This window comes from Haemorhous mexicanus, chromosome 15, assembly GCF_027477595.1.
Source record: "Haemorhous mexicanus isolate bHaeMex1 chromosome 15, bHaeMex1.pri, whole genome shotgun sequence".
NCBI classification, from domain to species: Eukaryota; Metazoa; Chordata; class Aves; order Passeriformes; family Fringillidae; genus Haemorhous; species Haemorhous mexicanus.
Window position 1 is genome coordinate 376,790 of NC_082355.1, and position 137,044 is coordinate 513,833.

General features: G+C 53.5%; 6 protein-coding genes across 9 annotated transcripts; 3 read left to right on the plus strand and 3 right to left on the minus strand.

The window, feature by feature from the left end:
- Window positions 1-7,765: 7,765 nt before the first annotated feature.
- On the minus strand, window positions 7,766-9,019 carry POU4F3 (POU class 4 homeobox 3). The gene is made up of 2 exons (XM_059860253.1): window positions 8,900-9,019; window positions 7,766-8,626 (listed from the first exon to the last, which is right to left on the minus strand). Exons 1-2 carry the CDS (start codon window positions 9,017-9,019, stop codon window positions 7,766-7,768), a joined length of 981 nt encoding a protein of 326 aa, XP_059716236.1.
- Window positions 9,020-15,935: 6,916 nt separating this feature from the next.
- RBM27 (RNA binding motif protein 27) lies at window positions 15,936-38,817 on the minus strand. Of its 4 annotated transcripts, none has more exons than XM_059859864.1 (22): window positions 38,674-38,817; window positions 35,937-36,055; window positions 35,024-35,148; window positions 33,133-33,224; window positions 32,378-32,568; window positions 31,879-31,962; window positions 31,310-31,573; window positions 30,526-30,759; window positions 28,664-28,798; window positions 26,516-26,665; window positions 24,549-24,696; window positions 24,115-24,268; window positions 23,333-23,587; window positions 23,105-23,233; window positions 22,154-22,276; window positions 21,561-21,635; window positions 21,288-21,452; window positions 20,780-20,884; window positions 20,496-20,687; window positions 20,158-20,244; window positions 19,597-19,707; window positions 15,936-18,979 (listed from the first exon to the last, which is right to left on the minus strand). In XM_059859864.1, exons 1-22 carry the CDS (start codon window positions 38,730-38,732, stop codon window positions 18,893-18,895), a joined length of 3,084 nt encoding a protein of 1,027 aa, XP_059715847.1. In that variant the 5' UTR covers window positions 38,733-38,817; the 3' UTR covers window positions 15,936-18,892. The 4 variants fall into 4 exon arrangements, with proteins under 4 accessions (XP_059715847.1, XP_059715846.1, XP_059715848.1 ...); XM_059859863.1 differs by having other exon boundaries at window positions 33,133-33,239; XM_059859865.1 differs by lacking the exon at window positions 31,879-31,962 and having other exon boundaries at window positions 33,133-33,239.
- A 231-nt stretch (window positions 38,818-39,048) lies between these two features.
- On the plus strand, window positions 39,049-64,663 carry LARS1 (leucyl-tRNA synthetase 1). Its single transcript, XM_059859775.1, has 32 exons — window positions 39,049-39,233; window positions 40,107-40,225; window positions 41,655-41,742; window positions 42,345-42,425; window positions 42,856-42,996; window positions 43,808-43,969; window positions 44,638-44,750; window positions 45,363-45,426; window positions 45,964-46,031; window positions 46,381-46,606; window positions 47,672-47,759; window positions 47,850-47,926; window positions 48,583-48,636; window positions 49,261-49,401; window positions 50,124-50,201; window positions 51,078-51,163; window positions 51,254-51,319; window positions 51,413-51,495; window positions 52,514-52,652; window positions 54,043-54,255; window positions 55,116-55,173; window positions 55,910-55,973; window positions 56,570-56,753; window positions 56,971-57,061; window positions 57,899-58,039; window positions 58,578-58,718; window positions 58,802-58,912; window positions 59,749-59,859; window positions 61,877-61,981; window positions 63,085-63,180; window positions 63,544-63,676; window positions 64,347-64,663. Exons 1-32 carry the CDS (start codon window positions 39,228-39,230, stop codon window positions 64,550-64,552), a joined length of 3,534 nt encoding a protein of 1,177 aa, XP_059715758.1. The 5' UTR covers window positions 39,049-39,227; the 3' UTR covers window positions 64,553-64,663.
- A 515-nt stretch (window positions 64,664-65,178) lies between these two features.
- On the minus strand, window positions 65,179-90,399 carry SH3RF2 (SH3 domain containing ring finger 2). Its single transcript, XM_059859776.1, has 8 exons — window positions 89,598-90,399; window positions 78,490-78,747; window positions 75,593-75,901; window positions 72,538-72,632; window positions 70,361-70,531; window positions 69,954-70,159; window positions 69,090-69,451; window positions 65,179-68,256 (listed from the first exon to the last, which is right to left on the minus strand). The coding sequence occupies exons 1-8, from the start codon at window positions 89,967-89,969 to the stop codon at window positions 67,972-67,974; spliced, it is 2,058 nt and encodes a 685-aa protein (XP_059715759.1). The 5' UTR covers window positions 89,970-90,399; the 3' UTR covers window positions 65,179-67,971.
- A 9,584-nt stretch (window positions 90,400-99,983) lies between these two features.
- On the plus strand, window positions 99,984-104,058 carry GRXCR2 (glutaredoxin and cysteine rich domain containing 2). The gene is made up of 3 exons (XM_059860115.1): window positions 99,984-100,434; window positions 102,587-102,802; window positions 103,813-104,058. The coding sequence occupies exons 1-3, from the start codon at window positions 100,015-100,017 to the stop codon at window positions 103,990-103,992; spliced, it is 816 nt and encodes a 271-aa protein (XP_059716098.1). The 5' UTR covers window positions 99,984-100,014; the 3' UTR covers window positions 103,993-104,058.
- Window positions 104,059-114,914: 10,856 nt separating this feature from the next.
- On the plus strand, window positions 114,915-132,174 carry LOC132334441 (nascent polypeptide-associated complex subunit alpha, muscle-specific form-like). Its single transcript, XM_059860513.1, has 2 exons — window positions 114,915-116,589; window positions 132,065-132,174. The coding sequence occupies exons 1-2, from the start codon at window positions 114,915-114,917 to the stop codon at window positions 132,172-132,174; spliced, it is 1,785 nt and encodes a 594-aa protein (XP_059716496.1).
- The last annotated feature ends 4,870 nt before the right edge of the window (window positions 132,175-137,044 follow it).

Consider the following 137,044-nt stretch of genomic DNA (forward strand, 5'->3'; position numbering starts at 1 on the left):
GGCTGCTGCCCCGGTGAGGATTTGGGGCAGGTCAGGGGGTGCAGGGGCTCCCCAGGAGCCCGTGTGTCCTGCTCGGTGCCCGGGCTGGCACAGGCCAGGGGCTCAGTGCCCGGGGCATGCAGGGCACGGTGCCTGCTCGCTCTGCCAGGGCCGGGGATGCCGTCGGCTGTCCCTCCCGCCCTGTCCGCCCCGCATCCCCCTCACCGGCACTTTCTGATAGCAGACTTTAAAACCGGTTTTGCCCACGAGTGCTCAAATCCCCCGCACACAGTGGGGCTGCCTGTCTTCCACGCGTCTTTCATCCTCTTTTATCTCCCCGTTCCCCAGTTGTCTCCATGTTTTATTGATGTCAAGCTAGCAGGAGCAGCTGCAGGGCCCTCTCCCAGGTTCGGGGGGGCTGGAACTGCTGCTGTACGCCAGCCCCCTCACCTTTGTGTTCTCCAAACATTCAAGTCAGGAACTGTCGGGCTGCAGCTCCTTCAGGAGCAGGTCGTTAACGCTGAGCTGCAAAACACGAGTCACTTTGACGAATCTGCTGGCAGCTCCCTGTGCTGCAGGACGTGGCTCTTGGCAGCAGAACAATTTACTGTGATTGATACGCACTTCCCTGGATTTCATTGAAACCAAGAATTCCAGAGGCTCAACTCGCTGTTTGCCTGGACACCCTCCCTGACTCCCAGTGGGCCCTGGGGTGCAGGTGCCAGGGGACTGACCAGAGGCTCTGTTCATCCCCTCAGGAAGCTGTGGCACTGCTCCTGGAGCTGGGAGGGTATTGCTGGCCATGCTCCTTGGGGAACGGGGCTGTGGCAAGCACTGGAGCCAGGGCAAATCTCTCTGGGGGAATCCCAAACCCACTCCCACTGCAGAGCCAGTGGATCTGCAGATGGAATTCTGCAAATGGAGTGGCTGTGGGTATCCAGGTTTTCCAGAGAAGTCTGCAGCTGGGACCTCGCTGCAGCCCTGGCTCCCCTGTCCGTGCTGCCAGTCCTCCCCAGAGCCTTTGTCCCCTGGCTGGAAGCTGCTGGCTGTGCTGCACGAGATACCAGCACAGAGCTGCTGTGCTGCTGCCACTGCTGCTGCTGCTGCCCCAGAAATTGTTCCCAGGGAGGTTTTAAACCAGGAATCTTCTCAAGCATTTGGATCTCTGTAGTTTTTAAAAGGCTTTTTGTGACACTGTCTGACTTCTCTGCCAGGCATATGGGAAGGAGTCCTAAAACCCCCCAGGGTGGATGTTCCCTCTCAAACCTGCCCATGTTCTTGTGCTTTCTCGGTCCAGGGTGAGTGGCCTTCTTCATCCTCATTGCAGCTCTGTGCCACGGGCTGCTTTCTGCACCAAGGTTCCCTCTGGCTCAGTGTGGCAGCCCCTGAGCTGCTGTGGGCTCCCACTGCTGGTGCTGGCCCCTGCCATGGAGCTGCAACAACCGTGGGGTTGTGTCGTCTCGGAGACGCCAACATCCTGCCATTCTTTTTTAATTTTTTCAGATCTCAGGTTGAAGTGTGATGACAAATTAAAAATTTTGCCCTGGGCTGTCTGCAGGGCCTCTGGGCTGCTGTGGTGCCAGCATCTGCCGGGGAGAGCCCCAGATCCCCCCGTGCTGGGGGCGGCAGTGGGGGAGGCTCCTGCTGGCACCGAGGTGCCCCTGCTTTCCCAGCCCCCTCGGCCTCACAGTTCACTGCTGGGGCTGGGGCTGAAGCCATTGGGGGTCCCCCCATCCCCTCCAGCCACGGGGACCTTGGAGACCATGGCTGCTGTGCCCCTGCTTGGCCTTGGAGCTGGGCTGGCCCGTTCTGAGGCCACGTGAGGCATCATCTGGGCCTTGGGTCTGGGCATTACTGAAATTTAACAGGGCACCCCCCTGTCTGTGGGCACGGCACCGCATGGCTCGGTGTGCTGCACCCAGGCTCTGGGCATGGAGCATCCTGGTCTGGTCCCAGGCTTTCCCTGTATTTACATTAAAACATCTCCTTTTTCTCTACATATGGAGCCTGCAGGTTCCCTCCTGCACAGGCTCAGCCATGGTAAGAGCAGCAGACGGGCGGGAGGTCTGGGAGGTGCCCCGAGTCAGCCAGAGCAGGGGTCAGCCCAAACGAGCTCGTTGGAGGTGATGGCTGCAAAGAGCCCAGCAGAGGAGTGCCCAGCCCGGCTGCCGACAGCACATCACCTCTTGAGGCTCCTTGGCCAGTGGGGACGGTGCCACTGGCCCTGCGAGTCTTCTGGAAGCATCGGAGTCCTGTGACTGCATCAGCCACGGCAGAGCTGGGAGCAGAGCCTGGCCAGGAGGGCGCTGGGCCACACCCTGAAATTCTGGGAGCATCCGGGGAAAGTTCTCCTGTCTGAAACCAGCCGCAGAGCTGACACTAATAGAAAAAGACCACTAAAAAGCTCTGTGATATTCTGCTCTGCTCCCGGTCCCTCTCTCCCTCTGTTGCTGCTGGCATTTTATGAAATATTGATGTGCCCGGGTGCTGCCGCTCTCCCGCGCTCTCCGCGCCGCTGCCGCGGCCGCGCCGGCCCCGCGCCGGCCCGGGATGGGCTACGGAACGGGACACGGGACGGGACACGGGACGGGACACGGGAAGGGACACGGGACGGGACACGGGCAGGGACACGGAACGGGACACGGGAAGGGACACGGAACGGGACACGGGTCGGGCCTGCCGGGGACGGGCTACGGAACGGGACACGGGACGGGACACGGGACGGGACACGGGAAGGGACACGGGTCGGGACTGCCTGGGACGGGCTACGGAACGGGACACGGGACGGGACACGGGGCAGGACACGGGACGGGCTGAGAGCCGAGTCCCTCGGCTGAGCCGAGCAGCTCGGTCCGGCGGCTGGGGCGCAGGCTGGGGCTCCTGGCCGGAGCAGGCGGGGGCTTCCCACGAGCTTCGAGATGCCGTGCTCTCTTCCCTTCTCATGCCAGGCTCTTCTCCGTCTCCTGACCACGAGTTCTGGTCCTCCCGAGCGCCCTCATCCAGCCCGTCCTGCCGAGGGCTTCTCCTCCGGGCTGCGGGAGCTCCGACCCCCGGAGCTCTGAGCTCCCCCGGTCCGGGCGGGGCTGGCCGGGCTCCCCGGAGCCGCCCCGTGCGGCCCCGCAGCGGCGTGGCCCCGCAGCAGGGGCGGGCGGCCGCCGGGAGCGGCGCAGGGTGGGCTGAGGGGACAGCCGGGGCTCCGTGTCCCCTCTCCGAGGGACACGCGGGGGTTGTGCTGGCCGCGCGTGACAGCGCGGCAGGGGAAGGACATCATGCTCGCATCCTCGCCGCGCTGCGAACGCGCCTCCTCCCCCGAGAGACCGGCGCGCTCGGCTCGGGGTTAATACTGCATGAGGCTCAGGGCAGACGCTGGCTCCGAGCTGCGGGCCAGACGCGCTCTCGCTCCCGTTCCCGCGGCAGGCCGGGGGGCTCGCAGGGTCCCGAGGGCCCTGGCGCTGCGGCAGGTGACGGCTCCGTGCCATTCCCGGGGGCTGCTCCCATCCGGCGCTCCTGTGGCTGCCTGGGACTGCTGCGAGCCTGAGCCAGCCCGCTCCTCAGGCCTCTGCTGTCCTGCCTCAGGAATGGCATCGGTGTGAAATCCCAGGATGCCTCATCTCATGGCCAATTTGCTCAGGTTTCCTCGGCGGGGGCTAATGTGTTTTCCATGTTAACGTGCCTGCACGTGGCGTCCAACCTGACTGCAGCATGGAGCCACTAATCCTACATGACTGGCACACATGCCCCGCTGGCAGGGGACAGGGCTGCCTGCGCCACCACCGCGCCACTCCTCCAGTGGCTTTTGCCTGGGCTGACCCCAAAGCAGCTCGCCTGCCTGGCGGGAGCATCCACGCCAAGCACAAGGATACGGGGAACTGCACCAAGATGATTCCACTGAAACCAGAAAGCTCTCCACTCAAGAAGGGACTGAGTTATTCACTTCCCTCACTGAGCTCTGAATGCTGAGCTCTGATGGAAGGCCTTGGCTCCCCTCCCAGCTGTCCAGAGCAAACGGACAGAGATCTCCCTCCTCCAACACTTACAAGCGATGACCCACACTGGGCTCGGGCAGCACTGCCGGGGGCAGGCAGTGCCAGGGGCTGGTCCTGGTGCTCTGGCCCCAGCACCCTGCTGCTCTCTCGTCCCAGAGACCCAGCTCTCCCAGCTGCAGACCGTGGGGACCACAGCTCCCAGTCCAGGGCCTGGAGCAATGCCTGGGCAGCAGCAGAAACTGCTGTCCTAAGGAACATTTTTCTTCTCAAACTGAATATGTCTCCTTGGGAGGACAAAGGTCCTTGAAAACTCAGGAGAAGGGAAAAACAGAGGGCAGAATGTGTGAAGGAAAAGCAGACTGGAAGTTTGGAATTCTGTGACTGAAAACCAGTTTTCTCTGGGAAAGCAGCATGGCTGCAGCTCCAGCTCTCCTTGCCAGTGGCTGCTTCTTGGGCCATCATGAGCATGGGCTTGGCTCTACGCCAAGCCAGGACCCTCAGCAGGTCCTGCTGCTCCCACAGGACATTGGTGGCTGATGGGGACATGCAGACACCCACTCGCACGCACGCACACGCATGTGCTCACAGACACACAGACACACACAGACACACAGACACACAGACAGACACCCAGACACACAGACACACACACAGACACACACACAGACACACACAGACACACAGACACACACAGACACACACAGACACACAGACACACAGACACACACAGACACACAGACACACACAGACACACAGACACACACACACACAGACACACACACACACACACAGACACACAGACACACACACAGACAGACACACACAGACACACACACACAGACACACACACACAGACACACACACACACACACAGACACACACACACACACACAGACACACACACAGACACACAGACACACACAGACACACAGACACACACACACACAGACACACACACACACACACAGACACACAGACACACACACACACGCTCCTGCCAGGCCATCTGCCATTCCCACCTGCCCCACAGCACCTGCTGCCTTGCTCCCGAGCCCCCCAAGCCCCTGAGCCCTCCCTCCTCTCTGTCCCCCTCCTCCTCACACATGCTTTTGTACATCTAGGAGATCCCCCCGGCCCCCTCGTGTTATCAGATGTGCTGCTATTGATTTCCTCCCTGCATTTGTTTTTGTTATTCATTATTAATGGGATCATTTTTCCAGCCTTTGTGCATGAAGGCAAATTTTGTGTAAAAATCAATTGAGTGAGCAGCGCCAATGGCTTGTTTGGTTTTCTGTGCTTTCATCTCCTGAGCACAGGTCCTGGGAGACAGAGAGCAGGATATTAAGGAACAAGCATGGAATGGGGAAAAAATAATAAATCAATTGTTAGTGGTTCAGAAACCATAGACAGGGAGTTTGCCTGCTGAGTCTCTCACGTGTGTACTGGGTATTTCCTATTTTAGCAGGTTTCCCTTTCCCCTTTATCTGGGCTGTCACTGAAAGGGAATTCCCGTTCTCAGCAAATTTCACCGGCATTTTTCATTTCACCTGGGGGAGGTGGGTTTGTGCATGGGGTGTATTTTGAAGAATCAAGTGTCCCAGGTGGATCCCACAGACCTACTGCCCAGGACAAGGAGCCCCAGCCCCAAGAAAATTGTAAGTCCTGATCTCCAGGCACCTGGAGAAAGAGATGGGGCAGCAGGGAGTGGGGGGCTGTGATGTGGTGGCAGCTTCTCACAAACCCGGAATTTCGAGCACTGGCTCCTTCCTGCCTCCCATCGCCTGCTGGCCATGCGTGCTGGCTCCGGGGCACTGCTCGTTATCCTGAGGGAAAATGTGGGCAGCTTCTTTGTGCCTCTTCAGCTTTAAATACCGGTTCCGAGGCTGAGAGAAGTTCATCCCCAGCTCCAGGAAGATTAGATGAGCTTCCTGTGTCACACTGGGTTTACCCCAGAGCACCAGAGCTTTGGGAGCCAAACCCAGGGACAGACTAAGGCACCAGTGATGACCAGCCAGGACGCACCTGACCTCCAAAGAAAATGTCAAACGAAGGGATCAGGTCCTGTCTGTGAAATCTGGGCAGAGTCCCCCGACCAGAGCACTGCCGGGAGAAAAGGAGCCGGGAGGGAGGGAGGGTGAGCTAAAAGGTCAAGGGGCTTAAGGTGTCCCTGGTGAACCTGTGGGAGGTGATGAGGAGCTCAGAGGAGCTGCTTTGTGGGACAGTAGCTGCGGGTTTGGGAAAGTTCGTTTTGGGTTTGTTTTACATCGTTAAGGCACTCTCCAGAGCTGTGCAAAAGGGACAAACTCGGAAACGTCCAAACCCACAGAGCTGGGCAGCACAAGAAGAGCCGCAAGAGAGACAGTGGCCATCCCTTTGCCAGTGCAGGAACAAGCCCGGTCCGATGTCCCCTCTGCAGGTGAGCAGGGACAGAGGTGGCGGCCGTGAGGGTGTTCTGCACTGCCGGCTAGGAGCGGGGCTCAGCGAGGCTCAGACTGGGTTTAACCCGCCCGGGGGGACGCTGATCCCGTCCGAGAGCAGCGCTCGAGGTTATTTCTGCTGCAACAAAAAAGGCGTGAGGCTGCGGTGCCCCGGGCAGTGGCACCGCCTGCATCTGGGCTGGATCTCCATCCCCGTGCCAGGAAAGGCTCCCGGCCCCGCTCCCGCCGCCGACCCCCGGCCCGGCGCGGCCGTGCCCGCTCCTCCGGCGCCCCCACGGCCGCGGGGCCAGTCCCCAGCCGGGGCAAGGCGGGGGCAGCTCCCAGACACGCACGAGAGCGAGGGAAGCGATAAAGGCACATCTTACGTGTAAAAACACGGGCCTGGAGCCCGCAGCTGCGGGGGAAGATGCCGTCGGAGTTGCCTTCTTTATAGTGCGGGAGGCAATTAATATTGCGTCGCCCTTATTCTAAATTTTCAGAGCCCACAATGCAATGTAATGGCATAAGGGCTTTTTTGTTAAAGGACATTTGACTGGGGAAAAATCACTGAGGATGATCGGGAAAACGCGATGCGAGGAAGAGAGTTACCCGCGAGGAAAAGGTGAATTCGTGAGATCGTCTTCTGACGGGGGAGGAGGATGAGACCCACTTCTCAAGTTCGATGTTTGTCACTCATTGAAATGCTAAAGTGGAATATCCAGAGGAAGCTCACGCTTCGAACATTAATCTTTAATCGTTAAGGTGCTTCTGGGAATCGCAAATAAAAGCCCTTTCCCCCTCCTGAACACATTCAGAAGCGAACCCGGCATCGGTTTTGGCGGGGGGACGTTTCCGTTTCCCCGGGGCCGGCGGCGGCGCGGGGCCCGGCGGGGCGAAGCCCGGTCCCGTGTCCCGGGGCGTCGCCCCGCTGAGGGGCGTTTATTGAGGGTGCGATCGCTCTGGCAGGTTATTTCGGGTTTTCCCGTTGGCACTGCTGCGCGGGGCGGCGAGGAACGACACGTCCCGGCGGGTTGAAAAATAAAGCTTTATTAGGGAGCGGGGCGCGGGGCTCGCTCGCCGCGGCGGGACGGGGCAGGACGGCGGGCGCGGTGGGAGCGGCTCTGCCCGGGGCGCGCCCCGGAGGCCTCGCCCGCCGCCCAAGCAGTTCGGGGACTCGCGGAATGCCGGCCGCGCCGCTTCGCCCCCCGGCTCCGCGCCCCGCCGGGTTTCTGTCCCGGCCTGGCTCGGCGGGGCGGGCCGGGCCTGGCCGGGGGGCGCTCAGGGCGGTCCGTCCCGTCCCGTCCCCTCCCGTCCCGTCCCGTCATGTCCCATCCCGTCCCGGGCTCTAGGGGCCGCGCCGCCGGGGCGGTCGGGCCGGGGCCGTCAGTGCACCGCCGAGTACTTCATGCGCTTCTGCTTCTGGCGCTGGTTGCAGAACCAGACGCGCACCACGTTCTTCTTGAGGTCCAGCTTCTCGGCGATGGCAGCGATCTTCTCGGCCGAGGGCCGAGGCTGCAGCGCGAAATACGCCTCCAGCGAGCGCCGCTCGGGCGCGGCGATCGAGGTCCGCCGGCGCTTGCGCTCGGCGCCGGGCGGCGGGTCGGGGCCGGCGGGGCGGGCGCGCCGGGCGGCCTCGGCGCCCTCCAGCCAGGCCTGGAGCACCGGCCGCAGCGCCGTCATGTTGTTGTGCGACAGCGTCAGCGACTCGAAGCGGCAGATCGTGCTCTGGCTGAGCGAGCCCACGCCCGGCAGCTTCAGCGCCGCCAGCGCCGCCCCCACGTCGGCCTGGGTGACCCCCAGCCGCACCCGCCGCTGCTTGAACCGCTCGGCGAACGCCTCCAGCTCCCGCGGGTCCGCGGAGGGCGCGGGAGCCCCCGGGGCACCCACGGGCATGGGCAGGGGTCCCGCGGCGGCGGCGGGCAGGGGCGGCGGCGGCAGAGGGGCGGGCAGCGCGGGGGGCTCGGCCAGCCCCGCCACGGCCAGCGACGGCGAGAGGTGCTCCAGCAGGTCGCCGCCGTCCAGCGCCGGGTGCGGGAGCGGATGCGGGTGGGTGGCGAGGGCGGCGGGGTGCGGGAGGGCGGCGGCGGCGCAGGGGACGCCGCTCATGGCGTGGAAGGCGGCGTCCGGCTTGAAGTGAGGGTGCAGGTGGTGGCCCTTGGCGTGGGGGGCGATGTCCGCGGCCGCCAGCGCCTCGGCGCGGGCCAGCAGGCTCTCATCGAAGCTCCCGAATATATTGCCCTGCAGCTGCGAGCAAGAGCACGCATGGCGAGGTCAGTGGGGAATTCTGTCATCTCCGCCTGAAAAACCGGCCCCGGCACCGCGGGTCCTCCCCGGAGCTCAGGTCATAAAAATTAATAGGAAGACAGCGGCCCCGCTCCGCATCGCGCGGATCAGGGGCAGGCGCGGGGGGGGCGCGGAGCCGGGACGCGCGGTGGTGCTGCCGACATGAAAAAAACATTAACCCGGTGCCTGTCAGAAAATGTGGCTCAGAGCGGGAATTGCGCTGCATCCACGTACCTGCGGGGCCGGGAGGCAAACTCTGCGCATCGCCTCGCTGCCGGCGTGCAGGCTGGGGAACTTGGGCTCCTGGAGGGCGGCGGGCACGGCGAAGGGCTGCTTGGCGTCCATGGCCATCATCTCGGCGCGGCCCGCGGGCGGCAGGCCCCGGGCATGGGCGCGGGGCTGTGTCTGCCCTCGGCACTGCCCGAGCGAGCGGTGTTCGATGGCAGAGCTCCGCCGGCGCCCGCCCCGCCCGCGCTCCCGCACTCATCTTACACGGGCCGCGCACGCGTGATGCGCCCGGGCACGACCGGCAGGGCACGGGCGGCGAGACCCTCCGGTACCCCGGGCCCCGCCGCCCTCAGCCCCCGCCCGGGGCCGGGAGCGACTCGCAGCCCCCGGGCCACTCCCGCTGGGATCCCGCTCTTCCCTCGGCCGGCAGGTCCCGGGGGAAGAGGGGAGGAGCGGGCGTTTCTCCGTGGGCTAAACCCGCGGGCTGACCTTTGGAGCAGAGGAGCCGCCGTCCCCACACCCAGCCCCGGGAAAGCGGCTCTGAAGTTGTCATTGTTCTACCGCTGGCGGTCCTTCCATTTTTGCTCTCTCAATCTTCACACATCTTTAGACATTACTGTACTTTGAGGCACCAGAGATGCAAATATTTTGCAAAATTCGAAGCTCTTAAGCAAAAATAAAACCTACTCCGAGATTTGAAGTTTCCAAGTCTTACGAGCCTCGGTAATACGCACCAAGAGCCGAAGGAGCTGCCGTCTGGTTTCTGACAAACGTACTGACTGATCGTGGGCAGAGAAAAGAAGCGGTGCTGCTGCGGTGAAACGGGTTCCTTTGGAAACACGCACCGAGCCCAGATCGGCCAGCAGGACCAAGGACGGCTCGGGTTGGAAGGGGCTCCTGCCGCGGCTCGGCCCGGCCGGGCGGGGAGCGGCTGCGGCGGGACGGGAGCGCGGGGCGCAGCACCGCGGACAGCGCCGGCAGCGGGGCCGTGCTGCTCCCGCCCCGCGCCGCTCCCGCGCCCGCTCCCGTCCTGCTCCGTCCTGTTCCGTCCTGTTCCGTCCCGCCCGGGGTCCGCCGCCGGGCCGGGCCGGGCTAGCAGCTCCCAACCACCGGGGGGAACCGGCGCGTTGTGGCGAAGCTGCCTGCCCTGATTTATGATAAAACATTTAAAGGAAATCATTTATATTTCAGAGGCCCTAAATAGCTGCATGAAAGTTTTATCTGAAGTGGCACCGCTTTAAAGGCGGCCCTGCTTGCTGGAAGTAATTAATAAAGGGATAAATTTCAGGCCTCTGTTTTGTTTTGGCTTTAACCCTCCCTTTGTTTAGTGCTGTCTCTTAACGCCGGTGAACTAGAAGATGCGAAGGGCGGATGCAGAGCCCGACTCCCCGGCCCCGGCTCCGAGGGTGCTCGCACAAGACTGGCAGCTTTCTCCGTCTCTCTGCTGTTGCTTCATTCCCTCCCGAGGGAGGAGAAGCTGCCGGGCACCCCGCACGCTCCTCCTGCCGGTCCCGCTGTCGCTGCCACACCGAGCATCACCTGTGCGACCCCAGCGCGGGGCTCGGGGCCGCTCTCACAGCTTAGGGGTCCCTCTCCCAGCCCGTCCCAGGACAGCTCTCCTGGCCACCCGCCGTAAGCGCGGTCCTCCCCTCCCCTCCCACAGGCAGCCGGGCTGGGCAATGCAGCTGCTGAGCTCCCTTTAATTAATGCTGTAAAATATTGATGCTCCTGGCCCTGTCTGCTGCCGTTACACCTTACAGCCGGGGGAGAGGAGTCCAAAGGATAAACAATAACAAGTTAAAGGAGCCCAGATGGTTTGCCATCAGAAACTGTCTGCAGACTCAGAGGTGTCACTGCAATAGATTTCAGAGATCATTCACCTACTGGTAAATAATTAATGAAGTTTCTGGAAGAAAAAACCCAAACCCATACTCTGATGAAACATTGCTGGTGACTCATTGGAAATCTGAAGGCAAAAGTCAGATTAAAAGCATGTGCTATTTTATCCTTTGTCACAGTTCATGGATTGTTATCAATTTTCCTAATACATCAAAATATTTTGTTCTTATTTAGATTTTAATTCAAAGCTCATCATAGAGGGGTGACAATAGGCTCTAGGTTTCATTGTATGAACTCCATGCAGTTTAAAAAATATGCAGTACATGCTTACACAGGAGTGATGTCCTGTGAAAGTTTGTGAAAGTTTCCTGGGAAGTTTGAAATAAAACCATAAGTTATTTAATCCACAATTCATGCTGGTACCCTCTCTGCCACAGGCTGGGGGCAGCACGGTGAGTTACAGTCACAAAGCTGACAGGACTTGAATCTTTAAATGCTCAGAAAAGCCACAGGATGTCCTGCACGCCTGGCTCCCCTGGAGGCCGCTGCAGTGTCTGCCTGGGGGCAGCTAAAGCACACCCAGGGACAGCTCCCTGCACCTGCTCACACAGCACCTTCTCCCCTTCTGCTCCTGCTTTGGGGGCTTTGCTCCCCTCCCCAGCTCCCCTCGAGGCCTGGCCAGGTCTGATTGTCCTGCCCTTGTGCTTGTCTTCACTGTGGATCTGGAAAAGAAATCCTGCTTCCAGACCTGAGTCAAGGTTTGTGTGATAAAATAACTTCTGTTGCTAAAATGCAGGCAGTTACCAAAATCACAGACTCAGAGGACGGTTTGGGTTGGAAGGGATCATCCCTGGGCTTTGCTGAACCTCAGGAGGTTCCATGGGCCCACTGCTGGAGCTCACGTGCCTGGTCCATGTGGAGGAAGAGGACTGGAGCTGACTGTGGGAGGTTCCTCTGGAGCCTGAGCCTGCACAGCCCATTTCCAGCACCCACAGCTGGGAGCCATGCTGCACCTCGCATGATGCAGTTGTTCCACTGCACAATCTGATCGAGGAAGAATCTCGGGTTACCCAGACAGTCAATTATTCATCAGCTAAATGGCCAAGCATCAATTACCTGGCCTGATTCTCTTATTCATTAAGGAGATTGAAGAACCCACCTTAACAGAGCAAAGAAAAAGTTGCTAAGTTACAGGAGCTGCCTGTGGCTGAGGAGGTGTCGGGCTCCAGAGGAAAGGGCCTGGCACTGGGACTGCTCTGGCTCTGCAGGGTGTCCTCCAGAGCCCTTCCTGTCTGGAGCCAGTTCCACTGCAGGTGTGCAAGAATGGGCTTAGGGAGAGCAGCTGGAGGTTGGACTGTGCCTTGGGTAGAACCGTGGGGCCTCCAAGGGAGTTTTGCAGAATTTGGAGGGTTAAAGGGAGGGACCAGGGCAGGAACCCCATCGCCCTGGGAAGTTTTTAATGCAGGTGGGGATGGGATGGAAAGTGCTTCAAAGAGCGCAGCTGCCAGTGGCATCACAGCAAGGGTGGGCTTCCTCTGCAGACAGGGAGCACTTGCAGGTCTGCACAGGGAGGGCCACGCCACAGAGACCACCAGAGAGAGCCCCAGAGGGACTGAGCATTGGGACAGCTGCTGAACTGCCTTCCGAGGAGAGGCAAGGGGGAGCAGCTGGGGCCTGAGCATTGCTTCAGACTAAGCTAGAAGCGCTTTCTCTCCTCCTCTGTAACTACATCCAAGCAGAGCTTTGCTGGCTGCAGAGGGGCTCTTGTCAAGCAAAGCCTTGGGCACGTCCTTGGCCTCAGGAGGTGGCACAGGTGGCTCCAGGGGCTGAGTGGGTGTTTGTGGGTGTGAATCCCAAAACAAACCCCAAAGCCTTTGGCATTAGCAGAGCATTGTGGCCACATTAGAGCACAAGAAGTGCTGAAGCTGTGCTGCAGCTCTGCCGTGCTGGGTGATGGGGGCAGGACAAGCAGCCTTGTCCAGCAGCAGCAGCAGGTGGAAAGTTCAACAACTTAGTTTTGAATTTTTCAGGAAGCAAGGTTTTGATTTGAGATCCCAGGAAAACAGGTGGCCACTCTCTTGGGAGTGGCATCCTTTACTCACTTGTAGTGTACATGAATTACAGAATTTTTACATGTATCATTCAGTGTAAGTAAAACTGCAATAAAGGACACATCAGCCTTGATCAGAACAAGCTCTCCCCTTCCTGCCAGACAGGATGGGAGCAATGGGGCAGTGCTTTCCACAGCTGGAACAGAACACTCAGCTGCCAGGCATCTGGTTATATTTGCCCCTGATTCTAGAAATACATCTAAATGCATCTAACAGGACTCTGCCACAAGAAGTTAATGAGGAACAAACATTAATTATTCATGCCCTGAAACAGTAGGTCTCCTAATGTTTTTGCTAATCAACAAGTGAAACAGCTGTATGTTCTCAGGGAAGTCCTGGGGGGGACAGAAGAACAACGCTGGCACGTTGGGCTGCCCCCAAGGTCTCACCCTCTAACTCAGTGAAGGGTATTTGTTCCCAGCCCAGCAAAGGTGCCACAAGTGCGGGAGCACGAGCAGTCCTGGCCCTGCCCTGCCCAGGAGCAGCACCTCTGCACCCTCACACCGGCTCCTCCGGCCGGGGACGGGCAGGTTTGGCCGGGGGTGTCCCGGGAAGCACGGACAGAGGGAAGGGGCAGTCTGCTCCCGCATCCAGGGACAGCCCAGACTGCTTAAAGTCAGAGACAGCTTCCTCTGGGTGCCGACAGCAGCAGCGGGACGTGAGAGTGTTCCAGGAGCCCCCTCACTGCTCTGCGACCCGCGGGTAACCCAGAGCCACGTGAAGCAGCTGAAGGGAAGAGCGGGTGGAAGTGTTGGCTGACAGAGCCTTCACCACGAGAGAGCACACAGAGAGAGGTACGTGATGTTGCGTTGACTTCAAATAATTTTCACATGAATTACTAAAGAAATGTATAATTCATCAGTGTTTAAATAAATCACTGGCAGGAGTGCTTTAAGGCTGCCGGCGCAGGACGGGCTATAATTAACTGGCGCGTCACGGAGCGCAGGCTGCCCCGGCAGCGCCCCGCGACACCACGAGGCTCGGAGAGACGAGGCACAGAAGGAATTCGGCTCCCAAAAATGAGATGAATGACAGCAGAGCAGTCACAGCCCTGGGCTGGGGGCGATGCCGGTGCCCCCGCGGTCCGGGGCTGCCCCCAGGGTCCGGGGCTGTCCCCGTGGTTCGGGGCTGTCCCCGTGGTCCGGGGCTGTCCCAAGGCCAGGGCTGTCCCCGTGGTTCGGGGCTGTCCCCGTGGTTCGGGGCTGTCCCCGTGGTTCGGGGCCGTCCCCGGGGTCTGAGCGAGAGCCGAGCCGGCCCCGGCCGAGCCCGGCTCCCCAACTCCCAAAGCCTTTGGCATGAGCGGAGCACTGAGGAAATTGAGGCCGGCGCAGGCTCCTGTCCCACTGGCTGGGGGACCGGCTGTACTGGCAGGGGTCACTGCTCCTGCTCCTGCTTCTGCCGGGGTCCCCTCCGGCCTTGGTCACTCGCCTCTGCCCCAGCTGGAGGCACCCAGTGCTGACAGCCCCTGTCATGGGCTCTGTTTGGGGTGAGGTCTCTTGATCAGGTAAAACGTATTTTTGATCTTCAAATCCAAGAGGTGTTTCTGACAAAAAATGTGTTTTCCAGATGCCATGAAAAAGTAGTGAAAAAACATGGATGTTTTTGTGGGAGAAAGAGGGAAGCTCCAGGTGAAGGAGGAATCTGCAGCACGGCATGAGGCCTCCCCCCACCCAGCCCTGCCTGGCTCCCTGCAGCCAGCACCCCACCGGGATCAGCCCACCTGAGATTACCTCACAGCCACTGGAAATTGTCTGTGCAATGATCCTGGCGAGAAAGAAAGTGCTCTAGTTTACGAATTTAGGTTTTGATCATCACAGTTGTGTCGTGGAATAAAGTGGTGGAAGCATATGAAAACCTCCAGAGAAACATCAGACAGACTTATTTTTCCCTTTTGAAAGCCCCTTGTAGCAGTGATCTCATCAGTACAGGCCCAGACATGTTACACAACCTGCTCCAGAGGACAGAACTGGGTCCCCCGTTTCCAGAGCGGAGTTAAAATTAGATTGTCACCTTTGGGAAGCCTCTCCAGAAGTCTGTGCTGTATTCCATACAGCCTCAGCTGGAGACAACAAAGAGATTCCAACAACGTACCTTCATGTGACTGCTCCCTTCAAATAGCTCCTGAAGACATCTGCCTCCTTCCCAGGGGCTCCTGGCAGGATTGTGGCCCAGGGCTGTGGGAAGAGCTGTCCCACCCTGCTGAACGCTGCTGCTGTGCTCAGGGAGCTCTCAGATCACATTTGGAATGGCTGAGGGAAAAAATACATCCAAAGCCACACACACACACACAAATGCTACTCCCAATCCATGTACACCCTTTTTCCATTACAATGAACTGTAATGGTACAGCAAGCAGCAAGTGCTTTGGCCACTGAGCCTTTCCTCTCCATGTCAGGATGCCTCCTAAAGGACCTGGCTGCTTCCTGCAGAACCAGGCTGGGGACAGGGACAGGCTCTGGGGCAGGTTCCAAAGTTTAACTCTTGGCACTGAGGTCTGTCATGGAGAGCCTCTTCAGCAGCACAGAAGAGAAACCCAGGTTTTGTGTCACCCTGCAGCACCTGGACACAGCAGGTACAGGGCGGGGCTGCAGGAGGGAATAACAGGAACTGGCGAAAGGGCCAAAGACCAAAAACAAAGGTAATAATAGAAGACATTCGTTTTCACCCCAGCCTACAAAGGAGCCAGAACTAGCAGGTGTATCCTGCCAGGATTTGTATCCAACAGAACACTGCAAACCTGGAGGAGACTGGGAACCCACCCCAGACTCTACAGCTTCCTCCAGCTCCTGTTGAACTTTGAGCCCCCCCACAACTGCCAAGCAGCCTTTACTGGAGTCCCTCCACCCCATCTCCTCCCACATCCTTTTACCTGCCCTGACACATTCTGTTCCAGAGCACTGGGGCACTTGGAAGATTTCTGTCCCAGCTCTGACCTAAACCAAACCTGCACCCACATTACACACACACAAACCCCCCTTCACACACCCACCTCCCCCCAAAGAAGTGATAATGCTCTTTTTCTGAGAGTTGTCATTTTTTTGGATGGTTCTCCTTCCAATTTATTTCAGTTAGAATTTTGTCTTTCCTAAATCTTGAACCATTCCATACTATAACTTTATTGCAAAAAAAGTCAACATGCATCTTAGAAATTTGGCTTGTAATCAATAAAACAAACATTACATATATGAATTTTAATGTGTAAACAATTAGAAATTCAACAATATCTGCTATCATCCTATTACACAAGTTCACAATCTGTAAAAACTATAGTACAAGGTTACTATACACCAAGAGGAGCTTTGTTCCTTTTCACATGATTTTGCTGAAGTGGTGCTTTCCTAAGCAGGTGCCTGGTTTCATATTTGAGGTGGTTTTGTTTGTTTTTGCTCAGGTTAATTCAGCACAGAAAGGGAAGGAATTCTTTGCAGTGACTTCCTTTCCCCATCCCCTCATCCCTCAGTGTCTGGCCCCGGCTCAGGCTGGCACACGTGGCTGGGGCACACAGGTACCCCTGAGGGCTGCTTTGCCCAAGGCACAGCTGAGTGTCCCAGTAAAGCATCACCATGAAATGAACTCAGCTGTCCTGCCCTGCTGCCTCTGGAAACGCAGAAATCCCAGCCAAACCACCCCGAGACAGGCCCAGCATGCCCTAAAGTACAGGGGGGTGCATAAGCTTTGGCAAAAGGCAGGCCAGTGTCACACAGCTCCTCTCCTCCTCCTCTGCCCCCGGGCCAGCCAGGCTGGGGGCACTGCCACCTCTGGGGTGGCTCCTGGCACTCGGGCGAGCCTGCCAGGGGCCCCGTGAGGGCAAACTGCAATGGGTGCAGCTCTCAGACGGCCCTCGCTCGCTCACCTGACACAGGTGCCACCCCAGTGTCACTTACAGCTAAAACCATATGAAAAGGAATCCATTCTGTGTGTGTCGAAGGCTACCGCAATTTTTCTTACAGCTTAATTAATCCACTGTAATTTTCATTTTCCAAATACAAAAATACAACAATTCTTATTGAAATCTATACGCCGGTAATTTTAGTACACAAAAAAGCAAAATATTTACAAAATTATACAGTTTAAGAAAAAACTCTGTACAAAAAAATATATAAATCCTTTTGATCCCTCTCTCCTTTTTTAAGTTGTCAGGACTCAGACATGTTTGCTGCAATGGACTTCTCAAGATACACACAGTGCCACAGACATTAAAACCCCTAGAGGTGATGGGAGAAGAGCAAGACATTCTTGTAAGTTCATGAGGTGGGTTTCTCCTCCAATTCTTCATGCCTGGAATTTAGTCTCAGCATTAGGAGAACAGTCCTAATTCTAGGAAGATGAGAGGTTTGGAAAGAGACAGAATACTGGAGACATTCCCTTCAGTTGACAAGAAACAGGACATTACACAAGTTGGATACCTCAAACAGGACAAGGATAGAGTCAGCAGGGCTGGGACCCCAAAGGGTGCTCAGCACCTGCCCTGCCACACTCAGAGCCACAGGCAGGCAAAGGGCTGGGCAGATGCTGTTTTCAGTCAGGAGTTACTGGGGCCTACACTGGCAGCCATTCAAGAGAGAAGAGTGCTGTGTATGGCCACAGTGCTGATTTTGTGTACAAGTGCACAAAAACACTGTTGAGGAGTGGCCAGGGCAAGGGGGCAGTCAGGGAAGGTGCTGCTGGGTGCCCCAGGCACAAGGCACAGAGCCCAGAGGCAGCCCAGCCCCTGGCTCAGCACACACCCTGCTGGGTTCCAGGGACAGCAGAGAGGCACTGAGAAGGGGACACAGGGACACCCTCTGCACAGCCAGCCCTGAGCAGCCCTGGGACAGCAGAGAGGCACTGAGAAGGGGACACAGGGACACCCTCTGCACAGCCAGCCCTGAGCAGCCCTGGGAGAGCAGAGAGGGTTCCAGGGACAGCAGAGAGGCACTGAGAAGGGGACACAGGGACACCCTCTGCACAGCCAGCCCTGAGCAGCCCTGGGAGAGCAGAGAGGGTTCCAGGGACAGCAGAGAGGCACTGAGAAGGGGACACAGGGACACCCTCTGCACAGCCAGCCCTGAGCAGCCCTGGGACACTGCACCCTGCTGTGGGGCTGGCTAAGCAGGACACCCCAGTCCTGTGGGCAGAAGCCCACCCTGCTGTAACCCACCTGCTCTGAACCCCAGCTGTGGAACACAGCTGGGGACAGCCAGAGGAGAGCTGCTCCTGGCTGGTAGACAGGGGCCAGTTCAGTGGCTTTAGAGGAAGACTGGAACTCCTTCCATTCTTGCTCACAAATACTGAAATGCAAACAACAGCCTGACCTACACTGAGCCTTACACTGAAATGACAGAAGGAAACCAAGGAGGAGTGAAAATCCACTCCAGTGTGTGCTCCTGCTGATGTTTTCTGTGAAGCAGAATTTAGAGAAACAGAGTGAACTGGACAATGTTATAACAATATCCTGCTAAATTGTTTCTTCCACCTCCTCTCACAAAACAGCACAACATAGAGATAGTGTGGCTGTCACACATACTGAAGTAAATGATTTAAGAATCTAACCACAAATAATTCCTACAACATGAGACTCCACAGGAAATAAAATGCTCCCTTTTTTCAACGAGCAAATGAGGCCAGTTTTTCTTTCATAATATTTAATGAAAGTTTTCTTTCCCCTAACCTCATAATATTGCTAAATAAAACCTGTAATATATTTTCAATTATAAACTAACAAACCAATCACATTATAAAAAACCCAAAACAAGGTAATACAGGTGACACAAAAAGAGGACAAGAAAATACTGATTTCCAACCCCCTCCCCCCTTTTTATCCTTCTTAAATAGAAAAAAATCACCACCCTGGTGAGCTTGATAATCTTGTAAGAAGTTCCTGGGCCTTTGGCTAGCTCAGTCTTACAGCTCTGTGTCCCAAATGTTTTCATACCAAACTGCTCATGGTAAATTCTGTGGTTTGAAAAGAAAGTAAAGCTCTTTTTGGCTCATCAACTTCCTTAAATAAACGTTTAAAAGATGTAGTTTGAACTATATTCCTAAAATTATACATTTCGAACATCAAGTTTCATCTTCTCCAAGAACGGGATTCATCCTCATCTTCATCATCATCATCATCATCTTCGTGCAAAAATAAATCTGAGGTTTCAGTCTCCTGGAGGAAGAAAAAAAATCAGCTTTCAGACACAAGTCCCAAGCTATGCCCAGGGACAAACCCCAGCTCACAGCACCAGCTCTACTGGTGCCTGCTGCGGGTGTGAGCGTGTCTCAAACTCACACAGTTACATCCAAACAGCTTTAAGGGAAGAACAGCAGCCTTGTGTCAGGAAAGAGAGAGCAAAGCTTCAGAGGAAGTGGGAATAAACCACCACTCACCCTCTCCCAAACAAGGTTTCTGTTAAATGCTACAACAAAATAACCTTTAAAAGCTTCAGGTGTTAAGGTGAATTACAGGGAAGAACACACACATCTTCTCCTTGAGTAGAGCACAAAGAGAGAGAACTAAAAGGCTTTGCAGCCTGCACATACAGAACCTGAGGCTTGTTTACATCACTGACAAATTAACAGCCCATCCACAAAGTGTCTTTTCTTCCCTCCATTTTCTCTGTTTCAAAATGTAGGAAACTACCTGACTATTCAAAACCAGTTCAGTTCCTGGTTTGTAAAAACAACTTTTATGAAGTTTCTTCAGCACACAGGAAACTGCATGCTAAGAGCTCTCAGCTATTAGATTCCAGTAAGAATGATCAGGTTATTAAGAGATTTCCATACCTCTTCCTTGGGCTCCTCTTCCTCGACTTCTGTGGACACAGAGGGTACCTTGGGTTTGTGCCACGAGATCTGGAGCCGCCGGTCCTTGAAGCGCGATCCCTGGTTAGCAGCCTGGGCCGAGTTTAAATGCACAGATTTTCAGAGAGGACCCAGCAAACAACTTCTAACATCAGCAACAAGCCAGACCCACAGCATGTGCTACAGAGGCATATTTGAAGATCTCAAATATATAAACCACAATCACCCACTTCAGTGCTCCAAGAGCAACTCCAGCCACACCCAAATCTGCCAAATCCTGCTCCTGCCCCAGCACTATGAGAGGATGAGCAGAGCTCTGAACTGCCAGGGACACGCAGCTTTATCAGGGAAAGCCCTGTGTCACTGCTCAGACCAGCAGGAGGTACTTCCCCTTCAGCAGCACTACCTGCAGCAGCACCAAGCACTATCAACCTCAAATTGGGGGATCAAAGCCTCTGAAATGTTAAAATACAAAGGTAGACACAAGTAGTTAAAAACTCTTATTTTAGATATGTGAAAAAATATATCCATGATTATACTTACATTCTCAGCTTCTGAGCGGGACTTAAAAGTTACAACAACACTTAATGGGGAATCCTCTTCCTGAAGATCTTCGATATCTCCAAATTTCTGTGAGGAAAAGTTCATTAGGACTGGCAGTAATGTTCTCCTTCACTTCCATAATCGCAGTACAATTGTAGTGCACTGAAATCTGATTTTTTGGGCAGAGAAGTGAGAGCCAGAGGACTCCCAGCTGCATCAGCCATCACTATAGTAGTATTTGCATTTTTGGGCAAAAGTCCAGGTTTATTGCTACTCTAAGACAAGCTTGATTTTACAGCAGTAAAGGAAAGGTGTATTAATTTAGAGGCCACACTCACAGAGAAGTGCTGTAACAATTCATCCTTCTCCTCTTCCACGAAGCCTCCCACGGTGAGTGCCTTGGGCCGATGATCCACCACCATGTGGTTCAGCATCCCCCGTCCTCTGCCCCCACGGCCCCGGCCCCGGCCCCTTCCTGGGGCTGACACGGCCTTTCCTCGGCCAGCAGGCAGGATGCCTAAGCGGGCAGCCTGGGGAAGGAACACAGCCATGGCCCCAGTGAGAGGAGCTGAAACAGCCAGGACTCACAAGCTCATTAACAGCAGCAGTCAGACCAGCTCACCTCCACCTGTAACTGATTGAGCTTTTTCCGCAGCTCGGTCGTGTCCTCTCCAGAGGACAGTCTCTTATGGAAGTCCAGCTCTGCATCCAACAGTTCCTTCTGTGCCTGGAAGAAAAAGAGGTGGGAAGAGAAAACAGAAGGAAAGGGCAGAACTGTAAGGCAGTTGTAATGTTTTATCCCACTTCAGCAGTACATTCATGCAAATGATACAGACAGCCATACTTTTCTCTAAATTCAGTTTTGGTTTAATTGCCTCTGTGTGTGTGTGGTCCTCCCCATTTTTTGAAGGATCTAGAATTCTCTGCTTTAGAACTGGAACAAACATGAATGAGCTACAAGAAAACTAGGCCATGTTTGTTCCTTCAACCATGGCTTGTTTGTCCATGGTTATCACTCACATTAAAATTCTGCTTGCAAGTGTTTTGATCTAATGCTGTTGCATTTTTAAGAAATATTAATAGAAATAGTTACAAAAACCAAGCAGGCAAGTGTGTTGCACAACAAATACCTCTGTCTTGGACTTCAATTTGGATGGTGTGGAGGTTGTAGACGAAGTTTTTAATTCATCCTTTAACTGAGATATTTTTCCTGTTAGTTCTTTTAAAGTCTTCATAATTTCTGCTCTCTCTTCTGGTTTCATAGCCTTGTTTTTCTCCAGCTTGGATATCAACATCTATACAATAATAAAAGAACAGGAACATAAGATTCCAGGAAAAACAGCCCTTAACAGACAGGTATGTACAAAATCAGAATGTATTTACTAGCCACATCCCAGACTTACCTTCTGGCATTCTATTTGTTTTTCTAACATCTCCTGCTTCTTTTTCCTCATATCTTGCTGGAGTTTCATTGCCTCCTGTAAGAGAAAACTCTTTCCATCAATAAAAAGCAGTCTAGCATTGTGTGTACTCATAGAGATCATACTGTCCTCTTCAAGCTATGGAAGTGAAATCCACAACCAAAAGTACCCTCTGCAAAAAGTACAAGTATGAAGTGCAGCTGATTCAATAAATAAAAAATGAATAAAAGCCTCATTTCTTGCTGCAAGGTACTTTACTAGCATTTTGCCCCTTTCAGACACCTCTTAAGAAACATACTGTGTGCACTGTCATGCAAGTGTCTCATACCTGCAGAGATTATATCCAGAAAACCCCAACAAAACCCAGAAAACCCAACATGGCCAAGTGCATCAAATAAAACGCCCCAAAAGGACATTCCACACATGATTACCCCAGGTGTGTTTGCAAGACCACCCCATAACAAGGAGCAGCTCCACACCCACATAAAAAGCTGTAGAGGAGTGGTTGAGGTTTCAGGTGCCTTTAAATGCAGTTTGCTCCTTACCCTGTCAGGCAGCCATCAAGCACTAAGTACCTGTTTTTTTTTAAGGGCTTCTTGCACGTCATGAGGTTTAGACCCTGCACCAGACTTCAGAGTTGTCTTCAAGTTTGGAGAACTGTAAACCATTTTTGAGTGGCTTGTAGAAGTAGGAAATATCTGAAACAGTAAAAAACACCCAGTAAAATATGGAATATTTCAAAGTGACCATGATATACCAGCAGGGAACTTCACTGGATCATGTTCCCTGAAACCTCAACTCAGATGTTCAGATTTGTGCAAGGAGGCAGAAAGTCCGAGGCAATTAAAACACATGGATAAAGACATCAGTCCAGTTAAAAGGATTTCTGAAAAAGAAATCCTTTCCTGCTCCATGGCAGACTCCCTTTGCATCCTGATTCCCACCAGGACACCACTGAAGGTGATGACCAGCCCATGCCTTAGTTTCAGCTCTGCAGTCGCAGCCCAACATCCCACTTGCTGATCAAGTAAGGCAGCAAAAGCCACTCCATGCTTCCTCTCTTAAAAGGACTTCCCCATGGCCCGGAACACATGCTGCACTATGGTATCAGTGTGAATTGAACACTTATTGGCTCGAACTCTGGGTACAAATACTCTAAGCTTCTAATACTGCTGTTAAAGCACAGCAAAAGCTCAAAAATTACTGGGAGAGCCATTACCTTTGTCAACAAAAGGCTGGTCTCACAGGCTGTCAGACTTGTTTACTATCAAGCACTACTAAAAATATTTTATGCTATTTACAACACTGATAGTGTTGTAGTTGACAGGTCCTAAAGTCATTGTCCCTATTCCATATAAACGTTTAATGAAATGAGGAAGAAGTGACTGACCATGGCTGCACAAAACATTACTGAAAAGGAACAGAACCAAGTGGGAACAACACACAAGTTCTCTTTGCTCATCCTTCCCTGGCTGACAAGCTAAAGCTGTACCTGAGAGCAGGAGCATGGTCCACTCTCAACATACCTGAGACTCCTCTGCCCCCGCCCCGGGCTGGCTGAGCTCAGGCTGGCTCCCGCCCGCTGCTCCAAGGCGCCTTTTCACCGGGACTTTATTAAGGACGTAGGCACCAGGCGCCAGGGGCTTGTTCATCACCTGTGTACGCACAGATTGGAAAACATCAAGGTTAGATACTTTACTTCTCTGCAGCAGCAGCCCCTTGGGAACGCTGCTGAGCCCCTGGACAGCACGCACCTTGGCCAGGCTGCTGTGCACGGTGACGGCGGGCGGCGTGGCCAGCGCCTGCTGCTGCAGGTGCTGCAGCGCCTGCGGGGTGGGCGGCGGCTGCTGCTGCTGCAGCGCCGGGGGCTGCTGCTCGCTCTCCCTGTGCCACAGCACCCGGATAAACCGATTGCTCAGCACTGCCTCCGTACTGGAAATCGCCTTCCTCGCCTCGTCGTTGCTCAAGTACTGAATGAGAGCAGCTTCAGGATCGTTCTGGAAAGCCACCTAAAGCCAAAGTTCACAAATGCTTTATTTCTCAAGGAAGAAAACATTTCAGTCATTAGCAAACCCATCTGGAAATAATGTGCAATGATGAGTTGAATATCCAGTGTATCAACAGCTCAGAACACTGGTAAGACACTCTATGTAATTAAAGCAAAGCAGCTTTTGGCAAACTTTACATGTACTTGCAGCAAAGTCTATACACTTTCAAATAAATAGATGAATGGCAATCATATAAGATCATCTCTTTCAAAAGTTATACACAAGTTGCTCAAAATCCTGAGTTGGTTTAGTTAAACCTGTCAGCCTTTCAAATGAAATTAGCCATCATGAAGGCTGAAACCAATATGTTTTACAGTATTAAGATAATAATACACAGTAGACCAAGAACAGGTTTCTCTGAACTTGATTGCCTCCTCTCCCAGTTTGTCTCCGCTAAGATTTCTCAAAGAAACTATGCAGTATTCAAACAAGCTTCAGGGAAAATAAAATACCCATGCACAGACATAAAACTGACTTTGGTTTTTTACCTGAATGTTTACAATAGTTCCAAATTTGCTGAAGTGTTCATTGAGCTGTGTAATATTGTTCAATTCTGGTGGAATTTTTCGAACTTCTAATTTTGTATTAGTATATTGATTCTTTTTCAAAAACCCTGGTTTATTCTGGTTGTTGTTCACTTGCCTAGAGAAAAGGAGAACAGAAGAGTTCAGATAAGTATGTAAGTCCTTAATTAAGGCAGCAAATGTTAACATACATCTGAATTGCATTTTTCCACTAAAAAGTACATCCTCTAGCCACTAACAAAAGAGAGCTTTCCCTGACCCCATGTTTAGTCTCCATATTATGGGGGCACAGACTTTCTGACCTAACCATCCCAAATTACAGAGACTGGGGAATAGCAGTGTTCATGGCACTGACAGCAATCGGGTAATTTGAATTAACATCTGTAGCTAACTCTTACTTTCCCAACCAGGGTTTCTTCAATGGTGGGCATTCCATGCTGCTTGGAGATCTCTTCCTGCTGTCTGGTTCCAGGACAACTCTAGTGACATTGCTGCTGTTATTTGTAATGGGAATGGGAGGTTCAGTTTGGATGATAATGTTGGCAGCTGGAGGGAAGGAAAAAGGCCAGTGTTATTCCACCATACATGGAAAAGCTTTCACACAGCAAAACAGAACTGAGTTTAAAAACATAAACATTAGGATGACTTTTTCAAATTGGTCAGTTTTGTTTCTGAACAAAATCATTCAGATCATTCCCTAGCCTAACTAAACATCCTGAGAGAAACACACAGGGTCCAGCTGGGAGGGACAGGTTTTGACCTTTAAGGCTAATACTAGCTTGAAGAAACAAAGCTAAAACTTCATTTTTCAGGTATTAAAAACTCAGATTCTGCAGGAAAGGGAGAGAAAGAAAAAAGAAAACACCAAATCCCAGCAAAACAGAAAAGGAGGAAAAGAATCCATGGGTGGATCCCCAGGCTTTAAGTCAGAGCTCTGCAAGGGCAGGAGCTGAATTAACAACCAGCTTGCCCTGTATGAACCCTTGACAGAGCAAAAGCAACCAAGAACCCGTTCTTTCCACTGCTATCCCACTGCCAGCCCTCCAGCCAGGTTTCAGCAACAAACTTTTAACTAAGCACAACTATTACACTCTTTTAAGACATTAGATTTAAAGTTTGAAGCAAATTCTACCAACACAAAGTTTGCTAGAAATTTATTTGCAAACTTTTCAAGATTATGCCCTTTGTGTTAGTCTCCTGTGAATGCCAAATATTCAACCCCTAAAAAGAAGTCTGAGTTACACAGCAATTTCTATGGCTCTTATATAAGCCAGGGCTCAGCTGATTACACTGGTGAGAACAGAGACTGGGCATTTCTGGGCATGGCATCCTCACTTTGGAGGACGATCTGAGAGCAAACCTTTCACACCTGTGATAAAGACAGTAAAACATATTGTGTGAGGCCCTACCACTGAGCACTCATCCCTGCCTTATCCCTGGGATGGGCTCTCAATTAAGCCCCAACCCTGCCTCTGTGACAGTCATTAAGATGCAAACAGCAACAGCAATTTCTACAATAATATTTAGCCATATTCCTTATAAGATGAGTCATTGGAAGGTAATGCTGGGGGAAAAAAATCTTTGTTATCTACTGAGTAAGAAATACTGAAGTAGAACAATAAAACCCAAAACTTAACATCTTTGGTTTTAAGAATCAGGGCAGGAAAACACAAGGGAGAAAGAAAGTTTTGCTACTACAACTAAACTTCGAAGAGCCTTGACCTGTGCCCATCCCTAAAAGATGCTTTGTGCACATCACCACTAAGAGATAGCAGCCACATCCATTCAGGCAGGGGCTAGGAATTATGAAGGTGCAGACTGGGATTCCTATCAGCTGGGAAATTGGAATGATACCTGGGATGTTCATTTCAGAGAGAACACCTGGCTGACAGAGTCAGAGCATGAAGCACCAAAACATGCCATGGCAGCTCCCTTCTTCACTACCATCACAACAGCCAAGGCAAGGAGCCTGGATCATCACCTCTGTGCCCTCAGCTGATCAAAAGCAGTCTGCAGACCGTGCTGCTAAATCCACCTTTAGGGACCATTTTTCTTTCTAGGAGCTACCAGTACCTGGAAAATACCTTCACAGGCTTAAGAGGAATAAAACCCCAACCAACCAACACAACCCCTGTAGCAATCCCAAGCAAGTGGTTATTTTTAATAAAAAGGGCTGCTTTGACTTTAATATGGGCATATTAGCACTTAAAAAAAGGTAGAAATGTAAAAAAAAAAAAAAAAAAAAAAAAAAAGCTCTGAAACACTAGATCAGTGAGAAAAACTAGTGCTTTCAGCCTGAAAAGAGGGAAAAGTGTTGACGGTCTTGGACAAAAATAGCAACAGCAATGACCAGAACCCTTCCTACCTCGAGGGTTTGTATCCATCTCCCCAGATGTTAGGCCAATTAGATTTGGACGCTGCATTTGTGCTCTCGTAAAGAACTGCCGATACTGAGATCTACCAGCACTGGTAATACTAGGAGCTTCAGGGTTATAGCCATCTGGCTCATATGTATCTACAAAAAAAGGAGAGAAACGACAGAATTTTTCAAGTGAGTTTAAGACTCGGGGTTAATTTTCCTTCAAGGAAGTGCACGGATGTCCAAGAGTCAGAAGCTCTCTTGGATGAAGAGAAGAGGTGGTACAGCCAACCTGTGCAGCCATTGCAAACCCTCACCTGAATTCCAGGCCTAGCCTATCTAAACACATTCTCTTTTGGTTTTTATTCTGGTACTGTTTGCCCAAAGCCCACAGGTCACAATACAGAGTACTGCTGATCCACTGCCTGGAAAGGCCTGAGGTGTCTGCGTGACAGCGTGCACAACGTCTGGCAGTGTTTTAAGGGCAAAAACACAGGTTTTGGTTGCAGCATTTATATGTAGAGTCTAAGATGCAAAGAGATTTTCAGCCTTTGCTGCCCAACAGTCTGGGTCTCTTCAGAAAGGAATTTTAGGTGAAGAACATATTTAAATGATTTCAATCAAAGAAAGCTGAGAAATGAGGCAATGGAACCAATACTTACCTACTGAAGTCTCTTCATGTAAGAGTGAGATCAGCTGCCTAGCTTAGGTAAGGTACTAATGATTATTTCCATTAGAAGTCATCACCACAAGAATACAAGATGACAATTAACTCCTATTGCTCCTCCAGCCCAAGGTCCAAATTGAGGATAACACATTTTTTTAACCTTAAAAAGGAAAAGCTGTACAAGAACTAGAATGAATGAAGTCTGTGAAGAGCCTCCACAGGAACAGAACAAATGCCTGTAGAAGGGAACCTGACAAACATGAATGCCTCCAAAATCCCAGCTCCTTATTCTGCAGCAACAAAGACAACTCTACAGTTAACATTCAGATGCCCCACAATATCCACGTTGATAGCAGAGCCTGACACTGTAAAACAAGAACTTTCTCTAACCTCAAAGGAGCAGAACCACAAGATCCTCTTCCCTTATTTAGAACATGATTGACTGCAAGAGGGCAACCAGCAGCTGTTACCACAACAGTCCAAGAACAGGAGATGAGAATCTCCACAGAGGTTCTGGAGAACAGAATTACTGTCAAGCCCTGTGAGCTCCAACAGGCAGAATCACCCATTAGAAGTTCCAGAACTGAAAGGATCAGATGGTGACACCTGAACACTCAAAAGGACTTGGAGATAACTGAACAGATCATCTAAAAAGAAATTTGAATGTCTCAAGTTCTGAAAAGCATGGAAGTTACAAATAAAATGACATGGGTCATGAACTGAACTAGATCCCCTCTTTGAATAAAATTCAGAATATTTATGTTAAAAAACCTCAGATGAGAATATTATAAAACACTGACATTCAATTATCTATTTTGGTCACAGAGAACATGGGAATGCCATTAATCCTTTAATTATCAAAGAAATTAATTTTGTTGTATTTAAATTGAGCGATCTAGGACTTTCCAGGTATTTTGCTATATTCTTCCCCCGTAAAAACATACTTTTAAAAATTTTGAGCTCTGTTAAGGAAGAGGGACATGTCCAGTGAAAGCTAACAACCTTTAGAAAGCTAGAATCAGGGTGATTCTGGAAAAAGATTATAAAAAGCACTGATGTCTATGAAGACTGTGCGACTATTGTGACATACAGCTGGAAATAAAAGTTCTCATCTGTATTAGTGCAAAGTGCAGAGAAAGAAAATCTAAGTTAAAAAGCATTTACAGGTTTGCAGATCCATTCTTTCACCTACTAATGTCCTACTGAATGGCTTGAAGATGAAAGGAACATTTCTTATACAACAACTGGATTGCTGCAAGCACATGAAACCCAGAGCTCCCCACAGTGCTCCTCCTCAGACCAGGGCAGAGCACTGCTGCCATTCCATCCCAGAACGGATGATGGGCTGAGCCAGGGAGAGCCATCAGACTTCTTTTTAGATTTGTATATATTGGAGGAAGACAGATCATAATTTCTAATCACACATCAACAGAGAAAATTTAAAATGTTTCCAACGAACAGATTTAAACCAAAAGGCATTTGCTTACGTTCTGACACTGTATAGAGCAGGTTCTGAGGCAGAGGAGGAGGCAGCCTTGCTCCCACGGGTGCAAGACTGGGCACTGCGCTTGTCCCCGGCTGGTCACGACTGTTGATCAAGCTGGACTGTGTTAAAGGTGGTCCTGCAACAACACCACACAACACATCACACCCCGACAGCTCAGAGGCAGAACGTGCAAACAATTCAGTGCTGTGTTCATGCTTTGCTTTGAGCAAGGTCCGGGCTGTAAATATGTCCAATCCCACTACAGTAACAGTAAACTGAGAAGCCTGTTCAGGTAAGCTACTCTGATTCCAACACCTTTTCTCTTTCTCAGGAGAGACAAAGCTTTAAGAGAAAAGAAAGAAGTGTCTTTTCCTTCTCCGTGGTTTGTTAGTGCTAGAGATGCCTTAACCACAGCAGCTCCGCCCTCAGCTCTACCATGGAGAGACAAGGCTTGCTCAGAGCAAGAGATCACTTCAGTAGCATTCAGACTGCAGTTCTGAAATAAGAACTGCAGGGCAAGAGGCATTCCCAGACAAGAATTTCTCTAGCTGGTTGTGCTTTGGTTTCCCCATGTACCATACAGACATTCCTACTGACTGTAAGATCAAAAAGGACCCCAAGTGACGCGACACAGCGCGTCCTGAGCACTGTCTGTTCTCTCACAGCAAGTCAGTTCTGCCTGCTAAAGGGTTCACGCAAAGTTTAGGGTTAATCCTGTATCAAATTATTCCTCATCCCAAAGTTGCTGGTATTGGACACAATTATCACAGCATTTATTTTGTCCCTGGAATAGACAGCACTGAAACAGAGTAAGCATGCCCCTAATATGCCATTTCTTCACGGAGTTCATAAGATGCAGTAGGATAACACAAAAGGCTCAACATCTCAGATCACTGCTAAGCTAAGAAAGCTCTTAAATGTGTCAATAATGTATTGCCTTCTAGTGGTAGCTAATGCAGCACCAACACTAGATCTTCATTAGAACCTCTAGGAGACTGAATTGCAACATTTCTTGCATTACAGCCAGAAAAAAACCTGGCTAGTAAGGGTCAGTGACCAGTCCAATCACCACCAACTACCACTGAGGTGAGCTGAAAGATCCCCAGCTCCACTCCCCTGCCCAATTTAATACAGTTTGCAGTGCAAGGAACACCATGGTTTACCAGCTGAATATTCAGAATTCTTTGGGTACTGCTCCTTGCAGCACCCTGCTAGCCAAGGCGCTGCAGCTCTGGGCACTGCTCCTTGCAGCACCCTGCTAGCCAAGGCGCTGCAGCTCTGGCCACTGCTCCTTGCAGCACCCTGCTAGCCAAGGCGCTGCAGCTCTGGGCACTGCTCCTTGCAGCACCCTGCCAGCCAAGGCGCTGCAGCTCTGGCCACTGCTCCTTGCGGCACCCTGCTAGCCAAGGCGCTGCAGCTCTGGGCACTGCTCCTTGCAGCACCCTGCTAGCCAAGGCGCTGCAGCTCTGGACACTGCTCCTTGCAGCAGCCTGCTAGCCAAGGCGCTGCAGCTCTGGCCACTGCTCCTTGCAGCACCCTGCTAGCCAAGGCGCTGCAGCTCTGGCCACTGCTCCTTGCAGCAGCCTGCTAGCCAAGGCGCTGCAGCTCTGGCCACTGCTCCTTGCAGCAGCCTGCCAGCCAAGGCGCTGCAGCTCTGGCCACTGCTCCTTGCAGCACCCTGCTAGCCAAGGTGCTGCAGCTCTGGCCACTGCTCCTTGCAGCAGCCTGCCAGCCAAGGCGCTGCAGCTCTGGCCACTGCTCCTTGCAGCAGCCTGCTAGCCAAGGCGCTGCAGCTCTGGGCACTGCTCCTTGCAGCAGCCTGCTAGCCAAGGCGCTGCAGCTCTGGCTCCCCCCGTGACTCACGCGGAACGGGCAGCACGACGGGCGGCGGGGGCTGCGGGTGCGGCTGCGGCACCGGCAGGCGCAGCCCGCGCACCGGCCCCGGCAGCGGCGGCAGCAGCAGTCCCGGCGGCGGCGGCAGCCCTGGCGGCGGCGGCGGGAACGGGATCATGCTGGGCAAGGAGACTTCATCTACCACTAAAGGATCGTTTCCGTGATCAAACTGGCAGAGATCGCCAAGGACACAATAGCCTCGCTCTGCAAAACAGGACAGTTCACCTCTTGTTAGAAAACACACGCAGCAGTTCTCTGTCATTTGTAACAGTTCAGGTTTTCATGGAATTTCTTACTAAACAAAACATGCATCCACTGATACGTTATATTGTAAGGTAAGGTTTCACGAAATAATTGAAATTAGAACAATCTTTCCTAAAAGCATACAAACTTATATGCATTCTTCATAAAAGCTGTGGAAAAAGTCAGAAGTACTGCGGTTTATTTTAAACATACACACACTGCAATCTGCACCAGGACTGCCAGTGGTTGAGGTATTTGTCTAGCACATAGAGAACTGTGAAAAAACTCCATATGTTCCTATCCAGCAACTGCCACACACGCAAACTGCTTGCAGTAAGATTAGCTATTTCTCCAGTACAACAAAGGGCATCTCTGCATCTGTTACATACAAGGTACACATCACATGCTGCTGCAGTGTGACTTGCTGCTCACATTTAGTGAATACCTTAAAAAGAAAAAGTCACATAAACACTGAAACAAAGCATGAAACTGAAAACTAAGGAACAGTTACCATCATAGTCTTGACATCTTCTTTTAGGAGGAGGGTTTCTGCCAAATGAACTGGGATTGCTGTGATTGTTGAAGTAATTTGACCAGCTCTCTGTGGTGCCTTCAAGGTGGTGCGCAGGTGCAACTACAGTTACAGCACTGGGAATAGCTTGTGCAGAGGAATACTGTTCAGAGGATTTACTGGGAGATGCGGACACTGGATTATACGAGCCTTCAACATCATTTTTTTCACTCTTGTATTTTGATCTCTCTCTCTCTCGGTGCTCTGTTTAAAAAAAATAAAGCTGAGTAAAGCCTTCATGTTTTGCTCTGTACATCAGAGCCATGGGCAAGAGACAATAACACATTCTCTGAAATACTCATCACTCTGCACATTGAACTGTTCTTGAAGGAGCTCAGTCTTACCAATGGAGTAATAACTAAATAGAATGTAAATAGGGGTTTAACTTCAGAAATATCCAAGTTTTCTTTGCAAAATGCACATTCATTCCTCTACTACTTATTTCACTCTGGCTTACAGCTCTCTTTTAAAGGAGAAAGAAGGGCAAAAGCCTGAAACAACAAACCTACCTCTGCCCTTAACTAACGCGGTCTCAAGGTGCGTGGAATGCTGTAATCTGTGCCACTTACTTTTCCGACAGACCTGAACTAGCCCTAAAAGAATAATCATATGGTAACCACCTGCAACTGCAGAGAAGCCTTCTCTAAAAAATACACAGTAACAAAACGAAAGAGGGAAATACTGCTTTGCAAAAAGTTCAGTCCTTAAGAGGCAAAAATAATAAATTCAACAGCTTTATCAGAACACACAGCACAAAAATATGAGCTACTGCTATCCACAGGAATACATCTGTGGATAAATTAAGAGGTTAGCAAAGAAGACAACAAACCCCTTAATTGTTCTACTCTGAAGAACAGCATCTTAATTAATAATTTCAAGAACACAAAGCCATCAGAATTCACTCCAACTTCTCAAGGGCATCTCCTGCCTGCTAGATCATCCAGCTTGTAGAAGTCACAGCTGCCACTGCAATAGGATGCTGTCCTGAAGCAGCACCCGGGTACTCACCGCTCCTGCTGCCGTCCCGGTCCTTGCTGCGGCCCCTGCTGCGGCTGCGGCTCCGACTCAGCCCTCTGCTTTTGCTGCGGCTTTTACTCCTGCCCCGGCGCCAGCCAGACTTCTCCCTGTACAAGTCACTCCTATCATAGTACCTGTCATAGTCCCTCCACTTCCCATCATCCCGCTTTTTCTCTCTGGTTCTGGAAAGACAGATGTAGACCACGTCAGTGAAAAGAGAAACAAAATTAAAAAAGAAGCTTGCAACATGGAAAGATACTGTCCACCTTTCCCATCCATTTGGGCAGTGAAACACTCCAGTCAGAATTTCACAAATTACACAGAGAAGTACAGAATCTTAAAGCTGATTCACTGGTCTGTAGAAAGCAGGGGTAGGAACTGGCAAGGTGAGACATGATTCTCAAACCAGAAGAGGCTTTAGAAGTGATGCTGACATGGTGTGAACAACTGCCCCCAGAAACTACAGACCCAAAAAATGCGCTTCATTTATATAAAAAGGGAAACAATGGAACTGATGACATTCCTAGGAATTGTAATTTGAAGAATATTTGGCCTCTTGTGCAAGAGGCCAACCTCTCATGGAGACTTCTCATGCACATGATCAGCATACGCACAACGTATCACAGCCAAAGGAAGGAGAAAATCCCTATTTTTCACAAAAATCACTACCTACAATGTAAAAAAATACAGTCAAAGATTGACAGCAAATACAGAAAAATTTCCTAACATTGTGGCTCAAAGCTAACCTTTGCTCACTGGAATCTGCACGGCTCCTCTGGGGACTGGAATACTTCTTCTTCCTGCTCTCCCGCTCTTCTTCAACAGACTCTTGAAAATTCTGTTTAACACACAACTACCAAACAAGGATGAGCATCACTTTTTTAAATTAAGAAAATTACACCAAAATGTAGTTCAAGTTACAGACAGCAATGCAAAGAAAACAATACTCAAGTATTACTTGCCCAGAGAACTGAAGCACTACTGAAGTAATCAAGCACTAGAGTCTGCTGAAGAGTTTTGGTCTCAAAACTTGCTCTTTTTTTCTGCAGAAGAGATGTCCCTAAATAAAACCACTTTGATGCTTTGTTTCTAAACAGGATTCATGAAGGACAAGCTCTGTCTCCACTCTACTTCCGTATTTAGCATAACCAATTCTACAAGTGAGGTATTTCCCGAACCTTTAAACACAAAGTCTGCAGTCACCTCTCCAGGTAGGGAATTCACTAGCTGACATTTTAAATAACTGCTTCAAGGCAAAATCCTGCTCCCATGGTGGAACTGGTCCCATTTCTAGGTTGCCTCCACCACAGCAGGTTCAGAAGTCTGCCAGCTGTGCCACTACTGCAAACCACTGACCTATTCTGCACTTCTGCTGCCATTTCACACTGCTCACAAGTTACTGTAAATTTTGCTGGAAAAAGCTTACATGCACTAATTTTTAAAAGACTTTTTTTCCAATTGAAACCAAAAGGAAGGCTTCCTGAATCCTTCTAAAACAGGATTATCTGGGGAGAATTGGCAGAAATACTCAAGACTTGGCATGACAGAGCTCTGGAGAGCTCCTGCTGCAGTCCTACTACCAGCACAAGGTGTATCACATGGCACCTGGGGTCCCCTCCAGCCCTGACCTCACTGTGATTCCATGTGTCGTTCATTTTGAGGCCTCTGTGAGTAGGAATCACGCCACACACTGAGCTTCATGACACATCGTGAAGGCCTTGCTGATGTCAAAGTAACTAACTGATGTCCTGAATTCTGGAACGTTGTCCCAAAAAGCTGTCCTAGAAATCTTCTTTTGCTTATTGCCACTCCCCTCCAGCTCCCCAAACATCCTCCTCTGCCCCCAGCAGAGCACTGGTAAAGTCAACTGAAGGGAGCTCTACAGGACTTTCTATAAACTGTGACAGTACTTGGAGAACAGAGGGGAAAGCTCTTACAGTGAAAGTCTTGCTCAAACTATGAACTGCCATAAGCAAAACTACTGCCATAAACTGTCGTAACTCTGCATCACATCCTCGGATAAAAAGGACATCAGAGAAAAGGAAAAAAAGTAAAAAGCAACTTTAATTTAAATCAGTTGATGAACCCCAGTCAGGTAAATAAGGACCTGCATTTGTTTGGGCTGACCTGTGTTTCACTGACTGACAATTTCTGCAATTATTTGTCACCTTCTCTCAAAAATTTGATTGCTTTCAATTTTGCCAACAGAACTTAAAATCAAGGTAAAACTCTTTGCAAACAAACCCTACCTGACTTTCCAAAATAATTATTACAATACAGAGGCTGACATATTTCAATGATTTTAAGCATCACAGAAAACATTTTAAGTAATTTTCATTCCTCACAGAATATACAAAATTGGAAATGTTTTGGAATGTTTTTGCTGCTTCCCCCTCTCAAACTCTTCCAACTAATCATCCACTGGTATTACCAGAGCTGTGAATAGGATTTCTGAGTGCTTAATCAAAGGTAGACTCTACAAAGGGATGTAAAATGTTATCTGAGTAGTCACCTTCCACAGTTCTTTGGACACAAAGATCATTAGTCACAATAGAGTACATTTTTCTGTCACATTTTGCCTCACAAATGTAGGAGAGCTATTTGAAAATAAAAGGCAGGCAGAATAAATAACATTACCTCTTCCTTGACTTCTTCTTTCTCTTGCCCTGCAGGCTTTGCCTCTGCCTTTGTGGGCTCAGCAGAAGGAAGGTAACTTTTGGTGTACAAACTTTCAAAGAGTTTATCTACAAACCCTGAAGTTTCTGAGGATAGAGAACACAAGAAAATACTGTTACATTTGCATTTAAGTGCATGATTACATTTACTAGAGAAGACCCTGAAAACAGTCAGCCAGGTGGGCGGCTTGCAGCAGCAGCACCTCAGATTAAGGAGCATTAGCTCCACTGAAGGAGCTGGAATTACATTTGTGGCACTTGAGGCTGTTAATTTAGAGAAAGAAATTCCTCAGGTATATCACAGACAGCAACAGAGACTCTCCTGCTCTAAGGGCAAGCATGATTGTTGCCTGTATCAAGGAGCAAGTCCACAGCTATCCACAAGTTCCATCAGCTACACTCAGCAGCCTCTCAGGGGCAATTTTTATGAGAGTAAATAATTTTCAACACCCTCATCAGCAGTTCAACATCACAAGAAATGCACAATAACCTTCCCAGTGAGTGTCAGACTTTCAGGTGTTTAAACCCTTGACTATGAAGCAAATTGCCACATGTGAAGGTCCCAGCAGTCTGAAGGATTACAATGGACCAGGTTTTCAAAAGTTACCAAACACCTGTCAGAGAAACTTCTGGCAACACGTCTGACACTTTAAATTAAATTGCTTTTATTTAAGAACATTTCTTCCCACCCACCGTGAAAACTCCAAGTTACATGACTTCATGTTATGATTACTATTTTTTTAGTCACATGATTCCTTCAAACTCTGTAAGGAATATTCATGGCTACCAAGACAGATTTTGAGGGCAGTAACGGTGCAGCACCCTGCCTCCTCCCACCCAGAGCCGCAGCCCCCAGCCAGCCGTGGCCACTCCACCTTTCTGCAGGAACACATCCAGCTGGTCAGCACAGAAAGCTTTCAGCTCCTTCTCGGGCTTGTCTTTCTTGACTAACGCCACGACATAGTTGGCCAGGGCTGAGGGGTCAGCGTCACATCTAGTGAGAGAGAAAACTGTGCTTGGCTGCTGCACGATGGGGGCACAGGCACTGCAGAGCCCCAGGAGCTCCTGCAACACCCCCGGGCTGCCAGGCTCACATGCACCAGCACAGCTGCCCTGGGGCCACGGAGCCAGCAAAGGGCTTTTTCCAAGCACAGCCCACTGTTTCAGTTGCCTTGTGAGCCCCCTCAACCAGACCCGACCTCTGCTCCTCCAGAGCTCTGCTGAGGAAAAGCACCTCTCTTCAGCCCAGACAGACCCACTGCTGCTGAACCTCCTCCCGGCCAGCAAGCACTCCTCCAGCTCTACAGGCACAGCTGAGCACGGGCCAGGGCAGGCACTGCACAAAGGCTGAGAAGGACTGATTAAACTGCATTTAAAAATTCAAACACTGTTATAAAGGAGTTCAGAGGCCCATTTTCAATGCGCACACAGACACCTTCTGCACAGCTTCAGTGACTGTCCTGCTGTGCTGGGGTTTCCTCCTCAAGGATACCTCCGTGCCATATTTTACAGTAACCTTTTAATGCTGGTACAACACCTAAAGGGAGCAATTACTGACCCAGGCTCTCTCCTCACGCTCCCTTCACCTGCGTCTGGTCCACAAAGACCAAACTCACCAACTGTGCACAGTGATACTTCATCACTAATCTTTAAACTGGATATTGCTCTAGATTCCATTACTCAGCTACTAGGAGCACCCCAGGTATGAAATAGAGTAACAGTGTGACTAAATTACAGCTCCTTGTTTGGCTTCTCAGAGTGTGCAGATGCCAGATATCAGGTGGGGGCAGAAACCTAAAATACTCAAAAGACTTTTTTTTAAAAATTAACATTTAAAGAGGTTATTGTGTATTTTCTGAGAACAGTAACTCTGGAAATAGAAAGAAAAATTCTGAAATATATATATATATATATACCTCAAAATAATCTCAAGTAAGAAAAAGATCCAGAAAACAAGCAAAAGGCAAAAAGCCAACCAGAGGGCAACAGGTGAAAGAAATAAAAATCTTCAATGAGCAGCAATCAAGTAGCTCTGCTCTCATATAGCCTCCAACAGCATCCAACCTCCACTGAGAGCCAGGGTAAATGGAGCAATTAAGAACAAAGAAACCACAAATTGACAGATTTTACAATTCTCACACACACAGAAATAACTTGCATGTGATGCATTCACTGTGTGTGATGTACTGGGGCCCTCACCCACTGACTATAAATATTCAATTTCAAATAGAGGAAGCTATCCCTCACTTCACAACCATTACCTTACTCCCTCCATATGTCAGTCCCTCCCAAGCACCCCATCCCATCCCCTCATGCAGTACAGGAGCACACAAGGTGAGTGCCCTGCTCCAGGCAAGGCAGTCTGTATTGTCACTCTAGTGCCACTACAGAGCCTGTGACTGTCAGGGCCCACTGGCCAATTCCCCGATTTCCTGCCACCCATTCCCCAGTGCAGCTCAAATGCCCAAGGAACGCTGGACACTGACTGGAGTCGGCAGGGAAAGTGCAGGAGCAGGAGTCATGCTCCAGCCTAAAAATTTTCAGCAGGGTTTGACCAAACACCAAAGAAACCCGTGATCGTAACAAGGGAAAAAGAAAGCTGTGAAGAACTTCCAAAAGCCTAACACTTAATGATGGCAACTGAGCAGACAAAAGGCCTATTTAAAACTCTTCCCACAGGCCTCAGCTGTACTTCATGGAGAGCCAAGCCTGGCCAGGCACTGACAAGCAGCTTCCCCTGGTGAGACCTGCTGACCCCTCGCTGTGCCTGTGCCACCAGCACCAGCTGGGCTCAGGCACTGCAGAGCTTGGGACCAGCACAAATCCAACCCCTTTGCAGCCAGTTAGCAGAACCCACACAATGCACGACACGACCTGCATCCTTGCTGACTCCATCCCAGTCCCACTCCCAGTGCAAGCAGCAGCAGGATGTAAATGCAGAGTTTCCACAGTTTCAGCGTTATTCCTGGTTTTGTCAGCTCCTGCAGCAGCCCCTGGCTCTACTCCGAGATGACAGAGTTGGGACTGAAATCTGACAGCACAGCCGGGACAGCAGTTGGGAGCACACAGAATCACAGAGATTGGAAAAGCACTCCCAGACCACCAAATTCAATCTATCCCCCCCTGTCTGGAGCCTAGAGCACTGAGTGCCACGGTCAGTCCTTCCTTGGACACCTCCAGGGATGGGCACTCCCAATCCCTGAGCACCCTTTCCATGGGGAAATTCCTCCTGTGCCCACCCTGAGCCTGCCCTGGCCCAGCCTGGGGCCGTTCCCTCTCCTCCTGTCCCTGCTCCCTGGAGCACAGGCCGACCCCCCGGCTCTCCCCTCCTGGCAGGAGTTGTGCAGAGCCACAAGGGCCTTCCTGAGCCTCCTTTGCTCCAGGCTGAACCCCTTCCCAGCTGCTCCTTATCAGACTTGTGCTCCAAACCCTCCTCCAGCTCCGCTGCACGCTGTAGGACAGAAGGCCCCCGGCAGCCCCCCGGGCCCGGGCTGTCCCGTACTCCGGGCGCGCCGGGCCCGGGCCAGGGGCAGGGCCGTAACGCCTCGGCCGGGCCCGGCCCGCGGGAAGCGCTGTCCGCCCGCTCCGCCCAGCCCGCACGCCTGCACTCACATGGGCTCCAGGAGCTTGGCCAGCCAGGACTTGAGCGCGTCTACGCTCTCGATGATCATGGTGGCCCCGCGCCGCCCGCTCCCAGCTACACCGCCGCCATCGCCGCGACCTGCCCGGCACCGCCCGCAGCGCAGCCTGCTGGGCATGGCCGGGGCGGGGCCGCGAGCCAGCACCAATCAGAAGGTGCCGCTCCGCGCTGCCAACCAATGGCAGCAGCCCAGAGCCCGAGCCGAGGGTCAGGGAGAACCAGCAAGTTCGGTGGAGCGAGCACATGAACCCGCGGCGACATCTTGGGGGGGGCGCTCTTAAAGGGACAGCGTGGCGGCGGGCGCACCCCTCAGCCCGGCGCACCGGGCTCATTCCCCCCTCCCCAGCCGGAACGAGTGCTCGCAGAGACCGCTCCTCTCTCTCTGCCTGCCGCTCTCCTTCTCTCCCCTCCCTGCACGCTAAGAAGTGCCCGGGGTCCCCCCGCCCGCTGTCTTGGTACGGCCTGGGTTCCCCCGCGCGCTGCCGCTGTGGGCACGGCCCGTGCGGGCCCCGTCAGGCGCGACAATATGGCGGTGAGTTCGGGAGCCGCGCCGGGGCTCCGGCTGCAGGGTTCTGCGGGGCTCGGGGCGCTCCCTGGGGCTCCTCACCCTCTCCTCAGGGTCACTCTTCGGCGCCGCGGTCTCCGGGAAGAGGGTTCCGTAGCGGCGTACGTGGGGCCTGTACCCGGCGGCTGCGGCCCCTTGGTGTAATGGTCTTAGGAGTGTCTTGATTTTGATGGGCAAGAACTAAATCCTCCACCTTTATGAGTACAGAATTCTTGTGTCTCTAATGCGTGTGTCCTTTAACAATTCCTGTGTATTATATGGTGAAAGAATAAGATGCTTTAATACTTGCCATATGTTATGTGATAAAAGAATGAGAGGAAGGGCTACTGAACACTGATTTAATTAAAATCTCTTGGAATGCTTTACCTGATGAGCTCCGTGAACTGCAGTCAGGGTTGTTACCTGCCCTCTTCCTGGCATAGGGCGTGCTGTGCCCACTTTGTGAACGTCAAGAGGGGGATGCATCACATGGCTTTATGGAGAGTCTGGAATAAAATCAGAATTCTATGGGAGCTTTCACTTATGATTTATATCCTCTTCTACCTCCCCAGTTCAGACATGTCTGAGTTTGTTCTTTATTGGCAAGATGGCCAGTGTGTGTGTGTGTGTCCTGGCTACTGAGGAGTCCCTTGCTGTGGGAAATGGCTGTTGGTGCTTTCCTGCAGGTCTTGCTCCGGTTTCAGAGGGCTGGCTGTCAGGCTTGCAGAGCCATGCCGCTGCAGGGCCCTGGGGCAGTGCTTGCCCTTGCCCCAGGAGAGCAGGGCTGGTCTGTGGTGGGGTACAGCCCTGTTATTTCTTACCCTGTTCAGCCAGACTTCTCTTCCTCTCTCTGCTGAGCAGGAGCGTAAAGGAACAGCGAAAGTGGATTTCCTGAAGAAGATTGAAAGAGAGGTCCAGCAGAAGTGGGAGCGTGATCGAGTGTTTGAGATCAATGCTGCAGACAGGAAGGACCAGAGGAGGTATGGTTGTACTCGGTTTTCCGCTGTGTGAAATGTCTTTTCATTCAAAGTCTGCTGGGGGGAAAGGTGGCCCCTTTGTAACGAGCAGTATTCATGGCTCAGCTGGAGGGTCTTGCTCACACGCTGTTGACATTTCTGTAGCTGATGACATAAAGCTGGGTACGTGTGTGGCCGAGTTCCAGCAGGATGAGAGAAGCTTTTTCATTCCCTGGCAGTGTCAGTACCCTCTGTGGGTTCTCGTTGGTGACTCGTACCCTTTGACATGGAGGAGGCTCTGCAGTGGATGCCTGAGCCCTCACCCTGGGGAGGTTTCACTTTGAGGGAAGGTGTGTCCTGCTCTGCCTCACAGAGCACAGCAGGGCTGCACAGAACCCCGGGTGCTGCTGTGGAGAGACTCTTGTCCTCGTGTGGAGCTGGAGGAAGGCAGGGTCCTGCGTGAGCCCCCTTGGCCACCACTGGCTGCAGCCCCCACCCCAGGGCATGGAGAGAGCTGCTGGGAGGAGGAGCCTTGCACAGAGAGTGCTCTCTGCACTCTGGGGAAGACCATAGGACTCCTGCTTTTGTTTCTGCCCCAGAGTAAACCCTGAGAAACTTTATCCTCTGGGAGTGTGGCGCGTGCTTGGAAGCACAGTTCCTTTGGAGTTGTGGGATCCGTGCTCTTCACAGGTGTGGAGGGCTGTCTGGGGGAGCAGCACTGATCCTGAGGAAGGTCTCTGCCTGGAAAAGCAGTGACCTGGGCACTAAGAGGTTAATGCTTGGTGTGGGGGAAAGTCAGACTAAACCAAGATAATAACTGAAGTGGTGTAACAGGTGTCAGGTTCTTAACTTGTAGATTTTGTAGGCAAACAAATGACTTGGCCTTTATTCTTTCTTGTTAATGGCTCGAGGGAGTGTGTGAAGGGGAGAGACAAGGCCTGGAGTACAGAGGCAGAGGTAGAAATTCAGTGTCCTAAATGTAAATATTTTCTTAGTTGCTTTGAGAGCTCAGGTTCCAACAATGTAATACATCTTTGAAACACCCTGCAACAATATATCCCTGTGAAACAAGTGATTGCTTGCAGCTGCTCTTAAAATCTGAACTCACACAGTGGGAGATTAAATAACTGACTTTAAGCCTTTGCTGTAATTAATTTACAGAAGCAGGATAAGAATTTGTTACCTTTGGGAACATGCTATATCTGTTTCACTGTTTCTGTGTGATGTCAGTCCTCTGTGGGTTTTTTCTTTAGTGTTTATTTTTTAGGATGATAAAGCCTGTTAGTGTATCAGCTCTTTAAAATCAAATACTCATGTTACTGGCGAGGGAAATATTTTAACATCACTGTGGGCTGTTAATAGCTGAACATCCCAGTTACCTGTTTTGCTGTGTATTGCCTGATGGGCATTTACAAGCTAATTATGTGTTTTAATTCTTTGACTTTCTTCTCAGCAAAGGGAAGTACTTTGTTACCTTTCCCTACCCTTACATGAATGGCCGCCTGCACCTGGGACACACGTTTTCCTTATCTAAATGTGAGGTAAAAATTCTCCTTTGCTGATACCTTTAAATACTATTCTAGAGCAAATGCTGATTTTGTAGTTCAGTTTTGAGCTAATAGGATGCCATGTCAATTCCTTTATAGCTTTAGTGATTACTTCTTAAACTTTCCTTTTTCCCCACATTTTCAGTAGGAATATTGCTAGCTGAAGGGAAATTCCATTAATGTAATTTTTAATTTGATGAGATGGGGCTGCAGGTGTTTTCCCTGTTTGTTCTTTGAAATGAGATTTTTAGGAGATGCTGCTAAACAGCTCAAACTTCTCAAGAGACCCTTTTGTTGGTGGTTGCTGTGCTCTGTGACCTGTGTGGGAGCAGGTTTTGGGTGCTGGGATAGCATTCCACAGCAGCCCTCTCTGCACCTGGAGCTCTCTGGTGCAGCCAGCCTGGAAGCCTGGCACGCCCGTGCCTGTGCCAGGGGCAGGCCTGGACACAAACTCGGCTTCCCCTTCCTGCCAGGGCTGCCCCCAGCTCTGTCACCTGTCGTGGCTGTGTTGCAGAAGGAGTCACAGCTGTGTTTGAGCAGGTGCTGGCCCAGCCCGGCCGTTCCCGTCTCAGCTGTTCCATTTTCCCTGCCTGCAGTTCGCGGTCGGCTACCAGAGGCTGAAGGGGAGGAGCTGCCTATTTCCCTTTGGGCTGCACTGCACGGGGATGCCCATCAAGGTGAGAGTTTGGCAGTTGCTGGGGGGATTGTTTCTGATGGGATTTTTATCCCTAAGGCTGCTCGGAGCCTTGCTTACTGTCCATCCCCAGCATCGCCTTAGTTTATTTAAAAACTCTCCAAGACAGTGTGGTTTGGAACCTGAATTTGTAATAAACCTGTGTTGTGCTTGAGCTATAACATCGCTTTAAAAGACACAGGGCTGGAAAACTAAATTTTACCTGTTGTATGTTTTCCTTTGAAAGAAAATCCTTACAGTAAACCTCTTCCTGCCCTGGAAGGTGTTCTGGGAGTGTCAGGATCTCCTAGATCTTAATGCAAGGTCCAAAAAAAGTTTAAAGCATGGAATGCAAAATGTTGTCAGTAAAACCCACCCTTGGCTGTGGGTGCAGCTGGTGCCCTGGCTGACACACTCCCAATAACTCTGTTCAGGCTTGTGCAGATAAGCTGAAAAGAGAAATGGAGTTGTATGGTTGCCCACCGGAATTCCCTGATGAGGAGGAGGAAGAGGAAGAAAATTCTGGTAAAAAAGAGGAAGAAATTATCATCAAAGACAAAGCAAAAGGCAAAAAGGTAAAGTTGAAACCAAGCCTTCCTGGACTGAGAGTTGTGCTGTCAAAACTTCGGTGTGCACATTGTAGGCTTTTCCTCCTTTGGGCTCACAGAAACCTTGATACAAACTTTTTTTTTTGTTTTTTCTGTCTAGATAGGCTCAGTAAAATCATCCAAACTATTTTCACTTACCAGGTTTTTAAATGAGATTTAGGATTTTGGGAGTATCCCAAAGCAAGGCAAAGAATCAAGTCTGGGAAAAGTTTAGAGATGCACTGTGTGTTGTTTATGTATGCTGAAGAGATTGTCCCCCTGGAGCTGCTGGGTTTGGGGTTCTGGCTGCTCTGCAGGAGAGAAGGTGTGACCTTGCCTGGGTCACTGCTGGGGAGAGACAGGAGATTCTCAAGGGACAATAGCTGGGAAAAGTACCATGAGGAAAGTGACAGCAGCAAAGGTTTTTGGTACAGGAGTGCAGGGCTATCCACCTTTCCATGGTGCAAAACCCCATGGGTTTGAGCAGGGCCTCAACAATTCCTTGCCAGGTTGTTGTGGCAGAGCCTCTGCAGGTGTTTTGGACATTGGCATGGGGCAGCTGGGAAGAGGAGGATTGGGGAATGAACAGTGAACACGAGGTATGGTAGAATGGAAACTCTGTGAATACAGGGTATAGAATGGAAACTTTAATCAATTGCCCTCACTGTTAGAGGGAGGATGTGAGAATATTCAAGAGTATTAACCTGTGCATCTGGAATCAGAAACCATAACATTAACAGAGGTAAATGCTCTTGTGACAAGACTGTGGGCTTCTTCCTAATCCCAATTGTTCTTTCAGAGCAAGGCTGCTGCCAAGACTGGCTCTTCCAAATACCAGTGGGGGATCATGAAGTCTTTGGGTCTGTCTGATGAAGAAGTGGTCAGTTTTTCTGAAGCTGAGCACTGGCTGGATTATTTCCCTCCCCTTGCTGTCCAGGATCTGAAGAGCATGGGATTGAAGGTGACTCTGGGTGGTCCCAGCCTCAGTTATGCAGGCAGCCATACCTGTATTGTTACTGTGTTGGTGAACATGCTGCTTCTCCTTGAGATTTTCTGAGTACTGCCAGCATAATTCCAGGAATGTTTCTGATATTTATGGAATTAGTCATTTAACATTTAATGGTCTTGGGTGATAATTAAGTGCTTTCTTATATAGAGCTTGTACTCTGTGCAGTGGTCACAGCTGGAGATGAGTCCAGTAAAGACATTATGACCTATGGCTCCCATGTGAGATAACTTGTCTGTAGTCAGTATTGAAAATAGTTCTATTTGACATCACATCATTCTTCTTCCTAAAAGTACTTGTCCTGCTGACAACAGATTTTTGAAAATGGAGAGAAATAAAGATGATGAAACCAGGCAGTGCTGAAATGCAGCTCGAATGGTTGGTTAAAACTACTACAAAACTTCTAAATTTCTCAGTCAGTGGAGGGACCTCAAGTCTTTGACATCTCTGCTCAGAGAGCAGGCACAGATGTGTATAAAGCTTACACCCTTTGTGAGATATGTACTTGCATTATCTTTTTGAGAGAAAGCCCTTTTTATTTTTAAGGTAATAGTTATGGTATTATGAGATTCCTTTGATTTCTTGATTGTGCTTTCTCACTGGAGCCTCTTGCCCATTTTCAGGTGGACTGGAGGCGTTCCTTCATTACAACAAATGTCAATCCCTACTATGATTCCTTTGTGCGATGGCAATTCCTTACACTGAAGGAAAGAAATAAGATTAAGTTTGGCAAACGGTAAGCTGGCACTCAGCTCTGAGTGTTTGGGAGAGTGGGTAAGCTCAGCTGTACCAGAGACAGAGCCCTGTGACATGTCTCTAGGGTATGCTGTTAACTCACATGAAACCAGAATCATGGTTTCATGCTTTTAGGAAATGGTTGAGGGAGGAATCATGGTTTTAGGAAATGGTTGAGGGAGTCCCTTGGGAGGCAGTCCTGAGGGGCTAAGGAGTCCAGGAAGGCTGGACATTCTTCAAGAAAGAAATTTTAAGGCACAGGAATGGGCTGTCCCCATATGCCAAAAGGCAATCTAGTGGGGAAGCAGGCTGGCCTGGCTGAACAGAGGTTTCTTGCTGGTGCTCTGCCTGATGCAGTGAAGTGTAGTTGTTATGCCAGCACAGCATGAGAGATTTGTCTTCCAGGTTTAGTTTTCCCATGGGTACCAACTCCAGCAAAAAAGGGTCAATTCTGATAGCTCTTGTGAAAACTGAACATTGGCACTGATGGAAACAAATCCACACAAAATTTGAAAATGCCATTGAGAGGTTTTTTTTCCCAAGAGAGATGTAATTTTTTTCTTCTTGCTCTATACACTATTTTACTCACTGCTAAATGAAAATGTTTTTCTAGATATACAATTTATTCTCCTAAAGATGGACAGCCTTGCATGGATCATGACAGGCAAACAGGAGAGGTAATATTTTAACTTGAATTTTCATGCATTGCTTGTGATCTTAAGTACTAAAGGGAAAGGAAGTTGTATCTTGGAGCAAAACATAGTTTGGATGTGCAGAGTCACTGGCTCTCAGCTGTCAGTGCATGTGAAAATTGAATGAACTCTTCTCTTGAGCAGATTTGCCTGGAACTATGGATAGTAAGTTCCATTGTAGCTGGTTTCTGTGATCGTTTGGCCATCTGTGCCAGCAGCATTACTCCATTGTGTTGTTATCTGGTGAAACTAAATAAACAAGCTGTTGCTAACTTAGATGTTGCCGAGACAGTGTCTGTGACTGGTAAGTTTTTGGCTGTAGGAGCACCTCTAGCATAACCTCTCTGCAGTCTGCATTTTTAGTGAACAGCCTTTCCATATGAATGGAAGTAGGATTTACTCTGAGGAAAGCATCAGTACCTTAATAGTGTTTGGATTAGGCTCCTACAGAATAGGATTTGTTTTCTTTCCTGCTCAAGTGACTTCATTTATTGATTGTTGCATTGTTTGTGGGAATTGTAGGGTGTTGGGCCTCAAGAATACACGCTGATAAAAATGAAGGTGTTGGATCCTTACCCTGCAAAACTGAGGTAAGTCTTGACTTTTTAGTGGCAGATGGGCTCTGTCTGCTGCCCAGAACTGACCATTGAATTAAACAGTCTGTTTTGCCTGGTGCAGAATTTAATTTCACCTGGTTATTTCCATCACTTCAAAGACCTGGTCAGAATTTTGACTTGCTCTATTTGCTGTGCCTGTGTGGACCTCAAGATGGAATTTAAAAAAAAAAAAAGGAAAGAAAATGGAAAACCCACAATGAACTAATGACCCACTTCTGTCTCAGGAAACATTGCTTGGCAGTTGATGTTAGTTTAAAAGCCTGTTCTGTATGAGCCGTGATGATTTTATTTTGGCAACTTATCCAGTACTTTTTCCCCCCAGTGGCTTGAGAGGGAAAAACATCTTCCTGGTGGCTGCCACGCTCAGGCCAGAGACCATGTTTGGGCAGACCAACTGCTGGCTGCGCCCGGACATGAAGTACATCGGCTTCGAGACGGGCAGCGGGGACATCTTCGTCTGCACGCAGCGCGCCGCCCGCAACATGTCCTACCAGGGCTTCACCAGGCACAGCGGCGTCCTGCCCGTGGTCAAGGAGCTGATGGGAGAGGTCAGCACCCTGCAGCCTGCAGGCCAGCCTCAGCTGCTCCCCTGGGGCTTACAAAGGGGATGGTGGAATTCTGATTGGAGAGAAAATACAGGAGGGATTACAGACATTTTGGAGTGACTGAAATCTTTAGTGACAAACAATGCAAGCAGCAGGCAGCTTCCTTGGCAGACAAGCCAGAGCTGCTGCACTTAGGTGGGGACAGATGCATTCCTATTCCCTCAGCATGATGTGGTGAAAGGATGGTGTTAAGTGATGCTTTTCTGCTTGCTGGGAAGATTAAATGGAAAGGGAGGGGGAAAAGCAATAGCTAGAAAGGGTTATGTGGAAAAGGCTTTTGTTGGTACTGACATTTCCAGTACATCTCTGTGAATGAAGCTTTCTTAGCTGAGTAGTGAATGTCAGTGGTTTTGGGGTTTGCTGTCCTTGTGTGCTTTGTGCAAGTGTCGTCAGTGGTGTTTATTCATCCTGATACAAAGCACCTTCAGCTGTTTGCATCCCTTGATCTCCATTCACTACAACTTGTCACCATCTTTCTTGATCTTGCTTTGAAGAATGAAGTAGAAAATATGTGGGGTTTTTTTCCCTTTGTTAGTAGACATGATGTAAATTCAAGCAAATTAGTGAGGTAGAAGACAGCTGCTACATCTTGACTGCCTCCTGTCAGTGTGTGAACATCTTGACAATATGCTTTCTTTGTTTAATGTCACTTTTGACACTGGCTTCCTAAGCCACTTCTGCCTCAGTGCTGTTGTGCTTCAGATACTTGGAAGCAAACTGTCCTTCTGTTTCCTATGCTTTCCCAATTCTACATACTTGTGGTTTAAATTTCTTAGTATTTGGTATTTGACTTTTTTACCAATATATAACCTATATTCTGTCTCAAATAGTACCACACATTTTCATATGTACTTCCTCCTTGTCCATCTGTATATAAAATGCATTTAATTTGTTTGTCATGTGTCAGGAAAATTTACAGAAAATTTGAAGAATATCAGCCAGGAGAGCTTACTCTACTAGGCTGAAAGCTCCTGATTTACTGTAATGCTGTTCCTTTGTCCTGCTCAGGAGATTCTTGGTGCTGCACTTTCAGCACCCCTCACCACCTACAAGGTCATATATGCCCTGCCCATGCTCACCATCAAGGAGGATAAAGGTAATTCTGCAGCAGAGCCTGTTGGATGGGCACTGGCATTCAGTGTGTGGGGACTAATCCTTTCATCTGTTCATCTTTTCCTTTGCCAAGGAACTGGAGTGGTGACCAGTGTTCCCTCTGACTCTCCAGATGACTTTGCAGCCCTGAGAGACTTGAAAAAGAAGCAGGTCAGTCTGTTAACTTAATTGTTTTTGTTTCCTCTCCCTAGTGAAAAGGGTCAAAAGTGAATATCCAGTGAGTAAAATGAAACTTGCTTTAATTGGCATTTTGCCATCTCTAACTTGAAATCAAAGCAGTTAAAAATAAGTGAAGTTTAAATCAGCTGGGCTAGGACAGATGGGTTTTTTTTTTTTTTTTTCAGACTTCAGGTCTGAGTTTTGGGTGAGAATCATGTAACTTGTGCTGCATGTTAAGGTAGAAAAGAGCACCAGTGAAACAGAAGTGAATTCCTGTTGTGGAAATGACTTCCAAAAATGAGATTAAGATTCTCTATTAATTTCAAATGAGACTGAAAGTGGTTGTTCCTAACTGCAGGAGTACCTCAGCATCTGAACAGCTATGCCTGGCTGTTGAATTTTTGCCCACTCATTTCAGGGTAGAGCAATATAAATTTTTACCCATTTAAAAAAAGTAGACAATTATGGCAAAGAATCACCTGGAAATGAGAAGGGGAATTGAGCTCAGGTGTCAGAAATGGTGAGAAGGCAGGGAAGTGGCTTTGTCTGATTTGTAATAAAACATTATGTAAAACCCACTCTGAATGGATAAAACCTTTACATCTAGAAGACTTCTATCTATTGCTTTTTTTCTTCCAACTCTCAAGGCTTTGAGGGTGAAGTATGGCATCAGAGATGAGATGGTCCTGCCGTTCGAGCCGGTGAGTGCACCCAGACGTGTCCATCTACAGCACACAGGACGTCATGCTCCCTGATGAGAAATCAACCAGGAGCTGTGCCACCTCTTCCAGAGTTGCTGTTTAAAGTCCTTCTCAGCTGAAAAACATAAAGTTTTCATACTTTCCTGTAGTTGCAACATTTGGTCTGTTAAGGGTTGCAACCAAGATTTGTTGTTCTATGCTATACTTCAGAGAGAAAGGAAAGTATCAATTTTTATAGGAGTTATTGTTTTGGGAAATGGAATGCATCATTATCCTGATAACCTGTTGGCTGGTGAAAATGTCGTGCCCTTGTGGCCCGATGAGGAGGGTGTCTGTTCAATGCAAAAAGCTGAAGTCCCTCAATGTTAGCACAGCCTTGAGGCAGAGGCAGTTTTCATCTGCAGCACCCTTGGTTCCACAGGCCAGCTTGAGTCTTGGCACAGCTCCGTGTGGTGCCGTGTCATGGGACATACCTGGGCAGCTCAGGAGTGCCCCTGGGGGCTGCCAGAACTTCTGGGCCATGAGTGCAATTCAGCAATCTGTTGTAAGCCCTGTGTAACTTGTGTTGGATGCTGTGACTGGATGGGGTGCAGTAGGGTTTGACAGCCCTCTGTTAATTCTCAGGTGCCCATCATTGAAATCCCAGGCTATGGCAGCCTTTGCGCTCCATTTGTCTGTGATGAGCTCAAAATCCAGAGCCAGAATGACAGAGACAAGCTTGCAGAGGCCAAGGAGAGAGTGTACCTGAAAGGATTCTATGAGGGAGTAAGTAATACAAGATTTTGGTAAGTGGTTTCTTGGTGAATTCCACTAGGAGAAAAAAAAGGCAGGTAAAGAATTAAAAAAAAATAAAATTCAAGAAAGAGGGACAAGTGTCCTTTTTTCCCAAAATGTCCCAAAGGACTTTTCATTTAGACTCTTCCTGCAGTAAGGGTCTGCAGTTGGAGAAGTGATGTAGAATTGGAGAAAGTTTCCACTCACACATTCCTGTGTTCTCCAAGCATTTTAACCTGGTTTCTGAACAAGTGATCACCTTCTGGGGAGCTGATCCATTTTGTTGCAAGTATAGATAGGGAAACTGATATGAAATGAGAAGGTGTTATTATTTGCAGGGTTTTTTGTTTGTTTTTGGATTTTTTTTGTTGTTGTTGTTGTTTTGTGTTTTTTGGTGTTTGTTTTGTTTTCTTTTTTTCACCTGTCTTTACCTCAGTAGTTTACCATGTGTATTTCTCTGCTGTTCTTTTGTAAGCAAGCAGTAGTTTTTATTTCTGACTCTTTGCAATCTGGCATCGATGTGGATGCTGACATGTGTACAAAGTGGTTTTGGGTAAAAATGACTGCACATAATGAAAAAAACTTAATACCTGTGCTCTTATTTTTGCATGTCAAAGATTGCACCTGCTACTTCCTTATATTGATTTGAACACCTATGGCACCTATGTCTTGCTAAATTTTGAAAAAAATTATCTCCTGATCCATCTTTGCAGGTGATGTTGGTGGATGAATTCAAAGGACAAAAAGTTCAAGATGTCAAAAAACACATTCAGAAGCTGATGTTGGATAAGGTAAGTGACATTGTGCACACAGCTGCTTCTGAGCTGTCTGCTTTGTCCTTTTCACAGGGCTGAGTCACCAGAGAAACCCCTGGTGTGGTTCAGCAGTCCTCAGGGTGCTTTGGGTCACTGCAGAGGGAGGGACCTGGTGTTCTTGGCTTGAGCAGCTTCATTAGAGTTCTCTTGTTCCCTGCCTTATTCTGTCACTCTCCCTAGGACATGTTCTGGTGGTCCAATTTATTCTTTAGCATAGCTGGGAGGATGCTGGAAGAGTAGGACCTGGGCTGTCAAGTCTCTTTCAAGCCAGTGAAGGAGATGTGTGATGTGCAAATGCCCCCTTGCTGGGCTCCTGTTTCAGAAAACAGCAGTAAACAAGCAATGACTGTGGCATCCCTCTAATGAGACTCCCTGATGAGGATTGGGAGTGAGAGGAGGCTTCAGGCATTTAGTCATCATTCCCTTGTTGTTGTGGCACTGTTATGTCCAGGTTATAATGCATCAGCACCCGTGATGTGTGCAGTAGATTTGAAGCTCAGCATCCCATTTTCCTTTGCCTTTCCCCCTCCTTCTGTCCTCCAGAGTTTCCTAGGAGCTGTTCAGTCAGGGGGCATAGTCAGTGGGAAATATTTTGTGCCTATGTCCTCCTTCTCCTCCTGCATTCTGTACAAAGTGCTGTGAGCTGGTACCTTAGAGAAGTACAGAGTCAAGCCTTGCCTCGTTTTACCGGAGGGAATACTGAGGCAGAGAGCTTGGGCAGTGGTGAGAGCTGTGCAGTAAATGCTATAAACCAAATTAGAATGGAGGGGATGCTTTTTAGTAAGTTGTCAGGATTTTCAATACTTTGCTAAGTCCTTGAATTTTAGCTTTCATTGCCCTTTCAACTCTTAGGGTGAAGCCATGATTTATATGGAACCCGAGAAACAAGTTATATCGAGATCTGCTGATGAGTGTGTCGTGGCCCTTTGTGACCAGTGGTGAGTGAAACAAAGCTGCAGTTATAAAGTTTCTCCAGTTGTCCACTACTTCTCGATTGCTTTATTACAATAAACCTCTCCTGACTGTAGGTATTTAGATTATGGTGAGGCAAGCTGGAAGAAACAGACGTCAGAGTGCTTGCAACATCTGGAGACGTGAGTTATGAATGTGGCTGTAAAGGAGAGTGACTTTGCTGCTCTTGGTGGAGTCTGAGAGGGCTGAAGGCAGTAAGAGCTTCTTTTTTACAGGTTCTGTGAAGAGACTAGGAGAAATTTTGAAGCTACCTTAGGTTGGCTACAAGAGCATGCGTGCTCCAGGACCTATGGCTTAGGTAGGCAAAACATTCCTTTCTCGGTTGGTTCTTTGTAAGGATGGTACTCCTCATTTCACTTGGAAGGCTTAAGTGCTATATGACATCCCCAGTGGTATGGGGAAGTGTGGGAGCAACATTGTCCAACTTGTACCTTGGCCCAGCATCCCGGAGAAGGTGTGCTTTGTTGGAAGTGCGTGGGGCTGGTAATATTTGCACTACTACAGGTGGTCTGTGCAGCATCGTAGTAGCTTTCTGCCTGGGCCATTGATGTGGAAGGAACCTCAGACGAGGGAGCTTATACCATTTCTTGAGTTTTCTCCTCAAATCCTGATTAGCCTTCATCTTGTGTAGCCTGACATGCGCCAGCTGCTAGATGTGCACTGTCACCCACAGCAGATGTTCTTGAGCTGAGCCATGTCAGGAAATAGGTTGAACATCAGCAACTGTTTGCCCTTGAGTAAAATTTTCAAATGCACAGTTTAATTTTTAAACCAGATATTTTTTAAACCTATAAGCATGAGTATTTTTTAAACCTATAAGCATGTATATATGTGTGTGTATGTGTATGTGTTCCACTGGAAACCATCAGCTGCTGTGTGTGTGGGGGTCAGGGTGGTGCTGGGTGCCTGACACAGCCTTCCCCTGATGTGTATGTGTATGTGTATGTGTTCCACTGGAAACCATCAGCTGCTGTGTGTGTGGGGGTCAGGGTGGTGCTGGGTGCCTGACACAGCCTTCCCCTGATGTATATATATATGTGTATGTGTTCCACTGGAAACCATCAGCTGCTGTGTGTGTGGGGGTCAGGGTGGTGCTGGGTGCCTGACACAGCCTTCCCCTGATGTATGTGTGTATGTGTTCCACTGGAAACCAGCAACTGCTGTGTGTGTGGGGGTCAGGGTGGTGCTGGGTGCCTGACACAGCCTTCCCCTGATGTGTATGTGTATGTGTGTATGTGTTCCACTGGAAACCATCAGCTGCTGTGTGTGTGGGGGTCAGGGTGGTGCTGGGTGCCTGACACAGCCTTCCCCTGCAGGGACCCGCTTACCCTGGGATGAGCAGTGGCTGATTGAGTCTCTCTCTGACTCCACCATCTACATGGCCTATTACACTGTGGCTCACCTGCTGCAGGGGGGGAACCTCAGGGGCCAAGGAGAGTCTCCTCTGGGCATCAGGTAAGGAGAGTGAACCATTGAGTTCTCTTGTGTGATTAGGTGTGCTTATCACCTGAATTGCCCTGCAGAAAGATTTGCCAAGGAGGGTGAGTCTTTGCTTTTGTGTGTAAAAAGTGTCTTTTTTAAACTTAACCTGTCATGAGCTGAGTTAGAGCAGGTTTGCAAGGGGGCAGTAAGGAAAGAGAGGAGTGTGACAGGCAGTGAGAGGAAGAGAGGGAGTGGAAAAATACTTCTGAAAGCACCTTTGAAAGAACTGTGTGGAGAGTGAATCACCTTTTTCAATACTTGTTTGACTTGCCTTGAAATGGGCCTTGGCAGGCTGTTGGGTGATTGGCTGCTAGGTGTCTGCTTGCTGAGACTGCTGTGCACCACAATGAATTTTAGGCTCCAGTGTACAGAGGGAGTAGGACTTAGCTCTTGGTTTTTGTCACTGTCTCTCTCCTGGAAGCTCAGAACCATCTTTTATCCACAACTTGTCTTCAGAGCAAGGGGGAGGAGGCATGTGACCTCTTGGTTGGAGTGGCTTTTGAAGTGTGGTGATAGGGGTCAGAGAGATGAGATAGTACAGCTCAGTCTGGAGTTGAAAAAACACTTCAGATTGTGCCTTGAATCATCTGCTCTAATTCTGTGTGGTTTATGGACTAATTTCTGGAGTAGTTTACATATTGGAATGGAAACTTTTCTTACTTTGTTATAACTAACCTGAAAACCATTTCCAAAGTAAAGATCCTGATTCCTACAGACAGAAATACCTCTGAGACTGGGCAAGGCTGTCATTTGGGCTCAAACCTCTCTAATTACAGAGAAGCTGTGCAGGAGCTAGTCGTGTCTAGAAACAAGCTTTGAAGTGAGCATCCTGGTCCCTGAATTACAGATTTGATGTCATTAAGCATGTACAATTAGACTGCTCTCCTATGCAAGTAGATAACATCTAACAGCCTTGGAAAATGCTTTTTACTGTTACTTGCTCTGTGGTGTTAAGGAAAAGGGGATTTATGGCCCATCCTTTCAGTCACCTTCAGTTACAATGAATTTGCCACCAAACACAAGCCCAGTCACAGCCCAGGAATTTAAAGCATGGAACAAGAACTGCCAGAACCAAACCAGCAAACTGTGCCTGTAGGATTTATTCTGGACTGGTAGTACAGACCACCATCTGAGGTGTTTTTTTAATGTGTACTGGAAATAGTTTGGGGTCCAGAATGCTTTTCCTCTCTGCATAGCACAGAGCTGTCACCTGAACTCAGGTAAAGGCCCTGGGCACTCTGTGTTTGCTGGTCAGGTGGACTGTGCTGTGAGAATGGAACCAGAGGTTTAAGCTGCCTTACAGAAAGTGCTAGAATGTGAGGAGCTTTTACTGACTGTGCAATGTGGGACTGATTCTGTGCAGGGCACATCAAATGAGCAAAGAGGTTTGGGATTACATCTTCTTCAAGACAGCTCCATTCCCTAAAACTGAAATTCCAAAAGAAAAGTTGGATAAGCTGAAGGAGGAGTTTGAATTTTGGTATCCTGTGGATCTCAGAGTTTCTGGCAAAGATCTTGTTCCAAATCACCTGTCATACTACCTCTACAATCATGTGGCCATGTGGTCAGAGCAAAGGTGAGTTGGGATGTGAGGCAGGTAAAGCTGGAGAATTTGCAGCTCTGTTACATTTGCTAATGGCCTTTGTACTGTACAACATTTAGAAGTGTGTTGAAAATGTATTCTTTCATATTGCAGCTTTAATACAGTTGTCTATAACAGAAGTGATTGAAATGGAAACAGTTTTTACCATTTCCCCTGTTTTTTCTGCATTACCTCCTCCTATGGATTTCCCAGTGTTGAGTGGCATTCCTGCACTGAAGTTTATTTGGCATTATTATTAAGTCTCCTTAATTCCTTCTCAAGGATGGTTAAAAGAGACATGTATGCTCCCATGGGCTGTGCAGGACTGGTTGAGAATCTTTGCCCATTGCATGATGCTTTTATGGTGATAAGATACTGTTTGAAAGATACTGTTTGCATTCCCTTGAATTTTGGTTTAGGGGTTGTATAAAACTGTATATGGGAAAAGTGTGTTTCTGATGTGTAGTGAAGATGATTGTGGATAATTTAATATCTCCTTCCTTCATGGGTAGAAATGTGGACCCAGCACTATTGTGTGCTCTTGGGCAGTGCCAATCACTGGCCTTTAAATTAAAAATATCTGAACAGAGGAGGGTGACGTAAATGAACTGTAATTGCAGGTGCACTGCTCCCTGCCCTGTGTTTCAGCAATGATAATCCTTAGCCTTTATACTGTAGTTCTTTTCATCTTCAGAGACACTCCTTAATATACTTAAGACAACCCTTAGGTATTTTTTTTGAAGATTCCACTCAAGGCGTTCATCTCAAACTGGAATATAAAATGTTTGTTCCTATTTTTAAAAAGAGAAAATGTATTTACTTGGCCAAAAGATTTGTATCTTGCCTTTGAACAGGGAAAAATGGCCAGTAGCTGTGAGAGCCAATGGACATCTGCTCCTCAATTCCGAAAAGGTACCGTGAGGTTCTGTGTGACAGGCTTTTGTGTTGTCAAAACAGCCATTTGCTAGCCAGACTGGAAATGTCTTCTTGGGATGTAAGCAGGGGAAATAGTGACATTTCTTCATTAGTTCCCCTCCAGTTTTTCATTCATTAGAGGTAAAGACCTCCCTTGCCTGTGATTCTATGTAGCACTTTCTCTTAAGTCAGCTCTTGTGTGGTTTCACCAATTTAGTGGAGTTCAGTGAAGATTTCTGTTAAGTTTTAGGGTAGTATAGAATATTTATTTATTTAAGTAAAGTTTATCTTTTTAGAGCATTGGAGTAGGTGCAGTGAGAGGAAAAAGTTTGGGGCAATGCCTTGCTAATATGTGCAAGTTCTAACACTGAATTGAATTAAAAGTGCCTGAACCCAGGAATTAGGCCTTGGAGACTGTCTGATATGACTCAAAAAAACCCAAAATAAACCCTAGTGGAGTTCTTCTTGAAAAATCAATACATGGTGGTCTGAAGCTGCCATTTTTAAAGCAATATTTAAGTTTAATTTAGGGAATTTCTGGGATTATATTTTGTTGCTGAGTGCATGCAGAGTTCAGTCTGCTTTTGCTGTGAGGCCTCATTCAGATTAACCAAAGTGCTTTTTGCTGTGATTCATGAGAAAATTGTTTGCCCAAACCCTTGCTGGGTCTGTCTTGCTTATCCACCAACACAGGGGATGTGTGAGAAAACAAACACTCTTATCTTTCTTTCAGATGTCTAAATCGACAGGCAACTTCCTCACCCTCACTCAAGCTGTTGACAAGTTTTCTGCAGATGGTGAGTGTGTTCTGACCTGCATCTGATTGTCAGTTATGCCAAAATGACTAAAATTAGTGTTTTGCTCTCAAAGAAGTTTATTGGAGTATTGAATGGCAATAAATCTGCCACTTACCACCTGTTCTTGTTGGAAAGCTGAACTCCACATGGAAGCCTGGGATATGTGTTAGCACACCTGGTTCAGCCAGGAGCTGCTCCTGGGGCTGAGCTCTCTGGGAGCAGCCTGCTTGAGCTCTCTGCATTCCCTGAAGATCAGAGCACAGGACGTGCTGTTGGTGTGCAAGGGGTGTGTACATATTTGTGTCCTGTGTATCCACGTGGGCCATGCTCCTCACATGCTCCTGTGTTTTGGGCAGGGACCGTGCTGGTCTCCTGGTTCTGGTGTCTGTCTGGTCCCCTCCCAAGGAGGGCAGTGTTCCCCTCCCAGGGGAAGTGCCTCCTTTGAGGCATCTCTGGCTGGCCAGGCAGTTTGTGACCTGGCTTTGCACTTTTAGCTCCAGCTGGAGTGAGCTGTCACGGGGCAGGAGGCACAGCACTCCATGGGTATTGGCCAGCTGGTGGCACCCAGCCCTGGCAGCTGATCCCCTTTTCTTCAGGCATGCGTTTGGCCTTGGCTGATGCTGGAGACACTGTTGAAGATGCCAACTTTGTGGAAGCCATGGCAGATGCTGGTATTCTTCGTCTCTACACGTGGGTGGAGTGGGTGAAGGAGATGATTGCAAACAGGGACAGCCTGAGGAGTGGCCCAGCCAGCACCTTCAATGACAGAGTCTTTGCCAGGTGTGGTACAGAAGTTAATAATACAGTTTGGACCAGGTTTTTCCTTGCAAGGAGGAATCCTGGAGTTATTTTTTTCTAAAAATTAATGAATTCCATAAAACAGAGCTCATTCCAGAATAGGTTATGGGGTTTGGCTGCATTGGTGACAGTTTTACAACTGCCATTACGTGGGGCAGACTATGTGGTATTGATATTGTCACTTCCCTTCCCTCCCTAGTGAGATGAATGCAGGCATAATGAAGACAGACCAAAATTATGAGAAGATGATGTTTAAGGAAGCTCTGAAAACTGGCTTCTTTGAGTTTCAGGTAGGAGATGTAAGAAAAAGACACCTGGTATTTGTTACTTAGTGGATTTCTTTTAATCCTTCTGTCTCTGATCCTTAATCATACAGCTGAGTTGGAATCAGAATTGTGTCAAGAAACAAGAGTACTTCAAGGGAATAAATGTGGAATCGTAGAGGTTTGCTTGTGTCAGTTTACAAAGGTCCAGAGGAAAGCAGATGCAATTCTGCAAAATAGTCCTGATGTCTAATATGAGCAAGAAGCTACTTTAAAAAAGACACTATTAAAAAGAGTGTTGCCTTTCTTTATATCTTTTGTGATGAAGGACTCTTCATAAGAAATCCAGATAATGCATCAACCAAATTGTTTGGAAGCATAGTGCTTTTTTGATATCCTCCATAAACCATGTCTCCAGAGTGTCTGCAGAGCCATGCTGCTCCATTTAATGAATTACACACACTCCTTCATGTGGCTGCTTTGAGATGCTCAGGAGTAGGGTTAAATAGGCTGAATTATGTGTAATGATAGATCATATTCATTGCCTTTTTCTTGGTTCTTATTAGTATCTGTATGTAAGTTATTTGGGATGACAGCACCTGATACACAGCTGTGGATGTTTTTGTCTTTTATGTTTGTGCCAATAAACAGTTTTTTAAAGTGCCACATAAATGCAAAAAATCCAATGGCCGACTGGCAGATTCACATGTGGGTGCTTCAGGAAAATACAGTTCCTAGAACTCAGTAATGGATTATGACAAGCTGCTCACGTTCTGAAGGCATGTTGGAGCCTGCAGGTGTGTGTGGGTGACTCTGGTGTTTGTCCCTGGCAGCAGAGGGCTGATGGCTGTGTTGTTGTTCCAGGCAGCCAAAGACAAGTACCGGGAGCTGGCCATCGAGGGCATGCACAGGGAGCTGGTGTTCCAGTTCATCGAGGTGCAGACTCTGCTGCTGGCTCCCATCTGCCCCCACCTGTGTGAGCACATCTGGTCCCTGCTGGGGAAGGTACTGACGTTTCAGTTCTGTCATTGATTCATGTCTGAGCTTTTATGGATTTCAGTGACACCCATGTCAGGCTTACAGATATTTGTGTACAAGTAGAGAAGATGTGTCAGAATCCAAGAAGTCAGACTGGCTCATTGTCCCTGGGACAGTGACTGCAGGGAGCTGGCCTGTTGCTGTGATGATATGTGCAACATTAATATTCACTATCGTTGTCTGCTTACAAAGAGGTGATCTAAAATTTAGTGTGAGAATGCCATAGTCTTACACTTCTGCATAAAGCTTAGTTTTGATGTTTTTAAAAACAGCTCCCAGCTATTAGATGGCATTCCATAGGCACGTGCTGGTTGTGATTGTATGTATAGTCCTGAACACACTTGCAGTGCTTCTGTCTGTGTGCCCCCTCCTTTGGGTTGCTATGGGTCGGTGCTCACTGAGTCCAAACTGGCTAAACTGTCTTTTCCAGTCAAGCTGTAGTGGTTGGGAGCCCACCAGCTAAGGTGTGCTCCCTCAGTGCATTCCTGTCTGGCTCTGCCCCAAGGCTGACTCCATCATGAGGGCCTTGTGGCCAGCAGCAGGGCCCGTGGATGAGGTGCTGATCCGCTCCTCTCAGTACCTGATGGAGGCAGCTCACGACCTCCGCCTGCGCCTCAAGAGCTACCTGGCCCCTGCCAAGGGAAAGGTGAGCCTGCTCTGCTTGTGTGCATGTGTGATAGTTCTGTATTGCTAGGGACTCCTTCCTGATTTTTTTTTTAATTTCCTTAGAAAAGTACAAAAGAGCCTTCCCAGAAGCCTTCTCACTGTACCATCTACGTGGCAAAGAGCTACCCACCCTGGCAGCACACCACCCTCTCCGTCCTGCGCAAGCACTTCCAGGTGCTCGACCCCTCCTCTGCCCTCCAGCTGCTTGCCAGCTGTTTGGGGGCTCATCTGTAGAAAGTTTATAGGCTGTACCTTGTTACCAAATTGTTTTAGTAGATTAATTTTCTATATGCTTTTACAACTGTCCAGTAAATTTTAATGCTTAATGAAAATGTCCCAAGGACTGTCATTGATTTGACAGTTGCATTTCATTGGTTTTGACAATCTGAGTAAAAAACATGCCTGTGCTCTGTTGTTTCTTCCAATTGTAAGTGGTTAGCTTTTAAATATTCTTACAAGTGTGTTTTTGAGGAAACATGGTTGACTGACAGACTACTGCTGCCTTAATCTGCAAGTGGGCTTAGAAGCTTTGTTCTAGTCCTTGAGTAAGTGTGTACCACTCAGCAGTGTCACAAGAAATAGCTGAATTGGAATAAGTCAGTCATAAGAAGAAATACATTAAGAAAACAGAAGGGTCTATGCTTCTGGCATGGGGAAACTGCTGAGAGTGGCTTTTGGGGTCCCAGTGGACCATCCTCAGCTTGAACACACCAGGGTTGTAGCTGATAGACTCAGGAGTCCTGACTATTCCAGCTTGTGGAATTTGTGGAATTCCTCATGTGGGATTTGTTCTTGGGGGTATTCATCTTTGGGCATTGTGTAGGCTTTTTTCCTGTATTAGTGTTAAATGCTGTTTGGGTTTCAGAAGAATGAGAGAACTATCTGTGGAATCAATGATGCTGACTAACCTTGCTGGTATTTATGGGAAAAAGCAGGAAAGGTACATGATATTGGAAGGCAAGTTTTTCATGATAGCTGTTCTCCTTCATGCTTGTTCATCCCTGTTTTAGGCCAGTGGAGGTCAGCTGCCAGATAATAAAGTGATTGCCAGTGAGCTGAACACCTTGCCAGAGCTGAAGAAGTATATGAAGAAGGTGATGCCTTTTGTTGCCATGGTTAAGGTAAGTGTCAGAGGGACAGTTCTGGTGCAGGAAAGGCTTTTGTGAGTGCAGTGTCTCCCCCTTGCCCTCTGCTTATTTGGCATCTTCAAGGGTTTGTTTATAAACATCTTCTACATCTCTAGAAGAACTACATAATAAAAATGCCTCTGTGTGAATTAGCCCAGGTGAGCTCTGGATCTGGTTGAGGCCTGGTGCTTTCTGTGCTTTGGGGGTGATGCAATCTGTACTTCAAACACACCTGGATCCCTCTGTATTTGAAATGTATCCTACTTGACTTCTCCAGTTTTCATGCTGAAATGAGTCAAGTGTTGCTTTGGAGACATAAAAACTGGAAGCTAAGAAGAAGGCCAGGAGTTGATTGATTGCAGTATGTGTAAGGGAGGAAACAACAGGCTGTTCTGAACCTTGAATGGAATGATGAATTTTGTGTGTAATTCCTAATGTTTATCACTTAATATGCTGATAGTCCATTATTTTCCCTGAGTCAAGCAAGCCTATGAAAATCTTGGCTTCCATTTCTTTAAAGAAACTTTCTTGTGCTTGCTGTTGCAGATGAAAATTCAATACAACAACTAGGGAGAGACAAGAAGCAAATAATCAACAATTTTTTTTTTTTTAAATGAGGGATGGGGGTTGCAGTGTATGATTTAAAACCTTTTAATGACTTTTCGTGATCTGTAGAAATTGAGAGGGGTTAGTAATGGAAAAAAATCTTAATGAGTGAAAAAAAATTACTTTTTGTCCTTAAGCTTTAGCTTGATTTTTGAAATGCACATAATAATTACTTCTCTTTGTAAGCTCTGTCATGTGGAGTGGAGCTGTTCTTTGCTGTCTCTGTGGGGTTGTTCTGATTGTTCCTTTTCATGGGAGCTTGGAAGCCTTCAGAGGAGCAGAGAGCACAGAGCAGTTCTGGAGCTTCCTGTCTAAGTTTATTAGAACAGTAGGGATGTGTTAGATCCACTGATCCAGCTGGGAAAGGTCAGACAAGCTCTCAGTCCTAAGAGTTAGGGCTGAAACATTGCTGTATTTTGGTGTCTTTAGTTTGGCAGCAGTGAGTGATCCTGGGGCAAGTGGGGAAGGAGCTGATGCTTACCTCAAATCCATCTTTTTGCTTCCAAAGAGCAGCAGCCTGTTTCCCACAGAGACATGGAAACACCTGAGCTCAGACTCCCCTGAGTAGTGTCTCTGAAACCAATTATTCATCAGTTCCAGGGTACAAGGAGCATCTCTGCTTGTGCTTCCTACTCATCAGAGGAGGGCTGAAATGCAGGAGCACCTCTGTGATTTTACAAAGGGAAGCAGTTCCATGTTAAAAGGGAATCTTTCACATTAAACTGATGAGGAAACCAGGAAACCACAACCATGCTGAGGCTGACAAAGCAGAGCTTCAAAGGAGACAGCTGGCTCAGCATGTGAGAGCCAGGCAGGGACAGATTAAACTCCAAAGAGGAAGTTCTGTTTTAGTTAAAAAAAAAAAAAAATCGTGTGGTTTTTATACTGCCTTTAATACTGTGTCTCTTGTGACTGTTGCTGCTGGCTTTCTGGACTAATTAAGTTACTTTTATGTTCTTGTACAAAGTGGTTGTTATTTCCCTGCAGTGAACTCGCTGTGAGCACGTCCAGGTGCTGTGAGCTCGTCCTTTATTTTAAACTGGGTCATAAGCCTGAGTTTCCTGCTGTGAAATACCACTGAAATGCTGACTGATTTTGTGAATTCTCAACCTGCACATTAAGTAGGGATTTAAATAACTGTGAATGTCAAACACCTTTTCAATTCTATATTAAAAATGTGTTCTAATTGCTCTTACTCCTCCCATCAGTGTCACCAGCTCCCTGTAGAAGAAGAAGCCCTGTTACAAGAAAATTATTGCTCCAGTGTTAATGTTGTGCCAGCAGAGAGCTCTTGGATTTACAAGCCTATTCTTTTCATGACTAATGTGGATAGTTTGCCATTTTGAAGCATCATTTTACTTGCAGCCTTTAGAGGGTTTTAATACTTTTTCCCTCCCCCCCACAGGAAAACTTGGAGAAAAATGGTTCTCGTGTTCTTGATCTTGAGCTGGAGTTTGATGAGCGTGCAGTGCTCATGGAGAACATTGTCTATTTGACAAATTCCCTGGAGGTTGGTACAGACCTGGCACCTGCTGCTTGGCATTTATTGGGATAGCTGGAGCAGCAGCCTTCCCTAAGGCTCTAAGCCTCTTTACAGTAACTTCTGGGTGTGCATTGCTCAGGTTACAGTTTTTTATCAGCTTTGTCTCCATTTGTCAGAGATGCACATGGGTCTGTTCAGTGTTGGCATGAGGTACAGGGCTGGGTGTGCACTACAAACATGGTCCCAGAAACCAGGGCTGGTTTTCACTGCAGTACACGATGCAGCTGTGACAGTGACAATTTGAGGATACATTTTTCTCTCAGCCAGTCTGTATCTCAGTTTCCAGCTGAAGAAATGAGGATGAGCAGCTTCGAGGTATTAGCAAGACCAGTCAGTCCTTGGGCACCTACACTGGCATGCTGGCTGCAGCAGGCTTCCCTCTGCAAGGAGCAGGCTCTGGGCAGGGCTTTTCACACTGTGCTCTGAAAAAAGGCATCCTGCCTGGTAGCAGTTGTGCTGCTTCATATGATGAGCAGAATTTAGTTTAATAGGAACATGGTAATGAGGGGACAGCTCAGGCACGTGGTGTTAAAAAACCCAGAACAAACAAAACCAAACAACCCCAACACCAAAGGCCAGAATCAAAAGCAACTGGTTTTTAAGAATTAGAAACTGTATAGATTGCAGAGCTGGATGTAACCTGTGCAGTATGAAACAAGTGTGACTTTATTGGGCTTGTCCCATGTCAGAGCAAAGCTGAGAGTGAGCAGCAGCTTAAACTGTCTGTAAATCTTCAAAGCCCCTGACATGGGGGAGGGAGCAGTGTGTCCTCAGAACAGGAATACACTGCTGGGAACAGCCAGAGGGGCTGGGGGGTCTCTGGGGGTCACTGTCCTCAGAGACTGACCCTGGGGTCTTGGCCACCTCACCCAGGGAGTAGGTGACCCTCAGAGGTACCTTGCAAACAAGATGTTGTGGGTTCAATTGTGCTTTTGTTTCTTTTGGCAGTGCAGGTTTGCTTTCCCCTTTCTTACATGAACAGCTGTTTGATGGGGCTGTAACCTCTGCTGTTCCCTCTAAAGCCATTAAACTCCTGCTTATTCCCTCCTCCCCCATTTTTTCTTTTACAGCTGGATCACATTGAGGTGAAGTTTGCTTCTGAAGCAGAAGATAAAATCAAAGAAGACTGCTGTCCTGGAAAACCATTTTCTGTATTCAGAACTGAGGTAATATCAGAAATTCAGATACTGAAAGTCTGAAAACTCAATTAAAAAACTTAAATTGAAACTTTACTTCTGTCTGGGTTTTTTTAAATATGCCATTTAAAAACTTTGATCAGACATGAATGTTTATCATGTATGAATATTTCTAACTCTCAAAGTAAAAATGTCATTGATTTCCCTAAATATGTCTTAAACAATTGTTACACTTTGGGCTGCATTTTCGAGTTGGGGCAGTGCTGGTATCCAGCATGGCCAGGAAGGTTCTAAAGGGATTTTATCCCTCTGGAAGATTGATGAACAGCAGATGTTTCTCCTGAGGGATCACATGCAGGGCTTCTCCTCTAAGGTCTGTGTTGTTTCTCACAGCCTGGTGTGTCTGTGTTTCTGGTGAACCCTCAGCCCTCCAACGGCCACTTCTCCACAAAAATGGACATCAGGCAAGGGGACAACAGAGAGACCATCATCAGGCGCCTGATGAAGATGGACAGGGGGATCAAAGGTAGCCCCCAGTCCAGGGAACAGCTGTGCCAGCTGCTGAGGGGGCACACACAGGGCGTGACAGGACGTGGGACGTGCCCTGTGTGTGCAGGGATGGGAGTCACTGCCAGCTCCTGGCTGGAGGTTTGGGAATGAGTGAGGTGAAACTGGGACTCCCTCCCTGTCTTCCCAGGAGGTGTCAGTGTGCTGTGGGGCACAGGGCTGGAAGGCTGCACTTGCAGGAAGGCTTAGCTGCAGGGTCCCAGCCTTCTTGGTCTGCTTAGCAGTCTTATTAGTCTGCCTTTTGATAGGGAATTGTGTTGAAATCAACTCTCACCCTCCTCTTCCTCCCAGTCTCCGCAGTTCATTGCTCAGAAAATGAGGAATAACTGTTCAGTTACTCAGACCTGTCCTGAGCCAGATAAAGCAAATTCAGTGCTTGGAATGTGGTATTAGGAGCTGGTGTTTCTGTGTGGCTTATCCCCATTTCTCTTGGTACCTCACTGTGTAACCCCTGAAGGACATTGTTGTACTGGTGTAAACCTTAGCATGACAGTTATTCCCATGAGAATGAATTTCCTTGGAGCAGGTGTGGAAGTTCCAAGGGTTCAGCATTGCTGTGGTTATTAACTCTGTGGGTGCTGTGCCTGTGCTCAGCTGCCATGGCCTGACCTGCTGCTCTCTCTGTGCAGATCTCTCCAAAGTGAAGCTGATGAGGTTTGATGATCCTGTGCTTGGGCCCCGCCGTGTTCCAGTGCTTGGCAAAGAGGAAGCAGGGAAAACTCCAATCCTGGAGCAAGCCATCTTCCACATTGACCTGGCCCAGAGGCACGTCTGTGTCACTGAGAACGGCCTGACAAGGGACATTGGGGACACAATTGTGTACCTGGTTCATTGAACTGCTGTGTATCCAGTGAGAAGGCTCATGGAGGGACTTGGAAGCATTTGTGTTAAGCAAAGGGGAGAATTTCTTCTGTAAAAAAAATAAAGCCCACCCAAACCAACCTGAGTTCACGTGTGAGTTGCCCCTGCTCTTTTAAACAGGGATTTGATAAAATTATTTTCCTCTGGTACTTTGGCTTCTCTTGAAAAGAAACAGTTACCCTGGAGACCCTTCTTTTCCAGCTGTGGGCAGGCTCTTCGGGAACAAATTTGAATGCCATGCTTAGGATTCCTCTCCTTGCTTCTCAGCTCCATTCAGCTCCCTGCAAGGCTGATTCAGCCCAGGGCTTTAACTGGAGAACCTGGTGCTGCCTGGCTGGGGGAGAGGGGTGGCCCTGGCAGGTGGGAACAGAACAGGTGTGACACAAGGCAAGGACCAGGATGATGTCACCTGTGCTGCCTCAGAGTCCTTCTGACACACTGGATGTCTGGGGTCTCATCATTGTTTGTTCTCTCCTGGGTACTGCCTCGGGATGCTTTTATTCCATTTCATACCCACAGGCAGGTGCCCCCCTCGCCCAGGTCACCCCCTCCCCTTCCCAGCAGGCAAAACCTGAAATAAGAAAGTGAAAATAAACATGCTTTCATGCAAAAAGTTTTAATGGTGCCACAGCAGCTCCCACAGGCTGGTGTCTCACACAGTGGGTGCCAAATCTTTCCTGAGCCCCATTTTCCCCAGTGCTTGCAGTGCATGAGGGGCTGTAATCCATTTGGCCCCAATTAATTTAATTATTGACAGGCTACAGAGCTAAGCATTAGTGCTATAAACTTAGATGAATAAACTTCTGAAAACTTAAAATGTCTTTAAACCATTGCTTTTTTTTTACAGAAATACAAAATAAATAGCCTGAGGATTAATACAAAACAGGATATCTTCTAATATCTTCTTGTTTATTGACTTTTCTCCCAAATAGTACCTTAAATTGAAAAAACCTTTTTAAAAAATGAACTTCACTTCATGGAAAAAATATTCAGCATCCCTGAATTTGTACAAGTGTCTCTGAACAATAAACTAAACACCTTTTATTTATTCCTCCCACCCATCACCAACTAAGCAAATGTTATTCATCCTACTGTTTCTAAGATCTATATGTAAAAATAGGAATTTATGATTTCTCACTGATGGTGACCTGGCTGTAACATTTCACTGGAGCATTCCCTGGGCTGGGTGCAGAAGGTAGACCATGGAACTCCCTGCTTGGTCATGTGAAGGATTAGGGAGCTTTTGTTGACCCCTTCTGCCTGCAGGATCTGTTTTGGCTGTAGCTTTGGTGTCGACAGACCTTTTCCCCCTTCACTGCCCTTACCTCCTCCCCAGCCTGCCTCGGGGGTCCCTTGTGTGCTGTTCCCAGGCAGGCTCGGATCCATCAGTGCTTCCTGCTGGGAACACGTGCAGAGGGATCAGCCCGGGGAGCTCCCACGGGCTTCATGGACAGTTTGGGGTTCCAAATGTTGGTCTCATGGATATTTGGAAGTGCTGCTTTTTAAATGGGACAGATACTGAAGTTTGTAACAGCCTGAGAAGTCTTGAGCTGTGATTACGCTTCAAACAGCCGTTTCACAAATTAACTGCAGTGACTGTTGGGCAGTGAATAAACCTCCTAAGAATGATAAATGTGTGATTTTACACAGTGCCAGGCTGCTCTGGTGTTCCCAACTAAAACGTTTTGGAGCCAGTGTTTGCATTCTTAGTTCTCAGAGGGAGAGGGGGGCTGACGGGCTGAGTGCAATTCTGTTCATTTCTGGGTGTGCTGGGATATGTGGACGTGTCCCAGCGACAGAGCCAGCTGCTTTCTGGTTCAGTTTAGAAAGGATGGCAGAGCCAGCACGTCTCCCCCGAGGCATTCAGCTGTCTCTGAGGTGCCATCGCTGACTTGGACTCACCCTCACTTTTGCAGCTGCTGCCACCTTTTACACCTGGGCACAGAGCATGCTTTCAGCTTGCCGGGTGTTTCTGCAGGAGCTGGAATACTGACAGAGGGCACAGAGCGAGAACAGGTCTGTGCCTCGGAGGTCGCTGTGCCACTGACAATCCCCGCAGGCAGACCCGGCTTTCCTGCTCCACCAACAGGAACTCTGGAAGGGGGAAGGTCCAGGGGCTGTGGCGTAGCGAATTGTTTTATCCATTCCCTTTGTGTAGTTTTAGGGGAAAATGTCCTTCTCTGAGGAATCTCCATTGCCCAGTGGAGTTCCTTCTCCAGGTTTGTAGGCAGGTAACCGAGGGTGGGATTTCAGGGCAGTTTTGGAGGGAGCTCAGCTCCTCCTGTCAGGAGAGGGCGGCCGGTGCCTGCAGCTGGGCTGGGAACTGCCAGCAATGGAAACGAAGCATGAAAACCAAACTCTGCTGAGCAGATTGACAGAGAGCAGGCACAGCTGTGAGCCAGCAGAGCTCTGCTGGCTTCCCTGGGATTCACGGGAGAATGCTTGGATTGGGGAGAGCTGGAAGCCAGAGCTGGGGCTGCCGGGGCAGAGGGGGTCTGGGGCACGGTGAACTCTGAGTTCTGCTCTCTGTTACATAGACAGTGTTTCATGCATCTGAAACCCATGAATCCCACTTAAGGTATTTACAACAGCCACATCTGAGTGGGTGGGTGGTGGGAAGGGGCTGGAAGGAGCTCATGGGCAGGAGGTAGCTGACAGGTGACCAGAGGAAAACAAGCAATGAGGAGAAGGGAGATTCAGTGCCCTCACTGCAGAGCCTGGGTGACTGCAGTGATGGCAAAGCTCCTTCCATTGGCTCTTTGCCTTCCAAATCACCTTTTAGGCTTCTGTGTTAAAACCCCTGGGCTAAAACCAACGAGAAAAGAAAGCAAGCAACCACCCTAACAAAAAATCTGAGTGACCCCCTCCCCTCAAAGGCAGCATGAACCATCAGCCAGGAGCCGACTGATTCTGATTTATGGTTTCTTTATCCTGAGGCAGGCAGGTAATGAGCCGGTGTTTGATCTCTGTGGGCTTTCCTGCAGCCCTGAGGAGATCACAGCAAGGGTAACTCCTACTGATACCTGCACGCTTCCTGCCCTGCCGCTGCTCCGGCGCTGCAGCGCGGGCAGCGACCTGGGGAGGGTCGGTTCTGCGGCGGAGCCGGGCCCCTCTCCCCGTGCTCGGGCCCCTCTGCCCGTGCTCGGGCCCCTCTCCCCGTGCTCGGGCCCCTCTCCCCGTGCTCGGGCCCCTCTCCCCGTGCTCGGGCAGCCCTGGGGCACGGGGGCGCTCGGAGGTGCCCGCAGCTCCCTGCGAGCCCCAGGCCCGCAGCTCCCGAGGTGCCGGCGGTGCGGGAGCAGCGGCCCCTGCCCGGGGGAGCTGGGGGAGGATGCGAGGCTGGGCGCCGAGGGAGAGGAGCAGGAGCGGGGAGGAAGGCAGGCGCGGGTTACCCGGTCAGTTTGCTGAGATGCTGCTGTAGCTCTTCTTGATGGGGAAGGTCAGCTGCCCCGAGAGGTCCAGCGACAGCGCCTTGGGGTGCAGCGCCCGGCGCGGGTGCAGGGGGCTGGAGCCCAGGCGCGGCGAGTACAGCACCAGCAGCTCGGGGCCCAGGCGGGGCTCGGGCAGGAGCCCCTCGGGCCCGGGCTCTGTCCTGCTGCGGGGCAGCCTCGGCGAGGGCTGCAGGCTGTGCCGCTTGGGCGGCGGCGGGCTGTGGTTCTGGAACCTCACCGTCTTCACTTGCTGCAGCGAGAAGGGGCCAGAGTCAGGCGGGAAGCGCAGAGCCCGCTCGCCCTCCCCTGCCCTGCAGAACCGGGGGGATGCGCTCGGGGGCACAGCAGGCCTGCAGCGGAGCCCTGGGTGATGCGCCTTGGTGGCAGGTGGCAGAGAGCCCCGGGGAGCAGCGCAGCAGTGCTGGCAGCTCCTGGAGACCAAGGAGAGCTGCCCTGGGAGCGGGAGGCAGCGCAGCACCAGGAGGTGCTGCCCTCGCAGAGCAGCGGGCTCTCTCAGCTGATGCTGAGCTGCCTGAGAGCTCTGAGGTTGGCTGGGCTTTTGGGGGCATGTGGAACGATTTGGGCACGTCTTTGGGTACTATGGGAAAGGGAAGCTGCCACAAGGGCAATTTTCAGAATGATTTTACCGTTATGAAATTTCTCTCTGGCTGCCAAAAGGGAAAGAAATTCCCATTCTAAATGGCTCAGCCCAAGTGACATGAGAGAGATGGGGGAGTTCTGCAAAGCTCTGCCTGACACCAGTTCTGTGGCATTTGCTCCCAAACTCACAGATTCTTGCCCAATTTATGACCCCAGAAAAGTCTCGAGATTTGCTGGTGACTGAGCTGGGTGACAGGGACACAGGACCTGGCCCTGCAGAGTCCCGCCTTTCCTCAGGGCCTCATCTGAACAGCTGCGTCAGCAGCACCGATACCCGATTTCCTAAGGCATGTGTCAATCCCAGCGATTTCTACTGGAAGAAGTTGGTGAGGATGGAGCAAAGCCCTCGGGGATTTGGCCCTGGCTAGTTTTGGCTGCCGCTGCTGGTTCCGCGGGGGTGCTCCGGGGCAGGGGGCTCTGTACCTTTTCGGCGCTGTTGCGGGAGGTTTCTGGTTTCACCAGGATGGACGGCGGGGCTGACGCAGGCGGCTTTGGAGCTGCCTCGCTCTTCACCGAGGGGTCTTTGGCGTCCAGGATCACCGAGCTGCACACGGAGGGGCTCCGGCTCTCCCCTCCTCTGACCAGCAGCGCCGGTGAAGCCTCATAGGAGGAGTTGGGCCTCGTAGTCTCGTCCGTGCCAGCCCCGGGGGGGATGCTGTGCGGGGGGGAGCCGACGTGCGGGTAAAGCTGGAAGTGCTGAGCTCGCCCCGCAGCCGTGGGACGCCTGAGGGAGCCGGTGATCTGCACGGGGGTCCCCGCCTGGCCCGGCCTCTGCAGGGATCCGTCTGGGGAGCAAGGACCACGGAAAGGCATTTAGTCAGGAATCCAGAATGCGCAGAGAGAGCAGCGGTTACAGCCCCGCACCAGCAGCCCTGCTCACAGCATGCTGGGGGGCTGCACCTCCCCGGGATCACCCCGGGCCCGCCCCTGGGCACCAGGACCGATTTCGGGTGTAAAAGCTCGGACAGTGGCCCCTGCCAGGGCACTGCTGCCTCCAGGAGCTGCTCTGCTGCCAGAGCTGGGAACACACACGGCTCCCCAAATACTCGCGGAAGTGTATTACGAAACAGTGCGTATGGGATGAAGATAAACCTTGCGGCCTCCTTGTAAAGAAAACAACCACCGAGCTCTGCACAAAGCTCTGCAGGAATGTTTCCATGCTGAGTCACACCCCCTGGAATTCCCGAATTCCCCAGAGTCGGGCCCAAGGCGGGCTGAGGGACCATTCACCGGTGTGCCCTGGGGGAAGGTGCCCCCTGCTCCCTTGCAGAGCCCCCCAGCACTTACTCCTCCTGGCGCTGCCGCGGCCGCGGCGCAGCGGGGCCGGGGCCCGCCCGGGGCAGGGGATGGGCACGGGCAGCAGCAGCGGCCGCAGCGCCCGGCTCTGCCTCGGGCCGCTCTCGGACACGCTCCCCTGGGAGGACAGCGACGAGGTGGACAGCGTCCATGAGGTGTACAGGGAAGGCATCTTCGAGTCGGAGAGACTGGATTTCCTGTTGGAAAAGAAAGGCGAGGGCTGCCGGGCGCCATCCCACCTGGCGAGGGACCCCCGGCCCTGCTCACTTCTGGGGGGTCCCTTGTCAGTACTGGGGGGATGCCTTGCCATGGCTTCTCCGTGGAAACAAGGAGACCCCAAGTTCTACGTGTTACCCCCTTCCCTCTCCCCGTTTTTGTTTCCCGTAGGAGTCCCAGACCTGAAGAGGGGAGTGACGTAGTTGCTGGGGAAGAGGCCGACTCTGCCGGTGACGAGGGACATGCCCCGCAGCCACCCGTCCTGCTCCTTGCCGAAGACACGGACCCCTTCTCCCTTCTGCAGCTCCAGCTCGTCTGGTCCATGAGCCGCGTACGAGTGGAGAGCCACGCACCTGCGGAGAGAGGCTGTGAGGGGAGGCAGAACTGCCCCGGCAGGGAGGCTGCAGCAGCCCGGAGCCCCGCGGCTTAACGGGGCTGCGGGAGGAGGCTGCTGGCTGTGCCCGGAGCTCCACAGTTAACAGTGCAGGAGGAGGAGGCTGCTGGCTGTGCCCGGAGCTCCACAGTTAACAGTGCAGCAGGAGGAGGCTGCTGGCTGTGCCCGGAGCCCTTCAGCCAGGGCTGCATCGAGCGTTTGGGTGCTGCCCTTTGTGGTGAGAACTCGCAGGGAGGAAAGAGCCTGTCACCTCAGGCCGAAGGGGATATGGATAAGAGAAGAGCCAGCAGGAAAGGAGAACAAAGCTGCTCAGGAGGGGGGTTTGTGCCCCAGAAGTGCCAGCCCAGGGTGACAAATGTTGGGGAGGAGGAAACTGCTGCTCTGCACCTCACACAGTGAGTGCTCCATCAGAAACACGGATCAGGGCCTGACAAGTACCTGTCCTAAGGCAAAGCTCTTGAAAGAGCACAGTTATGGTGCCGTGCTCAAGATAGCATCAGGCAATTCTGCCTTTGAAACCAGAGGCCTTGGATCTGCTTGCTTGGAGCATCACCAGGAGGTGTTGGAGGCCCAGGGAAGAGCACCACTCTTGCCCTGCCTCCCTTCCTCCCTGTCTCCTTCTCCTTGGCTGGAGCACAAGGAGAGGACTGGCAGCCACTGGAGGCCATGGGGAATGGACAGAGCAGGAGGCAGGAGGAGGTACATGGCTGCACTACATGGCTCCACTCCAGGGCAGTGAGGAAATCAGACTAGAAATTAGTCTGAAATCCCCCCTAGACCTCTCTTTTGTGATTCTGGGATTGGGACCAAGGGCTGAAGCTTTGCTCTTCTCTCTGACCCATGTGTGAGCACACAGCAAAACTGCAGCAAAAGAAAATGGTGTATCTTTCAAAACTTTTCCCTATCTGTTCCTTAAAGAACTTGAATTTGTCTCCAGTGTAACACATTTAATTGCACTGTTGTTTTTTTCAAGGGGAACGTGACCTGCTCCAAGAATCAATGAGTTACAGCCCAGCACCCAAGTATCAGGTGTTATTTACATAACAAACAACAGACTGGGTGTCTGGATAGTCAGGGCTACCCCAGAACTCTCAGAAGGGTTTCTCTCTCCCTGTAGTTCAGCACAAGCATCTGAAGGTGTGACCTGCTGGGCCAGTGTGTGTGAAGGGCTGCCTGGGGCTGGCACAGCCCAGCTGGGCTCTGGGTGCTCTCACAGCAGCTCAGGAGTCACCTGGAGGGGAGGCCCTGCAGGGGCTGCTCTGACACTGCCCCTGTGCCAACCAGGCAGCTGGTGCCATGCTCTCGCACCATCCTTCTGCAAATTATTTTAAGGTCTTGGGAGTTCTCTTGTCCTTTGGATTATTTGTGTGCTGGAGTCTTGGCTGGCTGATGATGGTGTGTGTGGGTCCCAGCACAGCACTGAGCTGCGGGTGCTGCTCCTGGGCACCAGCATTCCCACGGCCTGGCCCTGCACCGGGGTGCTGAGAGCTGTGTGAGCAGCGAGTTGTGAGGCTGTTGTTATTTTAGATGCTTTACTAAATGCCAGGGTGGTGAATCTTACCTTGATGTAATCATCATAGAGCGTTATCTGCAAATTGTAACTCTGTGAAAGTTTTCAGAAATTGGATTGTTCAAGCACCAGTGGCCATGGAGGTTTCAGGATAAATAACTAGAGGCACTTAAGGAGTAATTAGTTTCTTTACATTTAAAAAAATTAAAATGTGTTGTTGGCAAACAGGCAGAACTGTTTCTCCATAGAACCTGCAGTGAGGCAGAAAGATGCACTCAGCTGTGGTATCAGGTGTCTGCCCCCCTGGCTTAGCCCAGCCAGGTACGATCCCACATGGATCTGCACTTGGATCCCATCTGTGCTCTGGTCTGCACCTCCTGCCTGGCAGGAGCAGGCTCCTGGTGAGGCTGCAGCAAGTGAACCCCGTGCCCCAAAGCATTTGCACCCTTACGTACAGGTAAGCTGGCCCGTGGTGCTGCAGGTGGGGAAGGGTCACGATGGCTGCCGGGGGCCCCAGTGCTCCTGGTGTGGGGTAGTAGGAGGTGCTGACCTGTGGGAGAAAGGAAGCAAAGAAAACAAAGTATTAATCTGGTTGTCAGCTTCTTTCATCCACTGGAGGAGCAGCCAACACCTGCCTGGCTTCACCCATCCTTCAAAAAACCACCAGAGACATTTCAGGGAATGGCAGAGTCTGGAGCATTTGACTTCGAAAAAGACCAGGCAGGAAGAGGAAGACTCAGAATCAGGGAATCAATCTGGGCTGTCCCTTGTGCCGGGCTGTCCCTTCTGTCCCTGGTGCTGGGCTGTCCCTGGTGCCGGGCTGTCCCTGGTGCCGGGCTGTCCCTTCTGTCCCTGGTGCCGGGCTGTCCCTGGTGCCCGGCTGTCCCCTCTGTCCTGCCAGGCCTGTCCCCTCTGTCCCTTGTGCCGGGCTGTCCCCTCTGTCCTGCCAGGCCTGTCCCCTCTGTCCCTCCTGCCGGGCTGTCCCTGGTGCCGGGCTGTCCCTTCTGTCCCTGGTGCCGGGCTGTCCCTGGTGCCCGGCTGTCCCCTCTGTCCTGCCAGGCCTGTCCCCTCTGTCCCTCCTGCCGGGCTGTCCCCTCTGTCCCTCCTGCCGGGCTGTCCCTGGTGCCCGGCTGTCCCCTCTGTCCTGCCAGGCCTGTCCCCTCTGTCCCTCCTGCCAGGCCTGTCCCCTCTGTCCCTCCTGCCGGGCTGTCCCTCCTGCCGGGCTGTCCCCTCTGTCCCTCCTGCCGCTCAAAGCGTCCCGGGGTGAGCAGCTGCCAGCAGCGGCTCCTTCCCGTCCGGACCCAGCCCTGCCCTGGCCCAAGGCGACCCGGCGGCGGGGCCCTGGCCATGCCCTGCTGTGCCCCGGGCCGGCTGGCAGCAGCGTGGCCCCTGCCGGGCCGGGGCTCGGAGCGCGGCGGGGCGGCGGCAGCAGCGCCCCGGGAAGCTCCGGGCAGCGGAACGCCGCCGCGCTTGGATGTGGCTGCAGCTGCGCTCTCCAGCAACGACCGCGGGATCTTAGTGATGCAAGCTGGGGCTTTAATCTCATGTTCATTTCAAATCTAATTTCTAGTGGTCATGTCTGTAATGCGGTGCTGGAGCACTGGCTTGGCAAGGACCGAGGGAAAAAGAAAAGTGACTCACCGGCTCTGGTGCTCTCCAGTAAATTAAATTAATTAAAACACCCCAGCAATTCCAGCTTCTGTCTGAGACCTGGAGTAGCAGGTCAGCTTCAAACCTTCTCTGCATTCCTCGTTTTCTAGTCCAGGCAGGATTGGACCACGTGCTCATAAAGTTGACTGGAAATTATAATTCTGTTTTATTAATTACCAGAATGCTTTAAATTTGGATATTTGGAATTTCTTTTTTCTGCATTGGAACAAAATGACTGCCTTTTGCTGGTTTTCCTGATGGAACTGTGAACAGATGGAACTTCTTGAAATGTCCCCTTCTGGGTGGAAAGCTCCATGTTTTCACCTCTGTGTTCCCCTGTGCCTGGGAGCAGCCATCACTAAGAGCATCCTCAAAGCTGCCTTTGCATTCGCAACACGCAGAGGGGAAAAAAGATAGGGAGAAATACTTTCGAGTCACTTATAACTGATTTCAGTGCTCACTTTTGCTGATCTCCCAGGAGTACCTTGCAAGTCCTTGTAAGTACAAAGGGTTTAATTCCCTGCCTCTCCCGAAATCCCTGTCTCTAGCGTGTCACCAGCATGACCCCGGCGCTGCTGACACGGGCAAGGCTTTGCTGGGACTCTCCAGCTGGGGAGGGGAGCCCTGCCCATCTCAGCACAGGGCTCTGGGCACCGGGCCCTGCCAGCTCCCCCGTTGGTGGCTCAGGAAAGCCGGGTGTGCTGGGGGCAGCTGGGGGTCCCTCAGCTCCCTCCCCCAGCCCAGGGCACAGCAGCAGCTCCGGGGCACAGCCGGCCGGGACTGCCAGCGCAGGGAATCAGCTGGGCTGTGCTGGGAGGAGATTCCAGCGGGGAGGGAGGGCGTGGGTGCCCCGCTGCCCTCGCCCCGCTTGCACAAGAGGCACATGCACAGGCACGGCCACCGCAGCCCTGCAGACCGGTTCTGGCTCCAGCCGAGCTTGGCAGCCGAGGGGAAGCGGGAGCCGGGGGAGGAGGCTGGGGCAGCGCTGGGAATTCCCTTTTATGGGCCGAGAGGAGTCCGACTCCTGCTGCTGCTGCTGCTGCTGCTGGCAGTGCCAGGCGGGCCGGTCCTGCGGTGGGAGCCCTGCAGCCTGGCACAGCCCCTGTGCCCTGGCTTGTCCAGCTGCTGCGGGCTGTCCTGGGGGCAGCCCCTGCTCCCTCGGCTCCCAGCCACCCCGCAGCGCCCACCTGGGCTTGGGAAGGGATCTCAGCGTTGCAGCTCAGCCACTGCAGCCCAAACCCAGCGAGGAAAAGGGAAAGCTGCATCCTGTGCAGGCCCAGAAACGGCACAGGTTCCCCTGCAAACCTCTGGGAGCAGCACTGCTGATTGGAAACAAGCGATTTCCAACCCTGCTGAGGCCAAACCATAACGTGTCCCCTATCTCGTTTCTGCTCTTGGCAGTGGTTCACACTGAGACTTTTGGGTGAGCTCCCTTTGGAGTGTGAGACAGGATACAGTTCCAGTTGAATGATGGAACTCCTGTAGGGTTTCATTTCCCCTCTGTAAGCCGGGATATCACATCCCAGCTCTCTGCAGGCTGGTGCCCAGGACAAAGTGCCTGCTGGGTCTTCCTGCCTGGACACGGACTGCCAGGGGCTGGGTGACTGCTCTAAGAAGATTGGAGCAACCTTCACTATGAAAGATGTCATATAATTGTAAAAACCCCCTTTTTTCTCCCTATCAGATATCTGGGAAGATTCTGTGTGCAGATCTTCAGACAGAGTGGGAAGAAGGAACGAGACACTTCTGCCTGGAGTGGATGAATTCCAGAAGGTCAGTCTGGGTGTCCAGCTCAGCCCCAGGTTCCCCTAGGTGTCCAGGTGCCCAGGATCAGCCCGGGTGCGGGCTGTGCTCCCTTACCTGGAGCGGGGTCCCGCCGGGCAGCTCGGAGCTCTCGCAGCTCTGGGTGGGCACGCTGGGGTTGCTGGAGCTGATGAGCACGGGGGAGCTGATGTGCAGCGCGGGGCGCTCGGCGTGCACCATGCGGTTCAGCGTGTTGAGGGCCGTGGTGAGGGAGAACTGCCGCAGGCTCTTCCGCCGCGCCTCGGGCGCCTTGGGGAACGCGGCCGGCTCCGCCGCCTTGGCCTTGGCCGGGCGCAGGGACGCGGCCCTGGGCGGGGGGGACCAGCGGCCCTTGGTGGCCTGCAGGAGCTGCTGGGCCGTGCTCGGCTGCAAGAGACAGCAGGAGACGCGCTGGGGCTCAGGAGCTGCAGCCAGCCCTGCCCCGACCGCTCTGCTCCCCTTCCCTCGGCAGCAGAGCTGCAGGCAGGGCTCAGGTGGTGCCACCTTTACCAGGTGGTCCTTGAAATCTTGGGCCTCTGTCATTTCTCTCAGCTGGTGGCAGCGACAAACTCTGGGTGTAAAACTCCCGGTTCAAAGCTGACAGCAAAATTAAAATTGGCTTTTAAAACTTGTGCTAAGACAAGGGGTTATGAGGATGAGTGCTTCCCCCGACATGCTCCTTGTGCAGAGCTTTGGCTGGCAGAGGTGCTGGGAGAGCTGTCCTCAATAGCTAGCTCTGAATTTGAAGGGATGTTTGGTGTTTGGACTCGTCACCCTTTCCCTGTGGGTGCATCTTGCAGCTGAGGGTGTGGCACGGGCTCAGTGGCCCTCACTGATGGTGGCATTGCCAGCAGGATTACATCCACCCAGTTCCATCTCTGTCAGCTTGAACATTCATGGCTTGGTGCTGCTTCCATTGAAAACTCCTGGCTTGTCAAGGACGGGGCTGATGAGGGAGAGGCAGGCCCCGAGTTTGCATATGGGCAGTGTTCACACAGCACTTCTTGGAAACTGCTGATCAGGGTGTTGGTAGCAAAGGGCATGTGGTGACAGCGTTTTTCACCACCATGGGTGCCAGAGGAATTAATCATGATTTACTGCTGACATTAATGAATTGCAAAACTTGAGATTCTCTCCTGCCTGTGGGAGCCAATGTGCTCGATGCCTGGCATGGACAGGGGAGGTATGGGTGCTCCCAGATGTTGACATTTACAACAGGGGTGGTCTTCTCATTTCCCCTCTCCAAAATAAGGCTTAAAGCCCACCGTGTGTGTGCAGGTACAAGGGCCATCGCTATCCTGTCAATTCCGTATCTGAGCAAACTGCAAATGTTTTCCTGCCTAACTAAATCCCAGGAGACACGATAAAATGGAGCACAAACTGCACGTCAGAGCCAGGAGAGCCTCGTGTCTCCCACAGTAGCCCTACCTTTGCCTTCTCTAGAATTAATTTCTAATTCCTTGGTGGCTGTATGTGTCCCTTAACTAACCTGTGTCTCTCAATGCTAGACTTGAATAAGTCACTACTGAAGTTAAGATGATTTCATTAAATGAAAAGACATTTTAAAAAATATATTAGAGCTTCAAATTAGATGTTTTGCTTGAGTCCTCCTATAAAACAACCACAAAGCAGAGCTTGCTGTAATTATGGGCATTACAAGTATTAATTCTACTTCTAGGAACTGGTGCCGGTGCCATGTACACCCTGCATCTCAAGCTGAACTGCACAACACAATTAATGTCTAGACCAGTGCTGACAGAATTCTGCCAGGGCCAGGGTGGCTGGAAGGAAAATACTGCCAGGGAGAGGGTGGCTGGAAGGTCTCTGGAGAGGGGAGGGTGGCTGAAAGGTCTCTGGAGAGGGGAGGGGGTGGCTGGAAGGTCTCTGGAGCAGGGAGGGGGTGGCTGAAAGGTCTCTGGAGAGGGAGGGGGTGGCTGGAAGGTCTCTGGAGCAGGGAGGGGGTGGCTGGAAGGTCTCTGGAGAGGAGAGGGGATGGCTGGAAGGTCTCTGGAGCAGGGAGGGGGTGGCTGGAAGATCTCTGGAGAGGGATGGGGTGGCTGGAAGGTCTCTGGAGCAGGGATGGGGTGGCTGGAAGGTCTCTGGAGCAGGGAGGGGGTGGCTGGAAGGTCTCTGGAGAGGAGAGGGGATGGCTGGAAGGTCTCTGGAGAGGGGAAAGGGTGGCTGGAAGGTCTCTGGAGCAGGGAGGGGGTGGCTGGAAGGTCTCTGGAGAGGGATGGGGTGGCTGGAAGGTCTCTGGAGCAGGGAGGGGGTGGCTGGAAGGTCTCTGGAGCAGGGAAAGGGTGGCTGGAAGGTCTCTGGAGGAGGGAGGGGGTGGCTGGAAGGTCTCTGGAGCAGGGAGGGGGTGGCTGGAAGGTCTCTGGAGAGGGATGGGGTGGCTGGAAGGTCTCTGGAGCAGGGAGGGGGTGGCTGGAAGGTCTCTGGAGCAGGGAAAGGGTGGCTGGAAGGTCTCTGGAGGAGGGAGGGGGTGGCTGGAAGGTCTCTGGAGCAGGGAGGGAGTGGCTGGAAGGTCTCTGGAGCAGGGAGGGGGTGGCTGGAAGGTCTCTGGAGCAGGGAGGGAGTGGCTAGAAGGTCTCTGGAGCAGGGAAAGGGGGTCTGGAAGGTCTCTGGAGCAGGGAAAGGGTGGCTGGAAGGTCTCTGGAGAGGGGAAAGGGTGGCTGGAAGGTCTCTGGAGAGGGGAAAGGGTGGCTGGAAGGTCTCTGGAGAGGAAAGGGGGGCTGGAAGGTCTCTGGAGCAGGGAGGGGGTGGCTGGAAGGTCTCTGGAGCAGGGAAAGGGGGTCTGGAAGGTCTCTGGAGCCGCAGCCCCGGGAGCGCTGGGCTGGCGCCGGCCGGGGCCGCCCGTCCCTCTCCGGACCGGTGCCACCCTGCGTGCCCTGGGGCCACGGCAGGGGAGGGGAACTGCGGCGTCCGGGGGGCTGGGGGACCCTCAGAGGGCGCTGCCGGGGCCGGGGCCGTACCTTGGGGAAGGTCAGGATGTCCTTGCTCTCCGCCTTGTCCCGGCCCCGCAGCTCCAGGCTGTAGAGAGGGCGCGGCAGGGGCAGCTGCTTGATGACCTGCACGGAGCTGGCCGGGAACACGCCGCTGGCCCCGTTCAGCTCGCCCAGGTACCAGTTGTCGTCCAGCTGCCGCAGCAGCGCGATGGTGTCGCCCTTGTTGAAGCGCAGCTCGCCGGGGTTGTGCCCGCGGTACGAGTACAGCGCCCTGGCCCGTGGCACCTGGGGGACGAGAAACAGCCCCTGCCGTTCGTCCCACACAGACACAGCTCCCCAAAAGCATTCGTAACTAACGAGAAAAAAACGCAGAGGTCTAAGGCTTAAGCATGCATTTATTAGGATTAACTACCCACATCCTTCCTTGATGGGTTTTACTAATGAAGACAAGCTCCCAAATACTTATGCTAAGTTTGTATCAAGATGAAAAGCAGGCTGGACTCGTTTAAGAATATTAAGAAACAGTTAAGGCCTTAAACTGCTCTTCCCATGGGATCTTATTGCCTGCTATAAGGCTCCTCCAACACAATATCTATTTTAATGGCCCGGGTATTTCTATTTCAGAAGGACTGGAGGTCACAGCCATCATCCAGCCCAGCTGGTGGCTGTCACCTGCCAGGAGAAGGCAGCAGAGCAAGGTGAGTGCAGGTTCAGTGCTCCCGTGGCCCCATCCCTGCTGTAACACCCGTCCCTGCTGTGACTGTGGGTTTAACCCAGCTTTTCCTGGGTTTGGGGAGGGGTGGGTTCGCTTATCCTTGCTGCAGTGTGATGTGACACAGAAGAGACACGGCAAACCCAGAAGAGATTTGTGTCACAGTGTCCCAGAGGGACGCTGCCATCCTGGCTCTGAGCCGGATGAAATGAGCAAGCTGCCCTAAGAGAGCTGCTGTGCTGAGCCTGTCCTGGGCCCTGCGTGGGGCTCTGCCCTCCTGGCAGCCAGGGCTCTGGGCACTGCAGCCCCCACCTTAGGGGACACCCCAAATGTGAGCCCCCCACCTTAGGGGATACCCCAGTGTGAGACCCCACCTTAGGGGGTAACCCAAGTGTGAGTTCCCACCTTAGGGGATACCCCAAATGTGAGCCCCCACCTTAGGGGGTACCCCAATGTGAGCCCCCACCTTAGGGGATACCCCAAGTGTGAGCCCCCACCTTAGGGGGTACCCCAAGTGTGAGCCCCCCACCTTAGGGGGTACCCCAGTGTGAGCCCCCACCTTAGGGGGTACCCCAATGTGAGCCCCCCACCTTAGGGGGTAATCCAAATGTGAGCCCCCACCTTAGGGGGTACCCCAATGTGAGCCCCCCACCTTAGGGGATACCCCAATGTGAGTTCCCACCTTAGGGGGTAACCCAATGTGACCCCCCACCTTAGGGGGTACCCCAATGTGAGCCCCCACCTTAGGGGGTACCCCAATGTGAGCTCCATTCTGCCCTCTCAGCTGGGCACAGCTGTGTGAGCCCACCCTGGGGAGCTGGGATGGTGCCCAGCTCCGGAGCCTTGGCCAGCTGGGAGCTGCAGTGCCCGTGCCCAGGACAAGAGGCTGCTCAGCTGCTTCCTCAGGCTCTGCCCATCTGGGTTGTCCTTCTCCTCCCTTGAGAGGCTGCCAGGTGCTGTGGCACGTGAGGACAGTGCCCTGCAGCTTCTCCAAGCCATGGTCACCCCCTCCCACTCATCTCACAGGAGACTTCTGCACCAGTGACACATTCCTGATTTCCTGCCTTTTCCTGTGCATTTCCCCAGACCCACCCATGTCTGTGACCAGGGCTCGGCCAGGACTCCTGCAGGGCTCCCCCTCTCAGCCACTTCTCAGAGCTCAGGAAGGTAGAAGCGAGAATCTCAACATTCGTTTCCAGAAGTGTGGAAAAGATCAAATTTCCCACAGAAATAGTTAAGTTTTTGGAAAGAGAGCATCTTCCAGCATCCCCAAACCCTGATGCCTGGTAGGGAAAAGGAACCAAGAAGAGAAAAATTTCATGCACTGCTTTTACTTCAAAGTCTTTGAAATGGGAAGCAATTAGTTTAATGTTTAGTTCTAATTAAGTCATTCTCCCTCTTAATTTGTGCTCAGAGTAAACACATTGCTTGGCTCAGTGACACTGACAGCACATCCCTGGGAGAAAGGGGTAGGGAAGGGAGGCTTGGGCCACTGCTGCTCTCCATCAGAAAAGCAGGGATCCCCTCTGTGGGGCCATGGGGACTCCCTGCAAACACACACCTGGACAGGTGAGCTTGCCATCAGGAGAACAGGCTGGGGGACAGCAGCTCTCCTTCAGAACCACGCTGGGACCCCTGGCACGAGGAGCACAGGGCTGGGGCTGCCTCAGGAGCAAGCAGAAACCAAATGGGACCTTCACAAAGGGAGAGAACAGGCTTGGGAAGGAGGAGCAGCAACGTCTGGGCTGTGAGGGAACGGCAGGATACAGCCAAACATTAAAGGCAGCATGAGCGAGTTATGGAAATGTATTAAAAAGAAGAGAAACTCTGAAATGAAATGCATACCTGGTGCTAACTGGGAACAGGGAGCAAGCAACAGAGTGCTGAGAGTCTGGAATATTCTTACTTGAACAGGCAAAGGGATGAGACAGCAGGGCAGATGGGGACAAATACCCCAAACCCAGGAGGGACAGGCGTGTTTGTGGTGTTAGCTCTGGCTGAACACATCCCTCCATTTGCATGCATGGATGGTTGGGCTTTTTCTTCCTCTAACCACACTCACAACCTTCAGCTCTTGCCCTCCTCTTTAACCCTTTCCTCACACTTTTCTGCCCTTTCAAATCTCCCAATCCAAGTCAGCTTTTTCCAAAGTCTATACTCTCAATTTTTTAAAATAAATTCTGTTTGGCTTCTCAGATACTGAGTAAAAAACATCCCATCAATTTCCCAACTCTGTTTAGGACACAAACTAAGCCTTTACCCACCCACAGGGAGCAACTAATGTGCCCTGTCACAAAATAAAGCTGCCAGCTGAAGACTTCAGAAGGACACGCAGAGTCCCTGGTTTTTAACGTGTTTGTGGGGTGCAGGAAAGAACAACTTCCCCCTGCAGTGACAGCCACGTGCTGGGGCTGGGGTGGGCCAGCAGAGCCCGGGGTGGGCACCCCCAGGCCAGCATCTCCCTCCTGAGCTGCAGCTCTGAGCTGAGCCTCTCTCAGCTCGGGCTGGCTCCTGCCCACTCCGGCTGTCCCAGATCCTCTGCAAGGGATCTGTTGTGCTTTATTTAAAGTAGGTTAATTGCAAAGGCAGAAACTGGCGTGCTAATTAACCTGTGATAAAGACAGGAGTGCCTGAGGTGGCTGAGGGCAGAGGGAGAGGCTGTCCTGGGCCACAGCGTGGCCCTGGCAGGGGAGCAGGACCTGCTCTCTCCTGGTGGAGCCTTCTCCCGTTAGCATGTCCAGCTGCTTCTCCTCAGCCCAGAGCAGCCTTTCCTTTCAGCAGGGTGGGTGGCAGCAAAATGCTCAGCCCAGGACTGCACCCAGGGTCTGGTCCCTTGGGCACCCTTGGCATCTGTCTGACAGCTGGGAGAGAAAACTGGGAGCAGCTCTGGGAAAACTCAGCTGAGGTGCTGCAGGTTTGTGTGCAGCATGGCTGCCCAGCAGAGAGAGACAAACTGCAGCAAAGAAACCCTTTTTGGGGTGCCTGTTACTTTTTCAAAGCTGCCTCATTTTTGCTGATTTTCCCCTCTGCTTTCTCCTCCACCATGCCTGAGTGAGACCCAGGAACTACTGCAGGCTCTCAGAGCAGCCAAGCCCAGGGGCCCCTTGCCTTGGGGTGCCTGGAGAGAGCGTGGGGCAGCCCTGGGGAGAGCAGCAGCAGGGAATGCCAGGAGGGGAGCAGAACCCCCTGGCATCAGCACCATCTCTTCTCTCTCCTTGGCTGCTCTGCCAGAGGGATGGTCATGGCAGATGCACTCCAACTCCCTGTCCCCATTCTCAGTGGATTTGAGCCAATAAGGGAGAAAAGATTTGATTTTTTTCACTATTTTTGGCATTTGGCATCGGTTGTGCCGGGCAGCCATCCAATGCCTTTGAGTCTCCCTGTGCACCAAACAAAGATTAAAAACACGTTTACGTGTGTGAGGAAGCAATGTGGGGCATCTCCTCCTAGCAGAGAAATGCACTCTGTGGTTGTCTGAGATGAGCTGAATAACTCCTCAGGACTGGCAGCAGGGGACTCATGAGGGACCCCTGCCCAGATCTGGAATTCCCAAAGAGAGGAGCAGCAGCGAGGGGAGAGGATCCCTGGGAGCAAAGCCAGGAGCACGGGGAAGGGGAGAGGATCCCTGGGAGCAAAGCCAGGAGCACGGGGAAGGGGAGAGGATCCCTGGGAGCAAAGCCAGGAGCACGGGGAAGGGGAGAGGATCCCTGGGAGCAAAGCCAGGAGCACGGGGAAGGGGAGAGGATCCCTGGGAGCAAAGCCAGGAGCACGGGGAAGGGGAGAGGCTGCTGCTGGGAGCTGGGGATGCCCCTACAGCTCGTCCCAGGCTGCTCCCCTCCAACCCCAGGAGCAGGGTGCCAAGGGCAGCTCTGCAGCCTGGAGCCCCGGGGAGGCTGGGGCCAGGGAGGTGTCTGGGCTGCAGCCCCTGAGCGCTGTCCCCTGCACGCAGGGCAGGGACACACAGCTGGTGACAGCGGTGGGACGCTCCTGAGCCCCGCGCTCCAGCAGCACTGCCGGCAGAGGGGCGGGGATGGACGGCAGGGACAGCACCCGGGGAGCCGGGCTCAGCCCCTGCCCTGCCTGTCCGGGGCTGCCTCCCCCCGGCTTGCTGCCCGAGCTGGGGCTGGCCCCAGCCCTCAGCAGCGTCCTGCTGGCTCCAGCAGTGCACAGGGATCAGGAATGGCCTCGGATGGGCTCGCCCTGCTGTTTGCCCAGCTTTGACTTCCCTAACCCCATGCAGGGAATGCCCTGGAGCAGCTTCCCCCTGTGCCTGTCCTGCAGTAAACCCCAGGGCACTGATGCCAGTCTGGGTGTCAGGGCAGCTGTCCCGCAGGGAGGGTGTCTGTGCAGGAGACAGGACAGCTGTGGGCAGGGGGAATGTCTCCCCCTGGGGCAGCCAGTGACTCCAGCACAGACCTGAGGGCACAGCCCCTGCTCCTGAGGAGCTCTGGCTGACACGGGGCACTGGAGCTGGCTGCTATCCACCACTGACACCCAGGGATGTGCACACACTGCCTTTTTATAGGGATGGTCAGTGACATCTCCATCCCTTCTGGTTCCTGAGAGCTGCCTCCAGCATCCTGCCATGACTGCCCATGTCTCCATGGCATGAATGAGCCCCATCACCTGCTTGTGTGCTCAGCCAGCACGGGTTCAGGGCTCTGCAGCATCCAGGTGGATGAAAAGAGCTATTTGAATGTAAATTAATTGCCATTACAATTCTGTTTTTCTGCATTTCGGCAGAGGAGATAACTTCAGCCTTGTCACAGAGAACAAAACCTTCAAAAGTGAACTTGTCATTTCAATCTCTTCACGTAATTATGTTCTGAGGATTCAGACAGTTGGGTGGTTTCTGCATTATTTCTTCCCTGAGGAGGATCGTTCCTGTCTTCCAAGCACACGTAGACTGTGTGCACCAGGGAGAACAAAGCCAGTCCCTCCTGCTCACGTCAGCCCTGGAGCTGCCCCACTCCCTCCTGGGCCTGCCCAGCTGGGAGGCCAGCCCAGTGCTGGTGGCCACCTGCTCCTGAGCCAGCTGGCCATCGTGGGGAGATGCTGGAGATGTGAACTGAGTGGCTTCAGTTGGTTTTGTGCTGCTCCATCTGCACGGCTGCAGCTGCTGGGGCAATGGCAGAGGGACTGGGAGCTGCCACCCCCTGTGCTCCCTCACAGCCCTGGGGTACCACACATCAAGGCTCATGTCACTTCTGAACCTGGCCTGGCTTTGGAGAGCACATGGAAAACGGGGGAAATGATTACAGAAAACACTGGGCAGCTTCTCTGGTGGACAGGATGAGAGGTGCTGAGGCAGCACTGCAGGCACCCCGCCTCCAGGGGAACGCCTGGCCTCGTGCTGGGGGTGCCCCCAGGGCTGCCCAGGAGGACACAGGAGTCCCTTTGCCTGGGTGAGCCACGGGGGACATTCAGGTGAGCAGGAGGAATGCCCAGGGCTGGAGCTGCTGAGTGTGGCTTGGCTCCCGGCTGTGGGCAGAGCGGCAGGGCACAGGGACAGCAGGGACAGGTCTGGGACAGGACACAGGGGACGTGGCGGGGGCGTGCTGGCACTGGGTCCCACGAGCTGGGGCTGCAGGGGGTGCACGAAACCCTCTCAGGCCCTTGGCTGGCTGCTGCAGGCTCAGAGGAGCCCTGCTGCTGTCAGCAGGCCTGGGCAGCGGCTGGGCTGCGTGTCATGGGTGTGAGCTGCACACAAAACAAACTGTGTCAGCCCTGCACACAAAACAAACTGTGTCAGCCCTCGGCGTGCCCAGTCATGATGCTCTGCCTCAGCAGCACTGCTCTCAGAAGAGGCTGTGGGCTGTGCAGGGAGCAAACCTGCATCCTGCTCCCTGCTGCTGCTGCTCCCGAGCCCTCTCCCTGCTGGTTCTGTGCCCTCTCTGCTGGGCAAGGGAGTGCTGATGTGGCTCCTCAGCCAGCACTGCCAGCCCTGGGCACCGTGGGCACCTCTGGGGCTGGCCACTCTGCAGGCCCAGTGCTGGCAGCAGGGACAGCTGTCCTGTCCCTCTGCGGGGCCACTGCTGCCCCCAGCCCCGCACACTGCAGAGCTGCACGCACAGACCCTCCTCCCCACCCTTCCCTCCCGAGGGAAAAGACAAACTCAGCCAGGGACCAGCCCCTGGACCCCAGGGACAATGGCCAGCGAGCAGCAGGGTGTGGGAGGGGGGACTCAGGCCCTGGGGCTGCTGGCTGACCACGGCACGGTGCAGGTGAGCTCGCAGAGGAGCCCTGCTGTGCTATTCCTGACTCGCAATCTGAGCCTGACTCATTGCCTTGGAAACAAATTAAAACACTTTTATGTGTTTGCAGCTTGGTACCTAATTTTGTAAAACCAGGGAAACTGGCTCCTGCTGTTGGCCATGGAGGTCTCTGGGTTTCCACAGGCAGAGGAAGCACCCAGGGGTGCCCTGTGCTGGCTCTGGAGCTCACACAGCTTCTGGGTGTGTGCTGTCCATCAGCCTACCTTGACCTCACTCCCTTTGTAGTAGATGAAAGTGCTAAAACTGCATGCAGAGGGAGAAAACACACCAATGCCTGGCACAAGGTGCCAGCAGCACTGTGGGAGCAGCTCCCTGTTGTGCTAGAAGGAGATGAGCCCGAATGGGACACGGCGGTGGAGGAGACCTGGGACAAACTCTCCAGAAAGGCCATAAGGCCACACAGAGTTGTGCAGCCACATGCAGCATCTCCGTGCCCAGCCGAGGGGCTCTGTGGCACACCCCACCCACCCCAGCTGCCGTGAGGGTGCTCTGGGGGGAGAGCAGCCAGCACCAGCACGTCAGGCAGAGCCCAGGCCTGGGCAGCACCCGCGGGGATGTGACACCCCCAGAGTGCCTGGCCAGCCCAGGGGACGGGACACGCCTTTTGAGGTCATTGCTGGGACTGCACAGGAGCTGCTGGGGCTTTGGCAGGCTGGGAGGGGGCTTGGCTCAGTGAGGGGGCCAGGAAACTCGCTTGCCTCTGCCAGGTGCAAACATGGGGTTTGCTTTGAGCAAGACTTCAAGAAGCTCCAGCAATCCAAGTCCTGTCTGTCAAAGGCAGAAAGGAGTTGGAGATGACTCTGGAGGAGAAGAAAATACCAAGACGCAGGCACTATCTATAGACGTCCGTGTGAAGGTGGGACGTTGGAGTGCAGAGTATTTTTATCCCAATAGAGGTGTTATCTGTCTATCTCCCATGAAATGCTGGAAGGGGGTGTTGAGCACTCAGTTCATGCAAAGAGAAAATAGCCCAAGTCACAGTTAAATCTGCGTGGTCCGTGTTTTCCTGAGGCAAGCTGTCACACTGGGAGCTTTTTTCCTCTGGCTCAGTGTCCCATGTTTGCTGCATGACCGGGTTCAGCGCCCGAGCAGCTGCTCGGGGCCTGGATGGAGTTTTGCAGGGCGCAGAGGGGTCATCCTGCCCCCCTGAAGAGGCGTGGGAGGGCCGTGCACACCTCAGCACACACGCTCTGCCAGCTCACCAGCTCGGCTGGGGCTGCAGCCAGGTGAGGAGGAGCTCAGCACAAGCTGTGCCCACACCTGGCACATGCCAGGGGCGGCTCCTGAGAGTTCAAAGGCTCCAGCGTGGCTTATTTGCACATACACCTCCCAGCAAGGGCCTTTATTCTTAAATTCCAGACAGTTTATTATGTGGGGTTCTGAAAACCCCAAGTCCTCCCTGCACTGCTGTTGGAGATGTGAAGGCCTGGCCTGGGAGCAGCAGGGGCAGAGGGGCTCGGGCTGGGCCGTGGCACACACGGACGGCTCCACGTGCACAGAGCCAGCACGTGCCCACACGACGGCTGCTGTAGGAAGTGCACTCACAGGGGATTTAAATGCCAGCAAATAAATCGCTTGGGACGGGCTGTAATTAGAAGATTCCCTGTTTTTTAACAACTGGCTCTGGGAAATTCCTGACCGCAAAGCAGCGCTGTGCTTGTGCTAACCCAGCAGCTCCGAGGGGCCGCTGGCTCCTCCTGCTCAGAGGGAGACGAGCTCTTGGCTCGCTGGGTGATGAGGGATTGGTTTCATTTTTTGCCTCCATGGATGCTCATGAGCATGAAGAGCAAAGAGCTGGCAAGGAAACCTCTCTGCTGAGAGAGAAACTTTGATCAAACTTGTGATGTTCTCAGCTCCAGGGAGTAAAGGAAGTTTATTTATAGAACTGCCTTGGTACAAACAGAGGCTGGCCCCTCTCCTGGCTGGGTGGTGGCTCTGGCTGCAGAGCTGTGTGAGGCAGGCCATTGTGTTTGCTCTGTAGCACAGGGTGGTGGATAGCACTGGGGTGATTAGCAGCCCTTGCAGGCTGGGGCAGTCTGGTTTTGGGGAGCTGGGATCCTCTGCTGCAGCAGCACATGGCCACTGCAATTCCAGTCCCGGGGGAGAGCTGTGCTGGGGTGAGCAGCACTGCAGGGCAGCTGCTCTCACTGTGATTCCTGGCAGAGACAATCTGCTCTGAGGCTCACAAGCATCTGGAGGTCTCTGCGTGCCCAGATTCCTTCAGGTGACCCTGGAACTCAAGCATCCAGGGGGCAGGGTGGTGACAAGGCACCCTCATCACTGTCTCATCTTTGCACTTTCAAAGGTGTCCCTGCTGTGCTGGGTGACGTGCTGCTGTCACCCAGTGCTGCTCAGGGGAGGCTCCAAATCCATTAACATCCCACTGGAGTACCCAAAGTAACTCTGGTCCTGAATGCAGGTACTTAAAACCACTAAAGCCAGAATGTGACTAACACCTTGCATTCTTCACCTCGCAGCAGAGGATTCCAAAGTGTTTTATAATTAAGTAACTAATTAAGTCTAAGAGTATTCAGTGTAATGCATTTTATATCCCTTCCCAGAGAGGCACAGGAGCTCAGAGGGCTGTCCCAGTGCCAGGGAGCCAGCCACAGCTCCCTCAGTGCTCACTGGCCCTGCTGATTTCTAGGAGTTTGGTCTTAAGTTGGTCTTAAAAGCTTTTGGGAGCTATGGATGGAGGGATGCTGCCATTATACACCAGCAGCAAGTTCCTACCTGCCCTGAGAACCAGTTAAAGAAACATGAAATGAGTGAGAGAGGAGAAAGCCAGACAAGTGTACTTGTGCTCTTTTATCCAGGGCCAGGAGAGTCCAGTTGGAAAATCTACAACCTTCTCCTTGTCAGCTGGAATGCTGCCCGGGGTGGCAGTGACTGAAAGCTGTCACTGTTGGATGGTTTGTCCCCTGCACGAGGATTTGTCCCCCAGCAGCTCCTGCAGCTCCCCTGGAGGGCTGGGGGCTCCCAGCAAGGGTCGTGCCCAGAGCAGGGCCCTGTGGAGGGAGCCCCCAGCCCAAGGACCTGCTGCAGTCTGCCCCGTGCTGCAGCCAGGGGAGTGCTCTGGGCTGGGCAGCGTCACCCCCTGTCCCTGGCCATGCTCCTGGGAAAGGGACATGGTGCCTCGGGCTCAGGCTGCACAGAGGGAACACCAGGGACAGGAGCTCCTGAGGGATGCCTGGTTTGGTGTGTGATCCATCCAGATCCCTCACCAACACCGCAGAGATTCCCTGGGACACACGTGCCAGCTCATACCCACAGGACACAGCAGCACCTGCATGGCTGCATGGGCACAGCACCTGCGCCCTGCCTGCCGACCTCTACAGCTCTGAGCAGGCTCTGGGGCTCAGCAGCCCTTCCAGCCAAGCTTCTGAGTGTTATTAAAAGGTTTTACAGGCATTGTACAGAGCAGCTGAGGTGAGAGAAATGGAAATCCAGGAATATAATGTGGGAAAGCTGAAGCCACAAGTCTCTTCCCTACATTCCAACTGAGCCAAGGTCTTTTAACAGATCTAATATCCTGTCCTCATTATTCAAGAAAAGCTTTTGTATTGTTAAAGAAAATGATGGAAAGAACTTAGAATTTTAAAATTAGCCTAGTAAATCATCCCTAGGTACAGTCATAAGTGAGTCAATTTAATATCCTTAACTAGTGAACTTCCAAGAACTTTGGACAGAACAACAGCAGCTCCACTGGGCACCCCCCCTTCTTTTCCAGTGCGGGGAAACTGAGGTGCAGCTGTGGAAATACCTTCTCCACCACTAACAGTTACAGCTCTGCAATTACCGACTTAATTGCTATCAGTCAAAAGCAGTGCACTGCCTGAAAGTCCAAGCACCTGAAACGCCCTCAAAAGCCAGGACGCATCTGAAAACTCTGGGAGAAAAGAGCTGCTGGGAAGTTTTTGTAAGAAGGGCAGGTTGGCTTTGTCTCAGCCTGGGACTCAGTTTCTGCTGTAGTGAGCTGGAAACAGCCAAATATCACACTGAGACAGCAGCCAAATCTGCACACAAAACACTCGGTCTCACTTCAAGCACTCTGCAGTGCTGCTAACAGAGAAGGTTCCTGGCTCTGGGCACACAGCAGGAACCTTTCTATGCTCATGGGCAGAAGAAAGAACTAAGAACCTCCTTACCCCCTCCATGTGGATCCGGGGATTCGTTGCCAGCCGGTGCTGGTGCAGCTGCAGCCCCCTGGGGACTCTCCTGATGGAGGCGGGGGACGACAGGACCCCCGACCTCTGGACCGAGCCAAACCTGCTGACGTTTTGTCCACACCTGACTCCATCCAGGAGGCGAATGAGGAGCAGGTTGGAGGGCAGCTGCTCAATGCTGCCCAGGACGAGGGTCCTGCACTCGGGGCACCGCAGCTCCTTCTGGGATTTCAGGATCCTCTGCAGACAGGGCTTGCAGAACGTGTGCTGGCACGGCAGCACCTTTGCTGTGGCGTCGAGCTTTTCAAAGCACACGGGACACTCCAACAGGTCAAGGAGAGCCAAGTCATCCATCTTCAGGGCAGAGCCCCTTCAGGAGCGGGGCCGGGGCCGTCCACAGCCCACATCCACCGGAGCCGCCTGAGATGCCCTCCTGCGAGAAGCAGAGCCCGGGCTCAGGCAGCTCCCCTCGGAGGGCGAGGAGGAGGGAGCAGGGAGCAGAGCTGCGCGGCTGGAGCGTGTAACGCAGCCACCTACATCCAGAGCTGCGCTCCCAGCCAATCTGGAACGCACTCGCTGCGCCAGCAGCCCGGCTCGGAATGAGTCACCCCTGACTCAGCTGGAGCGAGGGGACGGCTCCGGGCTGCGGCCGGGGCTCAGCGCCCGAGCCCAGGTCCTGCTGGCGGGGCAGGGGGTCCCGGAGCCGGCCGGGGCAGCGGAGCGCAGGGCGGGCTGCAGCGCTCCCGCTCCGCGCAGCAGGACTGACACGGCTCGGAAAAATTCACAGCTCAGGAGATGAGAGTCCCTGATAAGCATCAGCCCCGACCGGCCGGTGCCGGGCTCCGGCTGCGGCGGGCTCGCCGCGCACACCCCGCGCACGGCCCCGCCGCCCCCGCCGCAGGCAGCGCCGCTCGCCCTCCTGCCGCTCTCCGCCGCCGCTCTGGACAAGGTCCTTCAGACGCCGCCGCTCGCCGGGGGTACCCGGCGGTGCCGCGGCTGCCTCCGCAGTGCCACCCGCGCCCGGTTTGGCCGCCTGAGCTCGCTGAATCAACCCCAAGCGATTATTCCTCCCACGGCCCGGAGCCGCCCAACCTGTTCGGCTCCGGCTGCGGGGCTGCGGCTCAAGCCCGGGCCTGCAGCGGCCCCGCAGCTCAGCCGCGATGTGCCGAGGGCACGGGGCAGCCCTGGCACCCCGCGGGGGCTGGCACGGGCCTGCTGCGGGAGCAGCGTGTGCCGGACCCGGCCCGGACCCGGCTTCCCGCGCACAGGCAGCGGCCGCTCCCCGTCGCGTTCCGGGGGATGCTCACCTCGGCCCGCCCCGGGGCACCGGGACACCGGGGCAGCGCCGGCAGCACCGGGCTGACCCTCTGAGCGCCTTCTGGCGCCGCACCTGAGCTCCAGCAGCTGCCGGCGCTCCCAGCCCCAGGCTGGCCGGCAGTGGGCTGCTGCCCGGCGAGGGGGGCACAAGCGGGGGCTGAGCACGGCCAGCACCTGAGCACGGCCAGCACCTGCTCGGTCCTTGTGCGAGCCGAGCCCAGTGGGACCCGAGCCCAGCACAGCCAGAGGGGCCCGAGGGGCTCCTTCCTGCCCCGCGAGTCACTGGCTTCGGCAAGGGAGGCCAGGGACCATCCCGGTACCTGTAATTTGCATTCCCTTTATCAGCTGAATTCCTATCTCGGGTCTGCCTGCTCGCACATACTGATGGATTGCCTAAGGAGAGCAGGAGGGGCAGTTAAGGCCCAAAACCATTTTCCTTACAAACCTTGCCGCCTTTCAGCCCTTTGTTTTCACCATAAGAGTACTAAAAATGTTAGAGGACAAGACTGTAAATCTGAAGATGTCTCAGATAATGCCATCAGGCTGCAGCCCTCCCTGCCCTACTCTCAGGATTCTTCAGAAGTACAGTGTGGAAAGGGTTAATGTGTTTTTTCAAAAGTTGCCCCCCCCAGATCATGATTTATGTCAAAACAAAATATTTCTGTACTTCTGTAATATAGTGGCCATTTAGCTAAACTAAAATGCTGACAAACATCTTCAGGATAATGCCAGGAACCAATGACCCCGCTCTGTTTCATCTCCAGTTTCCTTTTGCTTTGGTGCTGCTTTGCAGCCTGTCCTGAGGTGTGTGCTGGCCTGGTGGGGCTCTCACTGCTCATGAGGGGTGCTGCAAGCAGCTTCAGCTCCTCTGCCAGAGGCTCGAAATGTGATGCCTGACATAAACTTACTGAAGACAAAGGTGGTGGTTTCTTTTTTACATATTCTTCCCTGTTTGTGCTCCGTGATTACACACAGTTTGTATTTTCGTCTGATGAGATTAGAAAGGGAAGAGAACTGTGAAGCACCCTGCAGCAGGGAGGTGCTGGGAAGTCGATGCTCTCTGCACGCCGGCCCCTGCTCCCCTCCAGCCTGATCTGTTTGGCGAGGGCTCCTTTGGCTTTCCTGGGCTTTCAGGGCCAGGCTCCCACTCTCAGAGCAAGGGGCTCTGCCGGGGGGAGGCACCTGCACAGTGCATGCACAGCTCCTGCTGAATTCCCAAGGGAAGCCACTGGCCACAGCTGGAGTTGTGGTCACCTTGCAGGCACCTCAGGAGGGCCAGGCTGGGGAGCCCAGCACTGCTGAGCCCACCCGGGGGGCCCAGGGCATCAGGGGGCTGGGGCTGCCTGAGGGACTTCAGTGATGTGGGTGGCTGCAGGGAGCCCCCTGTGCTCTCCATCTCCTGGGAATGCCACCAGGGATTTGCCCTGGGCAAGCTCCCCTGAGCCTGGCAGTGACTCTGGCCCTTCCTGCATGTTCTGATCACCCAGGGGGGGTCAGGGCTTTTCCAACCAGCAGCTCCCAAGCTGCCAGAACAGCCAGGAGAGGCTCTGATCCGGGCTGCCTTCTCTGGTTCTGTTGCAATACAGAAGCTGTCTGTGCTAACATTTATATTTACACAACTTGTTAAATCTTCAAAGCACTTCCCAAAAGCTAATTCATCTCTGGAATGCCCTCAGACTGACCATCCCCCATTCCCCAGTGCACCTGGAGAAAACAAGGAGATGAGCCCACATAGCATATCAATGTCCAGTTTGGGATCAGGACGTGAGGCTTTCCTGGTTTTCCACTTCACACTCAGACCATTCCATTGGACTGTTTATCTGTCACAGCCTCTCTTCCAACACGACTCTTACTTGGGGTTAAAAAATAAAGGCAGAGTGGGAAAGCTGCTCATGCTTCCCTTCCCTTTCAGCAGCGTCTGGAGCCGCTGCTGCAACTAACTCAGGGCTGATGCAGCAGCAGGGCTGCCTGCCCTGGACGGTGCTGCTCTGGGGCTGCAGGCAGCGCTGCTGCTGCTCTGGGGCTGCAGGCAGCGCTGCTGCTGCTCTGGGGCCGCAGGCAGCACTGCTGCTGCTCTGGGGCCGCAGGCAGCACTGCTGCTGCTCTGGGGCTGCAGGCAGCACTGCTGCTGCTCTGGGGCTGCAGGCAGCACTGCTCCTGCACAGGGCTGTGCCTGACACGGCCCCACGGACCCACAGCAGCCCTCTGCAGCTTCCCAGGGGATGGATGCCCGGTGCTGAAGGGATGGAACCGCTGAAATACGTGTTACAAGACGGGGTTACTCAAAGAGGTTCATCATGGAAACTGGGAGACAACAATGAGAGCAGTGTGCCCACCTCCGCTGGCACACCGAGGTGTGCCCACAGGTCTGCCCCGGGGAGCCTAACTCCAACACTGACTCAGAAAACAGCTCCAAGGATCCCAAAGCAGAGAGAAACAGCTTTGTCCTCATCATCCACGGGAGCTGCAGGGCACTGGGCTGGGGTTCAGTGGCCCCTGCAGCCCTGCTGCAGCCAGGGCTCTGTGTGCCACGAGGGCGCAGCACGGCAGCAGCCTCAGGGTGGATGAAAGCCTCAGCCACTCTGCACCATGCAAGTGGATGCCACATGCCTCCTTCCCGGGGGAAGAGGGACCTTTCAGACTGTTTTTAGCTCCTGGAGGGCAGGGAGAGGGGGTGCCTCTTACAAGCTGCTACAGATTATAGATCTGAGCTGGCAGCTCACCCTCCTACCCACCCACAAACACGGCGCCCAGCGCTGCGGCTGAAAGGGTGGATGGCAGCCCCTGCCTGTGTCTGCAGACCCCAAGGACCAGGGTGGGAGTGCCCTCCTGGCACGGGATGGCTGCCCCTGTGGGCAGTGCCCGCCGGCCGTGGGCTCTGGGCGCGCGGCGGTGCCCGCGGCAGAACCAGCACTTTCAGTAAATAACTTGTGCTTGCTTCAAGACATAATTAGGCCAGCGTGACTCTGCAGGGATGTGCAGCCTGTGGGGACCTGCAGCCAGCAGAGAAAGAGCCTCTCTGAAATGTTCCCCCTCTCAAAGCAAGGCCTGGTGTGCTGTGCTGGGCAGCAGCAGCGGGCACCACTGCCCTGCTCCATGCCCGCCCGCAGCCCCAGGGGCCCCAAGGGCCCCACAAACCCCTGGGCAGCTGCATGGCTCCGGCTTTCTTTTCCTTTTTCCCCTTCACGAGGTACACACACATCAGCTGGAGGGCAGAAGTCAAACACTGAGACCCCATCTACACTTCACGAAGAGGAGGGGTGAGGGGAGCTGTTAATTAAGCTCACAGAGCATTGAATGCTGTGTTTTGCCATTACAGCCTTGTGCAGTCTGGCTGTTGGGCACTGTGCAGGCTTCAGCTGATTCTGAAGTAGCTGGAGCAGAGTGGTGCCTGGCCAGAAATAGAAAAGTATTTTTAAATTAAATTTATTCACTGATTTTCATGAAGACAGATTGTTGTGTGTTTGTTGAAGTGTCATTAGGAGTAGTTGGCGGTGGAACCAGGCTGAGCAACAGTGAGAGAGGATGGACGTGTCCTTCCTGTGACTGGGGAGGTCACCCAGGCCACCTGCTTCTGCTCCTCCTCCTCTTCCTCCTCCTGCTGCCTGGTCCCTGCACCTGGCAGGAATGGGATGGGGTGATTGAAGCTGTGCTCCTGTGGGGCAGACACAAACCCAGCCCTGACACCCCTGAGCTGCACGGCCCGGGGCTGGAGCTTCCCCACAGGGACAGGGGGGCAGTGGGCAGCCCTCCTGCTCTGCTGGGAGCTGGAGCTGCCTGTGAGCCCCTGGCCCTCAGCAGACAGTGCCCGTGCCCCCCACCAGCTCTGGGATTTCTGCTGCACTGCTCCTTTCTCCCTGCAGTGCAGAGAGAGCCACGGAACCCCAAGCACAGCATCCTGCTTCTCTGGGATCTGCCCATCAGTGCTGAACCTGCAGGGATGCAGTTCTAATCCTCCAAGACAAGATTTCAGGCTTTCCCAGCAGTATGGACCTGAGCACAGGCCTCCAGAAGCTGGTCTCCATGTAGGTTTGACAGCAGAAACCAGCAGGCTCCAGTTACCTAATTAAACACATGGAAATGGCCCTGCTGCTTGCAAGGCTGCATCACCTCCAGGGCTCCCAGGTGCTTCTGGCCACCAGTGAGTGCTGCAGGCAGGAGCAGGCCATAAATCCTGCTGCTCTGCAGCCCCCAGCTCCAGCAGGGGATGGTGCAGGACCAGAGGGGCAGCTTGGAGAGCTGAGCACTGACCAAAGCCCTGCAGGTGTGCTGCTGCTTTACTGGTTCAGCTGCTTGCTCTGGGTGCATGGTGAGCTCTGGGGGCTCAGTTTGAGTGGGCTTCTCCCAGCTCCTGCTTGCAGAGCAGAGCTGCCTGTGGGAGGAGGTCTGGGGACAGCACCAGGCTGCTCCTGAGCCCACTGAGAGCACACAGGGGGCTTGAGCCCCGGAGGTGGAGCTGGCAGAGCAGTGTCCTTCCATGTCTGCAGGGCAGAGCAGTGCCCTCGGGCTCACTTCCATCACCAGGTGGGTTTGTCCAGCAAAGTGGCATTTCCCTGCCCGTGTGCTCTGGGCAGGCAGTGCCCTGTGCCTCGGCCACTGCCTGGGCTGTTCCTTGCCCACTGCACACGTTATCTGGGCTTGGTCTCAGGCTGTGCTGCTGCTCACAGGAGAAGCCCAGGCAGAGTTGTGTCTGTAGATAAAACTCAGCACCTGGGAATTTCCCTCTTTGAAGCTCTTTTTCCTGTTTTCTCCTTTGTTTCTTTGTGACTTCAGGATTTTTGTGCTTACTTAGGTAGGTGCAGAGTGAGCTGGCTTTCATCACGGAGCCTGCCTGCTCTCCCGGAGGTGCTGGGTGTCTCCACTCCCGCTGACTTCAGCCTCCAGGAATGTGCAGCGGGCCCTGCCTTCTGCAGGGGAAACCTCCTGAGCTTGGCTTCCTGGAGCACGGAGTCCCGCGGGCTCACGGTGTGTGAAGGTGTGTTCGTGCAGCTCTGTGTCTGTGCACCCTCACGATTGTGAATCCACCTCACTGGAGAGTTAAAGCATCCAGAATTTTAAATAACCCGTGACTTTGGCATTTTTGTGAGACCAGCAGGCTGAGCACGGAAGGAAGCCCGGTCAGCCCCTTCATGAGGGCAGGTGATGCAGCATGACATCAGTGCTTAGCTCAGCTCTAATCAGGCGCTCAGGACTCCCGGGGAGCTGTTGGAGGTTTGATCAGAGGCTCAGCCCGTCCCAGCTGTGTGCAGGGGCTGCTGCTGCTCTCTGCAGCACCGCTGCCGCATTCCTGCCGTGTCCCTGCCCCGGTGGTCGGCTGGGGGTGTCCCCTCTGATGGCAGGCTTCAGCCTCTTTGGAACAGGATTTGGGTACAGGAGGGATGTTCGGGAACGCCCGTGGTGGGGGTTGCTGACCCAGGGCTGACAGTGAGCCAGCAGCTTCTGCTTGCCTGAGCTCAGAGTGAGGGGAAGAGCAGCTCTGGGGGAGCAGGACACCCCAAGCCCCCCAGCCCAGAGACTGGGGGTGCTGGGCTGTGCCCACCCACCCCCCTCTGCAGGAGCCATGCAGTCCCTTGGCTGTGGGAGCCAGGGCTGTGCTCTGACTGGAAGAAAACTGCTTCAGCCCCTTGGATTTTCACAGGATCTGCGCCTGCCCCTTATTTCACGGCAGGAACCACCCACCTGGCCAGCACTTCAGGCACCTCTGAGTCCCTGGCAGAGGATGGTGATGGCCAGGAATACCTTGGTGTGGGTCAGGTTGCTTCCCCTGGAGACAGACTTTAGTGCCTCCTGCTCTGAACATCAGAGCTTACACCCGAGCCAGTCCTGCAGTGTTTCCCATGGTTTGGAAATTGTGGTGCTAGGGCAGTGAGTGCCAGGGCTGCTTGTGCAGGTGCCACCCACTGCAGCTCCTGTGTGCTGCTCTTTTGTGCCTGTTTTCTGCTAATGGCCCACCAAATCCAGTGCATCTCTGCAGGAGCTGGAACACTGACCAGGCTGATTTGGGGGGTGCATTAGGTACCTCTGAGGTCCCTCCCACCCTGGGCATCCCAAACCAAACCCTGAACATGGCACAGCCAGCCCCGAGCGCTGTATGACCTGTCAGGGGCAGCTCATATTTTAAAACTTCTACACCCTTTTAAAATTGTTCATTTAAAAATGTGTTGTTTAATGTCAGGTAAAAGATTACAGATGTTCTGAGCTGCTGGCAGATATCAGTTGGAGACAGCTGGAAGCAGGCCTTTGTCTTGGCTCATGTGGACAGGTTTGTAAAAAGGAGTGTCAGCTGAGACTGCCTCAGTGCAGCTGAACGGGAAACTCCTGAGCAGTAGTTAGCAGAATACTTGTAGTTTTTGAGGTTCACTTCTAGCTGCAGATGCCAGGATGTCCTGGCACAAGGAATGATGAAATCCAGGGGTAGGCTGCAAGGCCAGAGGGAGTGGAGGCTGTGCTGGCTGTCTGTGAGTGCCCTCCCGTGCTCTTTGTGTCGCATGGGGTGTTGGGACACAGCCTTGGTGTCCGGGCACCTGGCTCTGGGCTGCTGTGTGCTCGTGGTGATGTGAGCAGGGCTCTGCTGCAGCTGAGAGCCCGGTGCTCGCCCCCATCCTGCTCTCTGTGCAGGGAAGGAGGGCAGCAGGGCTTGCTCTAGGGAAGCACAGCGCAACAAAGCGTTTCCCAGCAAAGCTTGCAGGTGGAAACATGCCTTCAGAGTCCGGCTGCCTGTGGCTTCTCTTTGGGCCGCGCTTTGCAGAGCCCCAGCCTTGCTGCAGTGCCCCAGAGCAGCGCTGTGCTGCTCGGGGCGAGGGCTGGCTCTTTGTTCTGCAGAGCCCCCGGCTGCCCCATCCTCCGCTGCGGGGGGAGCACGGGCCCCACGCTCGGAAGGCAGGTGCCATTAAAATGCACTGGAACAGAGTCTGAAGTCAAATATAGCGCTGCGATCATCTAGGTCGTGCAACTTAATGATTTCACTGTTGAATGCTAAATTATTTTCGTTGCATTTTTAGTAAGGCTCGTGCGGGCTGTGGGAAACAAACCCCCGCTGGCCCCGGGAGCTGCGGGGCCGTGCGGGCGGCGGGGGCTCCCGCGCCCCGCCCGTGCCAGCCCCGCACCTGCGGGCTCCGGGGGTCGCGGGTGGCGCTGGGGATGGCCTCATCAAACACCAGCCAGAAAGTCCCCGTTTGGATATTTAATGTGGGAGCGCTGACCCGGGATGCTCAGAGCAGCTCAGAAATGCGGAATGGCCTCTTGGGGAACTCCGCAAGAGTCCCCACGCACGGGCACGAAGCAGCGAGTGGCTCTGGGAGCGAGGGCAGAGCAGCCGGCTCTGTGTCCCGCCCTGCGGTGACCCGGGCTGGCCGTGCCCGGCCGAGCCCTGCAGAGCGGGGCCGTGCCAGCGGCGCGGTGCGGATCCCAGCTGGGGCAGCGCCTGTGAATAACTGTACTGCCAGCGGCGGCTTCGCTCGGCTCGCAGCGGTGCTCCTGCTCTGCTCTCTCAGGGCTGCTTTGAACTGCCTTTCCTGCCTGATTGTTCCCTCAATCAAAAGAAAATGAGCTCCAGTTGAGGCATCTCGCAGTGCGATTTGGGTCAGGTTACGGCCGCTGGGGGCCCTTTGAAGAGCAGCAGCTCCGAGGCTGGATTCAGGGGTTCACAGGGGCAGGGCTGGATCCGCCTTCCCGGGGGAATCAGCCAGAGCCGAGCGCGGCTCATGCAAATCCGAGTTTTCATACCAAGAGAGGTTCTGCCGTGCGGGTGGGAAGGAGCCCGGCAGCAGCTCTGCAGCGGGGCTGAGGCGATGCCAAGGGCGGCTCCGGGGCTGTGAGCGTTCCCAGGCGTGCCCAGACCTGCTCTCTTGGGGCAGGAAGCATTTTATCCAGGTCCTTGTGATGAGGCTTCCCGCAGCCCAGGGGACCCTCGGAGCAGTGTCTGTCACGTCAGAAACTGCTCGTGGTGGCTGTTTGGTCTGTGGAAGGGCTGTGCAGTGGAATTATTAGCTGGCAGCTTCTAAAGAGTCATCCTGGGATTTCATTAACAAACTTTTAAAAGACTAATGAGTTAACCTACTGAGAGCATTAAGCTCTAACAGTGCTGGGTTTGAGCTGAAAGAAGTTAAATGAAGCCCTCTGCCTACATCCTGCCAAGGCAGAGTCCCCCTTGATGGGTAATGTGGTGGATATGTACTAAAATCTTGGAACTCAAAAACAAAAAAGAGATTTTTAACTCCTGCTGGGGACCTAGGTGATTTGAGTAGGCGTTGGGAGAAGTTTAAAGCCCAGGCAGCAGTTACCTGTAGCTGTGTTTTGTACCACACAATGCTCTTTATTTTACCCATCAAAAGGTGAGAGGAGCTCGAGGTGCCCAGGCAGGGATGGGCCCAGGACCCCAAGCCTCTGTGACAGGGACCAGGCCACTTTGGGGGGATCTCTGGGGATGGGCCGTCCTGGGAGGTGTCTGGGTCTCAGGGTACCTGGAGATGGAGGTTTGGCAGTGCTGGGGAAAGGAGGTACCTCAGCTGGGCTGCATCAGTGACTGTCTCCTAAAAATGAAAACCAAACCCAGAATGGTCCAAAAGGCCCTAAAAGGCATCAAGAATTACAAACAGGGATTGAGCACTAACGAGAGAATATCTTAATTAGATCTCACAACCTGTAGAGGAGCACATTAGATGAAAATGAAACTGAGCTTTGTGCTCTCAGGGTTTCAGTGTGAGAATGGGAGAGGAATTATTCACATTTGCAATTTGTGAGGCTGGATTGCTTTTCCTCTGAACTTGCCTTTTTAACTTTTTACCTTGTCAGAAAATGATTAAAAGCTACTGGGATGATGTATTTGGGGTAGTTCTGATCACAGCAGTGGCAGAAGCATTTCCACGGTTTCAGAAAATGGGTAGAGTTTCCCATTTAATCCTCTTCTTCCAGGTTAACTCCTTTCTTGCTGCGCTGTCCAGCCTGGCCCCCATTCACCAGCCTGCTTTGGAGTTCACTCCGGTGATATTTTCTCTTCGTGAATTTCCATCAATATTTAATACAGTGGTGTCAGTTTTGCTGTAAGATGAGAGGAACTACTAGAAACCTTGAATTATACATCATGCGTGGGGGGAGGCTGGAAGAGTTTTCTTTTGGAGCCAGAGCCCTCGCAGCTGATCTGCAGGCCCTGCAGCCGGAAAGCCCAGAGATGGAGGAGCTGCGGCACGAGGGGCGGCCCCGCAGGGTGAGGTTCAAGATCTCCTCGGCCGGCAGCGGCCGGGTGCTGAAGCAGGTCTACGAGGACGGGCAGGAGCTGGAGCCGCCGGCCAAGGAGCGCTCGCGGCGCTTCCTGCGCCACAGCTTCGAGCCCGGGGAGCCGCTCTGCGGGCCCGGGGAGCCGCCCGGCAGCGCCGACAGCTTCTGCTGGCCCGCGGCGCTGAGCGCCCGGAGGATCAGCGTGCTGCGGGAGGATCAGCACCGGGGCGGGCCCGGGAGCGCAGCCCTGCTCCGCGACTGCCGGCCGGGCGCCGGCCCCTGCGGGGTGAGTGCTGCCCACCGTGTCCCGTGTCACCTCTGCGGGGTGAGTGCTGCCCTTGGGGGTCCCCCTGCCACCTCTGCGGGGTGAGTGCTGCCCACCGTGTCCCGTGTCACCTCTGCGGGGTGAGTGCTGCCCTGGGGTGTCCCCCTGTCACCTCTGCGGGGTGAGTGCTGCCCTTGGGGGTCCCCTGCCACCTCTGCGGGGTGAGTGCTGCCCACCGTGTCCCCCTGTCACCTCTGCGGGGTGAGTGCTGCCCTGGGGTGTCCCCTGCCACCTCTGCGGGGTGAGTGCTGTCCTGGGGTGTCCCCTGCCACCTCTGCGGGGTGAGTGCTGCCCTGGGGTGTCCCCTGTCACCTCTGCGGGGTGAGTGCTGCCCTTGGGGGTCCCCTGTCACCTCTGCGGGGTGAGTGCTGCCCATCGTGTCCCGTGTCACCTCTGCGGGGTGAGTGCTGTCCTGGGGTGTCCCCTGCCACCTCTGCGGGGTGAGTGCTGCCCTGGGGTGTCCCCTGTCACCTCTGCGGGGTGAGTGCTGCCCTGGGGTGTCCCCTGCCACCTCTGCGGGGTGAGTGCTGCCCACCGTGTCCCGTGTCACCTCTGCGGGGTGAGTGCTGCCCACAGTGTCCCCTGTCACCTCTGCGGGGTGAGTGCTGCCCACAGTGTCCCCTGTCACCTCTGCGGGGTGAGTGCTGCCCTGGGGTGTCCCCTGCCAGCCCCTGCAGGGTGAGTGCTGCCCTGGGGTGTCCCCCTCTGGGCTCAGCTGCAGGGTAAATCCTGCTCGGAGCAGTGTGGTGACAGGAGCCTCACACCACAGCCTCATCCACACAAAACTCTTCTGTCAGGCCAGGACTTGAAAAGGGTGCTTGTGAATCTCCAGGAATTCTGTGTGCTGAATATGCCACCCATGGCAGGATCCTCAGGGTCTGCAGGAGGGAACAGCATCTGCCAGCTGTGCTCCAGCTGTGCTCTGGGTCCTCCCGGTCCTGGTGTGCATCTGCCCATTGGGTAGAGCAGAAGAGAACATTTCCATACATATTGGTATCTGTACTTGGGAATCCTACTGTGTCTCAGTCAGTCCAATGTAAGGAGGATGTTAAGCTAATGAGAGAGATTTAAAATACTAAAGTTGGGTGAGTTTGGCTGGCAGGAAGCCAGCGCTGCCCTCAGGGTACCAGGTGTCTGTATCCCCTGGCAGCCAGAATTCCTCTTTGGCTACTTTGACAATCCCAGCCTAGTTTCACTGGCTATTTTCTTAACATATAATTAATGCCACGGATAGAGAAGTGCTTCTTTAGTCCTTATTAAGAGGCAGTACATGCACAATATGTGTAAATATTTATGGCCTTGATTTGAACACTCTGAAATCTGTTAATTCCTGGTGCTCATCAAAGCTGTGCGTGGGAAACCCAGATGGCTGATATCTGACCCACTGACACCCTGGACATGCAGTTTGCCTGCAAACATCAGGCCACGATGAATCTCTCCTGCCCGAGGACAGTGCACTACTGTGATCTTATCCAGCCCGTTGGTTTGTTTCGCATTCCTGGGTAATGCTCCTCTCCCTCCCCAGTGTCCCCAGCCACAGATACCTGGAGTGACCACACTGTCCAGTAGCAGCTTGTGCTGCATCAGCGTGCACTCGGTGCTGGCAGCACCGTGTCTGTAACACACACGGGGCTCTCACCTTCTGCAGGTGGGCAGGACTTGTGCTCACCTGCCTCCCCCTCGTGCTCCTCCCCACAGGGGAGCAGGTGCCCCACTGCCAGCAGAGCATCAGCCACCACAGCAGCTGGTGTGACTCAGGGCATTTTTTGGGAGAACATCTCCTTTTGCATGGCTTCTTGACACAGACACTTAGAATGTCTGTGAAATATGAAGAGTGTGTAAAACAATAGGCCCCAGTAACTCCATATGACACCAGGGAGGAGGGACCAGGTCAGCAGAGTGCTGCTCTCAGGGAAATGTTTGGCTTTAAAATTACTAGAAAAAATACAAATTTACTCAGTAGTGCTGTACCTCCACCTCCAATTTGCTGGATGTTCTGGGGGTGGTCAGGAGAGCTGGTCTGGTGGAGGGGACACTCTTCTGGAAGCTCAGGGACATCAGTGTTTGCAGAACGAATTTATACTGGTGAGACACAGGCAACTTCCTTCTTCAGGCTTCCCCAGTTGTAGATTTTGGCAAGATCATCATCTACACCAGCAACCTGAAAATCATCCGTGCACCGATGGACCAGAAGGAGCTCATGAGGAGAATCATCCAGACCGAGGGAATAAATGACTGGACGTTCATTTACCGGGAGAAGAAAGAGCGACTTAGTGGTGGCCATAAAAAAGATGTGGAGAATATGGTCACTTGCAGCCAGCATGTGCAGGTAAGAGAAAATGGAAAGTGCTTTTTCCCCACAACCCTGGTCCAACCACCCAAGCCCCATCCATCTCTGTATCTGGCTCCCAGCTAAGCTTGGATGAAAAGCACCGCTTGTTTCCCTCAGGAGATCACCACCAGCACTCTGAGATCCTGCTCTGGGGACAGCAGTGCTGGCTCCAGGTGCTCATGTGTCCCACTGGTTTCTTCCCCTGGAGATGGCTGGCCTTTACAGAGCTTGGCTGGGCTCCATCCCTCGTCACCCCTCCCAGTGGGATAAGAGCAGGCCAGAGTTTCTCCAGCCTGACAAGGCTAAACACAGCTGCTCTGTGGCTGAGACTGCTTCAGGCTAAAATTTTAGTATCAGCTGAAATAAGGTTGTGCCTTACATTTGCTTTCTCACGGGGGAGTCTTTGTTGGTCAGAATCCCAATTAGTCTGACCATGATTTGATCCCACAAAACCTAATGTTGTCATGTGGAGCTGATACAGTTTCATGGAACTGAGTGTGGGTCACTGTGGTCCTTCTGCTGCCAGGAACTTCAAGGAGGGATTTGGAAGAGGCTGCCTGGCACAGTGGGAGAGAGGCAGGCACAAAGGACAGCTCAAAAGAAAGTGTGCGTGGTGGTGATGAGGGATTTGGGCAGAGAGGGTGACGAGCAATCCCTGAAGAAATGAAGTGTGGCTCAAACCTGAGGCTACGGAGTGGAAATGGTGTGATAAGAACGGGCAGGAGGATGGGTGGAGCTGTGCAGAGGAGAAAGATGAGTTTGGAGTATTGTGTTATAAGCCCATCGCATTGACTGCTCATTTTCTAGCAGTAGCCACAAATTGTCCCCAAGCATTGGGAGCCTTTTTGTCCAAGTCCTTGCTGTGGAGAACTGATTGTCACGGGCAGACTGGTGTGTCAGGAGCAACTGTGATGGCAAAGGCTGGGAGAGAGAACTTCCCTCTCTCAAGAGTGTTCCTGACTTTGGTATCTCACCCCCCCTGACAAGTTTTTCTGTGTCTGCTGCAGGAGGGCGATGCTGAACACGGCTGTTCGCAGTGCAAAGGCTCAGGCTGTGCTCCCTGCTCCCTGTGCCATGGAAGCAAGTTCTCGATGCTGGCAAACCGATTCCGGGAGTCCTACCGGGCGCTGCGGTGTCCGGCGTGCGACGAGAGCGGGCTGCAGCCGTGCCGGGTGTGCGCGGCCTGAGCCGCTGGCAGCGTTGACAGGCGGGGAAGGGCGCTCTGTGCGCGGGGAAGGGCGCTCTGTGCGCGGGGAAGGGCGCTCTGTCCGAATCTCACCGTGGGTGCGAAGCTGCTCCCCTGCCCCCAGCCGCGCTCCGGCTGTCCCGCGCTCCCGTCCGGCCCCGGAGCCGGGCTGGGCCGGGCGGAGCCGGGCTGGGCCGGGCAGAGCCGGGCTGGGCTGGGCTGGGCAGGGCGAGCGTGTCCCTGGGCCCGGCTGCGGGCAGGCGCACCCCGAGCCCCCGCAGCGCTCGGAGCTGAAGCACCCGTGCGGGTGGGTGTCCCTGCGGCCGGGACAGGCCGGGACGGAGCCCGTGCTGGCACTGCCCCTCCCCTGGGCGCCCGGGCTGACCGCGGGGAGCAGGAGAGGGGCAGCGGCAGCGCCTGCCAGGTGTGCGGGCGGCGCCAGCGCAGGCGGTACCGGCACAGGTGTGCAGTTACTACTGGGACCAGTCTGCACCAGTGCAGGTGCACAGGGCTGCTGGTGCCAGTGGAGTCCAGCGCAGGTCTGTGCCCCGTTTGTCCCAGCAGTGCCTCTCTGGGTTTATCTTGCCGGGCACCAACAATGGCACTGCCGTTGCAGGTTTCTCTCTGTGCCCTGCAGGGTCACAAGCATTTCCCGAGGTTTTGCTGATCTGACACCTGCTTCAGTGACACCGGGATCCCTTTGGGGTCTGATTTATGGGGGGAATTGAAAACCCTTCCCAGACCTGGAGGTATAAAAAATGTATGTGAATTTATTATTCTAAATAGAAGTTATTAAGATTTAGCCTCCCTACAAGGAAGGGCTGAATCAAAACTCCCCTGAATGCTGCTCAGCACTTCTCAGGACCAGGCTGAGGGCGAGCAGCACAGCTCTTGCTTAATGCTAATCCCGTGTTGTAATCTGCAGCAGGTAAACTCTAATTAGTGAGATGAAGCAACGATGGGGATCCTTTGCAGGCTGCCACTGGTGCACAGAGGCTGTGCTGTGGGAGCCTGAGGCAAACAGGGCAAATGCTATTTTTTCTCTGAAGCATTAACTTATTACTTTCTATATTCAGGAGTGATGTCAGTGCAGCCTTAACTCCCGTATTGCCTCCGAGACCCTGATGAGTTAGAGGCTGCTCACATCTGCTTCACGCTGAGGCTGCAAGCCCAGGCAGGGTCATTTATGGCCAAGTTTCTCTTTTCCTGTGGTAGGTTACAGGGTTTCTCTGCAGTACTGAAACTATTCAAAATAATGCTGTTCTAGCTCCTACACTTCCACATGTCTTCTGCTGAAATTGTGCTGTGGGTATTGAGGGTTTCTTTTGTTTAAAAGTGCAACAAGAGATACTTGATGGGCCTCATTCATCATATCAGCATCTGAAATGTCACAAAAAGTGTCCTTGGGGTATCACTGAGGGCAGGTGAGACTTCCCAAATCAGAAATTGCTGTCAGGCAGATCCCTTCCCTCAAACACGACCGGTTTGATCTCAGTTTGTTGGGCTTGCTGGAGAGTTCGCTGGCTAAAGATAAGAAAAAAGTAACCAGGCAAAACTGCCTGACCGTGTTTACAATAAAACTAGACACAAATATGCACTTATAAAATCAATATTTATTGCTCTTTGGTAATTATGATGTTTCCCAACCACTGTCATTCCTCCTGGCTGTGTCAGCTGTTCCCATCATGTGGACATGTCACAGGGGTGATCCTGCAGTCAGCAGCTGAGCTCTGCTCCTGCTCAGTCCTATCCCACAGGTTCCAGGGTCCTGGGGACCAAGCAGAGCAGGGATTTGCTTCCCCAGCCTCCAATGTACTTTCATTTGTGGTGATACGCTGGCTTGATTTACCCAATAAATGCTCTTATGTCACCTGGCAGAAGTTTGAACTTTCCTGCAGCACCCTGGTGAGCTGACTGCCGAGGCAATGGGCTACTTGTCACATGCTGCTGCTGTTATTTCTGCTGAATTCAGAGCCCCCCATCCCTCCCTCCCTCCCCTGTGGGCACAGGGTAGATGGCACAAGCTGAACCCCAGCACTGCCCTGCTCCAGCCTGGTCCTGCCACCAGCTCAGAGCACAGACCAGCACAGATCTGGCTCTGGCCATGGCCCAGCCCTGATGGGCAGAGCTGGGGCAGTGCCCCCCTGACCTGCCCTGGGCAGTGCCCCCCCTGACCTGCCCTGGGCAGTGCCCCCCCTGACCTGCCCTGGGCAGTGCCCCCCTGACCTGCCTGGGCAGTGCCCCCCTGACCTGCCCTGGGCAGTGCCTCCCTGACCTGCCTGGGCAGCCTGGCTCCTGCTGCTGCCATCCAGCAGCTGGACAGTAAGTTCTGCTGGGTGACCTTTTATCAAAAACTGTCAGATCTTTGCAAACTGGATCACTTTATGGGTTAGGGTAGGAGTGGAGGATGACGTGTTGCACTTCTGCTGAAAAATAACAAGTTTTTCCTGTTTGCTGAAAGCCTGGAAAGATGGCATGGGACTTGCTGAACTCACCAGGCTTCTGCATGTGATCTCAGCGGGGTCAGCTGAAGTGTCTCTGATGAGAATGGTGGAGGAAATACAGGAATCTCTAAAAATGCAGGCTTGGTTTAATTGAGCACCTATTTTTTTTCTGGTGTTTAATGGCTCAGTATTAGAAGCAGACCCCTGGAGTGGTGGTGTACCAAAACCCAAACTGTCCTCTACGTGATATTCTTTTATAAAGGAAAAACCCAAATATCCCTGCAGCTACCAGGACTTTGAACAGTAAATACAGGCAAAGATGCTTAGTCTGGAGCCTATTTCTCATGTTTTTTGGTAATTTTCTACAGCAGTTCTTGTTTTACCTTAGAACAGGAAGACGTGAAAAGGCATTTAAGGGTTTGTCTACGGAAAAAACAAACCCAAGAGCAAAAAAGCAACCATTGTTTCTCTTGCCCTGCTGCAGAACTCCAGAGCTGTCTCTGGCAGCTCGGGCAGCCTCATTCACTGACTGTTGTTGGCTGCCACACCATGGCCAAGCGATGGATGTGCTCTGCAGGGCGTGGGCAAGCTGGGAGCCGACTGGGAAAGAGAAGTCAGGGCCGCCCCGTGCTGGCTGGAGCAGAGCAGCGAGGCTGGCAGCAGCACGGCGCAGCACTGGGAGGTTCAATGGTTCAGTAATCCCGTTTGAGGGTGGTGCAGGGTGGCATGGCTCTAACCCAGAACGCAGTGGCGCTGGAGAGGTGGTGCCAGAGTTACTGATAAATCCTTGGGTAAAGCCGACTCGAGGGCTCCTGCCCTGGTTCTCTCAGGTGTGACTCCCAGGTGCAGCCTCGGAATGTTGCTGGGCTGCAAATCAGGGTGGGGAGGTGTGACCAGACAAGCTCCCAGAGACACCAGAGCCAAAACTGTCGGGGTTCTTCGAGGCCATGCTAGTGCCAAGACACCTCCTGGCCCCCAGAAATCCCACGTGTGGCCCAGCTGGGGGATTTTGTGTAGCAGCTGCACTTTGGGGTCCATGGGGACGGAGCACAGAGGTCCCTTGGACAGTGGAAAGCACCAGTGTGGGGTTTGGGGTTTTTTGGGTGGCCTTTGATTGATTGCAGGGGTCCTTTTAAAGTGAGTCCATGACCTGGGAACAAAACACTTTGTTCAGGTGTGATGAATTGATCTGTATTTGAAATATGTATCTCCATATGTGAAAGGGTTTTGTATTTATCAATCTTAATCACAGTGACTAATCTGTGCAGTGGGTTTTTAATTTACATTTATTCACAGCCACCACCCTTTCAAAGCAGAAAAAAAGTGGAGGAATCTGGAAAGCTTTAGCTGAATTTGCAATATCGCTGCCTTATTTCCCTGCAGTGAAAAAAGAAAGAATTGGAATATTTATGAATTTAAACATTATTATTTTTGCAAGTCTTTGAGGCTGTTGTTTTGGTTTATGTGGGCTACATTTGATCTACATGTAAACCCAGCCCTTCATTGCTTTGGAATCTTTTGATTTCATACGAACTGCTCTGTGTGAGCTGCAGTGATGTCTGTGCAGCCCTGTGATTCCCCTGCAACAACTTCTGAGAAACGCCGTGGTACCTGCTGGAAGGGATGGCTCACCTTCCAGCCAGCACAGGTACGTGGGGTCTGAACTCCCTGGGTCTGGAATAATGGCCAGTGTGACCATTCTGCTCGGGGCTGTTAGTGGAAAACTGTCCGGGCATTTGCTGGATGGTGGGCGAGAGCACAGCAATTCTTGGTGTAGTTTCATCTGCTGGGTTTCTGAAAGTGGGGAACGGCTGGTTCTGGTTGGAGCAATGCGAGGGACGGCTGTGGAACCACTGGGACCCCCAGGCTGAGCTGCTGAAGGTTTCTGGAAACACTCAGAGCCAACAGCGGGGTGGGAAAAATAATTTGGACCTATGGGTGGGTTACAGGCAAAGTCAGTTTTGTGGTTGCTTTAGGTCCATCTGTGTGGAGGAGATGGAGGAGAAAATTCCTTGGAATAAGCAAATCATTCTGGAAAGACATTTATTACAAGAGCTCGTTAACGATTTTAGGAGAAGTGCGCACGCTTTGTGGGGATACCTGTCCCTGCTTCCCAGGCTTTGGCATTCTGAGGGATGGCGTGTGGGGCTGGGCACTGCTGAGGGCTGGGGGTCCCTGAGCCTGGGGTCTCTCTCCCCAGGTTTCCCTCCCGGTGTGTCCCTCTCTCCCCCAGGTGTCTCTCTCTCCCCCTCAGGTGTCTCTCTCTCCCCCAGGTGTCCCTCTCTCTCCCCAGGTGTCTCTCGCGGGCGCTGCGCGATGGCCACACGGTGGCGCCACTGCCCGGGAGGTGCCGGGGGACCGAGGGGACAGAGGGACACCGGGGAGATCGGGGGCAGAGGGACGCCGGGGAGATTGGGGGCAGAGGGACACCGGGGAGATCGGGGACAGAGGGACACGGGGACGGAGACACACGGGAACAGTGGGACAGAGGGACACCGGGGAGACCGGGGACAGAGGGACACGGGGACGGAGACACACGGGAACAGTGGGACAGAGGGACACCGGGGAGACCGGGGACAGAGGGACACCGGGGACGGAGAGACACGGGAACAGTGGGACAGAGGGACACCGGGGAGATTGGGGACAGAGGGACACCGGGGACGGAGAGACACGGGAACAGTGGGACAGAGGGACACCGGGGAGATTGGGGGCAGAGGGGGCAGCGGGACACGGGGACAGAGGCACAGCGGAGTGCGGAGGGTCGGGGGCCGGGCCGGGCTGAGCGGGCCCGGGGCTCGGAGGTGCGGCTGCCCCAGCGCCCGTGCCCGGCCAGCCCCGCGGGGCGAGCGGCACCGGCCGGGGACGGGGCTGCGCTGCCTCCGGAGCTCCCGCCAGCAGGGGGACCGCGGGGGACAGTCCGTCCGCCCCGGGGAACGGGACCTTGCAGGTGGCTGTGCCTGGGCGGACCCTCGGGTTCTGGGGCTCTTCGCCTCTCCCAGTCATTATTACAGCTGCTTGCAGACTTGCAATGCCATTTCTTTCACAATTACGTGTGGGAAATTGAGTCTACTTCTGCTTAAATACTGGGTAATAGAACCTGCTATTTAGTGAAAGATTTATGTAAATGGCTCTTTGTTTCACACGATTGGGCCTCGGAGAGTGCAAGTTACATCCATAATGTAATTATGCCACACTGCCATTTCAGAGCAGCATGCACTGGAGAAGCCTGAGAAGCCTCCAATTTTGGTGTAGAACAGGCCCTGAAAACCTTGTGCTTTTTAATTCAACTTCCTTCTGCAGCAGGAAAAAACAGAAGAGCTAGGTTACTGAACAGTTATTTTCTGGAGTTGTCAACGTTTTTAGCTTAGAACACGAGATTCCTATTACATCAGAATTTTGTTATATCAGAGTTTTGGAGTGCCTGGATTGCACATCATAATTGTACTATGTAACTGTGTTAGCCTTAAAATGCAATTTCCCTAAAGCTTTGTGTTTTCTTTCATTCCAGGCTGATGGCAGTATTTCTTCAGCCTGGCACTCGTGTTAGTATGGGAGTCGCAGTAATGTTCTGGTATTATCTGGGATCACTAAATTATCTTGTGCTTTACAGTGCAGTTTGTCATCCAGCTGAATGTTGATTGCCTTTTGCAACGGGGAGTCAGGTCCCTTCTGTGTCCCATTCCTCGCCAGAGTTTTGTGCCCTCCCAAGCAGAGTGTTCCTCCTCAGAAGTCCTGTTGTGTGCATGCTTTTCTTGCACAGGATGGTGCCCTCCAGCAGCCTACACCACGTCTGGGATGCATTAACAGTTGTGGCACCACGTGGGAAACAAGTGCCTAGGACCTGGGGGGAAACAACCCACCCACCTTCTTCTTCCTACAGGAACTGCAATCAAATGCTCATTTCGGATGAAACAGCAACTCTTAGGCATTATATTTTTAGTCCCCAGTGCTTTAATCCCCAGAGTTTTAGCCCCTAAATTCTTTGCCATGCAGTTGGAGATGTGTTTTGGTTTGGTGGTGGTTTCTGGTGCCAGGTTTGTGCTGTTTGTGGCTGAGCTGTTGGTGGGGTGCTGAGAGCCCCACGGCAGCGCTGCCCTCTCTGCTCTTCCTTTCCTGAGAGCTGCTCTGCTCGTGGAGATGCTCCCTGCTCTCCATGTGATGTGCTTGTTCAGTTCAGAACCCAAACCCCATGAAGTTTGGTTTCCCAGAGCCCACCAAACGCAGCTGTTCCAGAAGGTGCTCCACGATCCCAGAGAATTCTTTCCCCTGGGCTGCCTGCCAGCTGGCTGCTCCTCCGGGAGTGTTCTGTTCTTGATCTGGGTCATTAAATATTAAAAGGCAAAGTGATTCTAAAAGCCAGCCGTTTTTTAGAAGTACTAAATAACTGTAATTTGTTTCCTAATAGATAGTTTTGTCCTTGTCACCGAGTCCAACTCAACAGAGAGAGTGTGTGAGGAGACAGGACTGCTCTGTAAAGCCGTGCACAGCGTCTGCCTGCCTGGAGAACGGGCTGGGAGCAGCAGCTGTGTGGGGCAGCATGAAGCCATAGCTCAGTCTGGCTGCGGGGCTGGTCACTTGGTTCCCCGAGCCTTTCTCCCCCCAGCCATTGCCCACCCAGCTCTGCCAGGAGCGGGGCTCTCCGGGGGTCCCTCCAGACCTGCCTGGGCTGAGGGAGGGGTCCTGTCCCCACACAGCCTGGCACTGTCACTGCTGCAGTGCCAGGGGCACCACGGGGCTGGCAGTGCCACCTTTGTCCCCATTGCTGTGTGAGGGGTCCTGTCCCCACGGGGCTGGCAGTGCCATCTTTGTCCCCTAGGCTGTATGAGGGGTCCTGTCCTCACAGGGCTGGCAGTGCCACCTTTGTCCCCTAGGCTGTATGAGGGGTCCTGTCCCCACGGGGCTGGCAGTGCCACCTTTGTCCCCTTGCTGTATGAGGGGTCCTGTCCTCACAGGGCTGGCAGTGCCACCTTTGTCCCCTTGCTGTGTGAGGGGTCCTGTCCCCACGGGGCTGGCAGTGCCACCTTTGTCCCCTTGCTGTATGAGGGGTCCTGTCCTCACAGGGCTGGCAGCGCCACCTTTGTCCCCTTGCTGTATGAGGGGTCCTGTCCCCACGGGGCTGGCAGCGCCACCTTTGTCCCCTTGCTGTGGGAGGGGTCCTGTCCCCACGGGGCTGGCAGTGCCACCTTTGTCCCCTGGGCTGAGGGAGGGGTCCTGTCCCCACGGGGCTGGCAGTGCCACCTTTGTCCCCTTGCTGTGGGAGGGGTCCTGTCCCCACGGGGCTGGCAGCGCCACCTTTGTCCCCTTGCTGTGTGAGGGGTCCTGTCCCCACGGGGCTGGCAGTGCCACCTTTGTCCCCTTGCTGTGTGAGGGGTCCTGTCCCCACGGGGCTGGCAGTGCCACCTTTGTCCCCTTGCTGTGTGAGGGGTCCTGTCCCCACGGGGCTGGCAGTGCCACCTTTGTCCCCTTGCTGTGTGAGGGGTCCTGTCCCCACGGGGCTGGCAGTGCCACCTTTGTCCCCTTGCTGTGTGAGGGGTCCTGTCCCCACGGGGCTGGCAGTGCCACCTTTGTCCCCTGGGCTGAGGGAGGGGTCCTGTCCCCACGGGGCTGGCAGTGCCACCTTTGTCCCCTTGCTGTATGAGGGGTCCTGTCCCCACGGGGCTGGCAGTGCCACCTTTGTCCCCTTGCTGTGTGGGGCCCTGGCTGGCAGTGCTGGGTGCAGGTGCCCTCCTGAGCCCCGTGGCAGCCCCGTTACAGCCCGCTGGCAAAGCAGCACCAGCACTGGGTAATGCTTTATAAAAAAAAGAAATCTTCCCCAAGTGCTCTGTAATTTGCCAGCATTCCTGCTTCTACGTTTGCTGAGCTGTAAAGTCTTCCAATTCTTTGTTTTTATTTAAAAAATGGTAATTTATGCTGCTGTGACTCTTCCCTTCTGATTCTCTTCTCTCATCAGGTTTGCATTTGGGGATTACTTAGGGAGACTTGCAATGTGCCAGAATGTAATTCCTGAAATTGTAAGAGAGGTAATTTAGTCAAGTTGTAAAACCTTCATGCTTTGCTGTGGTTTGTCTTGTTCCAAAGGATCCCATTTCCTCAGATGGCTTTTTTAAAGAATTAGAGAAGCTGCTGGGAAGGAGAAGTCGGGGCCCTTCCCCTGCTGCCTGCTCAGGGGTGGGGGAGCTGCCTTGCAGGTAACTGTCTGAAATTGGCTCCTCTGATCCCTCCTGGCTGGGCTGGCTCAGAGCAGGGTGGGCAGCACCAGGGTGAGGGCCCTGCCGGGTCTGGGAAGGTGCCTGGGGGCTGAGCAGCTGCCCAGCCTTGGGGGGTTTGCGTGGCCCTTGGGATGGCTGAGGAAGCTGAGTGCTCCCGTTTGGGATCATCTGGCTGATGTGCCCTCCAGACCCCTCAGTCCTGCCTCTGAGGCCAGCAATGCTGCCCAAACACTGAGAACTGATTCTACCCTGTCTTTTTTGTTTCTTTGTTTTGTTTTGTGTAAAGCTATAATTCTTCCATTCCCCAGATCAGGCTGTTAACCTGACCCCAACCTGGCACCTCCTTGGAAAAAGAATCTTGACCTAGGAGAAAAGAAATGCAGCTCTGCAAACTCCCTGTCTGGCATGGACCCGGGATGTGTCCTCTGCAGGTGAGGGCTCTGTGAGACTGGGGGAGCTGGGAGGGAGCTGGGAGCCCCCAGCCTGGGCACTGCTGGGCACTGGGCACCCCCTGAGCCTGCTCAGGGCTGTTGCTGCAGGCCCTCACCCTCAGAACTGGCTTTTTGTTGCTTTTTGAGTGCTTGGAGTGAGAGGGGTTTAATTAAGATTTCTTGGGCCCTTGAATGCATTGGCAGCACAGCTGTAGGTGTCCTGGAGCTCTCTCCTGGCTTGTTCACACACGAGTTGGGCTCTTTGTCCAGAGCACAAATAATTGCTGGAAATTAATTTTCTGTGCAGCTCTGCAGCCAGAGCAGGCTGCCTGCTGCTCTGCACAGCAGGTGAGGCAGAGCCTCTGCTGTGCTCTCGTGTCCACCAGCAGATGCTTGGACAGAAGTTAAAAAATCATCAGCTCCCTGCTGCTTCCAGCCCTTGGCATGGAGCGTGCTCCTCCCCAGACCATTTCCTCTCCTTTCCTCTGTGGGTGTCTGCTGTGCCCCAGAGGTGTGAGCTGCCAAGGGCTGGGCCTGGAGATCATGCCTGGTGCACAGGGGACATAGAAATGTCTGCATGCACATTTATGGCAGGATCAGAGTGGAATTCCTAATTCCTGCAGCTTTGAAATGAGCAGGTATGTGATACATGTGCCTGTCCTCAAAAAAAAGATTTATTTCCAGCTGATGTCAACCCCATTAATTCCTACTTTGTTCTGGTGTCTCTTGTAATTCGTCGTTGCTTTGCCTGGTGCTGCTCCCTGGGAAGTGTGGCAGGGCTGTCCTGCAAGGTCCACGTGACTTCAGAAAGCTCTGAGGGTGTTCCAGAAAAAACCCAGTAACTTCAGAAAAAATTAAATCCCCTGTGGCTCAGGCATTTCTGAAAGCTCACATTGGGATGCTGGACACACTCCTCTGGCTTCTTAAACTGCTTTGTTTCAAAAGTTTGCTGGGGCCCTCTGTCCTCCCTGGGCTCCCAGAGCTGCAGTGCAGCTGGGTCTGCTGTGTGGAGGTGTTAAATCCTGCAGCTGCTCACTGAGCCCCGTGTCCAAGGTGTTCCAGTGGGGCAGGGCCCTGTCCCCGCTGCGCTGTCACCGTCCTGTCACCTGCACAGGGACGGGCTGGGGACAGAGGCTGCTCGGTGTGGCTGCAGGGCCCAGCTGCCCCCAGAGGTGCCCTGGGCACTGGGGCTGCTCACCTGCCCTGCCAGGTGGTTCAAGGATGGCCAGGTGTGCTCGGCACAGCACTGCCACCTCCCCAGGAGCCCCTGGAGCTAACTGGATGCAGGACAAACAGGGGTGAGATTTCAGCCCAGAGCAATGGACAGTGACACTCTCGTATGGAGGGAGGGATGGAGGGATGGAGGGAGGGATGGAGGGAGGGATGGATGGAAGGATGGATGGAGGGATGGATGATGGATGGAGGGATGGAGGGATGGAGGGATGGATGGAGGGAGGGATGGGTGGATGGAGGGAGGGATGGATGGATGGATGATGGATGGATGATGGATGGATGATGGATGGATGATGGATGGATGAGGGATGGATGGATGGATGGATGGAGGGATGGATGGATGGATGGATGGATGATGGATGGATGTGGCATCAGCAGTACACGGCTGTGCAATGGCACTGGAGAGAAACAAGGAGCCACAACTGCATGGGGTGTGCCCAGCTACCTGGGGTCTGCCCGCACCTGGGACTGTGTGCAGGGCTGTGGCCTCACCTGGGGCTGTGGCCTCACCTGGGGCTGTGCCCGCCCCTGTGGTTGTGCCTGGCAGCTGCAGCCCCGGTGCCTACGGGCCGGTGCCCGCGGGAGCCCCGAGCAGCCCCGGTGCCCATGGGAGCCCCGAGCAGCCCAGGTGCCCAAGGGAACCCCGAGCAGCCCCGGTGCCCACGGAACCCCCGAGCAGCCCCGGTGCCCACGGAACCCCCAAGCAGCCCCGGTGCCCACGGGAGCCCCGAGCAGCCCCGGTGCCCACGGGAGCCCCGAGCAGCCCCGGTGCCCAAGGGAGCCCCGAGCAGCCCCGGTGCCCATGGGAGCCCCGAGCAGCCCCGGTGCCCGCGGGAGCCCCGAGCAGCCCCGGTGCCCGCGGGAGCCCCGAGCAGCCCCGGTCCCCATGGGAGCCCCGAGCAGCCCCGGTGCCCAAGGGAGCCCCGAGCAGCCCCGGTGCCCGCGGGAGCCCCGAGCAGCCCCGGTGCCCGCGGGAGCCCCGAGCAGCCCCGGTGCCCGCGGGAGCCCCGAGCAGCCCCGGTGCCCACGGGAGCCCCGAGCAGCCCCGGTGCCCACGGAACCCCGAGCAGCCCCAGTGCCCGCGGGAGCCCCGAGCAGCCCCGGTGCCCACGGAACCCCGAGCAGCCCCGGTGCCCAAGGGAGCCCCGAGCAGCCCTGGTGCCCGCGGAGCCCCGAGCAGCCCCGGTGCCCACGGAACCCGAGCAGCCCCGGTGCCCACGGGAGCCCCGAGCAGCCCCGGTCCCCATGGGAGCCCCGAGCAGCCCCGGTGCCCACGGGAGCCCCGAGCAGCCCCGGTGCCCACGGGAGCCCCGAGCAGCCCCGGTCCCCAAGGGAGCCCCGAGCAGCCCCGGTGCCCAAGGGAGCCCCGAGCAGCCCCGGTGCCCATGGGAGCCCCGAGCAGCCCCGGTCCCCATGGGAGCCCCGAGCAGCCCCGGTGCCCGCGGGAGCCCCGAGCAGCCCCGGTGCCCACGGGAGCCCCGAGCAGCCCCGGTGCCCACGGGAGCCCCGAGCAGCCCCGGTGCCCGCGGGAGCCCCGAGCAGCCCCGGTGCCCACGGGAGCCCCGAGCAGCCCCGGTGCCCAAGGGAGCCCCGAGCAGCCCCGGTGCCCACGGGAGCCCCGAGCAGCCCCGGTGCCCACGGGAGCCCCTGAGCAGCCCCGGTGCCCAAGGGAGCCCCGAGCAGCTCCGGTGCCCACAGAACCCCGAGCAGCCCTGGTGCCCACGGAACCCCCGAGCAGCCCCGGTCCCCAAGGGAGCCCCGAGCAGCCCCGGTGCCCGCGGGAGCCCCGAGCAGCCCCGGTGCCCACGGAACCCCCGAGCAGCCCCGGTGCCCGCGGGAGCCCCGAGCAGCCCCGGTGCCCACGGGAGCCCCGAGCAGCCCCGGTGCCCGCGGGAGCCCCGAGCAGCCCCGGTGCCCGCGGGAGCCCCGAGCAGCCCTGGTGCCCGCGGGAGCCCCGAGCAGCCCCGGTCCCCACGGGAGCCCCTGAGCAGCCCCGGTGCCCACGGAACCCCCGAGCAGCCCCGGTCCCCAAGGGAGCCCCGAGCAGCCCCGGTGCCCACGGGAGCCCCGAGCAGCCCCGGTGCCCACGGGAGCCCCGAGCAGCCCCGGTGCCCATGGGAGCCCCGAGCAGCCCCGGTCCCCAAGGGAACCCCGAGCAGCCCCGGTGCCCATGGGAGCCCCGAGCAGCCCCGGTCCCCGCGGGAGCCCCGAGCAGCCCCGGTGCCCACGGAACCCCCGAGCAGCCCCGGTGCCCGCGGAGCCCCGAGCCGCAGCTCCCTCGGTCAGGGCTGTGCTCCCTCCCTTGCAGACCAATGCACGGACAGAATCCAACTGCTGATCCTGTCCCTGCAGGGGCCTTTGGCATTGGGCAGAGCCTCAGCCGTGGCTGTGGGGGAGTTTATCCAGTTTAAGGCTGACAGTCACATCCTTTATTCTTTTCAGCCAGAGAGCAAATCAGGGAGGGGAGGCTGCGACCTGCCTGGTGTCCCTGATGCAACTGGGGCAATTGGAGTGACACTTGCTTGGTTCCAAACAGTCAATTTAACCACAGCACAGCTCTTCCTCTTAGTGGCAGGTGTTATTTTGTCCTAAATAAACTTGTATGTGGTGCTGCCAATTTCTCCATATTCTAGCAAAGAGTTCTGCTTCCAAGCAGGGCATATAAATGTCTGGAAATACCTAATAGCAAGTAGAGATTGCCATAAATAAATGATAAGCCATGGAAAAGGCATGATGAGGCATATCTGTACCTCTGGAGGCCAGGAAGCCCCGGTGCTGCTGTCTTGGCTGAGCTCCTGCCCCTGTCCCCGTGTCCTCCAGGGCTGCTGGGGGATGCAGCCTGACAGGGCTCCGGGGCTCCTGGCTGCAACACCCAACAGTCTGTGTCCTGTCAGCTGCTCCCCTCTGCCTGCAGCTGGCTGAGCTTGGGTGAGGGACAATTTCTGGAGTAGTGCACCTGGGTTTGCCCTAAACACGTGTGCTGAGTTAGGGACGTGCTCACCTGGGCAGGGCCATGGTGCAGGGAGGGATCTGGGAAGAGCTCTCAGGGCCAAACTGAAGGGAAGGGCAGCGGCCAAACTCTGCTGTGACTGCCTGGATTTGTGCTGATGTCGTGTCCTGGCAAATTCCCGTGGGTCTGGGCAGGTGATAGCTGTCTTTCTGCAGTGGGGAATCGTGTGCAGCCTGAATTTTTGGTGTCATTTGATGTCCCCCAGTGTTTTGGTTTGACTGCTCTCCCCCTCCTCCCTGGGAGCCTTCCTTCCCTTTCCATTGTGCATGTCTCCATTCCCTCAGATTTCCATTGCTGCCCAGCACCTCCCTGGTTTCCCCTGGCCCTGGGAGCTGCAGTCCCACAGCACGGAGATGGGGAGAGGTGGCTCAGGAGCAGGACTTGTGAGCTGGAGCTGGGAATTAAAGTACTCTCCCACACAAAAGCTCCCTCTTTTGAAGAGCTTTGCATTGGATGTAACTTTTAATTTGGTTTTGAAAGCCGGGCAGGCTTTGGAAACTCTCCCTGACACTATCTGAACAAGGATATGGCTAGACTTTTTATACAAAAGACACTTTAATTAAACTCCCATCATGAAAACAATTAGACCAAATTTGCAGTACTTAACTAGTCAATAATTTAGTAGTTGGAGCTCATTAATAGACTTCTCCCTGTGCCTGTGCTGTGCTGCTGTGGCCCTGCCAGCTGCCTGCCCGGGGATCAATCTGGGGTCAATATCTTCCCTGAGCCTCCCTCCTCTGTCCCCTGCCGTGGTGGCACCGAGGACGGGATAAATAAATAAACAAACAAGCTCCTGGCAGAGCAGCTGGCTGCAGAGGTGGGTGTGCTGTGCTGCTGTCCCTCGGCTCAGGGAGCTGCTCCCCTCCTGAGCCCCGTGAGCTGCCTGTGCCCTGGCTTTGGGCTGTCCCCTCCCACCGTGTCCAATCTGACCCTGTCCCCTCTCAGCCCTGTCCCCTCCCACCGTGTCCAATCTGACCCTGTCCCCTCTCAGCCCTGTCCCCTCCCACCGTGTCCAATCTGACCCTGTCCCCTCTCAGCCCTGTCCCCTCCCACCGTGTCCAATCTGACCCTGTCCCCTCTCACCGTGTCCAATCTGACCCTGTCCCCTCCCACCGTGTCCAATCTGACCCTGTCCCCTCCCACCGTGTCCCCTCCCACAGTGTCCAATCTGACCCTGTCCCCTCTCACTGTGTCCAATCTGACCCTGTCCCCTCTCAGCCCTGTCCCCTCTCACTGTGTCCAATCTGACCCTGTCCCCTCCCAGCCCTGTCCCCTCCCACCGTGTCCAATCTGACCCCGTCCCCTCTCACTGTGTCCAATCTGACCCTGTCCCCTCCCACCGTGTCCAATCTGACCCTGTCCCCTCCCAGCCCTGTCCCCTCCCACAGTGTCCAATCTGACCCTGTCCCCTCTCAGCCCTGTCCCCTCTCACTGTGTCCAATCTGACCCTGTCCCCTCTCAGCCCTGTCCCCTCCCACCGTGTCCAATCTGACCCTGTCCCCTCTCACCGTGTCCCCTCTCACCGTGTCCAATCTGACCCTGTCCCCTCTCAGCCCTGTCCCCTCCCACCGTGTCCAATCTGACCCTGTCCCCTCTCACCGTGTCCCCTCTGGACCTTGGGCCGTGCTGGCCCTGGAGAAGCCACCACAGCCCCTCCTTGCACTGATGTTCCTCTGTCGCCTCGTGTTTGCCTTGGGGTTGTCACACAAAATATGTGAAGAGATGAATCCCCTGCTCAGGGACTGAACTCCAACTTTGTGACTCAGAGCTTGCCCAGTCTTTACTAAGCAGGCAGAAAAAGGAAAGGGTGTTCTGCTCTGCCCCTGGTTCTTAGGACAGGCTTCTCACAGACAGGCAGCTGTGTGCTGGAAACTCACACAGTCAGTTTTGGAAACAAGGTGTGATGAAGGTAAGTAATTTATTACTTGAATTTCTTCCCTGAATTAGATTCCATTTTTTTTCCAAATCACCAGATTATCTGCACTCAAAATTAAATTGATATTTTGAGTCCTGATTCTTTACATCTTTTAATTGATGAAAAGAATGTTTGACCCTTTCTTTTGTCTACAGAGAATAGGCAGAACAGAAATGGATTTACTTTTATTATGGTAATCATTTTGTTTCAAATACATTTTAGAACAGGGCATGTATAACTGTATCAGTTTCTGTAATTCATTCTCATTCCTGATTTCCCCCAGGCATTGAGGCAGTTCTTCTTCCTAATGCCTCGTTGTACCAGCTCATGCTGCAATAACAATTTGTGCCTCTAGAGCACCTTCACACTGAAACAGCCACGAGTGGGCCCTGGCAGTTTAGATCATGTCACTCGGAGGGTTTTGGCAGCTGCAGGGGGTCACAGCAGCCCCAGCCACTGCCCCCAGCTGCCCGGGCACTTCAGGAGCTGTGTCTCAGTTAGGATCAGGAACTGGGATAAAAGCTCTCCAGCAGAGCACCCGAGGGAGCTGGCATTCCATGGCACTCCATGGCATTCCAAGGCACTCCAAGCCAGCACTCCAAGCCAGCATTCCGAGGCACTGCAAGGCATTCCATGGCATTCCAAGGCATTCCATGGCATTCCAAGGCACTCCAAGGCACTTCAAGGCATTCCATGGCATTCCAAGGCACTGCAAGGCATTCCATGGCATTCCAAGGCATTCCATGGCATTCCAAGGCACTCCAAGGCACTGCAAGGCATTCCATGGCATTCCATGGCACTCCATGGCATTCCAAGACACTCCAAGGCACTTCAAGGCATTCCATGGCATTCCAAGGCACTGCAAGGCATTCCATGGCATTCCAAGGCATTCCATGGCATTCCAAGGCACTCCAAGGCACTTCAAGGCATTCCATGGCATTCCAAGGCACTGCAAGGCATTCCATGGCATTCCAAGGCATTCCATGGCATTCCAAGGCACTCCAAGGCACTCCAAGGCATTCCAAGGCACTCCAAGGCACTGCAAGGCATTCCATGGCATTCCAAGGCACTCCAAGGCATTCCAAGGCACTCCAAGCCAGCACTCTAAGCCAGCACTCCAAGGCACTCCAAGGCACTCCAAGGCAGCACTCCAAGACATTCCATGGCATTCCAAGACATTCCAGGGCATTCCAAGGCCTTTCCCTCCAGGAGCCTGTCCCGCTGCCAGACCCGAGCCAGGGGCTGGCTGGAGCAGGAGGAGGCTGCTGGCAGAGCCAGCCCGGGTCCCTCCTGCTCTCCTGGGTCCTGCCAGCCCTGCAGCCTGCCGGAGAGCTCGGGAGATGAGGGAGTCGGGGCTCAGCAGAGCGAGGGGCAGGGATGGAGCAGGGATGAGCTGCATGACGAGCAGGAGAAAGCACTGCATGAATATTAAATTTTGTGCATGGCTATGATAAAGCTCGTGTATTTACACAGTCCAGATTAAGTATCTGTATTTTGTAGAAAGAGAGGGAGAAGTTCTGCTTCGTAAAACTCTTCAAGGACACCAAGGGCGCTGATTTATTTAATCATTATTTTTGTAACTGAGACATGAGAATATTCTGTGGGTAGGGTGGGGGTTTTTTACTGCCAAGGGACTGCCAGTGTCATTTCACAACTCCTCATATTTGTCACATTTCTCTTACTTTATTCCAACTCTGAATAAAAATATATGAGAAAAAGTTGTCCTGCCCCACTTGGGGTTTTTTGGTATAAGTCACAGGGCATTTGGGTGGAAATTACAGCATTTCTATTTACTTTTTATTGCTCATTCAGAAAAGGTGCTAATGAATGATGTGCACCCATATTATTGCCCAAAACTTTCTTTGTGAATAATTTGTGAGTCTGAGCAGAAATGCCAGTAAATGCCAGCTACCAGCAGAGCCCAGTCTGGATCTGCTGGTGAGAGCATCACTCCCTCCTGAGGGCAGGGGGGGCTCTGGGATCTGCAGGCAAAGCCTGGGCAGAATTCTCAGCCCAGGAGGGGTAGTGGTGAGCCAGGGCTGGGTGTGGAAGTTTTTAAAACTTGATTACAGCGTGGCTGAATTAACTTGTCCATGTCCAGGGCAGGAGCTCCCTGCCAGGGTGGGGCAGGCCAGGTGAGAAGGTGTGAGAGCAGCTCTGAGCCAGGCTAAGGCCACACAATAAAGAATGCTTTTGTAGGAGGCAGCTCCTGCTCTGTTGGTACATTGTTTATCCCCTGCCAGGGCTCCCACATTTCTACCATTCTCACTTGCTTTCCTTTTCAAGCTCCTTTTGCTTGACTTGAACACATGGAGGTGGCAACTGACTGCAGGATGCTGGAGCTCAGACAATGAATACTGAAGTGAGCACAGCCCGACACTTCCCTTCACCCTTCTAGCTTTGGTTGGTGACTGATGCTTGTGGATTGGGACTCTGAATACTGAGCAGTAAATATTTACGAAATGTAATGGCCAAGACTAAATACATTCATTAGCATATTTATTCTTATTGAGTTGCTGCTTTGTGTGCCTGAGGAAATTATCAAATTGCTTCTATTTGAACTGCTATGCATAATTTTGGGACTGGCATTTTTAGTCTCACATCACTCTGGATTTTGGAATTAGGGTGAGGAAGGAAGCATTGGTACCCGCCCCAGCCCCAAAGTAAGTTTATGAGCAGGAAAAGCTCAGTAAATCCCTGCTGTTCTCCAGAGCCCCAGTTCCTGTCTGCCTGGTGCCAGGAGCAGGAGCTGGGCGGGTGCCTCACGTGGTGCCCACGGTGGTGCCAGGACCTGTCTGAGGCCGAGCCTGGCCCGGCTGGTCCCAGAGTTCTGCTGTTCCCAGCAAAGCCCTGCTGGAAGTTTGCCCTCCTCAGCCCTGCTGCTCATTCCCACCCTGGCAGCAGCTGACAGCTCCGAGTGCAGCAATTAATTCAGTTCAGGGTAGCTGTGCCATGATCTAAACCCATCATTTAAACTCCTTGTTTCCAGCTTTTAGCTCTGTGTGATTTTTTGCTGCGTTTTATTTGTTGTTTTGTAAATCGTTTCCTGTCTCACTAATGGGACAAACATTCCAGGAGGAGGGGCAGGATTTGGGGCATTACCTGCTTTAACATTTATCAGCTGCTGGATTTGAAGAGGTGCCAGTTCCCTTTGGAGCCAGGAGCCCCCGGCCCTGGGAGCCCGGGGTGTGTGGCTGCTGGTCTGGGGATGGCAGGGGCTGGGGCTGGGAGCCCAGGGTGTGTGGCTGCTGGCCTGGGGATGGCAGGGGCCAGCCCTGGGAGCCCGGGGTGTGTGGCTGCTGGCCTGGGGATGGCAGGGGCTGGGAGCCCAGGGTGTGTGGCTGCTGGCTGGGGGATGGCAGGGGCTGGGAGCCCAGGGTGTGTGGCTGCTGGCTGGGGGATGGCAGGGTCCAGCCCTGGGAGCCCAGGGTGTGTGGCTGCTGGCCTGGGGATGGCAGGGGCTGGGGCTGGGAGCCCGGGGTGTGTGGCTGCTGGATCTGGGGGTGGCAGGGGCTGGGAGCCCAGGGTGTGTGGCTGCTGGCCTGGGGATGGCAGGGGCTGGGGCTGGGAGCCCGGGGTGTGTGGCTGCTGGCCTGGGGATGGCAGGGGCTGGGAGCCCAGGGTGTGTGGCTGCTGGATCTGGGGGTGGCAGGGTCCAGCCCTGGGGGCCCGGGGTGTGTGGCTGCTGGCCTGGGGATGGCAGGGTCCAGCCCTGGGAGCCTGGGATGTGTGGCTGCTGTCCGGGCAGAGGCACCAGGCAGCCCTGGGGCCAGACCCTGCTCTCATTTGCTGTAACCATCAGCAGAGGCACAGCCCGGGCCCCTTTGGCACCTCAGCCCTGTGCAGATGAGGCTGGGGCTGTCAAAGTGCCAGGGTTTTATACGAGTTTCCCATTGACACCATGGGAGAGACCTTGCAACCCAAGTGCTCTGCCTTGATTGATTCCTCCTCATTACAGCCCTGAATTATTTGCAGAGGGAAATGACAAGGCTTTATTTTCTCATGGTGCTTTATCTTCCTACAAAATGCATCCAGTGAAGCTGCTAATGGAAAAGCTTTTAACCCGGGGCGAGGGCGCTGCGTGTCCGTGCGGGTGGGGTGGGATGTGCTGCCGAGGGATGCTCTGGGCTGCACAGCCTGCTGCCACCTTCAGAGCTGTCCCCAGGCACTGGCAGAGGGGCCAGGCAGCCCAAAGTGCCTGGCACAGCTGTGAGGATGAGCTGTTTGCTTCAGAAGCTGAAGAGAAGAGAAAGGACAAGCTCGTTTCCCTGCTGCAGGGGGAAGGCAGGGATGCCTCACGGCGTGTCCTGGTTTCACCAGTGGGCTCCAGACAGCCCAGTCAGCCTGGGATGGCGCTGGTTGTGCTCCGTGGCAAAACAAAAAACACATTTAAACACATTTCTGGGGGGCATGGGAGGAATTATTGGGCAAACCTTCCCTTCCCAGCCAGGCAAAGCACAGAGGAGCTGGGATGGGGCACTGCCACTGCATCCTGAGCCAGCCATGCTTCTCTTGTTACATCTTGTTGGGTTTTACTTTTTAAGCCTGCAGCATTTTCTAATGATGAAAAAGCAGGCTGGCTGGGCATGTGGGGAGAGAGATGCAGCTCTGAGGAAAAAGATAAAGAGCTTCTGCAAATATTTATGTACAGAAAATCGAAGGAATGGTAATGAACCTCATTTCCAGAGGAGTTGGATGTGTTTGTGTGGCTGGAGCAGGTGCAGGAAGGGGCAGCTGCTCCCCTCAGACTGAGCTGGCTTAGGGGACACCCAGTGACACGTCTGGAGCTGAGGGGAGAGGGGTTTGTGCTTTTCCCTCCCGGTACGGGCTCCCAGGGAGTGCTTGGTGCTGGGCAGGTGTTTGCCCTCGGGCTGGTGCTCTCAGGTGCCTCCGTGGTGGCCATCAGCACCTCCCCGTGCCTGCCCCTCCCCAGTTTAATCCTCTGCAGAGGGGCTGGGGAAGGAGCAGGGAGCACCTGTCTGTTACAGCCCGGCCCCGGCAGGAGGGAGCAGGGCTCAGGTCGGGGCTCTGCCACCCCTGGGGGCTCTGGGCAGCCCCCCAGCTCCAGGTAGGAGCCTCTGCTCTGGGACAGCCTGGAGAGGGCTGGGCAGCTCCCCTGCCACGGCCAGGGGTGGGGTGCAGGGCTGGAGGGGCTGTGTCCCACCCTGTCCTGGAGGAGGGATGGGCTGAGGATGAGGGGGTCTGCAGGGGGCCTTGCAGCCCTGTGGTGCTGGGGTGGGGGCCCAGGAGCAGGGAGGGCTCCCTAAAGCCCCAGGAGCAGGGAGGGCTCCTGGGAGCAGGGAGGGCTCCCTAAAGCCAGGGGCCGTGGCTGGATTTCATCTTTTAAATGACCCTGAGCCCATTTTCACCCACAGTGTAAATTTGTTCCCTCCAGTGTTCCTACTAAAAGGTGCAAATATCTGGGAAATTCCATATTGTGCAGTGACCTACTTTACAGCTTTTTTTTTTTGAGCACTGGGAAAACTGCCAAAAAGTCAAGTCTTAATTTTCCTGAGGCTGGGCCCTTGCTGCTGCCTGTGTGCAGGAGCAGCAGCGGGGGTGAGTGTGCAGCCTGAGCCTGGTGTCCCCTGGGAGCTAGGAGTGCAGCAGCCCTGCCTGCCTGGAGCCTGCCCAGCTCTTCCAGCAGCTCCTGGCAATAAAACCCAAACCTCTCGTGCTGCTCCTCGGAGCCTGTGTTTGCCCCTGTGCCAGTGGCCCTGGGTGCTGTGGCTGGGCTGGCTCTGGCCCGTGCCAGTCCCTCCATCCTGAGCTGCCACCCCCTCCAGGCTGGGTTCCCTCTGCTCACTGCAGGGTTTTCACCACTTGGAAGCAGAAACAGGCTGGGCTCATCATTCCCATGAATTTCTCCAGGGTGCATGTGGTTATTTGGGTTTAGAAGGAAGGGAAAGAATTCAACTGCACGTGGCAAGGAGTCAGAGTTGTTTTCCGTAGCCATCCTTGAGTCCTGCTGGAGACATAAACCAGGAGTGGGAAGAGGCTGAGGGGCTGCAGCTCCAATTAGAGGCCATCTGCTCGAGCTCATGGGCTGCAGGTGATTTGTGCAGAACACTCTCAGGGCTCTGGATGCCTCAGCTGGCTGGGGAGGGAAGGAGGTCAGTGCTTACCTGAAATCTGCCTGTTATTGGCTGTGCTGCTCGCTGTTTCTGCAAGGCATCATTTAAAAACAATTCTTCTGAATTGCACCATCTGGAGGGAGGAGGAAAATCGATGGAGTATTTACATGAGGCTGGGCACTGTCCCCACCTCGGGGCCCTGCCGTTCTCAGGTGAGAGCTGGGCAGGAATCAGGGCTGAGGGAAGCAGGGCCCAGGCTGGGCTGTGCCAGCTGCTCTGCAGCTCGCTCTGAGCAGCACTCCTGGCTTCCTCCAGCTGCCCCTCAGACAATCATTGACCCTGGCTCAGCTCCTCTGGGATCAGTGCTATCCTGACAGTGTTCAGTGCCTTTTTTCAGACAAATGAGGCTCAAGAACTTCCTCCCCAATAAAAGGGATGGAGCGCTCCTGGCCTCATGGCACGAGGGCACAGCCTGGTGGCAGGAGATGCTCGGCTGGGGCTGAGGCTGCTTTGGTGACAATGGGAGCCCTAATGCATCGTTCCCTCACTTGAGAGAGCTCTGCAGGTTCCCTGTGCAGTTCTGGGCCCGAGGGGGCTCGGCTGGCTGCTTTGAAACTGTTTTCAGCCACCACTGCTGCCTGTTGTCTGGATTTCAGTTGTGCTGGAGCTGGAGATAACCTGAAGGTGAACAAAGGGAGGATTTGAGGAAGGCCAAGCCCAGCTTTGCCTTTGCTGCCTCCCAGCAGGTGTCTGAGAGCAGCTGGCAAACCTGTAGACAGGAACCTGCAGCCCTGATTGTCCTTCTGAGAGCCCATCCTGGAGCTGGTGAATTGCTGCTGAGCTGCACCTTAGAAACAGCCCAGGGCCACACAGCTTCTGCTCCCTGTGGCCCAGCCCCGAGCGGTGCCCTGGGGTGTCCCCAGGTCAGCCCCACCTTCCCATGGAGCATCCCAGTGTGGGATCCCCGTGGGCAGCAGCTCTGGGAGCAGTGAACACAAACTGGAACAGACAGCTGGTGAAACACAGCCTGGGGCAGCCGAGGCAGCTGCCTTGCCCTCCTCACCGGGGGCTGTCCCTGCACTGGCACCTGGGGTGCCTTTGGTTTCTGGCAGAAGTGTGGATGTGGCACCTGGGGACATGGTGCAGTGGTGGCGTGGCTGGGGAATGCTTTCCAGCCTGCTGCTGTGATTCTGGACTGAATATTCTGCTTTTTGGTGTCACTGTAGCCGGGTGACCTCAGCAGCAATTCCTCGGCCCTTTTCCCACAGTCCAGCCCTGGCTCAGGCTGGGGGCTCGGAGCTGGCCCTGGCAGGGCAGGGGGGGCTCAGCCCAGCAGCTCCAGGAGCTGCCCCAGCCCCACTCCTGTGGCAGCCAGGACTGCAGGCAGGATAAATGCTCCTCCTTGATCACACTTGCAGGAAAATGTCCCCAGGAAGGAATGGCCTGGCCTGCTCAGTGCTACCTGTGCTTTTCAGCTGATTGAATTTCATTGACCAGGTTAATATTGAGCCCTTGTGCAATTACTGGCAGAGAATGGAAGATCATTTTTTTTTGCCTAGCTTTTGAGCTGTGGAAGGAAGGTTTATATTTCAAATGTTCTTTTAATCGTGCAAGCAGGCCCTTGAAAAAGTCCCTTTAATTTAGGGCAGGCTGGAAGAGTGCATTTCATGAGGTTTTTCCCCCAAGTAAAACTTTTTAATTTTTCTTTTTTTAATGCTGAACTATAGCTGGAGAAGGCATTAATCTTCATTACAGAATAAGCTTGAACCTGTGTGGCCTCTGTGACCAAAGCAGTCTTACTGGGTAGCTCAGGGAGCAGGACTGGGGTGGCTGGTGGCTGTATGTAGCTTTGGTTTGGGTTTTTTTTTCATTGTTGGCTTTGTGGCTGTTCAAAATCTTACTGTACAGGTGCAGGGGTTTTTTTAAATGGGAATAATCCCTGCCTTCAGGTGCCAGCTGCACTAAGGGAGTCTGCTGGCAGGCTAAGGGCAGGCTGGGTCTGCACAGGGCAGGGATTTGTGGAGAGGACAGGTGGCACCAAGCAGGGAAGGGGAAGGTGTTACTGAGGTTTCTGGTTTTGGGTACTCCCAAAAAGGGTCTTACACAGGGTCCAAAACCTGGTGCTTTGGCCTGGCATTTAAATGTTGAATTTAAGTGAAATTTTGAACATTTGAGATCAACTGGAATGTTTTCTGTGCTGAATCTGTTGCATTAAAAATAACAACAAACACGGAAATGGAAAACGATGGGATGCCTGTTTTGACACTTCTGACAGTGTTTAATGACACGTTCTCAATGGATTGGTTGGACGTGGCTTGAATGCAGGACCAGCCTCCAGTGAAACCAGGGCCAGGTGGTGCCTGGGAGGCTGGGAGAGGCTGCAGGGGTGCTGCAGGAGCCTGGGATGATGCAGGGATGCTGCAGGAGCCAGGTGTGCTGCAGGAGCCCAGGGTGCTGCAGGGATGTTGCAGGGGTTGCATCCAGGTATGCTGCACCCGGGGCAGTGAGATTTGTCCCGCAGCTTCCCCGGCGGCTCCGGCAGCCCCCAGCCCCGTGTGCCTGTGCTCGCACACCCGGTCCCCCCTGCCCAGCCCTTCCCCGCAGCCCCCAGCCCCGTGTCTCGGTGCTGGCACACCCGGTCCCCCCTGCCCAGCCCTTCCCCGCAGCCCCCAGCCCCGTGTCTCGGTGCTGGCACACCCTGTCCCCCCTGCCCAGCCCTTCCCCGCAGCCCCCAGCCCCGTGTGCCTGTGCTCTCACACCCGGTCCCCCCTGCCCAGCCCTTCCCCGCAGCCCCCAGCCCCGTGTGCCTGTGCTCTCACACCCTGTCCCCCCTGCCCAGCCCTTCCCCGCAGCCCCCAGCCCCGTGTGCCTGTGCTCGCACACCCGGTCCCCCCTGCCCAGCCCTTCCCCGCAGCCCCCAGCCCCGTGTCTCGGTGCTGGCACACCCGGTGCCCCCTGCCCAGCCCTTCCCCGCAGCCCCCAGACCCGTGTGCCGGTGCTCTCACACCCGGTCCCCCCTGCCCAGCCCTTCCCCGCAGCCCCCAGCCCCGTGTCTCGGCGCTCGCACACCCGGTCCCCCCTGCCCAGCCCTTCCCCGCAGCCCCCAGCCCCGTGTCTCGGTGCTGGCACACCCTGTCCCCCCTGCCCAGCCCTTCCCCGCAGCCCCCAGCCCCGTGTCTCGGTGCTGGCACACCCGGTGCCCCCTGCCCAGCCCTTCCCCGCAGCCCCCAGACCCGTGTGCCGGTGCTCTCACACCCGGTCCCCCCTGCCCAGCCCTTCCCCGCAGCCCCCAGCCCCGTGTCTCGGCGCTCGCACACCCGGTCCCCCCTGCCCAGCCCTTCCCCGCAGCCCCCAGCCCCGTGTCTAGGTGCTCTCACACCCGGTCCCCCCTGCCCAGCCCTTCCCCGCAGCCCCCAGCCCCGTGTCTCGGTGCTCTCACACCCGGTCCCCCCTGCCCAGCCCTTCCCCGCAGCCCCCAGCCCCGTGTGCCGGTGCTGGCACACCCGGTGCCCCCTGCCCAGCCCTTCCCCGCAGCCCCCAGCCCCGTGTCTCGGTGCTGGCACACCCGGTGCCCCCTGCCCAGCCCTTCCCCGCAGCCCCCAGCCCCGTGTGCCTGTGCTCTCACACCCGGTCCCCCCTGCCCAGCCCTTCCCCGCAGCCCCCAGCCCCGTGTCTCGGCGCTCGCACACCCGGTCCCCCCTGCCCAGCCCTTCCCCGCAGCCCCCAGCCCCGTGTCTCGGTGCTGGCACACCCTGTCCCCCCTGCCCAGCCCTTCCCCGCAGCCCCCAGACCCGTGTCTCGGTGCTGGCACACCCGGTGCCCCCTGCCCAGCCCTTCCCCGCAGCCCCCAGCCCCGTGTGCCTGTGCTCTCACACCCGGTCCCCCCTGCCCAGCCCTTCCCCGCAGCCCCCAGCCCCGTGTGCCTGTGCTCGCACACCCGGTGCCCCCTGCCCAGCCCTTCCCCGCAGCCCCCAGCCCCGTGTGCCGGTGCTGGCACACCCGGTCCCCCCTGCCCAGCCCTTCCCCGCAGCCCAGGTCGCCGCTGCCGGCGCTGGAGGTGATTTGTGAGCCAGAGCAGCGAGGCGAGAGCTCCGGAGCGGAGCAGTAGTAAACAGGATCCTGCAGACCGGGAAAACTGCTGACTTGGAGAATGCAGCACTTCCAGCTGCCAGAAAAGCACCGCTAATAAGTTTGTTTTCATGTTGTCTTTACGTGGTTGTGGCTGATGAATCACGGCAGGTTCAGCCCTGAAAATCACATTCAAGCACATGTGCTCGTCCCAGTCCAGGAATCCTCGTTATGCAGGCTGCCGAAGCTTGGCTCCTGGTGTTTTAGCATTAACTTGTGTTTGTCTGAGCGAGATTTGGGCAGCCCTGCAATTGAGTAAATAGGTTTTTTTAAATTCCACCCTGTTCATATCCCTGGTACTTGTAATTGCAAATCTGCACCGTCAGGAGCAGAGCTCACCTGGGGAGCGCCGCGGCTCCGCCCTGCTCGCAGACCTTTCCTTCCCGCACGTCTGTCTGCCCCTTCTGCAGTGTTTGTTTAATTTGGGCTGTCACTGCTTACACAACCAGTTCCCTGGCCCGCAGTTCTCAAGGTCAGGCTCAGGTTTTATCTGAGCAAGCAGGCAGAGCCTGCGTGGGGCTCGGGGAGCTCTGGGAGGAAGGTGTAACAGGGGATACCCAAGAGCTGGCTGCAGTGGCTGTCTGCTGTGGCTGTTCAGGGAGAATTACTTCAGAGCTGGGGCTCTGCTTACAAGAGATGTGTTAAAGAGCTTGTCTGAATTCCAGGAGCTTGCCTGCTGGTCAGAGAGCTCTCTCACATCAGCCCCTCTTTAATGGCTTCACCTGCTCGCTGGGAGCACGGACAGGGCAGGTGGGTGCCTTGGAATGCAGGGAAAGGAACGAAACATGCTTGTGGTAATTCCTCTTGACAACATTTAATTGTAAAACTGGGACAGGTTGGCATTTATCAGCACTGAGTCATCTTCCATTAATTCCACCTGAGGTCTGCTGAACTTTGGGGTGCATCAAAGCTGTCCCTGTTTTCCAGTCGATTCCTGCAATGTTTGAAAGCTGTTGTGGCACCGAAGGCTTTGGACACCAGAGCTGTTCCTCCTGTTTCTTATTCCTGACTTAGTGGTCCTGTCTCTTTGCCACCTATCCAGGGTTTCTCTAAAGGTAAAGCCAAAGCCAGCTAAGGCCAAGTTAGGCAGAGCAGTTTCTGGCTGTGGGAATGGGAAGGGTTAAAAATGCACAGTAAATAGCAGCAGGAACATCCTGGGCTCTGATGTATTCTGCCAAGCATCCGTGCTGTTTTCAGGCTCATGCAGCTGGCAGTTCTGTGTTTCCAATATCTTAAAAAGTGGAGCCATAGAATTTCAATCACCTTCCATCTTACCAAGAGCCTGACTCCTCCAGAATAACTCAGAGGGACTGACTCAACCATATTTTTCATGTTTTCCAAATGAGCAGTGCAATGCCATGGGAATCAAGAAATAGGCAGCAGGGCCATCTCCATCTGAGGAGATGAAGGTCAAAGACACCTTCATTTTTTCCAATGTTTTTCCTCCCAAATGAGTTGTAAAAATGAGCACAGTGCAGGCAATTAATTGTGGAGAAAGCCAATTCTTAGGGCGTGTTAAAGGCTGGAGAGTGGGTTCCTTTGATGGCAGGCTCTGTGTGTGGCGGTGTCCCCTCCTGCTGTGTCTCAGAACTCACACTCCTCTACATGAGAGGAAGAAACATTCAAATGGCTTTGTGCATGCTTGACCCAAAGGTGTAACCTCTGCTTTCCCCCCTCTCTGGGATGTTCTGCAGCATTCCCAGCCCCTCAGTGTCCCTCGGGTGTCAGGCTGGCAGGAGCCCTTTGTCCCCTGGCACAGACCTGTCCCTGCCTTGCCCATCCTCCCTGCCCAGTGCCATGTGCCAAAGCTGGAAATGCCCTGAACCAGCTGTCATCTTCCTGTTCCACTCCAGACAGCTTTTATTCTTTAGCGTGCAATGCAGGCAAACAATCCTCAGGTTACACACCACTCTTGAATTTCAGTGTGTGTTAGGATCAGTCAGGGAATTGCTCCTGTGTCAGCCAGAGCAAACAACTCCCCCCCTCTTACACCGAGGGTAAGACCTGTAGAGCCTTGACTTTGTCCCCCTTTGATAAAAAACTGATACTTTTCTTCAATGAAACCTTCATCTGTGCTTGTGGCATCCCTTTGCTTTGCCCACTCCCTGTCTAGAGAACTCCTCACTCCTCCATGCTGTCTGAAATAATACCAAAGGATTGCCTGCAAAACAAATGCAAACCCACCTTCACCTCTCTGGTACCAAAGTTCCAGGGTAGATTTAACCCAGGGCCAGTTTCTGTGTGTTGTGCTTTTTGTCTTCACCTGGTTCTCTCAGGTACTTACATTTGTGTTGAATAGCCACAGTACAGCAATTTCTTGATGCTAATCCCAAGGCTTTAGTCTGTCCTCTGCTTTCAGTCCAAGGAATAATCATAGCAAAAAGCAGGAACCAAGAGGTGTGATAGAGGCTGTTTTGTAAAAACAGCCCTGTATGTGGTGTTTTCATGAGAGGCACCCCACAGCTCTCAAGGAATGGCCTTATTTGCCATTGCATCCAGTCTTCCAGCCTTGCTGCCTTGTGGTTTCTTCATGTGTTTGAACAGGAGATCTGGAAGTTCTCTCCTGAGCACGTTTAATCATATGTCATCAAAGAGCTGTCAGTCACTGGCACACTTGTGCCTTAACCAGGAGCTCAGGACACAAGTCTGGACACCAAGATCAATGCCCAGTTTTGGTTTTGGATGTGCAACACTCACCTGTGTGGGGAGAACGTGGTGAACGTGCTCATTGTGAGCTAAGCCTGACCCAGTGAACCCCTTCTGAGCCTGGGCCTGCAGAGCAGAGGAGGATTTCAGTCATGAACTGCCTGAGCTCATTTCAGCCCTGGGCCCTCCTCAAGGCAGCTCTGTCCCTGTGCTCAGTGCACACTCTGCTCCTTATGGGGGCATCTGGGGCTCCGAGGGCTGTGGGGCTGCTGCAGGCCAGTGGTGCAGCTGGGCTGGTCAGGTACACAGCAGGAGCCTGCAGCATCCTCCCATGAGGGAGAACAGGTAAGAGAACAAAGCACGTGGAGTGTGCAGTGTGCCACATCCCGAGGTACAGCAGAGAGTCCTGCTCAGGGGAAAGGGAGAGCTCCTGAAGCTTTGTGGCCTTGGGCCAGCCTGCCCGCTTGTTCAAGGGAACAAAATTCTTAGCTGTTTCCAGTGGGATGGATCTCTGAATTTCAGCTTCAGCCCTGGCTTAGTTTCAGCAAGGGTCTGTCTGAACAACACCTGGAGGTGCACGAGCTCACTCAGGTGCTGTGGAGCTGATGGCTCCATGGGCTGCTGAGGTGCCAGGGGTGCCCAAGGTGCCCAGGGCTGTGTCTGGGTGCTGAAAGCCTGCCTGAGCCCTGCCCAGGCTGGAGCTGCCTCTGAGCAGCCTGGGCACCTGGGGCTGCAGCTGTGGGAGCTGTTCCATGCCCTGGGACAGGGCTGGGCATCAGCTGTGGGTCCAAAAGCAGCACAAAGGACCCTGCTCCTGCTGGAGTGGTTTCCATCCTTCCTCCTGGCTGCTCGCAGTGCTCCCCTCTGACCTGCTCCGTGGCTGACCAGTGCTTCCCAGCAATGTCCCAGAGCCCTTCCCTGGGGAGCAGGGCTGTGAGGGCTGGGTGTGCTCCTTTCCAGGGCTGGGTGTGCTCCTTTCCAGGGCTGGGTGTGCTCCTTTCCAGGGCTGCCTCTCGCTCCTGCTCTCTGCTGCCTTCCCCTGCCCGTGGGGGTGGAACACAAACAGCCTCTGCTCCAGGGAGGGCTGGGGTGATGCTCAGGGCTGCTGTGGCACAGCCTGAATTGTGTCCCAGGCTGGGCAAGTGCTGCTGAGCCCCTGCCGGGCAGAAATGGCCTTCATGAAATGTTTTCTTTATCAAGAGCTTCAAAGAAGCTTTTTAGTTGTGGTTGCAAGTCAGATCTTCAGTTTTATTATTCTGAAGTGTTAAAAATCAGCTGAATTGTAATGTCTTTTCTTTGGGGTCACTATGCAGTACTCAGCCTGGAAAAGAGGGAGATGCTTTTCATCTCTTCTGAGGCTGAAGCTGGGCTTCTTTTGTAGCAGAAAAACAACCACAGTAGCAATGCAATGAATTTTATTAAAAGCCCAAACCAATGTATTTACATATGGCTAGTATATTCTACCTGCTCCATGTATTGCAGTGTCTGCTGAGCTGCTCTTATTAAAAATGGGCAGAAATTTATAAGGACTTTGTCTGTTTAAATCATGGAAAAAAGCTGAATATCAGTTTACGGCATGGGATTTTTTGTCAACTGTAGTTGATGGAAACTGTTTACTGAGTTTTGTGTGAAAACCTTCAACCTGTGAATTTCAATTTCATAGTTCATTCGTACGTGGGAAGTTAATTTGAGCTGTGAGCAGTTGTGATCTGATTAGCAGGAGCTCTGGCTGGGCAGGGGGCTGAGGGTTCCTCCCCAGGGAGGGTTTGTCTGATCTGCTGGGACTCCTCTCAGAGCTCCTCAGTGTCCTGGGGGTGCAGAGACACAGGAACAGCCCCCAGACCACAGAAGGGGTTGGGCTGGAAGGGATCCCAAAGCTCAGCTTGCTCCCTGCCCTGGGTGCTCCAAGCCCCTCCAGCCTGGCCCCGGGCACTGCCAGGGACGGGGGTGCTGGCCCCGGGCTCTGCCAGGGACGGGGGTGCTGGCCCCGGGCTCTGCCAGGGACAGGGGGTGCTGGCCCCGGGCTCTGCCAGGGACGGGGGTGCTGGCCCCGGGCACTGCCAGGGACGGGGGTGCTGGCCCCGGGCACTGCCAGGGACGGGGGTGCTGGCCCCGGGCACTGCCAGGGACGGGGGTGCTGGCCCCGGGCACTGCCAGGGACGGGGGTGCTGGCCCCGGGCACTGCCAGGGACGGGGGTGCTGGCCCCGGGCACTGCCAGGGACGGGGGTGCTGGCCCCGGGCACTGCCAGGGACGGGGGGTGCTGGCCCTGGGATCTGCCAGGGACGGGGGTGCTGGCCCCGGGCACTGCCAGGGATGGGGATGTTTCTCTGGACAGGTTGTACGGGGTGTGAGGCCCCTCGAGCCACTCCCCTCCCTTCAAATCAGGGAATTCTCGCTTTGATTTTGGGTTTCTGCCGGGAGCTGCACTTTGTCCCCACCCAGCACAGCACAGAGAATGCCTTTCCATGTTTATTGCCCAGACAGCTGCCGTGGCTGTCCCAGGGTTTTATCTGAAGTGACTTGTTCCAGCCTTGTGGAAATGGCAATTGTGGAAGATGCATCAGCAAGTTTCCATCCTGTTTTGTGTCCAGGGGTGCCCATCAGCTGCTCAGCAGTGCAGGGGATGAGCTCAAAGGGCTGCTCTGCTATCCCTGGAAGGAGCCAGGCTTTGCTCAATGAGACAGGTGGGAGAGAGGCAAGGTGAACTAAAGTTTACCTTCTTTCATACATGTCTAACAGGATACGATTAAATATTAAAACTATGCAGTTAATTCTGCTGTATTTACCAAAAGAAGATTTTCTGAGGAGTGGTTGTTATGGAAACAGCAGCCCTCTGTCCTTCCACTTGGAAAGGATTTATTTTAAGGGAGCTAAAACCCTTTAAATATTCAGCAAGTATAAAAAGGTGAGATCATAATATTCATCTTACATATTCTCTGCAAAGCTTCAGAAACTTCCCTGACACTGAGAAGCAGGAAAGGCTCCAGAGCCTGTCCTTCATGTGGAGAAGGGAAGGGACCCAAAATAAGGGAACTGGGACGTGGGTAAAGGGAGTGAGGCTGCTTGGGTGGAGACACATGGGCGTGTAGGAACCTGTCAGGAGACCCTGCTGGGCACTGCCCTTCTCTGGGGACTGCACCCCGTGCCCTCCTGGCACTGCCACTGCTGTCACTCGCTGTGGGACACCCCCTGTGTGCAGGGATGCTGTGGGACACCCCCTGTGTGCAGGGGCTCAGTCAGACACCCCCTCTTTGCTGTCTGCAGGGGCTCTGTGGGTCTCAGAGCTGGGCAGTGCTGGGCTCTGGGTGCTCTCTGGGCCTTTCCTCACCCTGTGCTGCAGCTCAGAGTAGGTCTCTGTGGGGTGTGAAGGGAATTTTCTGTTCAGTGAACCAGAAATCAGCACCACGGTGTTGGGATGGCAGCTGCATACACTGTAATTTGCTGAACAATCACAGGCGTTAAAAAAACCCCACAAACCAGTTCCTGGCCTAATGGCAAAATAACCCACCTGAAGCTGCAGCAGGAAAATTGTTCCCTCAAGTATTTTCAAACTAAAAATCAAGCTTCAGCTTTGCTACATTCCCGTTTCTTTTGTGCTTGCTTTCAAAAAAAAACCATTTAGAGCTCAACTATAGGTTAGAGGTTTTTTTTTCCCTCCACTGAAAATGAATTATAAATATACCTTGAATTGGAATTTTCTATTTCTTAACCTTCCTTTGGCTAAAGCACACATACTGGTGTGTTATGTTTCTGACACTTTCCTGGCTGGGATTTCTTCCTACAGTAGTTATTTTCAGGTTACCCCACAGAAATGGTGAATCTGAGCATTGTAATGGGGTATATTTTATATATATTAGAAATAAATGGCAGCCCCCCATCCCTGCAGCCCCTGGGGCTCTGTTCCATGGGCTCACCACCAGCCCTGGCAGCACGTGCCAAGCACACTCCTCTCCCATGCAAGCATTTTGATTTTAATTAGGAAAGGCAGTGCTCGCAAACTCTCGTCTGAATTCAGCTGGCAATATTTCATTGTGTGCCAGGAAGAGTTTATTAAGCTTCCAGATCAAACAGGAGCTGACCAAGGGATGGGAAATCAATGCTGCTTTAATAAATGTTTTGCATTTGAGAAGGGGAGAAGGGGAACCTCACTTTCAGTGGGAAAAGCTGGAATTAACCCTCTTCCAAACTCCTCCCAAGGCAGAGCTTTGGTAGAAGTGCAGTGGGGGAAGGCTGGATCCTGGCACAGCTCTGGGGTCACAGGGGCTCCCCCTCAGTGAGGGGAGCTCGGGGTGACCCTGTGGTGCTCCTGTGCTGACCCTGTGGTGCTCCTGTGCTGACCCTGTGGTGCTCCTGTGCCAAGCTGTGCCTGTGCTTTGCTCGTGACTCCTGTCTGGGTGTGAGCTGAGGGCTGCAGCAATCCCTGGCGTGGCTCCAGGCACCTGGCCACTGTTTTGCTGGTCCTTGGCAGACTGTGAGTGTCACCTCCAGAGAGCACAAGTGCTGGTGGCCTGGGGAGGGCCAGGGCTCCAGTTCTGCCTGAGCTGTGCTGGGCTCTGCCCCTCGGGAGGCTGACACGGGCACTGCACTTTCCTGGCAGGTTTTACACTGGAGACAGTGACATTTGTGTGACTTTGAGGACCTTTGTCCTGTCAGATCCATGCTCTGCACTTGTTAAGCCATTTTTAAACACTGCCATTTGCTGTTGAGGATGGATTTTAGGGGTTTGGTGACAGCAAGTGTTAGCAGCCTGTGGCTCCTGGGTCTGCCCATTGCAGCAGCCCCAGGTGGGATGGGAGCACCAGTCCCTGCCCAGGCAGGGTCTGGCCCTGCTGCAGCCCTGCTCAGAGCTGGGCTCCCCACAGCTGCAGGGCACAGGGTCCTCTCTGGGGCAGGGGAGGGCTGTGCTGCCTGCCCACCTTCCTTTCTGGGCTCAGCAAGAGGGCACACACCTCTGCCGTGCC

Excerpts from the sequence above, each read along its gene's own strand:
- GRXCR2 (XM_059860115.1), top strand. The coding sequence starts at position 100,015 with ATGCGTGGGGGGAGGCTGGAAGAGTTTTCTTTTGGAGCCAGAGCCCTC. Across the intron at positions 100,435-102,586 it reads CGGGCGCCGGCCCCTGCGGG|GCTTCCCCAGTTGTAGATTT; the intron begins GTGAGTGCTGCC and ends TTCCTTCTTCAG. Across the intron at positions 102,803-103,812 it reads CTTGCAGCCAGCATGTGCAG|GAGGGCGATGCTGAACACGG; the intron begins GTAAGAGAAAAT and ends TGTCTGCTGCAG.
- LARS1 (XM_059859775.1), top strand. Across the intron at positions 58,719-58,801 it reads TGGCCCCTGCCAAGGGAAAG|AAAAGTACAAAAGAGCCTTC; the intron begins GTGAGCCTGCTC and ends TAATTTCCTTAG. Across the intron at positions 63,677-64,346 it reads GATGGACAGGGGGATCAAAG|ATCTCTCCAAAGTGAAGCTG; the intron begins GTAGCCCCCAGT and ends CTCTCTGTGCAG.
- RBM27 (XM_059859863.1), bottom strand. The coding sequence starts at position 38,732 with ATGATCATCGAGAGCGTAGACGCGCTCAAGTCCTGGCTGGCCAAGCTC. Across the intron at positions 28,799-30,525 it reads CGTCGTGCTGCCCGTTCCGC|GACCACCTTTAACACAGTCC; the intron begins GTGAGTCACGGG and ends GTGTTGTTGCAG. Across the intron at positions 24,697-26,515 it reads GATGGATACAAACCCTCGAG|CTGCCAACATTATCATCCAA; the intron begins GTAGGAAGGGTT and ends CCTTCCCTCCAG.
- LOC132334441 (XM_059860513.1), top strand. The coding sequence starts at position 114,915 with ATGGGAGCCCCGAGCAGCCCAGGTGCCCAAGGGAACCCCGAGCAGCCC. Across the intron at positions 116,590-132,064 it reads CCCGAGCCGCAGCTCCCTCG|GAGCTCAGGACACAAGTCTG; the intron begins GTCAGGGCTGTG and ends TGCCTTAACCAG.
- POU4F3 (XM_059860253.1), bottom strand. The coding sequence starts at position 9,019 with ATGATGGCCATGGACGCCAAGCAGCCCTTCGCCGTGCCCGCCGCCCTC. Across the intron at positions 8,627-8,899 it reads TTTGCCTCCCGGCCCCGCAG|CTGCAGGGCAATATATTCGG; the intron begins GTACGTGGATGC and ends TCTTGCTCGCAG.
- SH3RF2 (XM_059859776.1), bottom strand. The coding sequence starts at position 89,969 with ATGGATGACTTGGCTCTCCTTGACCTGTTGGAGTGTCCCGTGTGCTTT. Across the intron at positions 69,452-69,953 it reads CCGCGGCAGCGCCAGGAGGA|ACGGATCCCTGCAGAGGCCG; the intron begins GTAAGTGCTGGG and ends CTTGCTCCCCAG. Across the intron at positions 68,257-69,089 it reads CCCGCAACAGCGCCGAAAAG|CAAGTGAAGACGGTGAGGTT; the intron begins GTACAGAGCCCC and ends TTCTCGCTGCAG.